A 142,525-nucleotide genomic window follows, 5' to 3' on the forward strand; every position below is an offset into this window, starting at 1 on the left:
TTGAAAAAATTCCTACGCCAAACTCTCTAGCATGCTCTGACAAATCGATGGTGAAAAAACCTAAGGACCGAAATACTGTCTCTAGGCCAGAAGGTCGGCTGAGTCACGAGACGGCCTACGCCTCCGAGCTACGACACTCCCTCACCACCTTTTGCCTGAGGGACAGCTTAGGCTCCGAGGAAGTTTTTTGTAAGAGATTTGTTCAGAGACGAAACATAGGGTAGAGGCTCGAAAATACAATGAAAAATGATTAAAGAAGCATAGACGCACGATTACTTTAAAAAGGCCTCGATGGCCGCCAGCGTTATGATAGGGTAACATAATCCCTAATCTATTTACATGGCCTCTTGGGCCCAGGTCAAGACTCAGGGTCTCCAGTATCGGCGGATGACGTAGGAGGGACCACCTCCTCTTTGAACAGTTTGGCTAGCGTCGTGCTGGGGCCCTCTGCCGCCTCCATCAGCTTTGCGACCTCCTTGTCGGCCTCCCCATCATCATCAGGCAGGACGTAGCCATCGCTGATGGCCTTGAGGTCGACGCTGATGTAGTGTGAGGCGATGACGGCCAGGGCGCGTTTAACGCCCGTGTGTAGCGCCCCTCATGGTCGCTCGCGCACTTGTTCGCTCAACGCAATCAGGCGGCTCTCGAGGAAGCTGCCTGACTGGACCCCTCGACTTCTAGGGCCTCGCAGGTGGTACGGGCGGCACTCTTTAGTGCATCGTGCTCCCCGATCTTGGTCTCAAGCACCGCCTGCACTGCGACGGAGGCCTCGGCTGCCCGAGTGACCTCCTTCTCTAGCTCTGCGCCAAAAGAAATGGAATGGGGTTGAGCGCAAAGGAAAACAAGCCAAATAGGGGCGGAACCAATAGGACTCACCCTCGGCCTTCTCCTCCTAGCGTCGGGCCTCGACCTGGGAGGCCTCGGCTCTCTCCTTCCAGCGCTGGGCCTCGACCCGACAAGCCTCGGCCTTCTCCTTCAGGCGCTGGACCTCGACCCAGGAAGCCTCGGCCGCCCTAGAAGCCTCTCCCTCTAGCTCTATATCACACCAAGGAGTTAGGGGCCAAACACAAGAAAAACAAATAAAACAAGGGGAATAAGACTCACCCTCGGCCTTTCCCCTCCAGACCACAGCCTCGGTCCAGGACGCCTCAGCCGCCTTGAGGGCCACATCCAAGGCACCTTTTGTCACCTGGTGCGCACCCTGCTCCATGCCCAGCTGCCCAGCGAGGGCCTTGACAGAGGCCGTGGCTTCTCTAGCCCGGGACCTGAAGGCGTCCCGATCACCGGCCACGCGGGTCAGCTCCTCCTCCAACTCCTTGACCCGCGCTGCCAAGGGGGCGACCTGCTCCTGAACCACCACTGTTGCTGCCTTCGTGTCGGCACCGCATAGGCAGAGGTCCTCCACCTCCACGCTCCACGTCGATAGAAGCTTGTTGGCACGAGCAAGCAGGTCCTTCTACCGCTGGAGCTGGTCCCAGACGTCCCTCTCCCATCGGAGACAGATCGACTTCCCGAGGGACCGGGTCTCGAGCTCCTAGATAGGCAAAACAGGGGTCATTCACTACAAGAAAAACTTGAAAAAAAGATGACACCACATGAGAAAAGAAGGCGCGAACCTGGGCGACCCTGGGCAGATCATCGGCCACTATGGACAGCGCCGTCCGCAGTGACCGCTCCGCCAACTGGCGGTATTGCTCGAAGGTGTCCCAGCGCCCGCCCTTGGCCACGTCCTCGAGGGCGAACAGAGGCTCCCCCTCAGGGTTGTCCCGGCTCTGCCACAGGACACGTGGGTGGTCCTACCCGCGAGGCTCAGGTCGTATCCGCACGAGGGCCGAGCTTCCCTCGCCCGGGGTCAGAGCCGGCTGCTCCACGGTGCCGGTCACCTCGGTGTCGACCACCTCCTGCACTCGGGAAGTATTGTCGGAGGAGATCGGATGGACCTTCGCCTCCCGGGCGCTCTCACAGCAGCGGCAGGCCTTGGACCAGGGGCGCCACCGAGGCCTCCGCCACCTTCATCTCCACTTCCTGAGCTGCCGGCTTCACCGCGCTCACATCGGCCTCCGCCACCATGGCCTCGGTGGTCCCAGGGGCTCCGGCCCCCGCCACCATGGCCTCGGCGGTCCTAGGCACCCGGCCTCCATCGCCTCAGCCTCGGAGGCCCGGGGGGCCTCGACCTCGGTGGCCTCGGCAACTGAGGGTGCCTCGGCCCCATCCAACTCACGAGCCTCAGCCTCGCAGGGCGGAGGTGCTCCCTCCCCTGTCTATGTCGGGGTCGCCTCGGCAGCCTCTCCTTGGGTGATCGACTCCTTCAGGTCGACCCTCGCCGACGCCGCGCCACGTTGCATGGCGGCTTATGCCTCCACCACCTAGTGGGCGGTGGAGCTGGGGCTCACCTTGAGCACCTTAAGTGGCGCCAAGGCGGGCACATCCGCAGGACGCTTCCGGCTGAAGACAAGGTACTTACAGGGTCAGCATGTGACCGAAGAACGAACAGAAAATGCTGCAACTCTACCAAAAATATGCTTACCTCGGGTGGGGTTGCAACCGCTTCGGCACGTCAACCCTCCTCTGCGGAGGCGGTGGTGGTGGCAGAGGCACGGCCTCTGTATCCACCAGTGCTGGCCGGTCCTCGACGGACCCCGGCACCCCCTTGGTCCTCTGTGGGGGCAGTTGCGTCGCCCCCACCGCCACTTGCTCCACCTCTATCGTCGAGCCCACCAGGCTAACGGCATGCTTTCCCAACGCCCGCGCCTCGGGCGTGTCAGCCTCGGCCCCGGGGCGAGCAAGCGTCGGCCCCGAGGCATCTCCTCCTCCTCCTGAGCGCGCCGGGCTGCTCGCCGATGCCCCGGGTGCCATCTCCCCGACGTCAGGAAGATGGTCCAGGGGACCCCGCCCCACTTCGCTCTCGTCATCTTCATCTGAAGCCTCCACCAACAGTGACGGCGACGGAGACAACTCCACCGGGAGACCGTCCTGCCTCAGCTATCGGTGGCGCTTCTCTAGTCCCTCGCGCGCAAGAATCTTCCTCATGCGCTTTGCCTCCTTGGCGTCCTTTCGCTTCTTCTGTGCCTCGGCGTGCATTCGGTTCACCACCCGCCACGCTGCGTCCTCGGGAACGGGTGGCGGGGAGGCTCGCACGTCCCTTATCCCCTGCCAGGACGGCAAACACGGGTAAGGGAACAGACAACGGTGAGGAACGGGGAGGCCTCGGGGGCTACAGCGGTGCGTGACTTACCAGGGAGAGGAACCCCATGATGGGCGCATCGTGATGGGGTTCAAGCCACCGCTCCTCAGCTTTGCCTCCACCGTCTCCCTCACTCGGCGAAGAATCTCCTCGTCGGAGAGGGCGGAGGCGGACATCCGGATGCCCTCGATAGGCTCATCTGGCCTCATCTCGAACAGGCGCCGCCGCCGAGCCATCGGCGGTAGCACCCTCCGGCGGTGGAAGGCGGCCACGACCATGGCCATCGTAAGGCAGCGGCTCCATAGCCTCTCTAAGAGTGGCTGCAGCTTGGGCTGATCCTCCCTCAGGACGCCATACTTCCACTTCTCTGGATAGCTCTCCACGATCCGCCCGGTGTAGGGGGAAGTCTGCCATCGTAGTTGCGGAGGTAGAACCAGCTGGTGTACCAACGGCGATTGGTTGACACCAGCTGGGCCAGGATGTAAAGATGCTGACGGTCCTAGCGCACTTGGAGAGTGCAGCCGCCAGCCCTCACCGCCTTCCTCGTGCCCGACGTACCCGTCAGCTTGGTGGTGTGCCCTATCCAAAAAAGGTGGAGCCACAGCTCCCAGTGGGGAGCAATCCCCAGGTACCCCTCGCAGACGGCGATGAAGATGGCCGCCTGCGCGATGGAGTTGGGGTTGAAGTTGTGGAGCTCCATGCCATAGTAGTGTGGGAGCGCCCGCATGAATCGGTCCGCCGGCAAGCCAAGGCCGCGCTCGTGAAAGGACACGAAGCTCACGACGTAGCAGTCACGTGGCCTCGGCTCCGGCTCACCCGACAGAGCGATCCAGTCCGGCATGTTGGGGTCGGTAACCGGACGGAGAAGGCCGCTGTCGACGAGCGACTGGAGCGTCTCCACGGTTACGTTGGACTGACCCCAAGGGCCTGCCTCAATGACAACGGTGCCGACCATAGGTGCGACGGGGAATACGACTACGACGGTGAGCCTCTCTCGCTCTCTCTACCTCGCCTCTCTCTCTTCTTCTCCCTGGCGCTCTCTATTCAAGCAACGGCTCAAGGGTGGCAAGGGCAAATGCAGGTAAGGTAAGGAGGGGAGGGGGGAGGCTCGTTGCGTATTTATGCAGGAAGGAGGTGAAACGGGCAGGCGATGAAATCGGGAAAGTTTCCCCTAGATTCGGCATAGTTAATCTAGATCCGATTTTACCGCCCACGCACCCACCTTTTCCTCATTAATCATGTGAACAGTTATGTTCCATCTGCTGACACGGCATCGCGTCCGACTGCTGTAGTGGCAGGCACTGTTCTGCCTCCTCGAGAAAATCGCCTCAAAAGGCACGCCTGTTGTTGTCAAACCAATGAGGGGAGGGAATATCCCCCACCCGATTCCTTTCAGACGAAGGAACTGGGCGCCGAGCCCGTTACGGTCTAGGGGTTTGGAGGCTGGGCCCCCGAGGGTTTCGACAGCCGCCCCAGGGCAATAGAGTCAGGGATGACTACGGGCGAGCCCATACGGGGCCGAGACCTAAGCAAGCGAAACGCTTGGGACGCCCTAAGTCATGTCCGAGACCGGTAGGGAGGTTTTTGAATGAGATCCCACCGTAGGGAGGCACCGAGCCACCGGGGGCCCATCGAACGGCCCCGGCACCCACTAGAGAAACCCTCTGGTACTCTTGGAGTGCGTCTCTAGACCTCTAGCCGACCCCTAGCGAATGGGGCACGGGCCTCCACTCGGACTTACCTAATAATAGCTCACCGGGGGTGTCATTGCTCGTGCCCACCGAGGGTAGCATGGCACCCTCCACCCCTCCTTTCGAACGAAAAGGATACGCGAGGGTCATACAAAAAGCTAGGAGAACCCCTGACGGCCCTCTCGCACTGTGCAGAGGCTAGGGGGCTCTTCCTACAATCTTGCCGAGACCCAGCGACCCAGGCTCGCACTCAAGGGGGCTCGGCAAACAACCCCTCCTTTCGAATGAAAAGGATGTGCGAGGGTCCTACAAAAAACTAGGGGAACTCCTGACTATCCTCTTGCTCCGTGCAGAGGCTAGGGAGCTCTTCCTGCAAATATGCCGAGGCCCCACGACCCAGGCTCGTACCCGAGGGGGGCTCGGCAAACAAACCCTCATGCGCGAGGGGCGCGCAAAAAAGCTAGGGGAACTCCTGATCACCCTCTCGCGCCGTGTAGAGGCTCAGGGGCTCTTTCTGCAACCTTGCTGAGACCTAGTGACCCAAGCTCGCACTCGAGGCGGCTCGGCAAACAACCCCTCTGTCCGAACGAAAAGGATGCGCGAGGTGGCACAAAAAGCCAGGGGAACCCCCGACCGCCCTTTCACTCCGTGTGGAGGCTCGGGGGCTCTTCCTACACCCAGGACGAAGACAAGCGACCCAAGCTCGCACTTGAAGACTCAGAAAAACGCAATAAAGGGCATCGAGCCCGTTACGGTCTAGGGGTTCGAAGGCTAGGCCCCCGAGGGTTTCGACAGCCGCCCCAGGGCAGCAGAGTTAGGGACGACTATGGGCGAGCCCGTGCATGGCCAAGGCCCAAGCAAACGATTGCTCGGGACGCCCTAAGTCATGTCCAAGACCGGCAGGGAGGTCTCTGAATGGGATCCCACCGTAGGGAGGCACCGAGCCACCGGGGCCCATCGAACGGTCCTAGCACCCACTAGAGAAACCCTCTGGTACTCTTGGAGTGCATCTCTAGACCGCTAGCCGACCCCTAGCGAACAGGGCACGGGCCTCCACTCGGACTTACCTAATAACAGCTCACTGGAGGTGTCACTGCTCGCGCCCACCGAGGGTAGCATGGCACCCTCCACCCCTCCTTCTGAATGAAAAGGATGCGTGAGGATCGCATAAAAAGCCAGGGGAACCTCTGACGGCCCTCTCACTCTGCGAAGAGGCTAAGGGGCTCTTCCTGCAACCTTGCTGAGGCTAAGCGACCCAAACTCGCACTTATGGGCTCGGTAAACGTAATAAAACCCCTCTCACGACGCAAGAAAAGCCCCTGGAGGAGTAAATCCACTCCTCTAGGGCCTCGGGGGCTACACTCAGCGGGTGCGCTCGCGCGCACCCACCGAGGCCTCGAGTATGAAACATCATCCTGCCAGAAGCTGCTGCGAACCGAGTGTCGACAAAGCCTCAAAGAGAGCGCTCACACTCTCCCTGAGGCTCGGGGGCTTCTGTCGGGTACCACGAGAAGGGGTCCCCTAAGCAACAATCAAAAAAATCACTTAGATCCCGTCAAAGTCAAAACCAAGGGACAACTATTGGCCAAACCCCGGCCATGTCCGAAGCCACCTACTCTCTGCCTCGCTAGAGGCCTCGCACGGAAGGCTTCGGACGCCCTACAGAATCTCCGCCTCGCTAGAGGCCTCGCACGGAAGGCCTCGGACGGCTTACCGAATCTCCACCTCGCTAGAGGCCTCGGATGGCCTACTGGTTTTCTGTCTCACCCGAGGCCTCGCGCGAAAGGCCTCGGCCGAAGAACCGATTCTCCGTCTCGCCCGAGGCCCCGCGCGTACAGCCTTGGATGAGACGCCGATTCTCCACCTCGCTCAAGGCCGGCTCGGCAAAACAACTCCGTCACCTCCGCCTCGACCAACTTCTCGGACAAGACATCATGTCCGACCGGCACAGTCGACCGCTCCCGCGATATCAGCCGAACGACGGCTCGACACAGCGGCGTGGCCGACTGAACGCCAGTCACACCGAAGCCATGCCGTCCAGGATAGGACAGGATAGGGGTTACCAACCACTGTGCTCGGTACTGTGTCCATGACCGGTGCCCGTACTGCACTGTGCTGCCTAACCCCTGCTCCAGAAACAACGCGGCATGTGGAGTCAAGTCTAGGTTACTATAGCCTCGGAATCAGTGTACAAAACCAACTGCTCCCTCCACGCCTCGGCAATCTACTTCAGGGTCTCGGCAACCTCGGGATTCACGCCTGCCGAGCCCCCTACGATGGCTCAGCCTCAGCGCCAACTAAGCCTCGGCTCTTCACGCAGTTAACGCACAGCAACCAGCACGTCGCTCGCCAGGCCCTGCGTCCAGCCATCACTGAAGCTCCCATGTCGCACAAGGTCGGATGTGACCAGCGCGTTGCTCCAGCACTTCAAGGGCAGGACCACTCCATCAACCATACCGCCATAGTAATAGGCTACAGGGCTCGGACATGCCGCCTCTGTTCACACGACGCAGCGTAGCTAACACATGTATCACCCCTGTCCCCCTTCAACTATAAAAGGGAGAGGCTCACGGGTTCACGAGGTAGACGAAGGCACACTCGACATTCCGTAACACGCACGCTTCTCCGCCGCCCGAAATCAACTTCTCAAGCGATCCACGCCGCTCCGCGCAGAGATATGGGACTAGCTCCCTCTCTCGCCCTGCTTGTAACCCCCTACTACGAGCATTTCGGTGCAAGGAATACAAGATCGATCTCTCAGACTGGACGTAGGGCGCCCATTGCCCGAACCAGTATAAACCTTGTGCCTCTTTGCATCACCATCTGGGATTAGGGGCACGCAGTACGTTTTTTACTAGTTGGTTGAGGGCCCGCCGGTCCAAAACACCGACAACATGAACCACAGAGAGAGTGGTTAAGAACAAAATATATGAAAGAAAGAAACATGGAAGGAAAAGGCCCCTCTGCCACAACCTAACCGTCTGGACCTGCGAGGAAATTACAACGCAAAAGACTGCCAGTAGGGGAGATGAAGCCGTGGTGGCAAAGCATCCACCAAGAAAGAAGCGACTAGCACGGCGGCAAAAAGCATCCGCCAGAGGTCACGTGGCAAAGCATCCGCGAGGGGGAGCGACTTCGGCGGCAAAGTATCCTCCCAGGTAAACGACGGCAAAGCATCCGTCGAGGAGAGCGCAAGCGCCTAAGCATCCGCTGCGAAGGAAGCGACTGCGGCAACACCAAACATCCGAACTGGGCAGACCAAGGCGAAGATTAAGCTGAAGTGCACGCAGGCACAAACAAGCTAGGGACAACTCCGGCGAGAGAGACGAAACCACAACAGAAGTGCTCCAACGAAGCCTCCAAGAAGGGAATGACATCCGAAGACGCCAACAACGTTGAACGAAGAGCTCGAGAAGGACTTTCGTCACAGAACCGCTCCCAACGAGTCGCACGACGAACAAAACTTCAACGACGCCTTCAAGAAGGTAGATGACACATGTAGTACCACCGCCGGCGGCCCGACGCAAAAAGCCAAGTAGAGTTTTCACCCAAGAAACTGTTACAGCAAAGCCGCTGGGGCGTCCCAAGAAACTCTTGAGCTTTATGGAATGATCTCGTTGCTACTACTTGTTCAAAGTTAAGTTGTCCCAAGTGTGTTGTGTTCTATCCGTTAGTGTCTAGAGACCTGGTACTCTACTTCCTCCAAGGCTGGGTTGTTGTACTGCTACTGGGTCGTCCGTAGACCCCGGTTGAAATGAGCAACCTCGACGGATTGCCGCATTGTGGTTGTGGTCGCCTGGGCCTGGGCCTGGCCCTGGCTGAAACAGTGCGCCGCTTTTGTCTGATGCTACAACTGCGATGCAGCGTCCACCAAAAAAAAAAACTGCAATGCAGCAGTCCCGGTCCCGTACCTGCGGCCGCTGAGCTGCTGCACCCCAGACAGATCGACCCCAGTAGATCAAGGTCGTGCAACTCCTCTGTTTGTTTCCGTTTCTATAACAACAAGGGGGGTGGTATCTGTAGTTCTCCGATCCACTCCACGGTGTGCGTGGTCAAGAATGAGATGGCCTCAGCGACGCGATCGATTGAATTGAACTGATCCAACTCCAGTTGTCAGCTCGCGTATCATGATGCATTGAACTCCAACTCCAAGAGGGCATGCTGCAAATCAACTAATCAAGCACGCTGGTGTCCAGTTCGCATGTACACATCAGGATCAGGTCCTTTTTATTGCCCCCGCTCGCGTCTGCGCGGCTAGCTAGTTCCCATCCACGCTGGCCTGCTGGCTGCGCACTTGTTGCGCGTGCACTGTGCACCGCTCCCCGGTGGCCACGCGATCGAGCTCCGCAACGACGTTACGCAACCGATGAGGGCTGGTTTACGGGAACACGCGGGTAGCTAGGGGTGTTGAGAGAGATGAAAGCATTGGATGGGGATGGGCCTCTTGAGATGCCGAGTGGACGGAGCAGAGTAGCCTAGCATGCCCATCCACAGAAGGTTTCCAAATGCCTGTTTTCCTTGAGAGCAGCGGTAGCCGGTGGGTACGCTCTGCGTGGATCGTGGTACTTGTGTACTTTGGACTGTTGGAACGACTACCGTGAAAGGCACGGGAAAGCGAGTGAGCGCGACTACAGGCGCCAGGGCGAAAAAATATCGTACGCAGTTGCAACGAGTGCCTAGCTAATTTGCCAGCGTGCATGATAGGTTGAGATTTGTAATCTATGGAGTAGTAGTGACACAGGGCATGGTCCTGCGATCGACCAAGTGAAGAGGCATTAGGACCTAGGAGTAGGGCTACCGTCATTCTGGCTTAATTTCCTTTTCATTTCTTCAGGATCTGGTGGAGCCAAGTCTGCTCACACCTGCAAGCAACAAGTCATACATTGAGGACAGGAGTACTCAGATTGGCCTCGAAGCAGACGCAGCAACGAAGCTGCTTGACGTTATCTGTCGACGACATGTATATCGGCTACACTACACAACATTCAGAGTAGCGATCCATGTGGTGTACTTGTACCGAACGGGTGCGGACAAATGGCTTGAGAGGCCTCGTGGAGTTTTTAGGCTATGAAACGACTGAACGGGGGCTTCCTCGCAGAATGAACGTCGATTAATCGGGGAACGCCACCAAACCTGCCCTGCGCTGTGCCCCTGTTGTAGTGGCTCGCAGTAGTCCTAACATGGTATGGGCTTGTTTGTTACTCCCTCCGTTCAAGTTACAAGTCGTTGCATGAATCGAATATTAGAGAGTTAAAGCATCTCAAATTTGATCAAATTTATATAATAAGATAATAATATTTATGATGCTAACTAAGTATCATTATATTCTTCATTAAGTATATTTTCATAGTACACCTATTTAATCTCACAAATCTTTGTAGTTTTTTCTATATAATTTTGGTCAAATTTAAGATGATTTGACTCTTTAAGATTTTTTGAAATGGAGGGAGTATAATTTGTAAGTTACTAGTATTTATCCAGCTGCAGTTCTCTCCACAGCTCCCCTTTTTACTAAAACGTAGTAATAATTTAGATCAGATTATGGCTATCCCGGTCACGTTTTTCTCCATCTGTGCAGCTTTCAGCTTTCTCAGGAAGGCTTCTCTCTGAAGCTGTACCAAACTGGACACATGTGTGATTAATGAGAAGCAGATTAAAGTTGCCAACTAGAGACGGCGGAATTCTGCTTCCTTGACAGGCGGTGGCAATTTTAGCACGGAATCTGATGCGTGTGTCAAATGAAAACACAGAGAGAGCAGGTCCAATGCCTACTGCTGGGGCACGTGATTCGTGAACACTGAATGTACAGTGCCAGTGGGACAGGAATGACGGGTTCTGGTACACCCATCTATCGAGTCTGTAACGTACAGTATGTAAATTCTTTAAGGGGCGTTTAGTTCCCGACGAATCCAAACTTTGACACTATGAAAAAGAAGATTTTCCGTCACATCAAACTTGCGGTATATACATGAAGTATTAAATATCGACAAAATAAAAAAATTAATTGCACAGTTTGGTCGTACTTTGCGAGACGAACGTTTTGAGCCTAATTAGTCAACGATTGGACAATTATTACCAAATACAAACGAACGCTACAGTGTGCTACAGTGCTATCTAGTTATTTTGGTTGTCCAAAATCGGGCAACTAAACCAGGGCTAAGACCTCTCTCTCTCTTTTACATGCTAATAAGGAAGCCCTTAGCAGCAGAGGAATTGGAAGTCAACATCAAAGCCAGAGCCGTTACAAAGGCCTTTTTTGGCAGGTACTATGATCACCAGACCAGGCCTGTTAGGCCCAGATACAAGTGTCCCCGTTAGTAGGCAACCTATCCATATAGCCCATTTGGCTTCTGAAGAATCATTCCCGGCTTCCTGGGCTCTCTCTAGTCATCTCTATTCTCTCTCTCAAAAAAAATTTTGTTCAGTTACCAACTTTACCATACCACGATTCTGCCGGCTGCCGCAGAGCAGGTCCGGCCCCGCTGCCCTGCCGTGCATGAAAGACCAGCGGATAACTGACCGCTGCCGCGCCGAGCCACATGCTCACGTCGACGGCACGTCGCTCCCGGGTGTCGCACTCGCACTCGCAAGCATCCTCGCCAGGTTAGACGCGGGCCACGTCGTCCACTGTGCCGCTGCCCGCTGCCGCGACGTGAGCGCACTTGGGGTGCCGGACACATTGCCACACCCGTGACCGTGAGAAGTTGCGCGCCGGTGAGGGCCATTCGTGGAGGAACTCTATCGGGTTTGAGATGGATTAATTTCCACTCTTTCACCGTTTAACTCGTGCTCTCTCTTTCACCATCGAAAAATGAAGCTTAAGACTGTCAGCATCGCGGAGGAACCAAAGCAGGGCGCGGTGACCACCGAGGACGGCGTTCCAGGACCGGAGCCGGACGCGGTCACCACGGGACATGGCGCACCCGAGCCCAGGCAGAGCGAACGAACCAGGCGTCCAAGTGTGCACATCGCTAGACACGAGTGGGCGTGAACCATAGGCTAGCACAGCTGCGCCTGTGGGTTCACGCCGCGGCAACGCCTTGTACAAAGAGCGAACGTGAGGGAGAGGAGGACAACAACTATTATCACAAACAGATCAATACACTAAGCCTTCCTCTGCCCCTTTCCTTGCGTGTTCATGCTATCTGGTACTCAGAGCCAATTCCGTTGATCGCGATTTCTTCCCTCCCTTTCGATTCACAAACGGCCTTGGTTGGATCCCTCTCGGCGTCGAACAGCGACTGCTGAGCGCCACCTGAGAGCCCATAATTTCCTAGCCCCATGAGAGAATTGGAGCAAATCACGATCTGGATCTCTCACCTCCACCGCCGCCACCCCCACCACTCCCACCCAAGCCGCCGATCACCCGCCACTACACCCGCAAAGCCAAACGCCCCGACACCATGAATCCCTACACGCAGCTCCTGCTGGCGGAGATCCAGAAGCTCTCCGCCGACCAAGCAACCATCCAGAAGCAGCTCTCCGACCAGAAGGACCTCCTCGAGCGCCAATTCATCGAAGCTGATGAGGCCCTAGACAAGCGCTTGAGGGAAGCCGACGCGACGGTCGAGCAGCGGATCATCGATTCCGAGCTTCGCCAGGACGCACGCCTCATCAACATCGAGAAGGCCGCATCCGACCTCACCTCATGGCGCCAGGAGCACGAGGGCATCGTCGACGACCTCCGCCTTCGCATCAGCAAGCTCGACAAGTATTGGAACCGGTCAGTGATCGAGACCGCCGCTGCTCACATCGAGCTGGCCATCTTCACCGAGCCGCCGGTCCAGTCGGAGCAGCACGCCACATTTGCATCTTTGGGCTATAAGGCTGCTCGGCCGAACTGGCACGGTGTCGAACCTCACCACCAGGAGAATGAGTTTGGGGTGGTCACCACCTATACTCATTCCCCTGTCACGGGTATGGACAATTCCTCTGAAAATCCCCCTAAGATTCATGGTACTACATATGATTTGGTGTTGTCGCGCAATCGCCCACCTGAACACCACCTTAATCCCACTGGCAAGCTGCCTAAAATGACCTTCCCAACCTTTGATGGCACCGATCTCAAAATCTGGATCACATGCACTGAAGATTACTTTGAGATGTACTCTATTGACCCTTCCATTTGGATCCAATGCTCTCGCATGCAGTTCCTTGGCCAAGCAAAACGTTGGATCCAGTCTATGACTGACCAACTGAAGACCATGAAATGGTCTGAATTCTATCAAGCCATGCATACCCGTTTTGATCGCGATCAACATGAGTTTCTCCTTCGCAAAATGAACCGCATCCACCAAATATCCTTTGTCCAAGATTATGTTGATCGTTTCTCTGAGCTAGTTGACCAACTCAAAGCCTATGATTCATCCACCAGCGCCTTGCGTTACATTACTCGCTTCCTAGATGGCCTGCATTCCGAAATTCGTTCTATCATTCTTGTTCAGCGTCCCGATTCCCTGGATACTGCGTACACTCTGGCATTGTTGCAGGAAGAAGCAGCGGAGTCATCCAGAAGATGTGATTTCAAGCCATGGAATCCGAAGGCGGGTTATCCTCTACTGCCCCGTCAAGATCGCCTGCCCGCTGGGGTGGATGACAAGCCTGTTTTGAATCAGAAGCCACTGGACAAGGAGCTGACCGATCTCAAGGCTTACAGGCGTGCACGAGGGTTGTGTGGTCACTGCAGAGAAAAATGGAATCGTGAACACAAGTGTGTGCCACAAAGTGGATCTCCATGTTCTGGACGAGCTATATGTTCTTTTCTCACCTAACGACACCGTAGACTATCCGACAACAGATTGTGAAGATGAACAAAGAGACCGAAGAAACATGCTGCTGTCTTTCTTCTGACATATCAGTGATATCAGGGTGAAGACATTGCAATTTTAGGGATAGTTTTAGCGACAGTCTATTTTGATTCTCGTGGATTCTGGCAGCTCAACTTCTTTCATTAGTCAATAGTTACCCTGGTCGTAAACACTAGCTTCATATTCTTGTGTTGTCGGTTGCTTTTAAGTGAGCACTTAGGCACGGTGTAGGACGTAGGTGTGTCGGATGTCATGTTGCCCTCTTTAAAAATTGCTTAACTTCGTTGGGACGTGTTGTAACCTAGTTGTTAGCGCTTTGTTCGTGCACCGGCATTCAGTGCGATGATCTTATCTTGGCGTCTCTCCATCTTTCTCTTGGGCCATCCTCTGGTCATAAGCATTGCTTCGCTAGTTAGCTGTTGGCACCAGCTACATGTTAGTGGAATTGGTTGAGTCTTAATCGAGACGCTAAGTAGTTTTGGGCTCGCTTTAAAAATCGTGCTTGGCACCGTTTCGGCCGCTGGCCCCGTGCGCGCGGTCACCACGCGTGCGTGCGCTGCTAGCGCCGAACTCAGGCTGTGACTGGGCTGTTGCCGCTAGCTAGATCGTGTGCCCGGTCGGTACCGCGCAGCGCCCTTAGCCACGCGTTGGCTGTCCCGGCTGGCTGCGGCGTGACCCCACTATCACTGTGTGCGCGCGCCACCGTCTGGCCACCGATCTACACATGGGGTCGAGATGAGGCTGCGACTATCATCGCCTTGCCATCGTGGCGCTCACCCCACCCCTCGTTTCACCTACCGCGTCGAGCCTCTAGGCAGGTGCCAATGCCGCCGCATCTGGGCCAATGACCTCGGTCGCATGGGCGATGGTGATGTCTCTCTACCGTTCTTACCCCCGCTAGGCAACGCTGGTGTGTCCGCTCGGGTCTGGCCATGCCATTCTGAGCGCTTCGCGCCAAGCCTCTAGGTCTCGCCGTCTGTGCGCACATGCTTGTACTGCTGCCATCGATCGGGGTCACCTCATCTTAATCCGCTCGGGTTCACTCGTGTGACCTCCCCATAGCCGCACGGTGCATAGAGCCACCATTCCTTCCTCTTCCTAATCACCAGCTCGGGCTTCGTAGCGCAATTCCCCGCATCAGTGGGTGGCACAGGTAGTTAGCTAGGCGCCCCATTCTCATCAAGCTCGAACGATCACTACCAACCGACAATTTGATGTTTTGCTCGCCGCCGATCAGGTGCGTCATCGAGCCGGTAGGTTGGGAGGTAAGGCCCATAGGATGGGTAGCAGTTCAACGGCTCGTACCCTCAAACTCGTCTTTACTTCTGCTGTCCGGTGCTCGCGCTATTGTACCCAGGGAACTCGTCGGCGATGGGGTGACGCGTCGGTGTTCGGCTCAGGGCATCGCCGCTATGCCCAAGCGCACGTGGCCAGACCTCCTCGGCACTCCCATGCTTCAACCATCACTATAGTGTGCACCACGGTGACTACTGATGCTTCCCCGCCATCTCTACCTTTCCGTGAGGACGTAGGCTCACCGGAACGTTCGCGCTGTACGGATCCACTATCTTTGAGGCTAGGGGTGGATAGTACACCGTTGGACCTTCCACCGCCTCCCACCATTGCGTGTTGGTCCGTGGGTCGATGTCAGCCCGATGGATGCGTATTTTTGGCCCTTGGTAGGCCGGCGTGACCGTGCTGTGCCGGCCGGAGCCGCGCCGTCGTGCATAGGGCGTCGAGGACCGACTCAGTGAGAAGGTAGGGGTTTTGGGGGTGCTCGATGTAAAACGTATCTCTAGTGCAATAGTGCTTGGAATCGCCGTGTAGTAATTTAATAAGCCTGGGACTCTTTTGCAAAATGCACGGACACGCTCGCGTAGCGGACCACTTGGGCCGGCCTGCTGATGTGCGATCACGCTCCCACGCGGGCTGCAGTGGGCTGTTGGGCCGAATTATGACCGTTGGTTCTCCTTTTTTCTAAAAACATTTTTTAATTTAGTTTCTAAGGCAAACTCGTAAATTCCATATAAATTTGTGTGTAGTTGACCAAAAATTATGAAACAAGTTTTGTTAGGTTCCTCAAATCCTGATCCATTTGCCAGTATGTCTTGTTCACATAGTTTCATAGTATTTTAAGAAGTTGTCTAATTAAATTGAGATGCGTAATGTTGTTAAAATAAAAACTTATATAAATTTTTATGATTAATCAGTGCAAGTGTTAATTCTAGAAATTTCACAGTAAATTTCTAATATTATGAGGTGCTCGCTGTAATTTTTATAGCTCCATAATAATTAGTTTGCTAAGATAACTAAGGAGCCCTTGTTCGAATATAAATTAAATCAATGAAATGAAATAAAGAAACACATGAGATTTTAGAACTAAAACGCTTGTCGGGAAACGACGTCTTATTCGATAGCATGGACACATAGCCTAGTACGTTAGCTATTAGGGCTAGCTCGTTAGCTTGAGAGGCGTCAACGTACTTTAAGAGTTGCGGTTGCCGTTGGTTAATTACGTCTCTGTGTTGCATCCACGTATATAATGGGAACGACGATGGATCATGGAGTCATTTGGAGTAGCAGAAAAGATGGTGCCTTAAGGATCGTATCACCATGACGGAATGCTAACTTCCGATTATATCTTACCCAGGCAAGCCCCGGTGCATAACCCATATTATTCTGCACTTTATTTTATACCTGTGCATTAAGTTTTAAGAAGTTGAATAAAACCACTTGCATATATATATATATATCCTTATCCTATGAGTCTTACTAGTATGGCAGGATCGTGTAGCTGCTATGCTATAGGACCCCGATAAAAGTCCAGTGATTATCTGTCACTCATGAGAGATAGGAAAGATATTATTGTTGTTATTACCATATATAGATGATAATTGAAGACTGGACGGGATTGTACTTTGGATTTGAACTTGGTTAGGCAACTGAGCGAGGCACCGGTTGCATTTGTCCCGTCTGAGTCGATTGAGGATTGACCGTTGCTGTGGATAGTAGTCAGGTCATAGATTTATTATCCTGAGCACATACTTGCTTATAGAAGCGGGAAGACTTGTTACTCTCTTGTCATGGGTTTTGGCTCTTTTCAGACCGACTTTTAGGGGTGGATATTAGGTGGAGGTCTAAGCACCATACTGATACCGTGTCTCAGGTGGTAGAGGCTTGGAGTCTAAGTTTGGACGGGGACATGGACCCATTGACAGGAGTGGAATGGGTTGGTCTTATTTGTGCCTGAGGCACAAGCAAGACGTGTATTTCAGATTTTCAGGGTACCCAGCTAGGATACATTGATTCACGAATCACTGTTTCTGTGAGAGGGTAATAACTTGGCTATGGTCTAGCACCGTAGTAAGAACAGGAATATGAAAGATAGTAAAATGGTTCTGATTGCTTACCACACGCTTGAAAGTAGCATAGGCACTTACCTAGAATGATTAGCTAATTAACTAAAAATAACTGCTAAAAACATGGAACATAAAGATGTACTATTAGTAATGCTCCCTGCAAATATAATAAACCAGCAAGCCAAATAAACCTTGCATATCCTTGGAGTCTTTTACTTTTCTCCTATCGGGTAAGTCTTGTTGAGTATGATCGAGTACTCAGTATTTTATTTCCCCCTATTGCAGGTGACAGGTGAATGCTAGAGCTGACTCTCGTGTGTGGAAACCTCCTGGTGGGCTCAGAGAGGATTCCTTTCACGCTGCGATCGTAGTGTTTATTTATAACCCTCACTAAAGGTTTTATAAGAAAAGATGTAAAATCTGCTAGCATATCTTGTATATAAATGGTCACTATGTTAATGCTTCACCATGTTATTAAATTAATTTTTGTTTTCGTTGTAACTCTGATCATATGTTTATTTTCCACTGCAAGATAAAACTTGTGAACCTGAAGGGTGTAAACTCATTTACATGTAAACAGTTTTAATTCCAATGTTGCATTCAATTTGTTTAAGAACTCTGATGTTGTAATAAAGTGATGTAAGAAATGGTTAAGAATGTTTTAAGCTTTATCCTCTTATTTATGATCTTGACGAAAAATGTGGATTTTTGAGCTCTCCCTGTGGGTGGGTTTGACAGAACGACATGATTCAGTGCACTCTCTTGGGTACTTAGTGTCTAATGGAGGACAAGTACTCTTGCGAGGGCATTATATTAGGCGGTTTCACCACATTGCATACCCTTGGCGCATCAGGTTATTGCTCTGACTGTGGCAAAATTCTTCCTCTCTAATGTCTACTGCCTTCATGGTCTGCCAACATCCATTGTGTCTGATCGCGATAGCGTGTTCACCAGTCAGGTGTGGTAGGAGCTTTTTTCGCTTGGCAGGAGTTACATTGAAAGATGTCCTCAGCTTATCACCAACAGATAGATGGTCAAATGGAAAGAGTTAACCAATGTATGGAAACCTTCTTGCGATGCTTTGTCAATGCTTGCCCCTCCAAATGGATTGACTGGATTTACCTGGCCGAGTATTGATACAACACCACATGGCATTCTTCTCTGAGCTATTCGCCGTTCTACGTTCTATATGGCCATCACCCTCGTCATTTCAGCATCTCTGATGACAGTGCCATCAATTTGGTTCCATTCGATGACTGAATCAAGGAGAAGTCCATGATGAACACACTGATTCAATAGCATCTGGTTTGCGCCTAGAAGAGAATGAAGATCCAAGCTGTCAAATCTCTCGCTCTGAGCGTTACTTTGCCATGGACGACTGGGTTTACCTAAAGTTGTAGCCCTACATCCAAGAATCTCTCCGCTGCGTGCTAACCAAAAAGTGGCTTTCAAGTTCTTTGGCCCATTTTAGGTCATCTCACGTGTCGGCGATGTCGCCTACAAACTCCAGCTACCGGCGGCGACCGCAATGCACCCCGACTTCCATGTGTCCCAACTCAAGACGATAGTGCCTACATTCCACTCTGTGTCGGCGCTACTTCAAGCTCTCGATGGTCTATAGATTCTAGCGAAGATTCTGTAACGACGTGTCTCCACCACCGACGATGCCGTTGTTCTACAGGTGCTTGTCCAGTGGTCAAATCTCCCACGATCACGGGCTACCTGGGAAGATTTGGAAACCCTAAAGCAACGGTTCCTGCGTGCTCCTGCTTGGGGACAAGAAGGTTGTTGGGGACCAATATTAGGGTACCCGAAGAGGAGGAGCTAATGACCGACAACATTAATTCATCCGCGTGATCAAGAGCGCGACTACACCGCTTGCCGGATCACTTTTAGTCCATCCACCAAGACCATGGGCCCTGCCTCGTCTTACCCTCGAGAGTTGGCTCCGCCTTGGTGGGCACTGTGGCTGTAGGTCCTGTCTCGCCCGACCCTCGAGGGTTGACTCTGCCTTAGGCTGGCTCCGCCTCGCTCGACGTCTGAGGATAGACTCCATCTCGCCCGACGTCCGAGGGCTGGCTCCGCCTCGCTCGACTTCAAAGGACTGGCTCCGTCTCGCCTGACGTCCGAGGGCTGGCTCCGCCTCGCTCGACGTTCGAGGGCTGGCTCCGTCTCGCCCGATGTCCAAGGGCTGGCTCTGTCTCGCCTGACGTCCGAGGGCAGGCTTCGCCTCACCCGACGTTCGAGGGCTGGCTCCACCTAGCCCAACGTCTGAGGGCTGGCTTCGCCTCGCCCGATGTCTGCGCGCTGTTCCTTCATAACTACGCGCGCAGATAAGGCATGGCACTTAAGTCAACCGCAATACCAAAGACCATATCCTGCACGCCTGCAGGAAAGTACCATCAGGATATGACCAGAAAGGCACTTTGAGACCTTCCACACATGTCAGAGTCCAAACAGTGTTGTGGGCACCCACATTTGTCTTACAGTGTTGTGGGCACCGTCATTTACCCTTGGACACGGATCTTAACAGAAGCATATGACAACCACTACGGTCTAGGTGGAAACTCGCATCACCTACAGTAACAGACGTGCGGTCACTGCGTCGTCTGCTCCCCATAGGGCCGTGGATCAGCACCCTGATCCGCCGCGCCGCCCACCGGGGCGGGATGGGACATGACAACTTGCTGACAATGCCAAGACATGGCATCATCAGCGGACAGACGCCCAGCGCGGCCCTATCAGAATTAGCAGATATGCACCCAGCGTGGAGCTATCCATGGCACCGTCTGCCATATCAGCAGGGTTCGCACAGAGGAAAAGGAAGACCCGACATCTTTGAAGGATATCCTTTGCCTCTGGTTTTTCTTCTTTCTCCCATCTGTAATCCTTACTCCCCTTACCCTATAAAAGGAAAGGTAGGACACCCCACTAAGGGCGTGATTGGTTGCTTTGGTGATGGGAAGCTGGGATGGAGAGGTAGCCTGGGATTGTGACATGCATGCTCAAATCGTGCACCCAGTCGTGTTTGGTTATCTTTGTTGTTGGTCTGGTACGAGATGCGATCTTGTTTGATTGTATGCATGGATAAGAGTTTTGAGTGTGTGATACATGGGTCCTTATGCCATGGGTGCATCCTGTCATCCTGCATCGCGAGTGAAGTGAAAATTGATAATACGAAGTCGTGCAGGATGATGGAGGGCAACGGAATGAAACGAAGCAGGCAAAGCGTGCGAAGCGGGGAACTAAACACAACAGAGGAATGAGGTGAAGCAGGCAAATGGTGCAAGGATGGGCTGGTTCGGGCAACCAATCAACCCCTAAGAGGATCGATTCAGCACATCACGTATCACATCACAGGTAATGAGCAGGGCGCGGTGACCACCAACGAGCAACCTAGACAGAATCAAAATCCCTCGCGAGTTTGCATGTCCTACTATCCTATCTAGGTACTGTTGTCTAGGCAGCGCAAACGGTCTCAAGCCTTCAACTATGCACCTGCTCATCAGCTGCCTTGCGGCCGTATTCTTCCTCCCCGTCGACGCCGCGCCGGGAACGTTCGTTTACGCAGGGTGCTCGCCGTCCAGGTACGCGCCCAACACGGCGTTCGAGAGCAACCTCAACTCCCTCCTGGCATCCATGGCATCCACCGCGTCCTCCGGCGCCACCTACAGCAGCTTCACCTCCGGCGCCGGCCCGGAGGCCGAGGCCGAGGCCGAGTCCGAGTCCGCCACGGCTGACGGCGCCGGCGCGGCATCGGCCGCCTACGGCCTGTACCAGTGCCGCGGCGACCTGCGCCCGGGCGAGTGCGTGGCGTGCGTGCGCGACACGGTGGCGCGGCTCGGCGCGGTGTGCGCCGGCGCGACCGCGGCGTCGCTGCAGTCGGACGGGTGCTACGTGCGGTACGGCGCCGCCCGGCGCAACCTCGTCGGCCGCGCCGACGACACCTCCGTGGCGTACCACCGGTGCAGCGCCGGCACGAGCGGGGACGCCTGGTTGCTCAGGTCCCGCGACGCCGTGCTGTCGGACCTGCAGGGCGGCGTGGACGCCACCGCGGCGGCTTCGTCGGGCGGCGGGTACAAGGTGAGCGCCTCGGGCCCCGTGCAGGGCGTCGCGCAGTGCCTCGGCGGCGTCGGGGCGGCCGACTGCACCGCGTGCCTGGCGCAGGCGGTGGCGCAGGTCCACGGCACGTGCGGCGCGGCGCTCGCCGCCGACGTGTACCTGGTGCAGTGCTCCGTGAGGTATTGGACCAACGCCAACTACGTCCGATCGTCGCAAGGTACGTACGTGGTTGCAGATGCAATGACCACACCGTCACGTCCTAATCATCATTAGCGCATTTTTATGTCTAGTATAAGCTGAAAAGGACAAGGTTTGCCTATTTTAACATTCTTTTATCCTTTTTGCACTATATAAGTATTTTGTAGTCTCATGATTAATCACCATGTTCGCTGATGTTAAAATTTAGCTTATGCTAATACTTACGTTAAAATATTATGAGAGAAAAATATTATTCTGTAAAATAGTTCTGAATAAACGAATAAGTTTTGATGCGCACGAACTCGAATCTGTAGGACTAAAACAAAAAACACTTTGGTTACCGAAAGTCCAGATCTGGGTTGCAGCCAGTCTGAGTGTGACTGGTCAGTGGGCCGATATGGAGCTGAGAATAGATTCCGGACTGGTAAACTTTCAAAGCTGATGAAGAGGACAGAAAGAATATATGCCCCGGGCATAAACTTTGCGCCCTTTTTGATCGATGTTACAGTAAAGCACACCGTCACTATCTTGCTTAGCTTATTAGCCACTAGAATGCAGAACAGTTTATCAAAAGAAAAACAAAGAATGCAGAAGAGTTCATTTAAAAAAAAACAAAAGAAAATGCAGAAGAGTTCATTAAAAAAACAAAAAAAATGCAGAAGAGTTGGCACTTGCGAGTTATTGTGTTGCAAAGGTAACTCAGGCCGTGTGCCTGTGTCTCGGTGATCCTCCATATTGTTGACCTACCATTTCAGCCCAGAAGCTCATTGTCTTGATGCAGAGGCCAGGAATCTTAGTTCAAAGGTCAAATACTCCGCCCGTCCTAAAAAGGAAAAAAATATAAATCTCATTTTTTGAAAAGTCAAGTAATTTTAAATTTAAGCAAATACAAACAAAAACACTAGTATTTATAGTGGATAATAAGTATCACTATATTAATCACGGAATATATTTTAATAATAAAACTATTTAGCGATATGAGTGTTAATACTATTTTCTATAAACCTAGCAAAACATGAGATTAATTGACACATCGAAAAGAGAGATTACTTTTTTTGGATGGTTGGAGGGGCACTAACATAAAGTTATATTTATTATACTCCATCTATTCTAAATTATAAGCTAATTTGGCTTCTTAGATACATAGTTTTCGCTATATATTTAGACATAACATATATCTAGGTGCATACCAGTAGCTATATATCTAGAAAAGCTAAAACGACTTATAATTTAGAATAGAGGGAGTATTATACTAACACTAAAAAGAAGAGTGAAATCCATTTGACCCTCCTGAACTTTGTGATTTTCTATATATCTAGAAACTATATATTTAAAAATATTACATTTTCCAACTTCCAAGATTGGACAATTTATCCCCCCCACCCTTCATAAAATAGTTAAAAATAGTTTTGGGTTATGTTGTCATTTAAGTTAAAATAAATTTAGTAAACACTAAATAATATTTTTAAACCATGAAAAAAATCTTCAAGCCTCCAAAAAATCTAAGAAAAATTCTAGAGATATATTAGGACAAGAGACACCAAATAATTTTTTTTGAAGCTCTTGAAATTTTCTCTGGAAGCTTTCAAAAATTGTGGTCAACTCTAGAAAAAGTGGGAAACATAAAAAAAAAGTCTAGAAAAATCATAAGGAATTATAATCCGTGCCTAAAATGATTTGAAAACATTCCATAACAAAAACATAAGATGCAACCAGCATGGACGTAACCAACATGGATACAATTAGCATTATTGTGTGTTGCACTCATGCTTGTTGCATCTCATGATTTTGTTATTGAAAGTCTTTAAAATAGGTTTTAAAATGAATTAAAATGTTTGGACAATTTATATATAGTTTTATATTTCTCATTTTCCTAGAGCACAATCAGAAATTTGGAAGCTTCAAGAGATATTTTTTTTGACAAGTTCCAAATATTTTATTTTGGTGTATGTTATACTAATATAAATCTAGGGTTTTCTCGGGTTTTTGGAAGCTTGAAAACATTTTTTGTGGCTTGAAAATTTTATCTAGCGTTTATCAAATTTGTTGAACTAAAAGAAGATGATGCGGCTAAAAATCACCCTCAAAGCCACTTTTAATTGGTTAGAAGGATACTTGACTAATTTTGAAATTTGGAGGATATAAGATTTATGGTTAATGACAAGTTTAGAGGGTAGCAAATACCATTGGAAGAAACTATGGGCGGCTAGCAATCACTCGGCGAGTGCCATGGGCCCATTGACCAGCGTAAACAAGGGACGACAATGCCTAGCTAGTTTATATCTATCTAGTCAATTTTAGTCCGTTTCAGATTGTTTGGCTGATTGTTTTTATGGCTGATAAGCCATTTTATATCGTTTTATTACGAGAGAAAAATTTTGTACCATGACGAATAAATCGGACTTATAAGTTCAAGCGAACAGGACATATGAAACATGTAAATGCTCTCAATGTGCATTTAGCTCTAGATATAGAATTTACTAGAGCTACAAATAGCTAGTTTCAAGGAATCCGAGAATTTCATGGAGCTACAGCTCTGCCACTGTACACATTCGTGCGCTAGTCCAGTTTTCTTTCTAGCTGATGTCATACTCTACTACTCTAGTTATTATTTTATAAATTCTGCATTCTTTGGGATAAGGTAATCCTGAGGATGACACTGGGAGGACCGTGGCGATAGCAATCGGTATCTCGGCGGGGGTAGCAGCACTCGTGGTGTTCATCTCTTTCCTCAGAAAAGCATGTGAGCCCCACTCTGGTTCAATTAACTCTCTGTTTTTTTTACCCTGCTTCTCTCGAGTCAAAAAGACGGAAGGAGCCGACCTGGAGTATCTGATCAGCCTATGCTTACGTTTCACCGCAGGCTCAAGCTAGCTACCCCACAAGGCAGAGATGGACGGTTACCGTCGAGCTCGTACCGTTACCGTCACATTCATTTTGCCGGAGATAGAGATTCACTACCTGCTTCTGCTCTTTAAGCTGCCCGAACAGCAGTGTCATGTTTCTGTTCACTGTTGGATATGGTCGTATGGCCTGATTATGAACTCCTACACCGGGTTGCCTGTCTAATATTTGCTCTGGGCTGTGCCCTGGCGAAATATACAGAAACATTCACGACAACTGTACACTACAGAGGCACTAAGTTTAACTTTAATTTTACAGTACTTTACAGATAAGACTAGCCTTGCATACACGTAACACGTCCATATCAAGTTGGGCCAGAGCAGGCTAAGCAAGCAGTAATACTCCTCCAAGCATGCTCCCCAGAATCCGCACAATATCAAGCGTTGTGGCCCTGCTGAACCAACGGCAACGCCGCAGCGGTCTCCATGCATCTCCCCGAGTCCGTTCAGCTGCCATTATAAGCCGGCTTATCAGTCATGGTATAATATTTTTTCTCTCAATAAATCAGCCGTACAAATCAACACAAACGACTTATAGACCAACCCAAACAGAGAAAGCACTGATGCTCGCTTTGCTTCGTCGAAGTGCCAGGCGTGCCACTGCTGCATATACGTATTTGCGAACGAACACTCTCATTGTCATATCTCAGGCGTGCCACTGTTACATATATCCGCGAACGAAACACCCTCATATGCTTATGCTTCATACCGTGCCGAGTGAGTGATCCGCAGTGGGATTCGAAGATCTGTACCTGAAACCGAAAAGGCTCACCGGAATGAGTCAAATCAACACAAATAATAGCAACCTTAGCTACCTCTCAAGAAGAAGAGGATCGCATCGAGTCTCAGAAGTCTCTAACCAACCATTTGCTTCAAGCAATCCCAATCATCATCGAATGGCTGGCCGGGGGATCTAAGGGCTTGAAGCGTAGGAGGCCCATTTTCAATCCCGAAGAGAAGCGTGGAAGGCTTTGTGCGTGATTTGGTTTGGTTCCTGTCTTCCTGATCTGCCCCGTCCTGGCCCAGCTCATGCGTACACGCACAAATCACTCGTGCACGGGGCCCATGCGTCAGCGTCAGGGCGTCAGGAATACCTCCACTTCCACTCCGCATCTTTTACTTGACGAAATCTGCACCATGGACTCCGGCCCCTCATCCAGCCACGTGTCCGTTCGATCCCCATGCGCCTCTTGATCGAGCCGTCAGCCCCTAGGCCTCCAGCTCTATAGCACTCCCCCGAACATTCGTGACCACGTCCCTTGATGGCTCGCCGTCGTCGAGCAACCACACCACGTCCCACTATATGCGCTCCCCCACTACGCCCCAGGGCTACCGCCGAAGCCACGGCCAGCACCCGCTCGTCTTCATCCTCGGACCATCTCGGCCTTGAGTACACTCCTGACGCCCAAGTTTCGGCCCCATGTCCTGTCCTGTGCAATACATGTGTTCGACAAAATGCCCAAAAGAGGCAACGACGCAAGCCAGTACTCCCGCCAGAATCAGATGAAGATTGATGTTGCTGTAGGTCGTCTTGCCTATAAACAGTGTGGATGATGAAGGCGAGATACTTAGATACAAACTCCAACCGCTACACCATGGATCATGGTAAGTACAAAAAATTACTTTTTTCCTGCTCTCTTTTTCATTTGATTATAATTATTATCAAATATCATGCCCAAAAGAATGCTCAGACCAAAGTCATGAAGCCAGCAAAGGTTGTAATTAAATGCCAAAAAAACAGTGAGAGCATGCTTCACGTAAATTGTTGTATGGTACTGTATTTTAAGAATTTAAATGACATTTGCAACATCTACAAGTGAGATCATGACTCTGATGTACTCTTGTGATTCCGGTAGGTACTACATGGAATGCTTTGGAATTGATATACAATATATTCATTGATGTGCCAAAATTTTAAACCCAATAAGAAAGTTAACAGTGCATATGTTTCTCTCTTCATATAAACTAGCCAACTATTTTATGTGAAAGCATTTACATTAAAACACATACTTTTAATCATGCTCTCTTCTATCTCCATTCTTGCCAGTTCAGTGTTTCAATATAAATTCAGTTACAAATTCAGTATAGAGTCCTGCTATATATAGGATCTGTAACTAATAGGAGCAGAGTTACAAGGCAACGTATAAAGTTACAGATCACAAGCTAAAAAAGGCTAAACAGAGGTCAAGTCTCTTCTACAGATATCTGTATGATTCTCCTAAATATGTCAATTGATCAATATGCTCTATTCATGTATTCAATCTTTTATTAATATTATGCCATGTCTCCATTGAAATCTACAACTTGATATAATCACGCTACATGAATAATCCAAGTAGTACTTTACGTGGAGTCTTGGCTTCTTTTTTTTCTGTACGGAAGAAGAGTATACAATTGATGGCTGCCTCACAAGGATCTATCATATGATATGTGCCTTATTTTTTTTTCACACGAGCAGTGTCATTCTTGGATTATATGCTGAACGTTTGAGGGGTGTGATTATATGCTGAACGTTTGAGGAATATTTGGTTCCACCTCCTAAACTTTAGTCGCTGTCCCATCGGATATTTGGACACATGCATGGAGTATTAAATATAGACTAATTACGAAACTAAATACACAAATTGAGATTAATTTACGAGACGAATTTTTTAAGTCTAATTAGTCCATGATTTGAAAAGGCGGTGCTACAGTAAACATGTGCTAATGACGGATTAATTAGCCTTAATAAATTCGTCTCGTGGATTACTGACATATTCTGTAGTTTGTTTTTTTATTAGTATCTAAACACCCCATGCGACACTCCATGTGACATCCGATGAGACACCTCTTAAACTTTAATCCCTGTATCTAAACACCCCCTGAGCTTGTTGCATAAGATAAACCAAAGTAAGAATGACACATTACCTGCTGGATCTTGGGAGTATAGTTTCACTCGCCATCTTGCTCCAATTTGTGGTTTGTACTGCTATCAAGTATGAGAGAATACTTTCCTGTGCTTTTATAAAATGGCAAAGCTATTATTTTGAGACCTCAGCACCTGATCGTCCATATTCTTTAAACACTTTTAATTGAGCTTCCTGATGATAAGAGTATGGCCCCGTTCGCTTCGAGAAACTTGGAGGTATTTGTGAGAGAAAATCAGCCGTAAACAATAACTTTCAGCTATGAATAGTGTTTTTTTTTCACCTATTGTCCTTGGTGTGGCTGGAGCAAATTACAAGGACAGCTGTGTGCATCATGAATCATCTTAGAGTTACCTATTCTATAGTCTTTGCCTTAGACCATGAGACATGAAACTCAGTTTGGTAATGTTTTCAATCACCTCCCATTATAATTTTATCTCCTGGCTGAACAAAACATTTTCAACAGTGACAAAAGAGAAGTGGTAGATTATCTTGGAGATATTAAGACTAGGATACAATGTGTTGATGCTTCCATACTCTTGGCCAGGACAGGTAAATTTTAGCATACAACCGAGACATGGAGTTGCTTCTGAAGAAACAACACAAGCTCGAGCCCTTGCATCAGAGATCTTCTTGCTGGTCATTGTATGCTTACTCTGCCTTCAAATAATTTACAAGACTGCTTGGACTACTTGCTTGTGATCTTGAAGATGTCATAATTGGTTTCCAGATTGAGTGATTAACAAGGGAATTAAATTCAGGAATTCCTAGACATAGAAGTCAAATTTAGAGGGGCTGGTTATCTACAGCAAGGGCGCGGCCTTTGCCACGCCTGTCAGCCTGTTCGGGAGGCCGTAAACGATCATAGATTATTTACTGCTGGCTGGTTTGATGTGAGAGAAAAACACTGTTTCTGGCTGGAAATTTACAATCGTTTACGAGGGCAAACGAACAGGTCGAACGGTGCGCGCCGCTCGCACGGTCGCGCCCCTCCACGGCTCCACCTCGTGCTCGCCGCCGCCCCCGCCCCCGCCCCCGCCCCCGCCCCCGCCCGCCTTCCGGACTCCGGAGCAGCACGCGTCGCCCCTCTCCTTCCCTACCGCGAAATCGTTCCCTCCTGCGACTGCGAGCTCGTAGTATCTCCGTTCGGGCGAGTGTATTCGCAGACCCTTCTTCCCCACTCGCGCTCGGTGGGCCCTACCCGCCTCCACGCGTCTCCCACCGGTCAAACCGGTCGCCCGCACCGCTCACAGCCGGTGGCACGGTGCGCAGCTTGGCGTTCTGGCCTCTACCTTATCATTTCTGACCCACGCGGGTTCGTCTCGGTTGGACTCCCCCAACCCCCGTTCCTCGTGAGGATTTTTTATTTTGAAAAAAAGCACCACAGCGTGGTGGAGAGAAAATTTTGCTGGGACGGGACGCGACCTCGCCGTCCTCATCGGTCAAAGGCGGAGGCGGAGGCGCTCTACACCAGGTTCACGCCGCGCCGCCGATACGGCTCGCCAGCGCCGAGGTGAGTAGCTTGGCTAGCCGATTCTCGTGTAAAGGTACCCTGATGTGCGCGTAGGCGGAGCTTGGGGGCCGCTCGATTCAGTGGCGTCGCCTCACCCTCGGCTTCGTGTTCAGGGTTTGAGCTTTCTGTAGGAGGAGGACATGCGGCTGGGGTTGGTTGGTTGCTTTTGGTTGGATGGCTAGGTCTGATTCGCAAATCCCGCTACTGGTTTGTGCTCTAGGGGTTCCTTCGCGTAGGAAATCAAGCAGGGATGATCAGGGAGGGTATCCAATCGACCTCTGAGACTCTGATTGGTCTAATTTGATCCATAGTTAGCTTAGATCTAGTTAGTGTTTTAAGTCGTAGGCAGGACAGAGGCGGTTTCATTCCTTGATGATTTAGTTAGGAGCTTGATGAGTCTTATGCCTTCAATAGCTTAATTACTGCCTATTTGAAATAAGTCATGAAACCTATTGCTGTGAGGGTCTGAGCTTCCTGTAGGGCTTAGGTGGTGAGGCCATGTGGCTGGATTGGTTGGTTCCTTGTTTTAGAAGCCTTGTTGCTGTTTCCCTGTTAGCTTATTCCGGTACTTATTTGTGTTCTGTCTAGGCGTAGAGCTGTAAATGTCACGGGAGCACGGAGTATTGAAAGACGATCTGTGACCGGTTCAGTAGGAGGAAATTTGTTCCTAATTGTTGTGTAGCTTAGATCTTGTGTGGAGGTTTCCTTTTTAGCTGGGAGAAAGGATGTTTTTTTTTACTTGTTCCATGATGGTTTCATCAGCAAATTGTTGAGAACTATGCTAGCGAATTCCAACAATGGTTTGTGCTCTAGGTGTTCCGAGGATAAAATCAAGCAGGAATGATCAAGGGGGAGGGGATCCAGTTAATTTAGGAGAAATTTGGTTCATAGGTGTGACCTTAGATCTAGTTGGTCTTTTCAGTCTTCGCTGGGACAAAGGCGATTTCATTGTTTGACGATTTAGTCAGCAGCTTCATGAATCTTATCTATCAATCACCACCCCTATGAAAACTGATGGAACCTGTTGTTCCTTGTAGGTTAAGGTTGCAGGCTTGCAGCTTGGAATTGTGAAAGATGGGGACCTCTTCTGGCGCAAATTTCCACCAGCAACCTCCTCCTACCCAGGGGATGTTGCCTCCGAGGCATGGTCCGCGCCCCTCAGGGTTGCAGACCTCGCTCTCGCTGGCCTCTTCGGAGCAGGTTGGCTCGCCTGACGTGCAGGAGCCTGGTTCAAACTCAGACCCAGGACATGACTCCGCCACTGAGAGCGCCAGTTCCAAGGACACATGGCCTGCTGAGCCGAACCAGAGCAACGGTGGGGTAGCTGCCAGTGGTGTCGTGAGTAAGGCGGCAGAGAAGGAGAAGGAGGTGGCGAATGGTGTATCCAAGCTGCAGATTATCCGCGGACCCTCCTCCCGTGCGGGTGGGATGCTTCTGCGGGAGGTTGCACGGGAGAGGGTTGATCTGGTCGCAGAGAAGATGAAGGTGATGCCGGAGGAGCACCTGGAGGAGGTCAAGAATGAGCTCAGGTCGATTCTGGAGGGCACCGGAGGTTCTCACCACATCGAGGAGTTCTTGTACTTGCAGAAGCTTGTGCAGGACAGGGATGATTTGACACCATCCATGCTTTCAGTGGTGCACCATGTCCAGCTTGAGATCCTTGTTGCAATCAAGACTGGGATACAGGCCTTTCTGCACCCCAGCGTTACCATTCCACACAATCGCTTGGTGGAGGTCTTCTTGTACAAGAGGTGCCGGAACATTGCTTGCCAGAGTGCTCTCCCTGCTGAGGAATGCAGATGCAATGTGTGTGCTAGCAGGAATGGCTTTTGCAACCTGTGCATGTGTGTGATCTGCAACAAGTTTGATTTTGAGGTCAATACATGCCGTTGGATTGGTTGTGATTTCTGCTCTCACTGGACACATACAGATTGTGCAATTCACAATGGCCAGATAGGAATGGGACAATCAGTGAAAAGCAGCATTGGTCATGCTGAAATGCTTTTTAGGTGCCGGGCTTGCCAGAGAACCTCAGAGCTTCTTGGTTGGGTTAAGGATGTTTTCCAACAATGTGCTCCTGGTTGGGATAGGGATGCTTTGTTACGTGAGCTTGAGTTTGTTTGTAAGATATTCCGTTTAAGTGAGGATGCAAAAGGGAGAGTGTTGTTTAGGAAATGTCTAGATCTGATTGAAAGGCTGAGGAACGCTCCAGCTGATTCCATCAATCCTAGGGTGATACTACAAGCACTCCAAGGTCAGTCACTCACTCCGTCTATTTTCCCTGGCTGAAAGTCTATTTTTTTTTTCTCGAACTCGCGGGAGAGCTGCGTATCTTTGTATTAAGAAGAAAAGGGGGCAAGAGCCCTTACAACACACACCCACACTCCTAAGCTCTTAGAAAAACACACGCGCCTTTTACTAAGACAAACTATTTTCCCTTGCTGAAACATAAGTTTGCATTTGACTTGTTACCTGTTAGCTTCTTATTTCTAAGTCTGCTTAGTTACTGTTTCATGGCACCCTGTTGACTATGAAAATTGTTTACTCCTTCCGATCCCAAATATAAGTCCATTTATCTTTGTCCAAGGTCAAACTTTTTTTAGCTTTGGCCATCATTGACCAAGTAGTTATATAGATTGATAACATGAGGTTGATGTTACTGCATGTCTGCATTTATCATGAAACATACTTCCGTAATATATAACACTTTCTATTATTAGTCAAAGTGTAGAAATGGAGACCAAATTGATGTCCTAGTGGACTTATTTGGGATTGGAGATTATTTTTATTATCCAGCAAGTACTGCTAGATTCCAGTTGTTTATTTATTTGCTCTCCCTTGTATATCAAATAGTCAGATAACTTGATGATTTGGCACTTCTGGGATTGGGTATGAAGAAATGCCTTCAATTTCTTTTACTTCATTAAATCACTTTTTCTACTGCATTTTCCACCCACCTTTTTTTTGAAAGCTCATTTCCACCCATCTGAATTGACTCTTTACAACATAAAGTCTTTTTCCTGATATGGAAACGACAAATTTCACTTGCCTTTGCATTACAGACATTTTTTTTTCTATAGTGCAAATGCACTTGAAATTTGTCATTTTTGAACCTTTTGTTTTTTAAACTAGATCAAATTTGTGCGCATAAAATTTTGCACATATGTGCAAAATAGCTTCATCTATTGGTTTGCAAAGTTTTTTTGAAAGAACTTCTGGATTGGTTTTGTGTCTTCCTGACCCTGCTCTTTCCACTACCCTCTAGTCCCATCCATTCATTTGCTCTCCAGTATTGCTCCTGTTCCTAATCCTTAGTGGTGCCTCCCTGCATTTGTCAATACCCCTGTGCCATGGTCTCTGCTGACTCATCCAGTCCTTGTTGAGCCTTATGTTGTAGCATTCAGCAGTTCATCCTGCCCCATCCAGTCTCCCCCTTAACCCAGGCAGTGGAACAATGTCTGTCGACGAAATCTAGTCCGCAGTCTACCGAGGGGTATACCCACGGTAGTAGATGATTGGTGGAGGTGCGCGTAATAGGAACCGGATGGTGACACGGGCGCAGAGACAGCGATTTAGATAGGTTCAGGCCGTCTGATCGGAGATGTTGTAGATGTTGGCACGATCGGCGCAGGGTGATTCTGCACTGCCTCCACGATTTCCTCGACGCCGTTGGCGCTGATGACCCAGGTCATAGATCTAACCGTGAAGGTCTGGCCTAGCTCGAGAAGGATCATGGAGCTCGGGAAGCGGACCATCTGGCTCGCCATACCTGACGCGCCACTGTCGACGAAATCTAGTCGGCAGTCTATCGAGGGGTATACCCACAGTAGTAGATGATTGGTGGAGGTGCGCGTAATAGGAACCGGATGGTGATACGGGCACAGAGACAACGATTTAGACAGGTTCAGGCTGTCTGATCGACGTAATACCCTACGTCTGTGTCTTTGGTATTTTGTATTGATTATGAGATGCCTTGAGAGGGCCCTACCCGCCTTATATAGTCTGGAGGGTAGGGTTACAGGTCGGTTTAGGTTTAGATCTATTCGGCTATATGGTAAGTATTTACAAGGAATACGATATCTATCATATCCGAACAGATCTTTCTTTATCGCCAAGATGTCTTCTGATTGCCTTGCGGTGCACGCCGACCAGAGCCGAGCACCGTAGGCCTTGATCTTATGGGCTGGACCTCCCCTGGTGGTGCGGCTCATGTCCATTGCCGTGGGTACCTGAGGTTATACCCCCCACAGTGTCAATTCATTTTCACTGTGTTAACATGAAAAGATATTGAATTGGTATAAGAACAGGGAAAATAAATCAATCACTTCTTATTTGTTCCTGTTAGGACTTGTTTTTTATGTTGTGTTGCAAAGCTACTGATTCTTAGCAGTATGGAGAGATGCCTGTATATGATAAAGAATTAAATGCACCCGTGGCCCTCAAACTTGTAAGGGTGTGTCACTTGTTCCATGAATTTGAAAATGCATTTCTGCATCCCGAAACTTCTTAAATGATGCACCGCAGGTCCATGCCAACCACGTAGGCGTTCCATGCTGATGTGGCATGCCAGCGTGGCATGCTTTTTATATTTAACCCCTCCTCTTTCCTCTTCTTCTACTAATAGATCGTTGCTTCCTTCTTCTCTCGCACTGACCCTAGCACTGTGGACACCGTGGCTCCCCTCGCCTCGCTGCCGCTCGTCTGCGTGTCGCCGTTCTGCACCTAGCAACAACCAGAAGACGAGGTGCTGGCCGTTGGTGGGGTGGAACATCGGCACGCAGACGAGCAGCAGCCAGGTGAAGTGAGCCGTGTGGTGTCCATCGGGCTGGGTCGCGTGAGAGAAGAGGGAAGCAAGGATCCGTTCCTGAGATAAGAGGAAAGATGAGGATTTAAATGTAAAAAAACATGTCACATTGGTATGCCACATCATCATGGAACGCCTATGTGGCTGGTATGGACCTGTGATGCACCATTTAACAAGTTTAGGGACAAAAAATGCATTTTCAAAGTTCATGGATCTAAGTGACACACCCTTACAAGCTTTTCTGCTTTTGTTATGATGTCAAGGTATTGCTCATCCTGACTGAAGGTCAATAGCAATCAATTAGATATCCCCAACATAAACATAATGAGTATAAACCTTAGGCATGAAACTCTGTGTCTGGGTGATGTTCTTTTTTTTTATACGTTACGGTTAACATGACTTGTTTATCTGACCCTTTTTTGCAGCAGTTGTAGATACTACTTATATATTTTTTCTGTAGTAGCCTAAGCTTACAGAGAATTGATTGGTTGATGTTGTTGTGTTTTTTTTTTTTTTAGTTGTTGTTGTGAACGATTGGTTGATGTATTATGGACATATATTTACACAGAGCTTGAGATGGACTCCCCCAAGATCTCTGAAAATGAAGATGTTGGGCATCTGATCACACCACAGGAAGCCTGCAACCGCATAGCAGAGGTAGTCCAAGAGGCTGTGAGAAAGATGGAGCTCGTCGCTGAAGAAAAGATGCGACTTTACAAGAAGGCCTGTCTTGCCGTGGAGGCCTGCGACCGAGAGCTGGAGGAGAAGGTTAGGGAAGCCCAGGAGCTGAAGGCGGAGCGTCTGCGTAAGAAGCAGCAGGTGGAGGAGCTGGAGAGCATCGTGCGGCTGAAGCAGGCGGAAGCGGAGATGTTCCAGCTGAAGGCGAATGAGGCCCGGCAGGAGGCGGAGCGGCTGCAGAGCATTGCGCTCACCAAGTCCAAGACTGCCGAGCAGGACTATGCCAGCATGTACCTGAAGCGGCGGCTGGAGGAGGCGGAGGCAGAGAAGCAGTTCCTTTTCGAGAAGATCAAGCTGCAGGAGAACCAGAGGCCAGCTGTGGTTGTGGGCAGCAGCAGCGGCGCTGGAGGGGACTCTGCGCAGACGATGATGCTATCCAAGATTCAGGACCTGCTCAAGAACGTCCGCAGCATGCCAGCAAAGTCGGAGGGTCACTAGTCGGAATAAGAGCTACTGCTACTGCTTGAGATTTTCGGTAATTATGTGTGATCTACTGATTTATTCGAGTTGAGGTGTAACGAATTGTGTGGTGCTGTGACAAATTTGAATCCCTTTACGTTATTGTCGCTAGGCGTGTTGATGCTGTTGATGTACTGTTGTAGGCTTATGTACGTATTAACTCGGTTGTTGCAGGTGAGCATAGTGTGGTTCAAACAATGTTAAAGCTACATCGTTAGACATGAAACAACATAAGCCAACAGTTGTGGCTCTCTCTCTATGTATACACATGCGTGAGTTACTGAGCCCTAGACCAAACACATGTATGCTTGGTGAGTATGTATTGATCTTGACTGATGCGTAGACATCTTATTCTCTGATCTCTGTGCCCGTGATAGGTCGTCATGTAAGCACTGAAGCACATGTTACACCTGTTATCGGGCTGACACGATTGGGTTGAGGGACATGCGGATGCGGTGGGGAAATAAGGTGACTTGCAGCGTCACTCCTGCAAATGTGAAAGTGTGAAGCCTTTTCTTATTCCACCTTGGGCCGCGTTTAGTTGTGCCCGGAATTGGCGCCGCCGGATTTCCAGCGACACTATAGCACACTGTAGCATTTCGTTTTTGATTTCGTCAACATTTAGTACTCCATGCATATACCGCAAGTTTGATATGATGGGGAATCTTCTTTTTGCAGTGTCAAAGTTGGGAGTTGGGGGTGAACTATACATGGCCTTGTTCAAGCCTGAAACGAAGGAACGTGGTGATGACGACGCACATTAAATGGTCCATAAGGCCTGATTGTGAACCACTGGTCCTGATTGTGAACTACTGCTCCAAATCTACAATAACCTTTATTTCTGTATACCAAGCACTAGTGCAAGGACTGGGTTGCAGTCCCGATTGAAAAACCCACTCTAGTCTGGGACTGCCAATCCGGGACTAAAGGCCCGCTCTTTAGTCTCGGGCCTAGTAACCGGGATTGAATGGGGACCATTTAGCCCCGGTTACTTATACCAACCAGGACTAAATGAGCCTCCAGACCGGACACCTCCAGTCCTGGTTGGTATAACCAACCGGGACTAAATATCATTTTTTTTCTTTTGCATTTTCTTTCTATTCAATTTGTTTTCATTTCAAATAGTTTTCGTACATGTATTATAGGCTATACTATTGTAAGTCATCCGATCCATAAATAAGAACGAAACTAATCAAGAGCTTATATATTACAATAATTTAAAATAAGTCATTACAAAGTAAATGTCCAACTTAAAATATTCTATACTAGATGTCCAAGTACACCCCAAAATTCATGCAAACATAAGTAGCTAGAAATGCCTTTGACTTTATCGTTATAAAATGTTTTGATATTTTGGATACATCATTTTCACTATATATCTAGTCTAGATATAGTGTATTAGTGTATATCTAAATGCATAGTAATTTAAAATGGAGGAAGTACAGTCTGCTACAACGGATTGTCTTGCAAGTTGCAAGCAACTAAAGCAACTTTCGTCTACTTATGACCTGGCGAAATATACAAAGTGAAAAACACACGATCAATATATACACAACTGTACGTACATTACAGAGGCACAAAGGTCAACTTTTACAGTACTTCACAGATAAGACTAGCCCTACATACACATCCATATATAAAGTTGGGCCAGAGCAGGACTAAGCAAGCAGTAATAGTCCTCTAAGCATTGCTCCCCCAGAATCTTCAGAAGATCAAGCGCTGTAGCCCTGAACCAACGGGCTCCATCTCGCCGAGTTGTAGCTGCCACAAGCACTGATGCTCGCTTGCTTCATCGAAGCGCCAGGCGTGCCACTGTTGCATATATTTGCGAACGCCCTCATATGCTTCATACCGTACTGAGTGAGTGATCCGCAATGGGATTCGAAGATCCGTACCTGAAGAGGCTCACCAGAATGAGTCAATTCAACAGACAATGGCAGCCTAGCAAGCTCTCAAAAAAGAAGGATGCATCAAGTCTAACTAACCATTTGCTTCAAGCAATCCCAATCATCAACGAGTGGCTGGCCGGGAGGTCTAACGGCTTGAAGCGTGGAAGGCCCTTTCTCAATCCCGAAGAGAAGCTTTCCGATGAAACCGATGCTGCTGTCCAGATGCTTCCTGTGCCTCACTGTTCCAGTGATCTCCCTCAGAACTTCCTGCTTCTCTTCAGACTTTCCATGTAAAAGCTCATACTGAAACCAAACAAGAGAACTGTAAGCAGCCTCGAAGAAAATAAAATGCATGTCTTTTTGAATGCAATGGCAGGATTTCAATTAAGAAGAAAGCAAATAGAGTTAATTATCGGAGTGTCAAAGGGGCACATGACATACTCCCCCAGCCTGCCAAGAGAGTGATAGAGAGCCCAAGAGCCAAAAGAAGAAGGTGGCATCGGTGTGAGCGCAAGAAGCTGACACGTGAGATGCACTAGTCACCGCAAGCAAGCTCCTCCAAAGCCTATTGTAGTGCTGGGGAGCTCATGCCAGAGGAGGGTCAGACATGGCAGCACCGGCAAGCGCAGAAGCTGGCCAACAGTCAGAAGTCACGAGTGCCCCATTAGATTTTTTTTTTAATTTTTAACACTTTTTAAACTATTTTTAATTTTAACACTGTTTTTTTCTTCAAAAGTAACACTTTTGGACGCGCTTGTTTGCATGGCGCGGCAAATTCACGCTGTCGCGCCATGCAAGGTGGCGCGGCATGGGGCGGTCAACGGCCGCGGCGACCGCTGACGTGGCAGGTCTGACGCGTCACCCATCACGGCGCGGCGGGCCTGCCGCGCTACGCATCACGGCGTGGCAGACCCCTTGTACAGCAGTTCTGTGGCAGAAGACCACCTAGGACGAGGATGCTAAGAGAGCAAAGTAAAAATTTCTACGTTTCCAAACATTTACCATTTTGACATCAGCACATGCAAGTCTTTGGTTGGTCTCTTATATCACAAATATATGTTATGGTCTAAGTCTGTCGTTGATCTACATATTCTGCAAATTAGTTTGCTATTTAAATGGAGGGTGTAGTACATAACTTTTATGATACGTATTCTTTGTCTAATTTAATGTTTATTTTTGTTCCCTCAGCTCTCATGTAACTGTCCTTAAAAAATTTCAGAAAAATATCCGGTGTCAGTTCAGTCAGGATAACAGAAAACTTCGGGGCGCCTTTATCGTGCATCAATTTTTTTATTTTCCTCAAACTTGATGCTGCACTTGTAACTGACTATCCTATTCAATGCAGGCATGGAATCATGTGGACGTAGGACTGACTGCTCTATACGTCTGGTAAGAAACCGAGGTAGTTAGAGGGAACCCAAAACGGCGGTACAGGCAGTACACGGACACGCTAGACGTCCTGACATAGCACCAGGTAACGACCACTTAGATACTGCTAGTCGGTGTTGTTGCTTTTTTATTATTACCAAAACCTAACTGTAGTTACCTAACTTTCAGGTGAATAGCTAGAGGGGTAACTGAGTCCTCGCACTGAGGAAGAGTCGGACGAGTGGCTTTTCAACGGGCCACTAATTTTCTTCCACGTGGTCGAGATGCACTACCCTATAAAGGTGTATAGGTAGTTCGGAAGATTGCAGCCATGCCCACCGCCGCTGTACACAACAGAAAGTTGCACGGGTGCGACGACTATAACATAATAATTTAGCAGTCATGTGCATACATACAACCACTAACTTATGTTAAACTTGTAGGTACGATCGAAGGAACATGTACAAGGAGAAGAATTGGGCCGTGACGCACGCGGGGTACATCCACGACTGGAAAATAGGCAAAGGGTCCTGATCACCGAGAAACCGTCGCACGACCAACGCAACTTCGACCGCTACCTCCAATGGTTGCATAGGAGTACCCACACATATATGCAGGCCCCCTACACTAACAAGCCAATTGATGAGGATGAAGATGAGGATGACATCGCTAATACATACGACGAGGCGACAAGGATGGGGGCACAACTTCAGAGAGCCCCGCTACAGAGATACGTAGTAAGAAATTTGAATTTCAATACAACTGCATGTCAGCGTTCCTATGAATTGTAGTGATACGAACTTACCTCGATTGTGTATGCGGGGAACACAATTGACAAGTCTGTCCAACGAAGCAGCCGTGCGACTTCACGAGACCAGAGGGGAGCTGCACGACATTCTACACGTCTTCGTCGAAACCGAACCGAAAAACCGAACTACCGACTTTTCGGTTCGGTTTCGGTTCGGTGTTCGGTTTTCGGTGAAAAAACGCCCAGGGTGACTGACACCGTCTGCCGTGTCAGCGGGGCAGACTCAAAGGAAAAGGAAGACACGGCACCTTCAAAGGACCATCTTTGCCTCTGGTTTTTCTTCTTTCTCCCATCCGTAATTCCTGCTCCCCCTTGATTTATAAAAGGGAGGGCATGGCACCCCACTAAGGGGACGGATCGATTCAACACACCACACATCACATAACACACAGCTGAGCAGCAACCAAACTCTCAACATCCTTTCAACATTTTCATCAGAGACTTGGGACCTGTTCCTCTCTCGACCGTTTATACCCCTACTATGAACCTTTCAGTGTTAATAACACGAGCAGCAGCAGCAAACTGGATGTAGGGACATTCTGCCCGAACCAGTATAAACCTTGTGTCTTTTAGCACGCCATCCGGACCCAACGTGCAACAAATACAAATTTACTCGTTGGTGTTTACTCAAAACACCGACACAGCTGTTGTCTAATGTTCTTGCCAACTTACGCAACTATTTAGACGTGGCAAAATTTGGTACCAATCCATCCTCTGCGTAGAAACTTAGAAGCAAAACATGCGAAATTCCAAATCTTTCACGTTCCTGAATTATATTGTTGCTTAAACATTTTCCTTCCCTGAAAACGACCACTTGAAAAAACTACAACATCCTAAGAAGCCTCAGAACTTTATTTGTCACTACTAGCTGCACTCCCACTAGATCCTTAAACCCGTGGAAGCCCCTAGGCCGAGCAGTTCTTCCCTGAACTTTAGCTGCACCCACAACTAAATTGAGTTAAGATGTAGACAAGACTCGAAATGTTAAAATCCGAGCATCCTATGGCATAGATCCCCAAAACTTTAAACTTGATACGCAAAAGTGCAACTCCACGGTTCGACGATACTAATTTCTGAACCACGATAACGGATGACCTGACGAAGCAATATCGCAACAACAGTACAACACCACGCTACTCTCGCTAACAATCGAATTCGGACGCATCCAAGTCGCTGCACTAAGTATCGCGCTCACCTGGTGCCTGTAGTTGCCGTAGCCTGAGGACCCGGCAACGAGCACTGCCCACCTCGTCCCGACGGCGTCATCCTCCTCCCCCTCAAATCCCTCGCCGCTGTGCGAGTGCGACCCTGCAGGCTCCTTCTCCCCAGGCATCCGAATCACCGGGTCCCACTTCCCCTTCTCCGCGCCGGCCGCGGCGGCGGCGAGTACCAACACGAGCAGCACGAGGCACCAACGCGCAGCCATCGCCTCTGGCGTATGGCGCTACTAGAGTCCAGCGGCGGGAGGGTAGGAATGTAGCGTGAGAGCAGCGCAGGGTCGGGGTGGAGAGAAGAAGTAGGCGCCGCGGCCGCGCGCATGCCGCCATGCATGGCACGGCGCCCTGGATCGCGGACGCGTGGGCGTGAGCTGGTGCGGCGGCTCCGTCGGCTTGTGCGGCCGTGTGGAGGTGCTGGAGCCGCTTCCATGCTTTGACGTCAGCGGGTAGCGGAGTGGTGCGGCCGGGTTGGGCTGGATTCTGGAGATTAGCGGCCGTAGCCCAACTTTGTCGGCCCAGCAACTTAGCACACTGTAGTAAATGGGCTAAATTAGCGGACCAAACGTTTGTAAGAATTGGAAACGGGCCCATTTATAGGCGTAAGAAGATGGAAATAGACACAGTGGCAGGCCGTGATCCATCGGGTCGTCCCTTCCGTTGCCTGCCGTGATCCTGATCGGCTACTCCGTGGAGGAACCTTCCAGAACTCGTGAGAACTGGGATCCAACGCAGCTGGGCTCCTCCCGGTTTTATAAAAAAATCTCAACAGGTTTTCGTCTTAATCCCCACAAACCCCTAGACTTTTCTGCTCGCATCCTCGTCCGGCCCTCCCAGCCGCCAAGCCTTCCAGAACCTTCGAGAGCTCGATCCGATCGGAGCCCCCCGCCATGGCCGACGAGGCGAAGGCGAAGGGTAATGCGGCGTTCTTGGCCGGTCGCTTCGAGGAGGCGGCGCGGCACTTCACGGACGCCATCGCGCTCGCCCCGGGCAACCACATCCTCTACTCCAACCGGTCGGCGGCGCTCGCCTCGCTCCACCGCTACTCCGACGCGCTCGCCGACGCGCAGAAGACCGTCGAGCTCAAGCCCGACTGGGCCAAGGGCTACTCCCGCCTCGGCGCGGCGCACCTCGGCCTCGGCGACGCCGCCAGCGCCGTCGCCGCCTACGAGAAGGGCCTCGCGCTCGAGCCCAGCAACGACGGCCTCAAGGCGGGGCTCGAGGACGCCAAGAAGGCCGCCGCCCCCCCACCGCGCCGCGGGCCGTCCGGCCCCGACGGCATCGGCCAGATGTTCCAGGGCCCCGAGCTGTGGAGCAAGATCGCGTCCGACCCCAACACGCGCGCCTACCTTAGCGAGCCCGATTTTATGCAGATGCTGCGCGAAGTGCAGAGGAACCCCAGCAGCATCAGTACGTACCTCTCCGACCCCCGCATGATGCAGGTGCTCAGCCTCATGCTTAACGTCAAGATCCAGAGACCCGAGGCCTCCGAGTCGTCGCAGTCTACGCCGCCGCCGCAGCAGCAGCAACAGCAGACGCCGCCTCCTGAGACGAAGGCGAGGGAGGTGGAGCCCGAGCCCGAGCCAGAGCCGATGGATTTGACTGATGAGGAGAAGGAGCGCAAGGAGAGGAAAGCTGCTGCTCAGAAAGAGAAGGAGTTAGGTAACGCAGCTTACAAGAAGAAGGACTTCGAGACGGCAATCCAGCATTACACCAAAGCTTTGGAACTTGACGACGAGGATATTTCCTATCTGACTAACCGAACAGCAGTCTACATTGAGATGGGAAAGGTGAGGCTATTCTATTTCGCTGGTTTCATCCAGTGAGCTCTCACATTGTTTGATTGTTGATGTTCATTTGATTTGGTTTATGCAATGCGCAAATCAGGCTACTCTATTTCGCTGGTTTCATCCAGTGAGCTCTCACATTGTTTGATTGTTGATGTCCATTTTATTTGGTTTATGCAATGCGCCGCAAATCATTAGTAGACTAAACTGAGATTTACAGGAGTTAAGTGCATGACTTGATACTATTGAGTAGCCATTATGAGGATTTGTATTACTTGTTTGTCACACACGTATGCTAATAGTGAAAAATGCTTAGTTGAGAAGATGTTGTATTCTTGCATAGTGCTTAGTCTAGGAGTAAAGAGTACAATATACTCCCTCCATCCATTTATCGGACTCGTTTAACCAAAAAAAAAATTCTCCAAGAGTCGGAGTCGTTTAAGCCAGGGACCTCGTCCCTAGGTGTTCGCGCTCTTTGTACGAGACGCGGCCTCCTCGTACGAGACGCGACAATTGATGCGGCGCCGTCTCCCGTTGCTTCAAGTGCCCCCGCTCCATTCCCTTCCGTTAGCGTTCATCAATAAGTACCAGCACACTACGCAGCCGCGCCACCGAGTCTCGCCACCGCACCACGCAGCGAAGTGCCCAGCACACTACGCAGCCGTGCCGCCAAGTCGCAGCCTCACCACACCGCCGCGCGCGCCGCCGAGTCTCTCCACGCCAACACCACGCCACGCTGCTGCATGCCATGGATCGCCATGACCACGACGATGAGGTCCAGTACGTGCGTGGTGTCAACTGGGCGCCAAATTTTACCGACGAAGATGAAGACCCCGTGGCCGAGAGCGAGGTGCAGTACGTGCGTGGTGTCAACTGGGCACCAAATTCTACCGACGAAGATGAAGACCCCATGGCCGAGAGCGAAATGCTGTTCGTGATGGATACTTATGCAGGTGAGACTGAGGTGCCGGACTCCCAGATGGACATCGCCGAAGTCGACGACCCTGACGCCGAGGTGGACATTGCCGAAGTCGACGAACCTGACACCGTGCATGCCCTACAATCGTTTGCTTCCAAGTTTCAGTCAGACAAGGTCAAACATGAAGGCTGCAGTTTGATGCTCCCTGTGTTGTTTCCTCGTTTGTATGGAGACCATGACGAGGACGTCAATGGTGCTGCAGTATCCCTGCTTTGGATTAGTCGTGGATACTCCAATGTTAGTAATGGATTGCCAAGGATTCCAGATGAAGGTCTGGATGCTGAGGAGATTAAAGAAGCTAAGATGCCCATGAAGAAGAAGACTGAAGAAGTTAAGATGTCCATGTTTAAGATTATTTTTCCGTTCATGTATGACAACTAGTAGAAGGGCGGGCCTGGTGCAAGCGATAGAGTCTTACCGCCTGTGACCGGAAGGTCCCGAGTTCGAGTCGCGGTCTCCTCGCAGTGCACAGGCGAGGGTAAGGCTTGCCACTGACACCCTTCCCCAGACCCCGCACAGAGCGGGAGCTCTCTGCACTGACTACGCCCTTTATGTATGACAACTAGTACTACTAGGAAGTTAGAGTTAATGAAAATTTTAGCAGTACTGTTAGTCATGTTGAAGATGCATTACATTTGCAAAAACAAGGGATGCAGTACTGTTAGCAGTACTGTAAGTTTTTTTAGCTAATGGATGAAAATTTTCATGTTCAAGATGAATTGCATTTGAAAAACAAGGGATAATATTGTTGCTAATGGATGATAACTTTCATGTTGAAGATGCATTATATTTGCAAAAAAAAGGGATGATAATTGTTGCCGGACTAAGCACAGTACTGCTAGTTTTTTCGAAATTTTGAAGGAAGCGCGGCTAATTTTGGAGGGAGCGCGGCTAATTTTGGGGATGATCTCGGCAAATTTTTCATTTGGGCGGACTCAAGGATGACGGCGGCAAATAAGGAGATGATCTCGGCATTTGGACGTGGCAAAACGGAAAAAGGAAGGGCCGCGGATGGCAAGCACGCGATGCTGGCTGCAGACGCGCGCGATTCTGGCGCGGATGCGCGGTAACGCCGTTTTGAGTGGTGTTAGCGGAGGGATTACTCGGAAACTCAACAGCCCACGGTGCATTTAGTACAAAGCCGCGATTAAATGATAATCGGCGCTCCTTCAACCCTCCCTTGGTCATCGCGCAAGAGACTAAAGCGAGTCCGATAAATGGACGGAGGGAGCATTACACGATTTAACTGTGCCTTATGCCCGAAATATCACATATTCTTTTTTGCTAGATAGTCTATAGCCCTATTTTACTTCTGGTAGCCAAAGTTGTCGCTGTAATGCATTAATATTATCTTTTACCTGCAGTACGATGAATGCATCAAGGACTGCGATAAGGCTGTGGAGAGGGGGAGAGAGCTCCGTGCTGATTTCAAGATGATTTCAAGGGCACTGACAAGAAAAGGAACAGCTCTGGTCAAACTTGCTAAGACCTCTAAGGATTTTGATATTGCCATCGAGACCTTCCAGAAGGCTCTAACTGAGCATCGTAACCCAGACACTCTTAAAAAGTTAAATGAGGCTGAGAGAGCAAAGAAAGAGTTGGAGCAACAAGAGTACTATGATCCAAAATTAGCAGATGAGGAGAGAGAGAAAGGTATGTAAGTTTTATAATGTCATCTCTAGGACAGGTGATGGTTGTTCCTCTCCTATAGTTTTGTAATTTGTCTTATGATTTGTAGGTAACGAGTTCTTCAAGGAGCAAAAATACCCAGAAGCAATAAAACACTACACAGAGTCTCTCAGGAGAAACCCGAAGGATCCTAGGGTAATTCTTCTACCTCTGTTTCACAGTCTACCTTTGTTAGAGTATAACATATGAAATATTTGGGAAACTTGGTCATTGATATTCAGTTACATGACTTGTTTGTGTAATACAAGTACAGACTATATATCCTTTACCAAATGGAAAATAAGATTAAATCATTCATTTTTTTTCCACATCCTTATATGGCTTGTCATGTCTGTGTTTTCGTGGGGTGGTGGGTAGCTAAAGGGCAGGATTTGTGCTGATGCTGAGTGGTTCGCCTAGTGCCTTGGTTTGCATAGTAGAGAATGCGATAGGGTAGAATGTCTGAGATAAGAATGGTCACTAGAAGATAAGAGATGCATTTCTTGGTTGACTTGAAAAGGATTCTTGCTCTTATATGAAGCTACTTAACTCAGCATTTGGTCTTCAACATGGAAAATGCAATTGATTTCTGTTGTCTCTCTTCTAAATTGTAACTATACGCTTTTTCTTCTTTGTTGAACATTCGCTTTGCTGATAAACTATGATTTGACTCCTGACTCCTTGATTCAACATTTCAACCTGAACCATCCACTGTTGGTTGCTGGTTAGACACAAATGGTGTTTGCTGCAATAACTAGATGGTATTGCACCTAATTTGAAAATTAGGTGGTGTTTGGCAACTGGTTTATGAAGGGTGGGAAGGGAAATGATGGATAGGTTAGATTTATTCCACTGTTCGGATTATGGTTATGGGAAAAGATATTGGTTTGGGATAGGGATATGTGCTCCTCATATCTCATTGTTTCTATCCCACCATGAGGGCTGGGTTGTGAGGGTGAAATTGGGTTATGATTTGTAAAATTGACCCAAAAAATACCTTTAGGTGGCGTTTGGAAAGTGTGGGAAAGGGATGTACTGTAGAACTGGGAAAGGGAAATTGGAAGGTTATCTCGTCCCAACCAGGAGGGTGGGTTAGGCTGGGAAACGACGCCGGCGAAGCGGTGGTAGGCTGAGAACCGCGACGGCGTGAAGGAAGATATTCCTGTGTGTGGCGCCTGCATCAGATCCGCCGCTCGCCTTGCACACCGTTGATCCACAGCTCGCCTCGCACCCATCCAGCCGCCGCTTGCCACGCACCCGTCCAGCCGCCGCTCGCCCCGCACGGACGCCGCTCGCCTCGCACGCCGACCAGCGGCCCCTCGCCTTGCACGGCTGCTGCGAAGCCTCGCACGCTGGTTTGCTCCTGGGCGAGAGGGATGGCGACGCAGGAGCAGGAACAAGCCAGGCCACGGCGCTATCATTCGCATGCTGGATGCCTGGAATCTGGATGTGTATCTTCACGGAGATTGAAGGCCGAGCACCATCGAGTTGCTATTTTTTTATTAGCAAAGTAGCGAGTGGGTCCCACATTGTGCTGCTATCCCAAACCAAGTTGCCAAACAAGGGAATAGGAGATATGGATCTCATAACCAGGCCATAACCCAATCCACCATAACCCACCTATTTCCCTATCCCTTGCCCAAATTGTATCCAAACGCCACCTTATGGAAAAGGATATGATGCTTTTGTCATTTCCCCTCTATTTCCCCAACCCATACCCATAGGTAGGTGCCAAACAAGGGAATGGGAAATGATGTTGATTTCACAAACCAAAATCCACACCTCATAAGCCACACTCATATCCCTTTTCCATTCCAACTTAATATCCAAAAACACCGGTCGCATCACATGAACTCTACAAATTGAGGTAATTCCCTTTCTGTTTATTCTAGGTTACTTTGAATTACTTGGTTGTTGTAACAATGATGGGTGTGCAACCTCCAACAATGCCAATTGCCAACTCAGCTCAGCTAGCTCATACAATTCATATTGTCATTTTCCCGTATGTGGAGGGAGAAGGGCTCTTTGTGATGAGCTAGCCTCTTTTGAACGGCTCTTGATGGTTAGTTGGTCATCACTTACGGGCCTGCTTGGATGCCTTGCCCCAATCTTGCCGGCGGAGGCAAGCCGAATCGGCTCAGCCGCTCGAGCAAGGAAAAGCTGCAAATCCCTTAGCTTCCTTGCTGGTCAAGGCTAGGCTAGTGCTTGCCTGAGAACCACGCATGCCGTACAGAACCACATTAGCTTTGAGCAATGTGTAAAAGCTAGATCATTGGAGAATTGTTATTGATGTAGCTTTGAGCAATGTGTAAAAGCTAGATCAAGGCCTAATCTTTTAAGCTAGCTCTTATTGAGGTGGGTGTGACTAGGCCTTAGAGCTAGCTGGTAGCTCTAACTTGTTGGAGCTTGTTATTGATGTCTTGTGTGCTCGTGTATTTTGCTATTTAATTGATTCTGAGTTAAGCAAATATTACCTGATCTATGTAATAATTTAATCCATAATATGTTTCTTTCTGCTGTTATATATTGAGCTTCTTAATGTTGTTGCACTTTGTAGCCGTGTCTGTATAAGCTTACATGTTTTACTTGCAGCCTGTAATTGATCTTCAAATGTTATTTGTCTACAGGTTTACAGCAATAGGGCTGCCTCCTACACCAAGTTAGGAGCCATGCCTGAAGGTCTTAAAGACGCGGAGAAGTGTCTTGAACTAGACCCCACCTTCACCAAAGGGTATACAAGGAAAGGTGCAATTCAATTCTTCATGAAAGAATATGACAAGGCCATGGAAACCTACCAGGCTGGCTTGAAGCATGACCCAAATAACCAGGAACTGCTTGATGGTGTTAGGAGGTATCAAAGCTTATGCAATACCAGTAATCTGATTGCTCAGTGTATGTTGCATAAACAGCATGCTAACCTTTTTTTGGTAATGCAGGTGTATTGAGCAGATCAACAAGGCCAACAGAGGTGAAATAAGTCAGGACGAATTGCAAGAAAGACAGGTAACCATATTGTAGTATGTTTCTGTTTTCGTTGGTATTTGCAGCTTCAAAAGTTCAGATTCAGTTAACTGTTCTTCATGCTGTTTTTGCAGAACAAAGCTATGCAAGACCCAGAGATCCAGAACATTCTTACCGACCCTATCATGCGACAGGTACCATAGAGTCCCTGAACTCGAGGGTATCTTGTGTCAAAACTTACTATACCGGCCTGCTAATGATGTTGTCATGTTCCGCAGGTGCTAAATGATTTCCAGGAGAACCCAAGGGCAGCCCAGGAGCACCTGAAGAACCCCGGAGTTATGCAGAAGATTCAGAAGCTTGTAAGCGCTGGGATAGTCCAAATGAGATGATCAAGCATACCGCTTGTTCGGCCCTTGTGCTTGGCTTTGTTAGTTCACGTGCCCCATGGTCATATATATCCGTTAACAAGCAGCAAGGGCAGAAGAATGAACATGTTGGGGGGCTAATCTTTTTTCCAATTGAATTGTAAGTGCAGTTGACATTGGATTATTCATGTTTGTGGCACTGAGTCTGAGTATAGGCTTGATTTCTTGAAATGATGCGCAAGCCACTTACTTATCCGCGGATTTCCTGCTTTGATGGCATGTGCCCTTTACAACTGCTAGTCTGTGTGATCTGATTGAGGTTTGATGATGACTAGGCTAATGGTACTACCTACCTCCAATGAAACTGGTGTATCAACGCCGTCTTCCTTTGGCTTCATGCGTAAGGAATCCAAAATACGATTGGTTTTACCCTATGAAAACAAAATCCGATTGGTGTTTACCCCATTATTAGAACACACTGGGTATGGATCAATTTTTAAACCCATGAGTTTCATAATGTTCAGGATGCTGACCATAGGTTGGGCCGGGTTCAGGTCGGGCCACAAAAAACGTGCTGTTTTTCTCCTTGGCCCGTTCTCGACCCGACCTGATCTGAGCCTCGGGCTGTTAATATTAGCATGGGCTCGCCCGATGGATGGCCTGACGGGTTACGGGCCAACTCGATAGCTCGGCAAGTCGGCATTGTGCACGGAGGGGAAGCGACGGGCCGACGGGCCGACGGTGGCCGTCATTGGTGCGACGGGACGGCGTGCCAAGGATGCATCGATTTGGTCTCCCAGCACCAGCAGCTAGTGGATCTGATTTGCGTCGGTGGTTGGCCGGATGAGAGGACGAAAGAGGCGCGCGCAAGTGGAAGGGAGGGCGCCGCTTTTTTTTTTTTTTTTTTAACTCGGAAACAAGTGCTTCCATTAAACATTATCTCCAGGCATATCGCCGGAGACAAGTTCATTTACAAGTCTGGTGCATGATCAAGAAATATGTGAGAATTGTCAACAACTGAGCTAGCACCATAGGTAGCTAAACAATCTGCTACCCTGTTACAGACTCTACTGCAAACCGAGACTTTACAAATTACAAACTCAGAACGCATCAAATCTCGAATTTGCTTGAATAATGACCCTAGGGGACTTCTATCCTAGTTTGGAGAAGACATGGTTTCACTGAGAGACGTAGAATCTGTCTCCAACAGTACATGAGACATACCCCAATGTAGCACGTTCCAAACACCGCATTGCCGCCAAAGTTTCAGCGTGTAGAGGAGAAGATAGGTGTTGTAGGCCCACTCCCACCTCCAGAACCTCCCCTTTGCATTTCTCACAACCATTCCCCAGCCACCCGTGCCCGAATTAAGATGAAAGGACACATCAAAATTAAGCTTGTAAAAGCCAGTTGGTGGTAGTTTCCATTTGAGTTGATGCTTTGACTTTAAAAGGAGGGACCGGTTCTGAAGCTTCTCCCATTCCATCAAATGATAGAGCAAAGAACTGCAAATTTCCGACGTGGTAGCCATTTGTCTGCCTTCATTTGTTTTATTCCTTGCTGACCACCACTTCCACATAAAGATTAGAGTCTTCTTTTGCGCCTTTGGTTCCATGTCAAGGATCAGGCTTATAATTTCTTTACCAGATTTACAGCCTTCAAGCATAAAAAAAAACAGGACCTACGAGGGTATGACCACCCCCAGACATTGCATTAAGAAGAAGACATTCTCACGCAGGCCCAAAAAACCCCCAAACCCCTGCCCCACCCTTACACAGTGGCACCGTCGCCCTGTGAGACCGGGCCGGTCCTTAGACCTGTGCTTTGGCGTGGGACAGACGAGGGGATTTTTTTAACCCCAGCCTGAAATTCGCTCCTACGGGGAACTCTTATGTTCAGACACCAATGCTCGTCAACATTCCTTTGCACATTTACACTTGAAAAAAAGATGACCACAATCTTCATCAAGATGACAACACAATGGGCACAAAGTATGTAATTTAATTCCTCTCCTTGCTAAATTACGGCGTACCGGTAGGCTGCTGTGAGTTAACCTCCATACAAACATTTTTACCTTATTAGAAAGTTTCAGCTGCCAGATTCGATGCCATTTGAAATTCCCTTGCTGTAAGCTTACTGAACTTGATGATGATGCATCTTTATTCAATTTGCTATCCCTAATTTGCACAGCCAGTTTATATGCAGACTTGACTGAGAAAAGTCCATTTGAATCTGTAACACCCTCGGTGTTACATTGTACAATTTTTGCTAAAACACTGCATGCGCATCAAATTTATGTGCAAATGTGTGTAATACAGGGTATACATCAATGTACGGCACTTGAAACGTTCATCTGAAACCAGAAACAAATGTTACATTTCATGCCTCTTTATATCGTTTAGGGTTCTAAGTGAATTTTTATCGAACAAAAATGCTATAGAACGTTTATGCGAACTTTGATAAAGTTTGTAGTACGAACTTAGTAGGCAACAATGAAATATGTGCGGTCGAGGACGAGGTTCGCTAGCTAGTATATCAAGTAGCTCGGAAATGGAATTCGACGCGAAACCGTTCGAAGTTTAGTCGTTTCGCGTAAGTCTGTAAATGGATCGACGAAGCCACGTTCGATAATTTTTGTAGAGCGATCGGGTTAAGAGGTGGCATGATACTTTAGTTTAGTTCGACAGCCCTAGGTACCCTCTTAAGTGTAAAATAGCTGGTTTGACTCTTGAATCATTGGGTTTGAGTTTTTGAACGGCTTTCAAAAGCGTGCAAGCCACGGGTTGAGCCATGCCAGTGCCTGGGGCGCGGTCACCGCACGGCTCTCGGCACTGCCGCACCGGGCGCCGTCGCACCTGCGCGCACACCCGTGTGTGGCTCTGCACTATCGGCCAAGGTCTCTTGCTGCCGTGCTCTGGCACACGGCACGCGCGCGCTGGGCCCGGGCATGCCTGGCTACTCTGCCCCTCCTCCAGCACGTCCGCCCGAGGCTGCTGCTCGCCGTCGCATTGCATCGCTCGCACTGCGCACCGTCCGGTGCTGCTGTCCTGCTACTGCTCCCATTGACGTCGGCTATGCGCACGCATGGGCTTGCCCTGCTTGCCTCGTTCTCATGCTTGCGCGCGAGGCAACGCCAAAAGTGCCAGTCACGTCGCCGGGAAGGTCGCCGGCTGGCTGCGCCGCGCCAAAGAAAAATCGATGGCTGGCCCCCTTTCTTTGTATCGAGCACGTTTGGTGGCCGAGTGGAAGGACAGCGTCGTGCCTAACCAGGCATTGTTGCGGTGGTACAAGGGAGGGACACCAATTTGAAGTTTTGCCATTGTCGGCCGCCATAAGTCCATAGGCGTCGCCCCTGCAAATTGGCCTCGCAACACTCCACCGTTTTCCAATTAATTGTGCACACTACGAGCTCGGATAGTTAGCTTTCGAGTGAAGTCGTCCCAGCATTCATTCGGCCTACAGCGAGGTGAGGCGGGGCATTCCCCTCGCGGAGTCGCGGCGGTCCACCATGGCCGCTGGAGCGGGCGCACGTCCAGGGCGTCATGTGGTGCTTCGCTGTTTCAATTAGGTCGTGCATTGCGTAGTGATTGACTTGGTGATCGCGCTTGTGCAGTGGTTTCGCCGATGGAACCGTGGGTCGCCGGGAACGTCGTCGCCGCTCTCGCCGGGAAACAGAGCGACCCCACGTACGTGGCTAGTTGCCTTGCCATGCCCCGCGACCTCGCCCAAGCAGTCCTATGCGTTGCTAGTAAGGCCCTCCTACTACTAGGATAGCTGGGTGAGTCAATTGGGGCCGAGGTTCACCGGAGCACGTGGCCGTCCCCGACAGACGTGGGTAGATATTGTTTCCGTGGCCGACGCGCTTGAATGTAGTAGCGGTTCAAATAGAACTTCTACATTGTCCCGATCGTTGTATATGGCTCTAGGTAAGTCACAGATCTATTGTCCCAAGCACATACTTGGGTATGGGCATAGGGAAGACTTGTTGCTCTCTTGCCGTGGATCCGGCTCTTTTTGGACCGACTGATTGGAGGCGGAGATGATGGAGGTCCTTGCACCACACTGAGTCCAGGACTCAGGAGTGGGGGCTTGGAGTCCAAGTTTAGACGGGGACCTGGACACCCAGGACAGGAGAGTAATTGGTTGGTCCTGCTTGTGCCTGGGGTACAAGCAGGGCGTGTGTCTTTGGGGCACCCAGCTAGGGGGCATTGATTCGAGAATCATCGGCGTTCCGGTATGGTTTGTCTGCGGTTTAGCACCATAGTAAGAACTGAAAGTTGAAAGGAGAAGAAATAGAACTGATTGCTCAACTCTTGCTTGAAAGTAGAACATGTGCTTATATAGACCGGCTAGATAATAACTTAATACGGCTGATAATAATAACATAAATAAGGACTCACAATTAGCAATGCTTTCTGCAAAAAGAAAACCAGCAAACCATAAAGCTTATCATACTCCTTGGAGTCGGGAAACTATCCCCACTAGTCGGATAAGTCTTGCGAGTATATTGTGTACTCAGGGTTTATTTATCCCTGTTGCAGGTCACACTTGAGGAGTACCTTTGTGTGGAGGATTCTTCTGGTGGGCACAGACGGATCCTCGTTCTTTGCCGCTAGTTGTTTATCTTAATTCTGCTGTTTATTATTCCGCACTCTGACATTTGGTAATGTAATAATGTACTTTTTAAGAACTTCAGATGTATGAAATGGACAAGTATTGTAACTCGTTCTCAATATTGGATCCTTGGAAAAAATATGGATCTTTCGGGTTCTCCCTTGGGGTGTGCCCGACGGATACCGTCGCTGTAGCTTACTTTCGGGGTGCTTAGTGTCTGGTGGAAGACAAGCGCCTCTGTAAGTGTGCTATTTCGGGCGGTTCTGCCACAAAATCATAGTGCCAGGCTGGCCAATCCTCCATTTGTGGATCAGTCGGAATTGCGAGGATAATTTGTGCGTCTTCCGGCCAAAATGTATCCATCACTAGTTGCTCATCCCATGTACCGGAAGCAGGATCAATGAGATCTGAAACTTTTGTTAGCAGTGAGCGTCCCTTCGGCATGATTGGACCATATATTAACTGAATTCCCTCCTCCAATTCTCCAAATAATACCATCCCTTAATAGGTCCAGTCCGTGTAGAATACTTCGCCATGAGTATGAAACACCAGCCTGGACACTGCAATGCAGAATACTCTTGTTTGGGAAATATTTAGCTTTCAAGACTCATCCACACAATGTTTCCGGACATGTTAATAACCTCCATGCTTGTCTGGCCAACATTGCTTGGTTAAATAAATATAAATCTCTAAACCCTAATCCTCCTATCTTCTTTGACCTGGTAAGTTTCTTCCAACTTAACCAGTGAATTTTGTGTATGTTGTCTTGTTGGCTCCACCAATATCGCCCAATAATAATGCTTAATTCATCACACAATCCTTTGGTCAAGTCAAAACATGACATGGCATATGTGGGAATGGCCTGTGCAACAGCCTTTACAAGAATTTCTTTTCTAGCCTTGGAGAGGAGTTTCTCTTGCCAACCTTGAATCCATGCCCAAAACTTCCCTTTTATGTACTCAAAAGCTTTTTTACGAGATTTGCCAATTGACACCGGGAGACCTAGGTATTTCTCATTTTTAGCTTCCTGTGATATTCCCAGGATTCCTCGAATCTGCCCCTTGACTTGAGTTCCTAAATTTGGACTAAATAGTATTGAGGACTTATCCTTGTTAATAACTTGCCCAGACACCCTCTCATATATTGACAAGACGCGTCTTAATTCAAAAGCATCACTGTATCTAGATTGCATTAAAATCAGGAAATCGTCTGCGAAGAAAGGTGATTTACTCTCGGTGCACCACGACAAATGCAGAACCCTTTGATCTTTTCCTCTGCTTCAGCCTTTTGTAGCATGGCTGATAGACCCTCCGCACATAAGATGAACAAATAGGGTGACAAAGGATCACCTTGTCTTAGCCCACGTTGCGGATGAATTCTAGTTGTGTATTCTCCATTGGCCTTAATTTGATAAGTCACTGTTGAGACACATCCCATAATCAGCTTGATCCACCGTTCATAGAAACCCATTTTAGACATCATAGTTCGCAAAAAGGACCATTCCAGTCTTTCATATGCTTTACTCATGTCTAATTTAATTGCAACCATGCCTTCCTTTCCCTTTCTCTTAGTATTCTGATAGTGCGTGAACTCATACGCCAAGAGAACATTATCTGTAATTAGAAGACCTGGAACAAAGGCACTCTGAGTGGGTGATATAATATCTGGCAGGATCTTCTTAAGCCTATTTGCTAGCACCTTGGAGATTAGCTTGTATAGCACATTGCATAAGCTAATTGGTCATAAATCACCAATCTTCTATGGATTTTTAACCTTGGGAATCAACACAATTACCGTATCATTCCATCCTTGTGGCATAACTCCTCCATTAGGACATTCGTCACCTCAGATTTAATATGGTCACCAACGATAGGCCAGAATTTCTTATAAAAAATAGATGGCATCCCATCTGCTCCTGGTGCCTTTAGGTCTCCAATACTCTCGAGTGCAGCCCACACATCTTCTCCAGTGAAAGGGGAGAGAGGAGATAATCATTCATATCTTGTGAGACGCATGGCTGCACACAATTTAATATCTCCTTAGCCTGACCGCCTACATTAGATAGAAAAAGATTTTGGTAGCGGTTAGCAATAAAATTTCTCAACCTTTCCCCGCCACCACTCCGTCCCCTTCATCCTTCAAATTTTTAATTGTATTCTTCATTTTCCATTTAGAGGCATAAGCATGAAAGAACTTGGTGTTCCGGTCTCCCTTTAGCTACCAAGCGGTGTGAGCTCTCTGCTTCCAGTGGACATTCAGTTGATCCTGTAAGCGTTCAAGCTTATACCGCAACGAATGTTCCCAGTTCACTTGTTCTTGTGATATACACCGCCGCCTCCAACTCTCCAAATCTTTCTTCACCTTCTTTATTCTTCTCTCAAGTTCACCTAACACATCCTTATCCCATACCCACAACTCCTCCAGCACCTCCCCTTGTATATCCATCACACACGTTTTTCCTTTTTTCATGGCTACTTTCCATGCCTGCTCAACTATTTCAGAACATTCCTCCTCTCTAACCATCTTGCCTCAAATTTCTTCAACACCTTCATCGAACTTCCAGACCTCCTAAAATCTCTATCCCCCACGTCTACGATAACCGGCCTATGATCGGAATGCCGAGGGTCACCATTTATCACCTTAACCAAGGGGGAATTATTACGCCAAGTACTATTAGCCACCGCCCGGGCCAATCTTTCCCTTATGTAACTTGCTGCTACATGGTGGTTGTTTCTCCAAGTAAATGGATCTCCCGTAAATCCCAAATCATGGAGGTCACAGTCTTCTAGTGCCTTATGAAAATCCACCATACATCTTTCCACCCTTGGGGGCCCTCCCTCCTTCTCATAACTGAATAAAATCTCATTAAAATCACCACAGCACAACCATGGTAGGTTATTCTCCTTCTTCAACAGTCGTAGTAGTCCCCATGTATTTTCCTTCTCTTCATTTCTTGACTCTCCATATATTCCTGTAAATCTCCATTTCCATCCGCCCTCTTTGATCACCACATCAATATAATACTTTGACATACTCTTTACTGTATCCCTCCTCCAAAAAAGAGCCAAACCTCCACTTGTACCGTTGCTACTTTTTGCCACCATATTTGGCATCTTCAACTTCCAATGAAACCATTCCATCCGTCATGTTTTGTCTCTAGCAGAAAAAGGATATCTGGGGCCTCCCTCTTCTGGACATTCAGAAGTCCACGAACTGCCGGGTCATTCCCCAATCCCCAGCAGTTCCAACTTATTAGCCTTATTTTTCTTGGCGGGATTGGCAAAGCAATCCCGCCTTTATGTCAGATGGTATCTCTATTACCTCTCCTAGACTCAGCCTAACCTTCTTGTCTCCTGTAGGAAATAGTACGTTGATTTCTGTTAGGGAGACATCATTTCCTTGTTTGTCCAGGTCCAAATCCATTTCTTCTTCTCCAACCACAGAATCTTTATCAAGCTGTGTGCAGTTCGTCCCTCCTATCTCCTCAACATGAGTAGCACCTGAATCCTGATTCTGCTGCACCAAGACGTTCTCCCCTACCACCAATCTTTCTTCCTTGTCTTGTTCACCTTGCTCCCCCTTTTTTCTCAGAAACATGATCTCCCAGACCAAGAACAGATTTGGCATTCAAAGTACTAATGCAATCACCCCGTAACTGCAAGTTGTTATGAGATGAATCTTTTATTAATATTCAGCGTGTTCGGCTGATCCAGTTTAGATCTGATTTTGGTTGATTTCGACTGATTTAATAGTATTCTGTGAAAGAGAATAAGCTGAAACAAGTTGAAACAAGTTGAGACTGACAAGCAGAACTTGTCTCCTCTCCCTTCTCCACATGGGCAATCAAATTAGGACTCCCTGACGTCTTCTTCGACTCCCTCCAGTCAAGCTTGTTCCCACTGCCCAGGCTCCTCCCTTGCTTACTCCCCCCTGATCGAGCTGCTGCCATCTTTCCCCCGTCCTTTACTGTCTTCCAAAAATCTGCGCCGAGATGACACCACCCGCAACTCACTGCTAAATGGCTTCTTTACACGCCATCCCCCCACATCACAAATTTTGTCGGTATGTCCAAGACAACCACAGATGTAACAGAAATTTGGCAGAAATTCATACACCAGGGTGCACCTCCGTCTTCATTAGTCTCCACAGTAACACCTCGCAGGAGTGGTTTACGAATATCTAGAACTTTGACTCTCAAGAACAGGCCCACTGCCAACTCGTCTTCATCAGCATCGACCTCCATCGTAGTTCCGATATTGTCACCAATGGCCTTACCAGTACTCGTGTTCATCACGCCCACAGGTAATTTCAGACCGCTTGGTCGGATTTGCGGGCACCACGCCCCTGCGAGATGGAGACATGGAGTGGACTTGATCAAACGCCGAGACACTGGGCCGGGTTGGTTCAGGTCGGTCTGGAAAAACAGTCGAGCCAAAATCTTCTGCCCGAGCCCAGCCTGATGAACTAGCGAGTTGGGCTGGGTTGGTCATGGGTCGAAAATCATGACACGAACGCGCTGGAGGGTCAGGTTCTTTGTAAAAGGTGGCCCATGATCAGGTCTAATGCGGAGTAGTTGCCCTGTGAATGTGAAATAGAGACGCGGAGTAGCGGCGTGAGGCGTAACCGCGTGAGAAGGTTGTGGACCAGGGAATATCAGCGGTGGAGGCTAGTTTCTCTTATTAGACATAATATATAGAGACGAAAACGAATGGGAACGGACGGAAAAACTCATCTCCCATTTCCGTTTCTATATTTTTAGCAGAAACGAAATCGGGTTGAGAAATAAAATGTTAGCGTTGAAATCGACTGCTAATGTTAATTCAGTAAGTTTGTAATCTATGTATTTTATATAGGAATATCTTAAACTCAACAGACAGCTATGGACAAGACGCATTTGCATAGTTTGAGTGCTTAGCCAGCTTCCCTTTTGGCTTGTAAGGTCTGGAGACTGGAGAGACAATGAATTTGAACTGTCAGATTTGATAAAGTGGCACTTAGTGGCGTGTACTTTGCTACTCCCTTTGACTCCAAATAAAAAGTGCATTTGTATTGTACATAGTATTGGCTAATCAATTAGCATTACGAGATAGGTGATTTGCATGTTAGCCTTTGGATCAGGCGAAGGGAACAATAGGAAACATTACAAAAGACACTGAAATTGTTGCATTTGTATTTCTAGAATATTAAGGATAGTTTGGTGCACTTGTTTTTGGGAATAGTGATTACAAAGATGCACAACTGGCGCTTGTTTCTGAAAGAGAACACACGGATCGCCATTGATTCTATTGTTTGGAAACTACTCATTTTTAAACTCAAAGCAGGAGTACCGTGTGCCTTTGCTCATAGTGTCTGTATACAAGGGAAACCAACTGGATACAATGTTACTGAGCGTCTGTGAAGCTGTGACAGCCACAGCGCTTAGGAGCGTGGTATCATCGATCATGTAACTAGACTAAACTGTTTACTATTTATTCTGTTTCCTGTCTTATATTTTCATCGATCGACATATCAAGCTGTTTCTTACTGGTTTTCTGATACCCTGCAGATGACCTGATCTGAGAACTTATGTTTTTGTTTTGGGCAACATGCATTCCATGGGTTTGGAACTGGGTTTACAGATTTCCCTTTTTCACGTTCTCATTTTGGCCGGTTTGACTGGAATTGAACCTTCGAAGTTTTTTTCTTTTCTTTGGGCGAGCAATCTTTACAATCTTATAATTTTTATTATGCCCCTATAGAACAGAAAAGCAACAACTTAAATATGAATTCTTGGAACGTTGCTGCTTCTTTTAGCTTCTCCTACATCCATATGCCTTGTGATCTGTCCCGGTTTTTGCATGTTCCTTATTCATTCCATATTTCCATGCCGGCTGTTCGAGATGCAACCAGGAGATCACTGCTCATCTTACCAGCATTCTCTTCTGTTCTTGTGCCTTCCTTCGAAGAACCGGCAATCAGAATAAAGCGACGCCATGCACCTTTTACGATCCATATCCCGGAATTTTCTACTCGTATCATGTTTGCTTGTTATGACTTCCCTACGATAGAACAGATCGTTCCCGAGAAAAAGCACGTAGTGCGATCAGCTCCCACAAGTTTCACGATCGTTCCTGAGTGAGAGGCGAGAGTAACTAGTACTAACAACTTGCATTATGGATCTAGGCGGACCAGGCAGCGAGGTGCCAATTGTGTGTTGGCATCACTATCTGTTACGCCCGGCCAAGGCCAACCGTGTTAACGGAATTCATTCGTTGGCATGGGACTGCTGATGTGACAGACTTGTGAGGCGAATGAAGTGGGATGGCGCTACAAGTTTTTCCAAAATGATAACTTGTTGTAATTAGGTCTAGTACGAGGATTATTGAAGTCGTCCCACTAAGTTTAAAGGATTGACTTATGATGTACTATGTAGCACACCTATCTATAATAAATAAGATGAAAATTTCTCAAACCAAATATCGCATATAATTTTTAAGGAAAAAAGAGATGTTTATTTATTACTCAGGAATAAATAAAGCAGTATATTGGTAGTGCTTTCTCCTATAGTCCTATGCTGCAGCATTATTTTAGAAAAAAAATGTAAGCAGAAACAAGAAATTGCATTAGTTAGTGGATTGATTCAAATGTAGATCTTTCAAAATATTCCTTCTGTGTCTGAAAAAAATTAATTTTTAGAATTGTCTTAAGTCAAACTTTTAAAGTTTGACTGAATTTATAGACCAGAGCGCCAAGAGTTATGATGCCAAAGTAGTATCATTAGGAGAGAAAAAAAGTAGTATCATTAGATACACCATACACTATATTTTCATAATGTTTATTTGGTGTCGCAAATATTTGTACTTTTTCTTATATTTTCGATCAAACATAATTTTTTGACTTTCGACACTCTAGAAATTGATTTATTCAAAGATAGAGGAAATAACGTTGTAGATATAGGTTAGCACACTGGTTTGATCGATTTTGTGCCATTTTTTCCTTGGGTAACATAAACAAACTCCCCGCAGAATTTAAAAAAAAAACAGCTCACAGAAACATTACAATTTCGAAAGCATTTGCGGAAGGTGTATGCACGTATGATGAGCTCTTTGGCACGTTGACGCCGCTGGCATGCGCTGGGTAAAGTGTTACTCGGTAGGAGTTAGGTTAGAAGCTCCAGGAGCCAAGCGGTTGAACGCCAAGGGCGTGTTTGATATCTTGTTCCTGCCTAGCCCGGCAGGCTAGCCTGGTTGCGGCCAGCTGAAGCCCGGTCCCCATGGTGCAACTTCATGTGTTTGGTGCTGTGTTTCAGTGGAGCCGAGCCCACTCCAGATCGTGTTTGGTTTCCTGGACAGAGAGATATGACCACCTTGCTCCTGCAATTTAGTAACATTACCCCCTAAAACTTCCCTTCCTCTTGTCATTGGCATTTCATCGAGCACATGGCAGGCAGGAAAAGAACACCGCCCGGCACCAGCTGAACGGCATGCTACGGCTGCCCACTGGCGCTAGCAGCAGCAGCTCCACATGGAGCAAGCACCAGCGCGGGGAGGCCATCAGCATGGTGATGTCGCCAGCTGGGTGAAGGGGAAGGGACGCGGAGCGGGGGGCAAGCGGGTCAAGGCGAAAGGCGTCGGCGCGGGCGCGGACGTGGAGCCGGAGGCCAAGCGCCGCGCGGTGGTGGTGCCCATGCCGCCGCCAGGTGCCGCGGGTGCCGCAGCTCTGTGGGTGCAGCAGCACCTGGCCACGCGGATCTACCGCGTCTCGCTGGGGGGCGAGCGGCGCTGGGAACACGAAGGGCGAGCGGCGCTGTGAGGAGGGGACGAGCAGAGGAGCGGAGCAGGACGCCGCGGGCCAACAGCTCGTCTTAGGTGGCTCCTACCCCAGCTCCGTGACTGACAAGCGCGGCCGCTGCCCCAGCTCCGGCGGGTACGGCCCCTGCGCGGGCGTGACGCCAAGGAGGAAGGTGCGCCGGGGGGCGGCGCGGCTGCGGAGGAGGAAGAAAAGGTCGTGAGTGGAGGGCTAGGGAGGAGGATAAAGGGGCACCAATGACCGACGGAGGGCAGCTGCCATTTCTGCAGCGATAGAGCACGGTGGAGAGGTGCGGAAGGTGAGGGAAGGGAGACGGAGGTAACCGTATCGACCACGGACCGCACGGAGTGCTCGAGGGAGCCGGCCTGTGAAAAAACGAAAGGACTGAGGCCTGGCCAAGCTGCTTTAAATCTCATGTGAGGCAGACTCCGAGGTTGAGAGTTGCAGCTCGAAAGCGCAGCCGGGCCGTCGGACAACGTTATCAAACAGGCCCATGCACCTGGCCAAACAGTCATCAGGGCAGCGGTAAAATGAAAATCGAATCGAAAGCCCTGCCTCCCACCTCTTTTTCAGTCGCAGTTATGAACAGGCGTGTGGCTCCCACAAGCGATTGATCCCGAAACCGTGGTGCTCAGGCTATAAATACCGCTTCCGACCCCATCCACGCTCCGGTAGCCATCTCCTGATCTCATTTGCAACTGCTCCTTCTCTTTCCATCTCATCTCCCCTTGCAGCTCGATCCGCGCTTCCATTCCATCCATGGCTCCCAACCTCAGCTCCGACGCCCCTAAGTTCCCCTCCAAGCCGAAACACGGAGAAGCCGACGTCGAGGTCGCGGCGGCGGTAGTCCAATGGAGGATCGCCGGCCGGCCGCGTCGACTACCTGGCCCGCGCGCAGTGGCTCCGCGCCGCCGTCTTCGGCGCCAACGACGGGCTAGTCTCCGTGGCGTCCCTCATGATCGGCGTGGGCGCCGTCAACGACGGCGCGCGTGAGATGCTGGTATCGGGCCTGGCGGGGCTCGTGGCCGGCGCCTGCAGCATGGCCATCGGCGAGTTCGTGTCCGTGTACGCGCACAGTACGACATCCAGGTGGCGCACTCGGAGCGCGGCGCCCGCGTTGCCGGCGGCAGCGACGACGACAGCAGCGAAGGCGGCGGCGGCGGAGGCGCCGCGGCCCACGTGGAGAGCCTGCCGAGCCCGACGAAGGCCGCGGCCGCGTCGGCGATGGCGTTCGCGGTGGGCGCGGCGCTGCCGCTGCTGTCGGGCGGCCCTGGGCGGCCAGGGTCGCGGCGGTGTGTGCGGCCAGCAGCCTGGGCCTGGCCGGGTTCGGCGCCGCGGGCGCGTACCTGGGCGGCGCCAACATCGTCCGCTTCGGGCTCCGCGTGCTCCTGGGTGGCTGGCTGGCCATGGCGGCCACGTTGGCGATCCTCAGGCTCTTCAGCTTGGCGTTCAAGACGCACGTCGCGTCCGCATAAATCACATGTGTCCACGGTGTGGTCGAGTAAACAATAAGTGATCGCTATGCGACGATGGGCACATGATGGAATCTGGTGGTATCGCCTGTCACGCACTTGCACTGAGTGTAGGCCTCGTTTAGATTGAGGTTAGGAATCAGTATTTGGTACTGTAGCACTTTCGTTTGTATTTGACAATTATTGTCCAATCATGGCCTAACTAGGCTCAAAAGATTCGTCTCGTAATTTACAATCAAACTATGTAATTAGTTATTTTTTATCTACATTTAATACTCCATACATATGTCCAAAGATTTGATGTGATGGAGAGAGAGTGAAAAAACTTACAATCTAAACAAGGCCGTAGTAACGTGTCCGTGGTCGGAATCGGAAATCATAGTGGCAATGAACTGATTTCTGTGGATATTGCAGCTCATGTCTTCTTTTCTTTTCTTTTCTTTTCTGATGAGCTGGATTGGAATGCCGCATTTAGCTGCAATTTGTCTTGTGAACGAGCTATTTGGTTGGGTGCCTATCTCCTACGCCGGGTTCACCGTAGAGATGTTTGGTAGCCTGTTTAGCCCATTAGCCTGGCCTGCCATGAGCACCCGGCCGTCGAGCTCCCCTCCCCATCCTACCTCGTCCCTCTTTCCTCGCCCGTCTTCACCCCAGCTATGCCGGCTGCGGCACTTCCCACCGCCTGCCACCATCCTCCCCACCTGCTGGCCCTATGCCTCCGCAAGATGCCTGCCCCACGTCTCCACCAGATCCCGCCGGGTGTTACGAGCGCTCGAGATTCGCCGGCCGTGGGCTCGAGATCTGCCTCCTCCCCAGCCACCTCAAGTGCTCGAGATCCAACGCGGTCGTGTGCTCGCGCGAGATCCCTGACCATGTGGGCACGCTGGCCACGACGGCTCCACCCCCCGCCACTAAACATGGTGCTTGTGGTGGTGGATAGGGGTGAGGGGTAAGTCCAGCTTCATCCTAGTGCAAGGTGATACTATTATCATAGCCAGAAGCAAACAAACAATTTAGGTTGCATTGTTGAAGCCTGCCTTAGACCGTCGGAACAAAATCCTCTAACATAGTGCAATCTATGTTTGAGGGACGTATTTTCCATCTGTCCATTCATCAGCTAACCAACGGCAAGGTCATCAAAACAATCAATACACCAGTCCGTCCAGTTGTATGTTTATTCGGCCCAAGGAAGCCCAGTTCGCTGAGCTCGCCGCTAAGTAAAAAAGGGCGTGAGACCGGCGGAAAAGAGCGCGAGGCTATCAAAAACAGGGCGAGATTGACTGAAAAGAGCATGAGGGAACGAGTCGATCGCAGAGGAACAGCTTGCCGTAGGGAACGATCTTCTCTACTCACGTAAGTCTCACGTCAATAGTCTGCCCTTTAATGTATTTGCCATGAATGGCTTAAGGAATTCATCATAATTGCATCATTATGTTTCTATGAACTTGAAGGTCTCCTTTTCTCATGGATGAATCATTTAGTTGAGATCCTATTGCGATGGATGCAAATCAAAGCAAATCTAACACTCCTGTCATGGGAGAACATAGGTGTGTAATAAAACTTCTTGCTTCTTCTTTAGAAAATTTCCAGTCAACTAAAACTATTTGCTTCTTCTCCTTTGTCTATACATCCTTTGTCTATACAAAGAGGGCTTCATCCCCGGTCTAGTGCCTCACCTTGGCATGGAATTTACAAATTTTGATGAAGCTTGGGCATTTTGGCTTAGCTACAGTGGGCAGAAGGGCTTTGTGGTTAGAAAAAGGTATACAAATAAAAGGCCATGTGATGGCAAGATTACATCATGTAGATTTGTTTGTGCAAATGAGGGTCATCGGTTGCCAGACAAAAGAGATCATTTAACAAAGTGCCCTCGAGCTGAAACTAGAACTGATTGTCAAGTTCACATGAATCTTAAAATGGATCGGGAAAAAAGGAAATTTGAAAGTGAGTGAAGTGGTTTTGGAACACAATCATGCACTACACCTGCCAGCAACCTTGCACCTAATGGTGTCACAAAGGAAAATTTCAGATTTACATGCTTTTGAAATTGAAACAGCAGATGATGCAGGAATTGGACCAAAAGCTACACATGAGCTGGCTAGTCGTTAAGTCGGTGGTCCACTCAATCTTAGTTACACCCTTCGTGATCACAAGAATTATTTGCGGACCAAGCGCCAACGAGAGATGGCATATGTCCAAGCACGTAGCATGCTCAAGTATTTTCATGACAAAATTGCCGAGAACCCATCATTCCAATATGCAATGCAAATGGATTGTGAAGAACAGATAACAAACATATTCTGGGCTGATGCTAAAATAATCATGGACTATGCACATTTTGGTGATGTCGTTAGTTTTGACACTATGTTTGGAACAAACAAGGAGAGTAGACCATTTGGTGTATTCATCGGATTCAATCACTTTAGAGAAACTGTTGTTTTTGGGGCTGCTCTCATGTATGATGAAACCTTTGAATCTTTCAGGTGGCTATTTGAGACCTTTCTAAAATCTCATAATGGACAACAACTTAAAACATTCTATACAGATCAAGATGCTGCAATGGGGAAGGCAGTTTCTCAAGTGTTTACAGAAGCATGGCATGGATTATGCACCTTTCACATCATGCAAAATGCAGTCAAACATCTACATGAAGAGAAGAATGAAGAGAATAGAATGGAGAAGAGTCAAGAGAAAAAAAAGAGAAGAAAAGGAAGAAGAAAAAGAAGGAGAAAAAGGAGGAGAATGAGGAAACAAGTATTCTATCAGATTTTAGTGCATGCATGTTTGAGTATGAAGACATTGTAGAATTTGAACAAAAATTTAACCTCATGAGGCAAAAGGTGAGCAAGCAAACTTGGTTGGATAGTATTGACAAGTTGAAAGAAAAATGAGCTGAATGTTATATGAAAGATGTCTTCACATTAGGAATGAGAAGTACACAATTGAGTGAGAGTCTGAACAATGACTTGAAAATCCATTTTAAATCGGATTTTGATATCATTCGGTTCTGTTGACACAAAATGTGACGCACTGTGCCTCACACACAGCAAGCCGAAAAGCGTAGCTTCAATTGGATTCCCGGGTGTTTCGTTATCCGGAAGCGTGCCAGTCAGTTTGACCTGAAAACTAACAAGGGATAAAACAATTAAATGTCAAACCGGAACATGTCGGGTAATACCAGACAGTTCCACATATACGGCCCTGAAGCCACTTACAACGACATACAGCTATAGAGAGCTGTCTGCCAATGAGTTCATAAACCGTTTCGGCTAATCGTAAGATGAATGCACGTGGAAATCTGAGCGCCGAATACACATGCATGGGAAGACATATTTGAACAAGTAAAATTAATTATGAGTTAACGCATAACCAAACTCGGCAGTCCAGCCAAATTGGGGTCCATGAAGAAGGAACGTGCAAATAAAAACGATTAAACTAATCCAAAACCTGCATCTGCCGCACGACACATGATTTTGTTAAAGCTTAAACATGATTAACATGCATGAACCCGCGACATGTGACAACCTAGATTAAAATAATTCGGCCATTATGAGCACACTATCTAGTTGCAAAGATATTATGAAAAAGCAATGATCGTTGAAACACGAATAAAACCACAAGAGAGAGAAGGCTGAACAATATCAATCTAGATTGGGCAGAAGTGTTTTACTAATATATATATATGAAATGTTCCATAACATGCAACACTGGATAACTTAATGAATCTATTTAGATTTGCCATATCTAAAAGAGCCGATAACTATCTTGCTTTCACTAAGCATATTGAGTAAACGCCTGCCGCACGGTATCTACTCATACACAAAGCATAAGCAAAGACTTCTTGATTGTCAAGCAAAGGTCCGCCGCACGACCATTGAAACAAACAAGACTACTTGCATCACGTCTAAATCCACCGCATGATACTAAACATGATAACAAGGTTGTCGGAACTTACGGAGGTCGACGGATCGATGATTCCTCTCGAAGAACTCGACGACACGATAAGAGGACTCGAAAGTTGGTACGGGGCCGGTTGTATTGATTTGGTTGTGAACCCTTATTACAATGGTCGAGGGTCAATATTTATACCCTAGACAAAACACGAGTCCTAGAGGACTACGATTTTACAAAGGAACCTTTAAATAAACTTGGAAACTCACGATTCCTTACCCTAAACTTTTAGAGTCCTTTACTATTACAACTTTCACCTTTTCAATCGGCCTTGCCTGCCATCTTCTGTTTTTCCCGAATGGAGTCACCGCCTTCTGGAGTAACTGACCGCAATGCATTTAGCCGACCACTTGCTTTGTTTGCCGAATACCCTTCTTCCCGCATGTGGGTCTTCCAGAATCGACCAAAATCCAGTGTTAACACATGCCCCCTCAATTTCGGGATAAAAGTTGTTTTATTCTGAAATTGACCACAAGCTCTTTCATCCTCCTAGGTCATCACCGTTCAAAACCGCAGCCGCTGCCCAAAAATTCAAGCTTTCAGCGCAACTTCGGACCTCCTTCAAATCTTCAATGGCGACCCAGGATGAAATCCCAGAGGTAAACTTTACTTATATTCGGCAACCTTCAGTTTATTCTTCCGCTCCTCTTTTGATTTACTCCCCTCTGATTTCAATCATCTTCTAAAGGAATACAAGAGCCAGATTTTGATCCCCTATGCTGCCAACCCCGACTCCTATTTCCTCGGCCCAATGGGAAATCCTGACCCTTCTGAAATTATTGAGAAGGAAACCCAAAGAATTCCTTTCAAGTCTGGGATTACCTCGCCAAACCGATGGCCAAACACGTTCAAGAATTGGCCATTTCCCCCAATCACCGGATGGCGTAACTGGTACAGGAGAATGCTAGAGAAAAGCAGCAGCCATTGGGAAAGTCAGGACATCAGTCATTGTCTGGAATTATCTTTAGCAGAGACACCTAGGAATGATTCCCTTTTGATAGCAGCTTCTCATTTTTGGTCTGACGCTATCAATGCCTTTATCTTTGGTCATGGTATTATGACCATCACTCTAGCCGACGTATTCATGATGACTAGCTTGAATGTGTCATTGCCAGTATATTCCTACAAGTACAAGAGCAAAAGCAATCAAAGGGCCGTCAGCTCTGGATGTGGATGGGTCAAACATATTCAAAACTACATGAATGCATCTGGCGCCGTTTCTGACAAAGAGTTGAAAGCCTTCATGAATATGTGGCTATGCAGATTCATCTTCTATGGAAAACCCAATGAACCAACCCTGAATCACATGGTAATGGCTGAAGACTTAGCTGCAGGTACTCAGATCCCACTAGGCAAATATCTCTTAGGGTCTGCTTATCATATGATGCATTAGATCACCCTTCAGATGTGCCAAGGTGGAGAAATTTCTTGTGTGAATGGTCCCTGGTGGCTAATTCAAATGTGGCTCCAGCTATATATGCATCAGATAACCCCTGTGAGCCTCTTCAACCTAAGTTTTCCCTCAGTTAACTATGCTGAAGGCAGCACAGCAAAGGTTAAGGCTTGTCAGACTTATGGGGAAGCAGCATCATCTATAAGCATTGATATAGACATTGGTCATTTCTTCAAGCTATTTTTCAAAGGATTCGGCAATGTGCTCTGGTTTCCTTACTGAGAAAATGAAAATCTGACTTTGCCCTGCAAGTTTAGCTATGAAATCGGTTGTTCAGGCCAAGAATCCACGGAGATTTTCAACTCCTTTATCAAACCTTGCACTCTGCCAGCCGAATTTCATCATGGGAGATTAGTACAATCCACCTATGAATTCTATTATCCAAATATGGTGGCCAGACAATTAGGATGCGGCCAACTGCCTCCAAAATTCCTCTTCTCAACAATCATAAAGTCAAGGGAAGTAATAACAGAAGGAATGGAAGCCAAGAAGGTCTTTGAATTAGGATGGGAATTGCCAATATACGAACCATCTCCATTTGAGCTAATAGATGTTGCTCATCCCTTCTTTGTTTCTTGGTGGCAAGAATGGCATGCTCATATCTTCAATATATCAGTTTATTCTTTATGCAAAAACTTGCAACCCGATTTTGCTTCTGACAGTGAGGTAATTTCATTATGCCCATCATTTCTTGTTCTTGAATCCACTTCTTACTTTAACATCTGGTCATGCACAGGATCTTGAGTTTACTCCCCCAGCCAAAGCAATCCAGTACTATTCGGCTGGTCCCAAGCTTGCTCTGGGGTTTGATGCTCCAAACTTAAAGGAATTCATGAAAACTTCTGCAACTTTGGATTCAGCACCTCTAAAGGCACTCATGAGAACTCCTGCTACTTCAGCTGCTGCATCTTCGAGAGGAAAAAGAAAAAGGAAAACACCTGAAAGTTTTCTCGTACCCAAAAAACCAAGGACCAAGAAAGCCAGATTATCCCTTAAGGCATGAATCTTTTGTTTTCTTATTAGGTCAACCATCTCACTTAGCAGTAAGCCTGACTACCTCTATATTCATCACTTCATTGCAGCCACAAGTCGAAATTCCCACACTGGGCAATACCTCAGCGCCTGCAGAACCAACCCCTGAAGTTTCTACTGAAGATGAAGAAATTCATGATAGCAAAATTTCAGAGACTCATGAAGCTGAAGGTTCAAAGGCTCATAAACCTGATGAGACTATAGGTAACATTGTTCAACCAATTCTCTTTTTCTTTCTTTTCAATAACATCTATTCTCTTACGCTCATTATCATTTACTTCACTGAAAATAGATGAAATCTTAGATGAACTGGCAAGGGAAACCTCTCCTGATCAAGCTCCAAACCTGTCCCCTCTGAATCTTCAGCCAAGTTCCCCAGCAAGCCAGGGTATAACCCATCCTGATGATCAACCAGCTCAGCAGGTAATTCCTTGTTTTACACTATATTTTAGCAAAATTACCCAGTCGGCTAACACCTTCTTTCTTTTCTTTTCTCTAGAAGAACATCACTAAACTGACCACCAGTTACTCCTTCTCTATTGAGGACTACATCATTGAGAAAGGTGAAGAAATTACTTCCCATCAAACCTTATCGCTGGAAAATCAGGCCCGGCTAAAAGAGGTGATCATTCTGCTAAACAAGGATACCATCAGTCTAGTTCAGGATGCAGACCAGATAAAAGACCTCCTTGAACTCATTGATCAAGATATCCCCTCTGCTCTCAAGGCCCCCCTAGAATCTGCAGCCCATCTTGATGACCATTTTGCTATGGTGAGAAGGGCAACCAAAAATATATCTTCGAGGACCGCTCTGCAGAAGGATAGATCTCTGAAAAAGCTGGAGATTAAAGATCTTCATTCTCATATCCAGACTACGAGAAATTCCTTGGCAACCTTGGAGCCTGAACTGAAAACCATAGAGGATGAAAAAAGCAGACTAGAAGCTCAACTAGCCGAACTGAATGCCAAAATTCAGTCTCACAGGGCCCATATAACTAACTTGCCGAAGAACATAGAAGCAGCTTCACTAAAGATAGCTTCAACCATCAAAGAAGATCAGCAGATCAAAACTAAGTTATCCAGCATCCAGAGTTCTGAAGATGAAGATCAAAAAGTGCTAGATAACGTTAGCCGAATCAGGACTGAGGCCATAGAGGCAATCAATTATCTTCTGAATGATTTTAATCATAATCTTATTTTATGCTTCTGCCTGTCCATTAGCTTGTGCGTAATAAGGAGAAGAATTATACAACTTAATCCCCATATCTTTGGCAAAATCACAGAATTCTGAAGAAGTAAACTGAGTTCCTTGATCAGTTATTACAGTTTGAGGAATCCCGAATCTGTGAATTATATGTTCCTTAACAAAACTGATCATATTCTCTGACGTTACCTTCTTCAACGGGATAGCTTCAACCCACTTGGTGAAATAATCCGTGGCCAAGAGTACAAACTTGTGTCCCTTAATAGAAGGAGGATTGATCTGACCAATTAAATCTATACCCCATCCTCTGAACGGCCAAGGCTTGATTATAGGATTCATAGCAGACGCTGGAACTTTTTGAATATTGCCGAATTTTTGACAATTGTGACACCCTTTGTAATATTCAAAACAATCTTCCAACATAGTTGGCCAAAAATAACCAGTTCTCCTAATTATCCACTTCATCCGATAAGCCGACTGATGTGCACCACACAATCCTTCGTGAACCTCATACATCATTTTCTTGGCCTCTTCTTGACTTAAACATTTGAGCAACACTCCATTGATGGACTTGTAATATAACTGATCATCAAGAAACACAAATTTGAGAGCTTTGTACCTGAGTTTTCGGGAAACCTTTTGAGATGGATTTTTCAGATAATTGGTAACTTCGCATCTCCAATCACCATCTACTGGATCAGTATTTAAAACATCTTCCTCCATAGCAAAAACTTCCCGACTCTCTCGATATCCAGAAGCAGTTTGAGCTAACTTATTTGCTTCTTCATTGTACTCTCTAGGGATATGATGCAAGGTCACCATTAGAAAATTCTTCAAAAGTTCTCTGCACTCTTCATAATATTCTCTTAACACATTGTTCTTGCATTCATACTGATCATTCAGTTGATTAATCACCAACTCAGAATCCCCAAAGATTTCAATAGCAACGGCCTTTACTTCTATAAGAAGCCGAAGCCCTCTAAGCAATGCTTCATACTCTGCCTGGTTGTTAGTAACATGAAATTCAATAGGAACCGCATACTCAAAAGCTTTTCCTTGTGGGGAAATCAAAAGAATACCAGCACCACCACCTTTGCTACAAGATGATCCATCGAAGAACAAGGCCCAAGGCACAATGCTTATCGCCTCAACAGAAAGATCCCGATGTTGGGTAATAAAATCGGCAATAATTTGACCCTTTACCACCTTTGCCGATTCATATCTTAAATTAAATTCCGACAACGCTAAAATCCATTTGCCAATTCTTCCATTCAAAATCGGCATTGATAGCATATGTTTGATTACATCAAAACTAGAAACCACCACGCATTCGGAATTCAATAAATAGTGCTGAGATTTGGTACATGAGTAATATACACATAAGCAAAGTTTTTCTGCAGCCGAATACCTTGTTTCCGGGTCTAACAGCTTTCGGCTAAGATAAGCTATGACTCTTTCTTTTCCTTCAAACTCTTGCATAAGGGCCGATCCTATCATTAGGCTATCGGCCGCCACATACAACTTAAAAGGCTTGTCAAGTTGTGGAGGTACCAGCACAGGTGGTGCCTTCATATATTGCTTGATCTCATCAAAAGCCTTTTGTTGTATGTCACCCCATACAAATTTTTGATCCTTCTTGAGCTTTAATAAAGGAGAAAAGGGTAAAACTCTCTCTGATAGATTGGATATGAATCTTCTTACAAAGTTGATTTTGCCTAACAATGATTGTAATTCCGTGAGATTAGTTGGCGGCACAACTTTGTCTATTGCTTCCATGCTCTTTTTCCCAACTTCAATTCCTCCTTTATGAACTAAAAATCCCAAAAACTCACCAGCCGAAACTCCAAAGGCACATTTGTTTGGATTCATCTTCAAGCCATGCTTTCTTGTGCACTCCAGAGTCTTTCTTAAATCGGCTAAATGTCTTTCATGATCTCTAGATTTGACTACTACATCATCGATGTAGATTTCTACAATCTTGCCGATCAACTCGTGAAAAATATAATTCATAGCTCTTTGATAAGTTGCACCAGCATTCTTTAACCCAAATGTCATGACTATCCATTCGAACAAACCAATATGACCAGGACATCTGAAAGCTGTTTTCGAAATATCTTCTATTGCCATAAAAATTTGGTTATAGCCAGCATTACCATCCATAAAACTAATGACTTCATAACCTGCTGCTGCATCTACCAGCAAATCAGCAACTGGCATTGGGTAACCATCCATGGGAGTAGCCTTATTAAGATTTCTGAAATCTATGCAAACTCTCATTTTTCCATTTTTCTTGTATACCGGTACTATATTTGAAATCCACTCTGCATACTTGCATGGCCGAATGAAGTTTGCTTCTATTAACCTTTCAACCTCCTTCTTCACATCGGCCAATACTTCCTCTTTGTATATCTTCCTTGGAGGTTGTTTATAAGGACGAAATCCAGGTTTAATGGGTAATCGATGCTCAACAATGGAACGATCCAATCCAGGCATTTCCGTGTAATCCCAAGCAAAACAATCTTTAAAATCTTTCAACAAATCTATCAACTTTGATTTATATTCTGGGTCTAACTTTGCACTAATATACATCGGCCTTGGCTTAGATCCATCACCAACATTAATTTCTTCCAATTTATCAGCCGACATAAAACCACGTCCCAACCTTCCTTTGTTGCCATCGACGGGATTTCCCATTAAAAATTGCTATGAGAGCCGACTGCTTGGATCGGCTGTTGGCCTTCGCTGAAAATATTTACAGGACCTTCTTCCCACACTTTTCGAGAGAAACAATCGATGCCCTCATACTCCCAATAGGTAGATTCTGTGGCAGCAACACTCACCGAATTATCAGCATGTACAACTTCAACATCATCTCCAATCCATTGAATGAGAATTTGATGCATAGTTGAAGGAATGCAACAATTAGCATGGATCCAATCTCTGCCCAAGAGTAGACTATATGCCCCCTTGCCATCAATGACAAAAAAGGTGGTAATCAGAGTTTTCGACCCAATAGTCAACTCGACATGGATAGCACCTCGGGTATCAGAAGGATTGCCAGCAAAGTCCCTAAGCACCATGTCAGTTTTCAACAATTCTTCATTAGTCATCCCAAGTTTCCTGAAGGTAGTATAAGGTATGATATTGATAGCAGCCCCTCCATCAACAAACATCTTGGTCAAAGGCTTGCCATTGACATATCCTTTTAAATAGAGTGGCCTCAAGTGACGATTCTTGATTGGTTTGTCAAAAACAGCTTGCTGTGTTAATACAAGCTGAGCCATCAAATCCTGACATTCACTTTCATCAAAATCAGAGTACACCTCTTCTTGGACATCTTGGCTTTCGGGAGCTATAAACTCTGATGGGAGGAAGAAAGCCATGCAAGCATTAGCCGAAGGACCACATCCATCAGGCTTCTTTTTAGGATGCCATATTTACTTTGTTTCGGTAACTTCCAGTTCCAACTCCCTATTCCTCAACCGTTGCACTCTTCTTTTCTGACTTTTCCTCAGGCCTGGAGGACACCACTATCCTTTTTGCCATACATATTTATAGAAGTCAGCTTCTTCATCATGCACTCTATCATGCATCCAACCTGAACCTACAACTCTTTTCCTTTGCTGATTCTCAAAGTCATCTATTTTTAAGCGCCGATCATCTTCAGGAACCTTCGTTCCAAGTCTTTCATAGACGGGACGGCGGTTGACTCGAGATTGCCTATACTCGGAGTACTAAGCACTACACTCCGGACAATTATTTCTTGCAGGCAACCTCAAACCTTCATTCCAACAATGCCTAAAGAACGAACAACCCCAATGAGACTGCTCCTGTTCTGTCATGTATTATTCTTGCTCCCTTCGGTATACTTCTTCCTCATACCTCCGGCATTCTTCCATAAACCATTGTTTCTTACAGTATTCCTTCTCTTGTTCCCTCTGCCACTTGTTTAGCAAAATACGTGATGTAACTCTGGGTTTGGAAGTTTGACCTTTCTCGGTTCGGCTACTCTGAAACCGAACTCGTTGCTGCAACTCTTTACTGGTGACTTGCCGATCTGGGTCAACAGCACCACTCTCCTTTGCTCTATTAGAAGTCAACACTTTCACCTTGCCTTTACCTTTGAGATCATTGGCAGAGACCATATTCACAGAGAAAGAAATCATATTTTGTGGAAAAGGCTGATCATCAATTTTCATCTTGCCATCAAACCTCAAGTGTCCCTCTTGGATAGCTTTCTGGATTCGTATTCTAAACACTCGGCAATCATTGATAGAGTGAGAATTAGTGTTATGAAAGCCACAATACTTTTTGTCTTTCACTCCTTCAGGACGTAACATGGGATGTCCTTCTGGCAACTTGATGTGTCCTTCCTTTATCAACAATGCAAAAAGTCTGTCTGCTTTAGTAACATCAAAATCATAGGTTCCCTTTTGTTATTTCAACCAGCGTTGACTAACTTGGGTGGGTTCCTTTGCCCAATTTAACTCAGCTGCAGCTATCTCATCTTCATCAATATACTCAGTCGCTTCATCCAAAAAGCCTTGATACACCTCATTAGTGGCATTGTTCTTCTGAAAGCGATTATCTCTCCTAAATCCTTGGGCTTGATTACTCATAGCTGCTAAACGCTGTGCAAGCTGGCCAAGATCATCAAACTCTAAACCGAACAACTTCTCCCTGATATTCGGCAACATTCCTGCTATAGCTATTCCAGGTAATTGATCATCTGGTAAATTTAGAGAATAACACATATTCTTGGTCTCCCTAAATCTGCGAAGATACTCCAATGGTGTCTCATTTGTTCTCATCCTCAGACTCATGAGATCAACCAACTTCTTCTCATTAGTACCCGTATAGAAATATGAATGAAACTTCTGCTCTAGTTCTGCCCACGTACCAATGGAATGAGCTGGTAGAGACGTGAACCATGTGAAAGCTAGTCCTGTAAGAGACAAAGGAAAATATTGAATTCTCCAAGCTTCATCTGAAGCAGCCTCTCCAAGCTGCATTAAGTACCGACTGACGTGCTCTATGGTACTAGTATCATCTTGACCAGAAAACTTGGTCAAATCTGTTGGAGGCTTCACCCTTGGAGGCAACGCCACTCTATTGTACCATTCTGGATAAGGAGACTTGTATGAATAGGATTGATTCTTTGGCTTCAAGCCGAACTAATTTTGCATCATATCAGCCATCCTGTGCATCAAAACATCAATGCCTGGATCCTGATTTCCTTGTACTTGCACTCCAGAAGGCAATCCTGAAACACTTCTATACCCTGGATTTGGCACAGCATTGATAGCACTGTAATCAGTAAATTCCTGATACCCATCTCCATACATATTCTTCTGCAATCTATTTGATGCTGGAGAAACTCTATAAGCTGAAGGTGGCACTTCTCCCGTGGTACCAAATGTTACTTGGCCATAGGTGGGATGTGATTGCTTTTCAGTGTGAGTCAATCCACCTATATTTGAAGGCGACGCTACTTCTTTTCCAACAGGCTTCTCTTGATGCTTTGGAACATTGAAAAGCATCGGTCCACTGAGTGGTCCAACATTTTCTTCGAAATATTTATCAACCATTGGACCAAAAGTACTGATCATGATTGCCCGAAAGGTATTCAGAAAAGCTGTGTGATGATTTGTCATGGTTTCTCCCATAGCTTTATAGACCAGGGCTGCCATCTTCTGAGCATCCTCCTCTTCAGTGTAATCAGTTTGATGCGGAAGAAGAACCCTTGGCATTGATTGCTTTTGAAATACTTTATTGCTCTTGTTTTTGGAAAAAGACATCAAGCATTTCCGTTGGTATTTCTCACATGCTTGTAGCACTAAATCCTTATAATTATCTGGCAATTCTGCCATGCTTACATCCAGAACATGATCATTGTTGATCTCAGATGCCATCTTAAACTAGCAGATTGTCCCACCGGGCGTGCCAAAAAGTGTGTTGACACAAAATGTGACGCACTGTGCCTCACACACAGCAAGCCGAAAAGCGTAGCTTCAATTGGATTCCTGAGTGTTTCGTTATCCGGAAGCGTGCCAGTCAGTTTGACCTGAAAACTAACAAGGGATAAAACAATTAAATGTCAAACCGGAACATGTCGGGTAATACCAGACAGTTCCACATATACGGCCCTGAAGCCACTTACAACGACATACAGCTATAGAGAGCTGTCTGCCAATGAGTTCATAAACCGTTTCGGCTAATCGTAAGATGAATGCACGTGGAAATCTGAGCGCCGAATACACATGCATGGGAAGACATATTTGAACAAGTAAAATTAATTATGAGTTAACGCATAACCAAACTCGGCAGTCCAGCCGAATTGGGGTCCATGAAGAAGGAACGTGCAAATAAAAACGATTAAACTAATCTAAAACCTGCATCTGCCGCACGACACCTGATTTTGTTAAAGCTTAAACATGATTAACATGCATGAACCCGCGACATGTGACAACCTAGATTAAAATAATTCAGCCATTATGAGCACACTATCTAGTTGCAAAGATATTATAAAAAAGCAATGATCGTTGAAACACGAATAAAACCACAAAAGAGAGAAGGCCGAACAATATCAATCTAGATTGGGCAGAAGTGTTTTACTAATATATATATATGAAATGTTCCGTAACATGCAACACTGGATAACTTAATGAATCTATTTAGATTTGCCATATCTAAAAGAGCCGATAACTATCTTGCTTTCACTAAGCATATTGAGTAAACGCCTGCCGCACGGTATCTACTCATACACAAAGCATAAGCAAAGACTTCTTGATTGTCAAGCAAAGGTCCGCCGCACGACCATTGAAACAAACAAGACTACTTGCATCACGTCTAAATCCACCGCATGATACTAAACATGATAACAAGGTTGTCGGAACTTACGGAGGTCGATGGATCGATGATTCCTCTCGAAGAACTCGACGACACGACAAGAGGACTCAAAAGTTGGCACGGGGCCGGTTGTATTGATTTGGTTGTGAACCCTTATTACAATGGTCGAGGGTCAATATTTATACCCTAGACAAAACACAAGTCCTAGAGGACTATGATTTTACAAAGGAACCTTTAAATAAACTTGGAAACTCACGATTCCTTACCCTAAACTTTTAGAGTCCTTTACTATTACAACTTTCACCTTTTCAATCGGCCTTGCCTGCCATCTTCTGTTTTTCCCGAATGGAGTCACCGCCTTCTGGAGTAACCGACCGCAATTCATTTAGCCGACCGCTTGCTTTGTTTGCCGAATACCCTTCTTCCCGCATGTGGGTCTTCCAGAATCGACCAAAATCCAGTGTTAATAGGTTCTTTAAACATTTTGAAAGGGTAGTGCAAGGGAAAAGGAATAATGAACTAAATTCAGAATTTGATTCAGGGAAAAAATGCCTAAAATATGTATGATGAGGCCACCACCTATGTTGGTGTAGGCTGGCAAGTTGTACACACCTATTATATTTAAAGCTTTTCAAGGTGAATATGAAAGATTATTGGCAGCTTGCACCAAAGCACTGGATGGTACTAATGAATAGCTAGTAGGAGATTTTACATATGAGGAGGAATGTAAAGTTGTTGGTGATCCTTTGAAGGAAACGGTTGTATGCAGCTGCAGGCAGTTTGATAGAATTGGGATATTGTGTAGCCATGGTCTTAAGGTTCTTGATTTGATGAATATCAAGTCACTACCACCACAATACGTGTTAAAGTGTTGGACACGGGAAGCACAAACCATAACTATACAAGACAACCAAGGGAGAAACATAATTGAAAAACCTAAGATGGATGCTATGCTTCGGTTCAAATATATGTCCCACAAATTTCTCAATCTAGCGCATGAAGCAGCAAACTCTCCTGAGTGCACAATGTTAGTGGACAGCACACTTGACATGCTTGGTAAGCAAATTGCAAAAAAGATCAATACAAGTACAAGCACTTTTTAGGTTTCATGTACAGTTTTCCACAAATGCTAGTGCACCGAATGACTTATTGATTAATGCTAGACTAAAGGTACAATTTCCACAAATGCTAGTCCACCGTTTGACTTGTTGATTAATGCTAGACTAAAGAAAAAGGATGTCCAAACAAAAAGTTCAAAACAAAAAAGAAACTGGCTCGATAAGAAGCACAAGGCTAGAAAAAAGAGAGAAAACAAAGCTACATCTCAGTTTGGTGAAGCGGGTAATAATGATGTTGTACATGGACAAGAGGCCATTAGTGGTGGAGCACAAGCACAAGAGGGATTATCTCCATTGTTTCCTCAACCCTTTAATTCAAGTGGTGCACAAGCACAAGCACAAGAACAAGGTGCATTCTGTCCATTTTTTCTGAAGCTTTAAGTTCAGGTGGTACACAAGCACAAGCACAAGTTAGCTTCACTCAAATATTGACGGTAATATGCTTATATAGCTATTTTACAGATGTTGAGATAATATTTTATTTTTAAAAGAACTTACTTCTTCATTTAACTTATAGGGACCAATGACCGTCTGTCTAGATTCTGGTGATGTTGTTATGAAGAGCTATTAGTATTTTGAAGTATCAGCTGTATGCAACATAGCGGATGCTCCTAGGTGGATATAGATGTTCATGTTTCTTTGGCCACAAATCAGTTATCTAGTGCTAGATGCTATGCTCGCAGGTGGACAAAATCAGTTTTTTTGTTGCCAGTTTGCAAGTATCTTGGAAGCCAAAACTCTAGTTCTGTACATATAATTTAGCTTTCTTTTGCTATGTTGCAAATGAGCATTCCAGTACCATTGGTGCATATTCAACCATTCAGAGTTCTCAAATCGAAACAATCATCACAACAGCACTGAAGTATCAAATTCACAATAATTATACTCTCAAATTGGCAAGAATTATCCAATCATCACAAACAAGGTTGAGCCACAATCTCAACTGACAACAGTTATACAGTGACAATTCAACACAACTACTTGTCTACTGCTAGTCTGAACTTTGGAGTTCGGCTTCTCAAGGTGCATATGAGGACAGCTGCGCTGCACGTGGGAGACAACGCGGGCACGAGCTCAGGATAGGATGGTGGAGGCAGGCGGTGGAGGAGAATACTTTCCCGAAGACCTGCTTGCCTGCTCAAGTGCTGAGGGAGGCCACAAGCAGCAATAGCCACCGGCCGACGGCCATCTTTGCGGGCACTGCAAGGCGGCAAGTGCTTGGAACACTCTGTTCCTTTGCAGAGAATGAGGGTGATGGAGGAGAGAACTTGCCTAGGGACCTGCTTAGGCCGCGAGCAGGGAGCAGCAACAGCAGCTAGCCCGGTGAGCAAGGCGCGGCGGCGGCTGCGGCGGCTAGTGCCTAGAGCACTCCATATCTTTTTCTGACTTGTGTTTTGCGTTTTCTAAATGTGGGCCATGTCGAATATATGGGCCGAGGCAAGAATTGGACGGCTTCGGTGCTTATTTCTGCTGCGCCTGCTATAGTTCATAGTACGTTAGAGGATCCAGAGCCTCCCCCTTGCCTTGCGCCCATCGAGCACCACCACTAGCACACGCGGCACGGTAGGAATGCCTAGTCCGGTGGTTCACGCCGATGGCCCCACGCCGGGCGCTCTTAGACGTTGTGCCGTCTTGGCGTACCGCATACGCGAGGCAAGACGTTGCCTCTCGGAGATGGATTGTTTAGTCGCGCGTATTCACATGAGCAGCGCTGCCAGCCTGTAGCCCCAGGTGCAAAACATAAAAAAGCTCACCTGGACCGTGCTTTTGGGGATGACAAGTTCTTGGAAGCAATGGGAGAATCGGAAGTTTACCATATCCCGTTGGCGGAGTCCGATCATTGTGGCCTCCTGGTGGAGGTGCGGGAAAGGGGGTCGTCTGGTCACCGCCGTGGTCGGAGGAAACCTAAGCCATTTCGCTATGAAAATATGTGGAAAAGCCATGGGGAGTATATGGATTTTGTTAATCAAACTTGGGATCCAGGCTCAGGCAACCCTGACATGTCTACTACGTCCACTACTCTTTTGTCTTTGCAAATCTCCTTGAAGAAATGGGACAGAGAGATTTTTAGTTCGGTCAAGAAGCAGGTGAGGGACTTAAGAGCGGAGCTAGAGGTGGAGTGAAGCAACACCCTGTACCATGGCCCAACGGACAAGGAACGAAGCATGGTTGCTAAGCTAGCTGATGTGTTGGCCCGAGAAGAAACTATGGAGCGATAGAGATCAAGAATCTCGTGGCTCAGAGAGGACGACCGAAACACGGAGTTTTCCCAAGCAAAAGCTCATGCGCGAAACCGGACTAATAGAATAAAGCTATTGAAGGATGACTCGGGTCATGTGTTCACTGATTAGGAAAACCTTGAACGCTTGACTTACAAGTTTTACCAACATCTGTTTAGAGCACAGGAGGACCTTCAACTGGATTTGATCTGTCGTCATGTCCCACGGAAGATCACCACCGAAATGGGAGATATGTTAGTGAGGCCCTTTACTAGGTGGAAATAGCTCTCTTCCAAATGGCGCCGAGTAAGGCCCTAGGTGTTGATGGGTTCAATGCTGGATTCTTCCAAACTCACTGGCAATTGGTCAAGGATTGTGTGTTGAGCGTTGTGCTGAGTTTCTTGAATGGTGGAGATATGCCAGATGAAGTCAATAAGACTCTTCTGGTTCTCATACAAAAGGTTAGTAGTCCGCAAGAATTATCACAGTACCGCCCAATATCATTGTGCAATGTTTTTATACAAGCTGTGCTCAAAGACTATAGCAAATCGATTATGTCCGATTCTTGATGAAATTATCTCAAAGGAACAAAGCGCCTTTGTGCCGGGGTGCTTGATCACCGATAATGTGCTGATCGCTTATGAATGTATCCATTATTTGAGGAACAAGAAAGGGAAGTCAGGAGGTTGTGTAATTAAGCTTGATATGGCCAAAGCATATGACAGAGTTGAATGGAACTATCTGTTCGCAGTTATGCAGGCGATGGGCTTCCTGGATTCTTGGTGTTCTCTAATCATGAAATGTGTTTCTTCGGTATCTTTTTATGTCTGGGTCAATGGAGTCTTCTCGGACAGTTTTAAACCGACGCGGGGCATTCGGCAAGGTGATCTAATTTCGCCATACATGTTTCTGTTGTGTTCTAAGGGCCTTTCTTGTATGTTAAAGAGCATTGGTCCTCTGTATATTTCAAGAGGGGTGCGGGTGAGTAGGAAGGCACCCTGGATCTCTCACCTCCTGTTCGCGGATGACTGCCTCATCTTTACGCAGGCATCCAAGCGGGGGGGGGGGGGTGTGGAGCGTGTTGCTGCCATTCTTGATGACTATAACAGAGGGTCAGGGCAATTGGTGAACAAACACAAGTCGGCAATATTTTTCAGTCCAAATTGCCTACAAGACTGCAAGGATGAAGTCCATATGAGTCTGCAAATTCCAAATGAAGCCCTGGGTGAACGGTATCTGGGTCTGCCCACTGTAGCTGAGAGAGGGGCAGCTGACGCCTTCAACTATGTACCGGCCAAGGTCAGGGGCTTCGTTGGCGGTTGGGCTGAAAAGAACTTAGTTGTGCGGCTCGGGAGGTGTTACTAAAAGCAAATGCACAATCGGTGCCAACCTACCCGATGTCTTGTTTCAAATTATCACCGGTGGTATGCCGCAAGCTTACGTCGACAGTCTATAACTACTAGTGGGGGAGTTCGTTGGATAATCACAAGATCCATTAGTTACGGTGGGAGAAGTTAACTTGGCCAAAATGTCAAGGCGGCATGGGTTTTAGAGACTTCTCGTTGTTCAATCAGGCAATGCTGGGGAAACAAGGATGGAGGCTGATCACAAGACCGGATTCGCTGTGTGCAAAGGTCCTGAAGGGGAAGTACTTTCCTTCCAATGATTTCCTTTCTGCGACCAAAAAGAGGCGAAGCTCGGCTACTTGGAGAGCAAACCTTCACGATAGAGATGTGCTGAAAAAAGGTTTGATTAACCGAGTTGGTCCAGGGAATATAAATTTTTGGCAGGATAATTGGATCCCTGGGCTGCGATCACTAAGGTCACTGGTTCGCATGCCAAAGGCTACTGCGGAGTTGGTCTGTGACCTATTCGTCCCTAGAACGCGATGTTGGGATGAAAGGGCAGTGCGCAGGTCATTCATTGCGCTGGAGGCGGTGGAGGTGTTGAAATTAAACCGAGTGCTCGCCTAGAGAAAGATGTGGTAGCTTGGGCGTTTGAGAAAAATGGTTTCTACTCGGTACGCTCGGCGTACCGGTTAGGGCGCGTTTAGATGCAAAATTTTTTAGGTTTTGGCTACTGTAGCACTTTCGTTTGTATTTGGCAATTAGTGTCTAATTATAGACTAATTAGGTTTGAAAATTTGGTCTCGCGATTTCTCACCCAACTGTGCAATTAGTTTTTTTCGTCTACATTTAGTACTCTATGCATGTGCCGCAAGATTCGATATGACAGGTACTGCGCAAAAATTTTTGGGAACTAAACAGGCCCTTACCTAAGGAGGAACAAGCAGCGGCTGAAACCAGAGCATCAGATGAGGACCGATCATGGAGTGTGGTCTGGAAGTTGGACGTGCCTCCGAAGGTGTGTGTCTTAGCCTAAATTGTTTCGAGGAGCCAATCTGGATATCCAAATTTATGTATATAATTCTTGGAGTTGTATTAAGACGTGTCTCTAGCTGCTCTCTGACAGTTTTTTTCTTCTTTATTCTAAAGAAAGATTACCATTTACCAAATCTTTTTGCACGAGATTTACGCGTCGTTCGAGGATATATTGAACTCCATACTTGTACAGTAGTTCGGCTGGCCGTTAACGATCAAATCAAGCTGGTACAGTTAGCAGTGAATGCGAGCTGATATGATGCCCACGGTCGCGTTGCACTGATCCGCGCAATCTGTTTGGCTCTCGTCCTGAGCATCAAAACACGCGCGCGCTCTCTCTCTCTCTCCCCAGCTGCCACGTACAGGGGCTAGGGCCGGCTCGATCTAGGGCGCCCTAGGCGGGATAGGTGCCAGAGAGGTCTCAAGTCCATCAAGACACGACGTAGCGGCGTTTCGCTCCACCACCTTCGTGATAGAACAGTTTCACCATAGAATTTGCTGAGCACTGGTACTGTGTGTCACACATGCTAGCTCCAACTCTAGGAATAGATTGTTTCCATACAAATCGCCTGTTATGCCCTTTATTTACGTTTGTTTATTCTAGTACTCAGCCCATGCGTTAGTGTTTAGTACTATTATTCAAGAGGTTTTCCCTCTTTTTTTTTGTTAGAAATAAAGAGTTGAATAATTAAAAAAGATAAGAATGTTGACCGTACTAGGCTACTCAACGCCCAAAAGGACGAGCGCACATGGCGGAGGGGAATCAACGGATGGGAGAGTGAACATGTGATTAATGAGTGGCATTGTGGTAAGTGAGTAATTATCACTCGACTCTACGTGGGAGTACGGAACTCAAAAAAACAGGAATACCCCTTAAGGTGCTCCAGAAAAAAAACGTGGAGTTGTCCCTTAACTCCACCTTTTTTCTTGGAATGGAATTTGTGGAGCTGAAGGTGTTTGGTAATGCAGAGCTAGAGCGGAGCTGAAAAACATGAGTGGAGCAGTCCCAAACACCCCCAATAATAATATTCATTATTCAAGAACTGTAGTATGTGTGTATATTTGATACCAAATTAAGATCCATATATCCAGATAGTTTAATTTAACGATAGCCGGTAGCTCACAAATGGAAAATGAAACATCACGCGTGGTTGTAGCTTGACTGGCCCTCAGCGCGCGCGCCATTGGCACATCGCACGACGACCTTCGCAGCCACCGGCCAGTTTCGCAATCGACAGTTCACCTGATCGCGCTTTGTCCTTGTCTCCGATCCTAGTCGTCCTTCCACGACAAGTCGCCAAGACTTTTCTTCAAGATTTGTAGTTGGCATGATACATACTAATAGGTAGTAGAAGATCGATTGAACTTCATCCCTTGGCCTCGTGCATGATTTCTAATTTCATTTAGGTATATGTTGTTGTTTTATTTTTCTAGTCAGGGTTGTCGTCATTTAATTAGCATCTTAGATTGTTAGCCCGTTAGGGTTCTAAACTTCTAATTTCATATTAGCATCATCTGCTTATTTAAGACAATCATCATAATAGTTATTTTACTACATTTTAGTTTAAATTAAATAAGTTTTTTTTTGCATGTTATTAAATAAGTTAAGGGTACGTTTGATAAGTTCCCCACTCCGTAATTCTGAGCTCCAACTTCTTTATTCTCTACTAGACTAATTTCTGGTGGAATAATTAAGGTGGGAAGCAGGTGGAAGTGATTTTAGTAGCGATTTGACGAGTAGCTCTTTTTTAGCTCATAGTGTAAATAGAGAAGCCATTCTTGCTATATCCCTACTACTCTCTCCGTCCCTAAATAACTGTCATTCTCGTTTTTCGGAAAATAACTTTGACTAATTTTATATAAAAAATATTAATATTTATGATACATAATTAATATCATTAGATAGATCGTTCAATCTATTTTCATAATAAATTTATTTAGAGATACAAATGTTGCACGTATTTTCTATAAATTTAGTCAAACTTTTTGCCAAAAAACAAAAAGCAACAGTTATTGATGGACGGATGGAGTAGAATTTAGGTGTATTTATTATCGGTTTAATCCTTTTGGAGCAGTTCACACACAAAATCTAGAGCAACCAGCGCTCCTAACTCTTAAGGCTGTCCCAATGATATATTAATGATAGTTTGCATCTCTACTATTTATTAACCTGCTAACTAAGCAAAATGCTGACGTGTCGGTCTAATTAACGAAGAAAGAAAAGAAATTTTGATGAAACCGTTTAACCTGCCCGTGAAACTATGCACTACATAAACTGCGAAATTAGCGTTGGGAGGAAACTAGCAGCGTCTATGCTGTGGGCCCAAGATGGGATTGCTCCTGCGATGGGATTTCTCGCCGCCGATGACCCTTCCGCGTTCGTCGCTGCCACGCAGGAAACGAGCAGGACGCCGCTGCCGTCGCCCAGGCAGCAGGCCGCGCCGCCGTCGCGCTTGCCGCTGCAAAGGCCGCCGTCACGCGAGTCGCCGCTGTCGTGCCTCCGCGGCCGCGATGGTCGTGCCTCCGCGCCGGTCGTGCCTTCGCGCCCGAGATGGTTGCGCCTCCACGCCCACGCAGGCCGCGCCTCCGCCTAGCCCCGCTCGTCGTTGGCCCATCGCCTCACCGGCGACCAGCGGCCTCCGCGCCGCGCAGGCTGCGGATCCCCTCCGGTCGTGCCTCCGCGCCCACGCCGGCCACACCTCCGCCCAGTCGCGCTCGTCGTTGGCCCATCGCCTCACCGGCGACCAGCGGCCTCTGCGCCGCAAAGACTGCGGTTCCGCGCCGGTCGTGCGTCCGCGTCCGAGATGGTCGCGCCTCCGCGCTGCCGCCATGCGCGGGCCGCGCCTCCGTCCAGCCGTGCTCATCGTTCGCCCCTCGCCTCACGGCGACCAGCGGCCTCCGCTCCCTCACCCTGTCACATGCTCTACTTGTTCTGGTTCGTAAGGAAGAAGAGAAGATGTAGTTTTTTTTTTTTTGATTCCCAGAGAAGATGCAGTCGGAGGAGGAAGATGGGGTTGACAGAGAGAAAGAGAAAAGAAACATTTATTAGACGAAGACCCGTGCACTATGAGAGATAGTTTTCATCTCTGGTTTCCGGATGACGTGGCTGTGACATGGCTGTTATAGAAAGCGTGCGTAGTTTTCAGCAATTGGATTACCCTTACTAGTAGTACTATATGCTTTAATTAGCAAAATTTCCATGCATTTGCACTAGCGATACTCGTGCTAATAATAATGATGAGGTAGCTATTTTATTGTATTTAATTAGAATTGGTCCGCCTAAATCAAATAAATTTAAGATCTATAATGAACGCTAGTGCAATAAAGAATTAAGAGTTTTTAAATTTATGAGCAACACCTAAACTTGTCGAGGGATACACTTAAGTCAGTAAAAACTTTGAAAACACATTTATGAGTTCCTAAACCTGTAAGGGCCCCTTTGGAATACATGAATGGAAAACGCACGAATAGGAAATGTATAGGAATTTCTTAGGATTGCAACCGCAAAACATATGAATGGAAAACATAGGAAACTCGTATGAGTAGGTGTTTGATGGGCATAGAAAATTTAGAGAAATAGGAATCATAGGATTGGTTTAAACTAACAATGTGACAACATGTCGATCAGCACACCAGCAGAAGCATTGATTTGATCCTTTCACAATCATTTGCCTCGTTTCTATGCGTGAGCCAATGAAACAAAGATGTTTCAGTGAATGTATTTTTCCCATAAAACACTACAAAAATGGTGGACTTCTCCTAGTATTTTTAAGTAGTAATAAAAACACTATCACTAGTCATAGTACATTGAAATCTCACTAGGAGGCATTTAGTAGAAAAAAGTTATACTAAATTTTGAATACTAAAACACTAAGAAAAATCCACCTCACTAGAAGATGTCCAAAATTATGGCTGTGAAAATCCCGTGAGAACATAGGGTACCAACAATATTTCCTATAAAAAACGCTGCGGCATTGCCGCAGCACAGGACGTATGGACCAGTCCATTTAGATGTAGCATAAATATGTAGTTGAGTTGAGGCCATGTCTAGTTTTTTAAAAAGTAACAACGTGCTATGAGTTTTTTTAGATGTCTGGCATGGAGTTAATTGAAACGCGACAAGTAGCTAGTATAGTATTCAGAAGCAAAAGCGCACTATACTCAGTGCGAGCAGTGTCATATACTCCGTATTACAAACTATGGGATTTAAGCGTGTACAAGTACAAATCCATATATACATATATATTAGAAAAGGCTTGATTGGTAGCAAGCAAGTAGCATTATGATTTAGATTAAGGAAATGGTCATATCACCAAAGTTTATAATAGACCATTCCTAAATCTATATACATTTGGTTTTATATCAGGGAATATGTACAGCAAAAGATCCTGATATACTTTGCTTAGCAGGGTTATATTTATACCAAAAGGAGCTGCTAAACATTGTAAACTGGATTATGTAAATCAGCAGGGTCTGTTTGTAATAATCCATGCCTTGAATGACCTTTTCATATGAAAACAAAGTAGACATCTATATAGCAGTTTAATATGTTTTAAATGGTACGGGCAAATAAATTCTTAAGATATTAGAATATATTATACCTTAGTATTGTCTCCGTCCTTGCGAACTAGCGTTGTTTCTTCACTTTATTTTCTTGCTCACGTTCTTCGTGTTCATCATTTGTTCCCTCCTAAAACAAAACGCTTGTTATATAGGCACAGTGTAATATATAAATCTTCTTAATTTATTTTAGGTTGGAAGTAAGAAAAATAGTGTCGAGTATCAATATTAGGGATATCCAAAGCAAGGAAGTTAGCGCTAACTTCTTCAGATGGATCGAGACGTATTAAAAGGTCTCGTCCGACCCAAGGCCGCGGGCTCCGTCTCACCCGACCCCGAGGCCGCGGACTCCACCTCACTCGACCCCTTGGGTGTGGGCTCCGTCTCGCCAGACCCTAAGGACGCGGGCTTCGCCTCGCCCGACCCCTTGGGTGCGGGCTCCGTCTCGCCCGATCCCAAGGACACGAGTTCCGTCTCGCCCAAGGCCGCGGGTTCCGTCTCGCCCGACCTCGAGGCCACGGGCTCCGTCTCACCCGACCCCTTGGATGCGGGCTCCGTCTCACCCGACCCTAAGGCCGCGAGCTCGTCTCACCTGACGTCGAGGCCGAGAGCTCCGTCTCGCCTGACCCCTTGGGTGCGGGCTCCGTCTCGCCCAACCCTAAGGGCACGGGTTCTGTCTCGTCCAAGGTCGCGGGCTTCGTCTCGCCCGACCTCGAGGACGTGGGTTCCGCCTCGTTTGACGGGGACCCATACCGCCGCCAACCACTCTAGGTCCAGGCATATGGGCCTATTTCAAAACTCTGACGCCAGGGAAGAGGCTGACACGCCTCGATGTAACCCGTGGCCATGACGGACGATACCTAGGGATTCACATCAAGAACAGTGTCGGGCATGCCGGTACTGTTCTACCTAACCCTCGTATGGACGTTGACAGGCACGTCAGTTCACCACGACGTCCGTCGGGACGGAGTGGAACGCCATGACCAACAGATGACGCCTGCGCATGGCGCCACTGACGAACAGAACTGCGATATTGAGCCATCCTTGTTGACATCTACAGGATCAGTGGGACCCGCGTGATGCAGAAGAAGGACCTGGCTACCCTGGAAGCCTTCTTCTCTCTCTCGTTCTTCTCCTTTTTCCTCCTCTGTAACCCGCGCTTTCCCTTCGCCTATAAAAGAGGAAGCAGGGCGCCCCACGCTGGGAGATCTGGACACAAGAGCACGACACGAGCACACGACTGAGCGGCAAGCGAGCTCTCAGCACCCGTTCACTCCTTCCACAAGAGACTTGGGATCCTCTCCCTCTCTCGCCTGTTTGTAACCCCTACTACAAACCAAGTGCCGGTAACACGAGCAGCAGCGAACTAGACGTAGGGACGTTCCGCCCGAACCAGTATAAACCCTTGTGTCCTCCGAGCACACCATCCGAGCTAGACGCGCAAATACAAATTTACTCGTCGGTGGTCCGAAAACACCGACAAATAGTATGGCATGGAATAAGTACCTGTTTGTCATACTTTGTCTTCTTAAAGGCCCTTTTGTTGGACGTATCCTTTTCATTCCAAACCCTGAAATGTTATTTTATACAGATAAAAAAATATGTTTCTTCAAAAATTACGTATCCGCCGGGGAGGAGGCGGATCTCGAGCCCATGGCCGACGAATCTCGAGCGCTCGTAACGCTCGGCGGGATCTGGCGGAAACGTAGGGCAGGCATCGTGCGGAGGCACAGGGGCCAGCAGGTGGGGAGGATGGTGGCCGGCGGTGGGGAGTGGCGTGGTCGGCATGGCTGGGTGAAGGTGGGCGAGGAAAGAGGGGCGAGGTGGGATTGGGAGGGGAGCTCGAGACCGACAGGCATAGGGCGGAGACGGATGACGCACCAGAGGTGAACTGAGGTGCTAGCCAAGGTGGCTAGTGGACATGATATTCCGCCGCTAATGGGCTAAACAGGCTACCATCTCTACGGTGGCTCTGTAGAACTTGGGTGTAGAAGATAGGCACCCAACCAAACAGCACGTTCACAAAACAAATTGAAGCTCAATGCGGCATTCCAATCCGGTTCATCAGAAAAGAAAAGAAGACTTGAGCTGCAATATGCACACAAATCAGTTCATTGCCATTTGGCACTATGATTTCCGAGCCCGAACAGGGACACGTTATTATACTAGCTCTCTCTACTCAGTGGAACTATAATGATGTGATCGATGTATTGCAAGTGCGTGACAGGCGATACCACTAGACTCCATCATGTGCCCATCGTCGTATAGCGATCACTTATTGTTTACTCGATCGAACACTGCGGACACATGTGATTTATGCGGACGCGACGTGCGTCTTGAACGCCAAGCTGAAGAGCCTGAGGACCGCGAACGTGGCTGCCATGGCCAGCCAGCCACCCAGGAGCACGCGGAGCCCGGAGCGGACGATGTTGGCGCCGCCCAGGTACGCGCCCGCGGCGCCGAACCCGGCCAGGCCCAGGCTGCTGGCCGCGCACACCGCCGCCACCCTGACCGCCCAGGGCCGCACGAAGGCGCCCGACAGCAGCGGCAGCGCCGCGCCCACCGCGAACGCCAGCGCCGACGCGGCCGCGGCCTTCGTCGGGCTCGGCAGCCCCTCCTCGTCTCCGCCGCGGCCTTCGCTGCTGCTGTCGTCGCTGCCGCCGCGCTCCGAGTGCGCCACCTCGATGTCGTACTGCGCGTAGACGGACACGAACTCGCCGACGGCCATGCTGCAGGCGCCGGCCACGAGCCCCGCCAGGCCCGACACCAGCATCTCCCGCGCGCCGTCGTTGGCGGCGCCCACGCCGATCATGAGGGACGCCACGGACACCAGCCCGTCGTTGGCGCCCAGGGCGGCGGCGCGGAGCCACTGCGCGCGGGCCAGGTAGTCGACGCCGTGGGCCGCCGCCGCTGCCTCGACGTTGGCCTCTCCGTGTTTCGGCTTGGAGGGGAACTTAGGGGCGTCGGAGCTGAGGTTGGGAGCCATGGATGGAACGGAAGCGCGGATCGAGCTGCAGGGGGCGATGTGATGGGAAAAGGAGCAGTTGCAAATGGAGATGGCTATCCGAGCGTGGATGCCACACGCTTGGGTCGGAAGCGGTACTTATAGGATGAGCGCCACGGTTTTTGGGATCAATATCGGCATATCGCTTGTGCGACGAGGTGCCCTTATGAAGTTCTGGACAGGTCTGTTCGCTGACATCGATAAGGAACGGCTGGAGGAAGGCGCGTCCACCATGTTGAGGCTTGCGAGAAAGAGAGAGAGATTTTAGCTGATCAGCAAAGGCGTAACATGGAGCCGGGAGGCTGCCGCGGTGCTGCGTCAAGCCTGAATGTTTCTCTTTGAATGTCTTCCTGATTGATATCACTTAGTTGTTCTGTAATAAGTTTTAAACTCAGTTCTGAATTAGGAGGTGAGCTGGTTACGCTGGTCCTTTTGGTCGGTTTAAGGTTCAGTTCGCGATTGCTAGTCGGTTTCTAGACATGCTTACGTATCTGCTGCTCTCATATTGTGTAAAAAAATATCGCTTGTGCGAGCCACACGCCAGCCTGTAAAAAAATACCGCATCACCGGCGTCCAAGTGAGACCAGATCAGCCGTGACGAAGTCGCGATCCACTAAAACTTCGGACGGGATCGTGGCATGCAACTGCGAATGACCAGCCGATTGTGGCCTGCAACTGCAACGCTACAAATTAAAAAAAAAAACCTTAGCTGCAGTTGTTAACAGGCTGTTGTGTCTTACGGAGACAAGCTAGTAGCAAGAAAATGAACAAACTAAAAACAACACTGCCGTCCAGAACTTGCAAAGCTCAAACAATAAATTATTGCACAATGATTTTATCAATGAATACCTATTATTGCGTGACAGTGATATTGCATAGGCAAGAAAACTAAAGTCACACACTGCTGCTGTCCTGCTCACCTGAGACTAGGGCGCGTTTGGTTCCCTTTCGAGGGCAGCCAGGATTGCACGAGCCAGCCAGGCCCCTAGCAGCCAAGCTGAGCGCGTGCGTGCGGCCTTGTTTGGTTCCCATGATGCACAGACGTCAGAGCGGTGTCAGCCTCGCAAACGGACGCCGCGCGCGCGTGCTTGCACCACCGCGGCCAGGCTCGATTGGAACGGACGAAAATCTCGTACGTGGAGAGACAGGCCCAGCAGCTCCTTTTGCACCGGACCAGCCTGGCTAGAACGCGCGTGCACCCAACCAATCACGTGTGGCTTGCATCAGGTGAGCCTGGCTGGCCCTCGTACATGGAACCAAACGCGCACGGGCCCTAGGAAAAGCGGGCTCGAGCTGCTGCTATTGCACTGATGCTGAATGAAAACAGAGCTGGAGCTGCTACTGATACGGCGCTACTTATCAGCCAACACAAGCCTGCAAGCCAAGCTGCACCTGTTAGTTGAACTCCACTAACAGGTCCAACGGTTTATTGGGTCCTTGGATCTGCGTCCTGATCGAGGACGTCCAACCCTAATATGATTGGTGGATCCCTGTCGCACAGCACTATAACAAGAGAGGTGGGGATCAGGGCTCGAATAATGAGGTTGACCGGAGCCGTCGTGACCCACAACCAGAAAACCTAACCCAATCTAAAGAGGATGCTGCCAGCGACGGGAAGACCCACTGACTTCGCCGCCACCAACCGGACTCGCCTCTACATCGTCACTGGACCTCGCCACCACTACGCTGGACTCCACTGCGCCGAGCTGCCACGACACCGGCGTCCACGCGCGCTGCGGTGCCATGGACCGAATGATGACCTAGTGCGAGGTACATCAACAGTTCCCCCATCTAAGTAAGTTGCTTACCCCTGATCTACGGTTCAGAGGTACTATGTTTCTTACAATGGTATCAGAGACAAGGTTGCCACTGTGTAGATCAAGTATGGGGTAGAGCATTGAAAAGAAATCAAAGAAAGAACAAGGGTTCGATCTGTTTCGAATTAAAACCCTAACCCTAACCGGGTAAAAGAAAATAGAAAAGAGACCGGGAGGTGGCGGGCGTCACTGACTGCCGGTCACCACCGCCACTACGCGGGGAAAGGTGCCGCACCGCCGTCTTCGCCGGCGCGTGGCAAGAAAAGAACAGAGCCCGTTCGGATCCGAGAAGAGAAGAGAAAGGGGTCTCGGCACTCCAAGCCGAACCCTAACCCAGGAAGCACTCGCTGGGGAAGATAAATAGTGACTCCAGTGAGTCAAACCATAACCTAATCAGGAAAGAAATCGAGATGCAGAGAGTTCAACCGAACCCTAACCCGTCGGTGAAGAAGAACACTAATCCCTAACCCTAACGGGGTGAAGGAAAGAACAAAAGAGAGGGATTCGGCCTAGAAGAGAATCAAAGCCGAACCCTAAACCCGTGAAGACCCTCTGGGGAAGAAGAACAGTGGGTCGGATTCCGAACCCTAACCCTAGATCTAAACCCTAATCCCCAACACCGGTTCGGATAAGAGAAGTAGAATCCAAATCCAAAAGAAGAAGGGGGCGGGGAAGAAGAGAAAAGGGACCTACCTCGTCGTGCGTCGGGCTGACCCTTCGTCGGCGCAGGAGAAGAAGGCTGAGCCGGGGGAGCTGTTTTGCCCGGGCTCGGCCAAGGGGGCACCGCGGCCAGGCCGCTCGACGGCGGCGCGCTCACCCGCTGGGGAGCGCGCACGCCGGCAAGGGGGCCAGCGACGACGCCATGGCTGTCTGCTTCACCGCTTTGCTCGCTCGGTGCGCTGCGTGTCTGAGAGAGAAAGGCAGAGGAGAAAGAAAGGAATGGGGCTAGGGTTTTTCGGCCGATGTGGCCGAGTGGGTTTTTGATCCCGCGAAGCCTACGCTCGACCGTCGGATGAGATTCGACGGTGAGGTTTCAACGGGGCCGCTCTCAGCCTAGGCGGGCGAGCGCGCCGGACTGCTTTGCTGGCCCAGGCCCAGGTTGCGGCCTGGGTTAGCGCAGCGCACGCGTGCGCGAGTGAAAGGGCAAAGCTAGGCCGGGCCACTGTGCGAGTTCCGGCCCAAGATCAGTTTTTTTCTTTTTTTTCCAGTAATTGCTTATTTATGGAAAATGAAAAAAAATAGCTCAAAGAAAATAGAAAAAGTAAATTTTTTGCTGCTAAAGAAATTGTTTATTCTCCAGTTATTTAATTTTCCTCTATGGGTAAAACTCAAGAAATTGAGTATACGTTTTCCGCTGCTAAAGAAATTATTTATTCTCCAGTTATTTTGAGCCAACGTGATATTTAATTGGAGAAAAATAGATTTTGACATGATTAGTATGATGTTATTATTTTCTGACCAACGTTGTTAATAACAATATCGTAATTTTAATGATTTTATACATTAATTCTATTTCTGTCCAACGGTGATGTAGAATTAGTGTATAAAAACAGTTGTATGTTTTAATTTTGACCAACGTTGGAATCAAGGCATGCAATTGTTGTTATTTTTTTATGTTAAGAAAAAGATTGACATGGCCTTCATCTTGGCTGAGGTGGACTGGGTAGTCACCTCACCGTGTTCCATTGAGCCTGTGGCACCGGTGAGGAAGACAAACGAGGCTGATACCGCTTGGGCAACTAAAGAGAGGGATTTTGAATCCCAAAAGATGTCTTATAACTTTGAGCATAGGAAGTGGGTTACTACCAACAAAAAAATGTTTGACTATGATAAAGAACGTGATTAAGCCTGCAATTGTGGGCTTAATCCTAGAGTGTGACTCGGTCACCGAGTACCTCGATAGAATAAAGAGTCAGTTCACTAGTTCTTCAAAGATATATGCTACCCAGCTGATAAAGCAACTAGTGACAGAGAGTTACTCTATAAATGGTGGCATAAGAGAGCGCACGATGCGTCGTCGAAATTATAGCACTGTCGTTTAGGACATATTTCAAAGGAGAAAATAGAAAGACTAGTTAAGAATAATATTCTTCCTCCATTAGAGCTCTCAGATTTAAAATAATACAGAGAATACATAAAAGGAAAGTATGTAAAGAAAATTAAGAGAGATGCCAAATGAAACGTAGGAATTTTACAGATTATTCACACAGACATCTGTGGTCAATTTCCTGTAAAGAGTGTGGATGTTTATGATTCATTCATAACATTCATAGATGATTACTCCCATTATGGCTACATTTATCTAATCAAAGAAAGAACAGAAGCATTGGATAAATTTAAGATATTTAAGGCAGAAGTTGAAAACCAACACAATTTAAACATTAAGATAGTTAGGTCAGACCGTGGGGGAGTACTACGGTCGGCATACCCCATATGGCCAAGTTCCTGGACCTTTTGCAAGGTTCTTACACGAGAATGATATAGTAGCCCAGTATTCTACACCGGACAAACCTCAGCAGAATGAAGTAGCTGAAAGACGCAATCGTACCCTGATGGATATGGTGCGCAGTATGATAAGTTACTCCACCTTACCGTTGAGCCTATAGACGGAGGCGTTAAAAACCGCCATTTATATTCTCAATAGAGTACCAAGTAAGTCGGTGCCCAAAATACCGTATGAGTTGTGGACTAGAAGAGTACCCTCACTATACAACTTACGTGTGGGGGGAGTCCTGCTGAGGCTAAAGTATTTAACCTAAACATTGGAAAGCTAGATCCCAAAACAGTAAGTTGCCATTTCATTGGCTACCCAGAAAAGTCAAAAGGTTTTCGTTTCTACTGTCCAGAGAGACATACAAAGTTTGTGAAAACGAGACACGTTGTCTTCCTAGAGGATGAAATGATGAGGGGGAGTATGGTAGCTCGAGAAATTGACCTTGAAGAGAAGCAGGTGTATGCGCCCACTCCAATGATTCATGAGCCATTTTTCTCACTACCTGTTGTCGCTGCACCGACAATGCAAGATACTGTGGTGCCAGCACCTGTTGTTATTTCTCCTGTGACAACAATGAATGACAATGAGGAACCTTTGATCTAGGATCCTATAGAACCTATTGCCACACATGAGGAGGAGCAACAACAACCTCAAACAGAAGATGTGCCAAATATGGAGGCCCCTAGAATGTCTCAAAGAGTTAGAAAATCAGCTATTCCTGTTGACTATGAAGTATACAACACTGAGGAATTTCAAATGGAGGATGATCCCACCTCATTTGAAGAAGTCATGAGAAGTGATCATTCATCAAAGTGGCTTGAGGCCATGGAAGATGAAATGAAATCTATGAATGCCAATAAAGTTTGGGACTTGAAAATAATTCCTAAAGGAGCCAAAACAGTAGGCTGTAAATAGGTCTACAAAAACAAAACTTGACTCTCAAGGGAATATAGAGAGATATAAAGCGCGATTTATGGCAAAAGGCTTTATGCAAAGAGAAGGAATTGATTACAATGAGACCTTTTCTGTAGTCTCATGTAAGGATTCCTTCAGAATCATAATGACATTAGTGGCACATTACGATTTAGAATTACATCATATGGATGTAAAGACGACATTTCTCAACGGGGACTTGGAGAAAAATGTTTATATGACACAACCAAAAGGTTTTGTCATAGAAGAAAAAGAACGAATGGGATGCCGCCTAAAGAAATCCATTTATGGATTAAAACAAGCTTCAAGATAGTGGTACTTGAAGTTTGATCAGACAATAAGGAATTTTGGGTTTAAAGAAAATATAGAGGATAATTGTGTCTATGCAACGTTTAAGAATGGAAAGTTTATCTTCCTTGTCCTGTATGTGGATGATCTCTTACTTGCTAGTAGTGATGTAAGTCTACTACTAAAGACAAAGAAGTTTTTGTCCTCAAAATTTGATATGAAAAATCTTGGTGAAGCTTCGTTCATTCTAGGGATCGAGATTCACCGAGATAGAAGTAAAGGGGTGTTAAGACTGTCACAAAAGGCATACATAGAAAAGATCTTAAAGAAATTCAGCATGCACAAATATAGTCCCTCACCTGCTCCTATAGTCAAGGGCGACAGATATGGGGATTTTTAATGCCCCAGGAACCAGTATGAGATCGATCAAATAAAAACGGTTTTATATGCTTTAGCTATCGGAAGCTTGCAATATGCTCAAGTATGTACGCGCCTTGACTTGGCATTTGTTACCGGGTTACTTGACAGATTCCAGAGCAATTCTGGAATAGAACACAGGAAAATGATAAAGAAAATCTTGTGTTATTTACAAGGAACGAAAAGCCTCATGATGACGTATAGAAGATCAGATTCACTCCATATAGTGGGATATTCTTATTCTGATTATGCGGGAGATGATAGAAAATCCACGTCTAGATATGTATTCACTCTCGCAGGGGGAGCTATTTCATGGAAAAGCTCAAAGCAAACCGTCACTATATTGTCCATAATGTATGTCGACTTTGTAGCGTGTTATAAGACAACGGGGCAGATGAACTGGTTAAAGAAGTTCATACCCGGTTTGAAGGTGGCTGACGACATCTATAGACCACTTAAGTTATACTACGATAATAATTTGACAGTACAGTATGCTCACAACAATAAGTCAAGTGGTGCTGCCAAACACATTGACATAAAGTATTATGTTGTGAAAGATAAAGTCTGGGATCATGTCATAAGTCTTGAGCATATAAGTACCGAAAAGATGCTCGCGGATCCATTTACAAAAGGCTTACCATCCAACGTGTTCAGAAAACATGTAGCTAGCATGGGTTTAAGGGAAAGCCTAAAATTTCTGGACAAAAGAAGGTCTAAAGTTAAGTATCTATTTTAGAACAGAGTGGTGTGTTGTAGCTGTTAAATCTATCGACAATTGACCGTGATAATGAAACATGCTCTATGTGCTAATCTGTAATGGAATGAGCAAAAGTAAATAATATGAAATTGAAAGATGGTAGTGAGTCCAACCCTAATATGGTTAGTGGGTCCCTGTCGCACAGCACTATAAGAAGAAAGGTGGGGATCAGGGCTCGAATAACGAGGTTGACCGGAGCCGCCGTGACCCACCAACAGAAAACCTAACCCGATCTAAAGAGGGTGCTGCCAGCGACGGGAAGACCCACTGACTTCGCCGCCACCAACCGGACTCGCCTCTGCATCGCCACTGGACCTCGCCACCACTACGCTGGACTCCACTACGCAAAGCTGCCACTGGACCGAATGATGACCTAGTGCGAGGTACATCAACAGTTTCCGATCTAAATAAGTTGCTTACCCCTGATCTACGGCGTCATGGACCGAATGATGATCTAGTGCGAGGTACATCAACAGTTTTTCAATCTAAATAAGTTGTTTACCCCTGATCTACGGTTCAGAGGTAGTATGTTTCTTACAGCACCTACGTATTGAAGTTGCCACGAAATAGCTGCTGTCCCTCTGCTCCTGCTGCTACTGGATTCCACCCGCTAGCGCCACCACACAACGAGCAGCGAAGCTGCAAAGCACGAACGGAACACAGGAGGGGCCCGGGCTGTGGTGCTGCACGCCGCCGAGCAGAAAACACGGACGAGCAGGCCACCTAGGCCCCACGGGCAGGCACCGCTCTGGCTGGCTACGACTGTGCTCGAGCAGGCAGGCCAGGCCGCTGGGCGACTGGCGCCGCGGCTCTGCCTGGGAGCGGATGGGCCCCGAGGACCAAGGGCGAGCGCCGCTCTTGAGACTTGAGAGCGCGCACGGCGTCTGAGTACGGCGTGGGTCTGCTCAGTGCTCACGCACCCGATCCGCAAACAACGAACAGGGATCAAGCGCTCCTGACTGCCACGAACAGAGAACGGCCTGCACCAAAAATTGAATGAAACTCGATCAAAACCGCATGGTTCGTTCCCAAACTTTGCATAGATAATCACAACGAAGTTGTCGAGCTGCTCCTAGAAGATCATGGCCCGATTCAACCTCAAACTCTGAGAAATTCAGATCACATGCAAGAACACAAGTTCTCTCCGCAAAAACGAAATTTGGATCGATTTTCGAGCTCGTGCAAAAATAGTTCGATTTACTAGAAACTTTAGAGCCAAAACTCTAAACAAGTGGTCTAAAATTAGTTCTAAATTTTAGCCCGACTTATATTAGAGCTTTAGAGCTCACAAGTGAACTAAAATGCTCTTAAACTTTTTAGAACTCTAAAGTTTAGAGGAGGGGATCCCAACAGGCCCTAATCCTCTACTAATCCTAATTACAACAGGTTATCATTTTGCAAAAGCTTGTAGCGCCATCCCACTTCATGCGCCTCACAAGTCACGTCAGCAGTTCCGTGCCAATGGTTGAATTCCGTTAACACGGTTGGCCTTGGCTCTAACAGATAATGATGCCAACACACAATTGGCACCTCGCCGCCTGGATCATCAAGCAAGTTGTTAGAGAAATACAAAACATATTTCACGTTTAGATAACGCTATAAGCAAATGGTTTAATATTTAATTTTTGTCTTCTCTACCAATAAGACCTAAAAGAAAATTATTTCTGCAAATAGATCTCCAGAAGAGAGAGGATACTTAGAGTTAGGTTATACCTCTCGTGATACCTAAAATAGATCTTCCATATAGGTATTCTGTTGAGATGGGTCTGCTGTTCGAGACAGCTCTACTCTCGCCTCTCACTTAGGAACGGTCGTGAAACTTGTGGGAGCTGATCGCACTGCTTTTCTCAGCAACGATCTGTTCTATCGTAACGAAGTCATAACAAGCAAACATGGTACGAGTAGAAAATTTCGGGATATGGATTGCAAAAGGTGCATGGCGTCGCTTTATTCTGATTGCCGTTTCTTCGAAGGAAGGCACAAGAACAGAAGAGAATGCTGAGAAGATGAGAGGTGATCTCCTGGTTGGATCTCGAACAGTCGGCATCGAAATATGGAACGAATAAATAACATGCAAAAACCGGGACAGATCACAAGACATATTAATGTAGGAGAAGCTAAACGAAGCAACAACGTTCCAAGAATTCATATTTAAGTTGATGCATTTCGGTTCCAGGGCATAAAAATTACTAGGCAGGCAGGCGCGCTAAGCCGCGCCCGTATTGGCTGCATAGGCCTATAGCTGTTTGTGCTTTGTGAAGTCTGAAGTGATACTCTTGCATCTCTAGGGCAAGGTAAACAACAACGACGGGATGGTATTCGTTAATTTAGATATGTACAGCAGAGTGAACTCAAATATACATTAGTAATTCGTTATGGGTACATAAATGTATATGCTTTCAGAAAAAAACAGAAAACAGTTTGCAAATATTCGAAATGGTTACAAAAAGTACAGATGCTTGGTATGTTGTGTGGATTGTAAGAAAACAATGGCCCCATTCGCTTCGCTGAAAAAAGCCGAAACACCGTTCCGACTGATTTATTGTGAGAGAAAAACCCTGTTCCGCTGAAAAAAACAAGCTGAAAAGCACGGATTATAAGACAAGCGAATAGCAGCTGGACCCTCATCTCCAAATTAGTTCAGCAAGAATGAAGCTACTGTTGATGCATGACCTTTGTGCTCTCCGAATGTTCTCCCTTCAATCTCTTCGTCCAACTGTATTTTAGATACACTTGTGAATTGGCTTGTAAAGCAATTAAAATTGTTGGTCAATGAAAATTTGGGATGAGCATTTCAAGCCAATTAGAAATAATTTCAACATCAGTAAGGTTGCCACTGACAATAGATATAATCTAAACATCAGAGGGGATGATCTCAAAATAGGGCATAATAGTCTTTGAATGATAGAACCAAGAGTGACGCCTTCTGCAAATTAGAGGCATTTCATTCTTTCTCCTATAACAGATGGACTGAGCCTCAACTAACAGAATTAAAGTACTCACCTGCAAGTATTTAGAGTTGATCTCACTGCTACTGAATATGAATCTCTGTTGAACAGGGAGAGGTCGTAGTTAGGAGGGAAGCAACATAGGGGTCAACACGGACTCACCAATTCTGCTCATATAGAAGAATATAACAGCATTAACAAACAAAAACATGCAGTACCTTGAGAAGGAAATTTTCTTGTTAAAAGAGACTTATCAAGTCTGTTGTGCCACGTGCACAAGGTAAACAAAGATTTGGTGCAAAAAACTGAACTACAAAAAAATGAAGGTCAGAACAACGCTAATAAGAATATATATGGTGTGTGAAAGTAGCGCTACTCACGCATATTTGGTGTGTGAAAGTACACATAAAGGTATTGTGACACAGTATAACTTGAAAACAAAAATAAACTTTTGCCATAAATTAGTCATTTCATTGTTAGAAAAATTATCCAAGATACAATCGACGCAAGAAAAAGAGTGTAAGGGCCTATTTGGATCCTATCAATTGAAACCAATGTCTAAAGAATGTTTTCCATTTCATTATTAGATTCCTAATCTCTCAATTCCTTGGAAGCAAACAGACCTTAAGTAGTAATATTTGAAGAACATCTCTCTCCTTGGCATCCAATCTCTGTTGGGCGGAATACCAATTACAGACATGCAGGAAACATAATCAAGGATGCATAGAATGCAGATCCAATTAACATCCTAAGGTAACTAGTTGGCAATTCCAAAGCTAAACTCAAAGGATGCACTGAAAATCCATTTACTTAAAGAACGATGGTAAGGTATGAGGTATGACAGTGAGCAATAAAACGAATTGGATCGTAGCAGAGTACATGTTGTCCAGAATGGCAGGTCAGTGTCATGTGCGATCAACAAGTATTACAACACCCTTTCTAAAGATTTCCAAACGGGCCAGTTGAAACGGGCTGGCACGAGCCCGGTGCGAAAAAGCCCGGCCCTAGCCCGCCCCAGCCGTGCCCGTGCCTGGCCCGTCCCGGTGCCGTGCCCGTGCCTGGGCCGAGGAGTCGGCCCGTAGTGCCGGCCCGGGCACGGCCCGTTCCAACGGGCGGCACGGCTCAGGCACGGCTCTGGGGCGCCGGCGGGGCTGCGGTATATAAGCCACCCGCCGCGGCCGCCCCCCCCCCCCACCATCCAAACCCTAGCTCATTCGCCTGCTCTCGTCTCCCTCGCGCCGCTCTCGTCTCGCTCGTCGCTCTCGCCCGCTGTCGTCTCGCTCCTCGCTCTCGCCTGATCGTCGCCTCGTTCCCCTGCTCTGTCGTGTCCATGGCGTTCTCCGGCGGGTAAGGGGTCAGATCTGGTGGGTTCCGTCCTCAATCTCCCTGCTTTCCCTCTCTGCCCTCAATCTCCCTCTTCTCTCTCAGATCTGGTGGTTCCTGCCTTCAATCTCCATCTGTTCCCTTGTTCTTCATCTCTGAAAGTCGATTGAGACTCGTTCTTAGCATCCTCGACGCATCTCTGTCTTCTGTCCGTCGTTCTCATCGCCGGCCGCCGCCACCTCTGGGGCTCCGGTCTCCGTTGAGGTACTGGGGGTGTGCATCCGGTCCATCTCATCGTCGTTTCCGGCGCTCCGACTCTAGAGGTAAGGGTAATCCCCTACCATAATCCCCTACCCTAACCCTAATCCCCTACCCTAACCGTCTTTTTCTGTTGTTGATTGATGCAGCCGTCGAGGAACCAGAGACGGCAAAGATGGCCCTAGGCGTAGGCGACGCCGATGAAGGGGAGTTTGATCACTTCCAGAACGACGAGCTGCGGATGTGCGTATTAGCCGGGGATGATGAGGAGGACGATGTCCGCGAGGACTGCGTCGAGCTATTTGGGCGGTCTGCTGCTGATCCCCTTCCCTATGACCAAGATGCGGTCCCGGTCCACGGGGAAGGGGCCGATCCCGATGCCGACGGTGGCGACAGTGAGGTGGCAGGCTCCAATCGGCCTTCTACCTCTGCTGTCTGGGATGATTTTGATAAGCACTTCAAGAAGGTGCCAGGTAAGGCGAGACCCGTCAGGTATGCTGCCACTTGCAAACATTGCAAGAAACAATACTCTGCTTATTCTGCTAATGGCACTGGACATCTTACTCGACATCTTAAGGTTTGTGTTAAGCGTCGTGAGAAATGTCGCATGTCTCAAACTCAAATTGGTTTTAATCCTGATGGTTCTGTTCGTCGCTGGGAGTACAATGCTGATGTAGCTCGTGTTGAGCTTGTTCGTATGCTTGCTAGGCTAGATTTACCTTTACTGATTGGTGAAACTGATGCCTTTAAAGATTACATTAAAACTACTCATAACCCTGCCTTTGCACCTGTCTCTAAGCAAATTACTGGTAGAGATCTGTTTAAGCACTTCAATGGTAAATGTGAAAAATTAATGACTTGTTTGCAAGACAATGTTGTTTTATCTGTTGCTATTACCTCTGATATTTGGTCTGGAAAGGCCAAAGAAGATTATCTGTCTGTTGTGGCTCATTTCATTAATGCTGATTGGCAATTAGAGAAAAGGGTGCTTGGTTTAAGGTTGATTGATGTCTTCCATAATGCTGAAAACATTGCTGAGCGTGTTAAAACTGTCCTTGCTGAGTATGGTATACTTAACAAGGTTTTTTCTGTGACTTTGGGTAATGCATCTGCCAATAAAAATGCAATGGATAAACTGAAACCTATACTTAAAGAGTATTTAGGTGCTGATCTGTTTTTGCATCAACGATGTGCTTGTCATATTATTAACCTGATTGTTAAGGAAGCATTGGCTGCTGTTAATCCTCTCATTGACAACTTTAGAACTGCAATCTCTTTTTTGAACTCCTCTAATCAAAGAATTATTGCATACAAGAGTTATTGCATTGCTAGCAGTGTTAGACCTAGGAAGTTCTCACTGGACATGGATGTTAGGTGGAACTCCACCTACCTCATGCTGAAAACATTGTTACCTCATAGGAGTACTTTCAGTACTTTCATTGAGGCTAATTACCCTAGACCTGCAGGTAGTCCTTTCCTGTTGACTGATGATCACTGGGATATGGCAACTAAGATGTTGCAATTTCTTGAACTGTTTTATGACTCTACTGTTGCTTTATCTGGTGTGTACTATCCTACTTCTCCACTTATGATTCATCATATAGTTAAGATTGCTGTTCACCTGCATAAATATCAACATGATGAACATCTGAGATCTGTTGTGCAGTCTATGATTGACAAATATAATAAGTACCGGAAGAACATACCTGATCTTCATTCCATTGCATTCATACTGGATCCAAGAGCTAAGATTAAGGGCTTTACCAAAGTGCTTAGAAAGTTGAATTCTCTTTTTAATGTTGATTACACTAACAAGTTGCTGGACACCAGAGCTCTTCTTTTTAGAATGTACAACAGGTATGATGCAATGTATGGCTCTGTTAGGCTCAAAAGGGCTGTTCCTGCATCCCTTTCTGATAAAAAAGAACAGCTTGGGCTGATATTTATGATGATGATGAGCTTGACATTGGAGTTGGCTGTTCTTCCTTCCCTCTTAATCTTGATCAGTCCAGGAGTGTTTCTGCCACTTCTTTGCTACAGGCAGCTTCTGCTTCTAACTCTAGTGAGCTTGCATCCTACCTGGACTCTAACACAGTCAGCCAGTTAGATGATGATTTTGACCTCATGCAATGGTGGCATGAGCACAAGCTTACTTATCCTGCGCTTTCTATTCTTGCAAAAGATATTTTTACTGTGCCTGTGTCAACCATTTCTTTAGAATTTACCTTTAGCACTACTGGCAGGATCATCGAAGAGCGTCGCCGGAGGCTGAACCCTGAGACTGTGGAGGCACTAACCTGCATCAAGGACTGGGAGAATGCTGAATCAAGACTGCAGCACATGGTGGAGGATAAGGAGCTGGAAGAGGCCTTTAAAGCACTTTATCTTGATGTTGATTAAGTTCTCCATTTATGTAATGGTTCTGTAATAGCTATTAAGACTTGGACATGCTGGAGGCTGGATGTAATGAACTTATGAACAATCTTAGGAGCTGGCTGTACTCTTTTCCTGTTTAGGGTTTCTCACAAGGGTGAGTTGTACCTAAACAGGTTTTTAATAAGGCAGCCATTGCACAGCTCCTACTTTAATTAGTTTTAATTTCAAAACTTGCCTGTGTTCTTTGCTGTTCTTTGCTGGCATTGTCTGATGTTTTTGATGAGTTAGAAGTTATCACTGTGAACTTATGATTTGAATGGATGTTTTTGTAATTTCAGTGCCAGGGCCGACACGGGGCACGCTGGGCTGCCGTGCCGGCACGGCACGCCAGGCACGGTCCAGCAAGTTTAGTGCCGTGCCTGGGCCTGAACTCCGGCACGGTGGCATGGCACGGCACGACACGCCTCATCAACCGTGCCTGCTGTGCCGTGCCCAGGCGGGCCGTGCCCAGGCGGGCTAGGGCTGTGTAGTGCCGTGCCAGCACGTTTGGAAATCTTTAACCCTTTCCACGATCTGAAAAGGAAATGACCTGAAATCAAAGGGAAAAACATCTCAGTTGAGATTGGATCAGTCATGAAATAGCAATTGTATGAAGACATGGGACTAATATACAAAGCAGGTTGTTTGTCCCAACTTCACAGGTGAATGTAAATAATATTGCTTTGCGCGGTAACTGTTTGTAAATATCAAGAACATGGAGGCTGGCATAAGAAACATTAAGAACCAAAGGTCACACTGAATCTGTTTCATATAAATTATAATCTGCACAAAGAAAGGAAAAGACAGTAAATGTTAATGGGTACATAAAATTTTCAGTTAACAGAAGCAAAGTTATAAGACATAGCTTCAGTGTTACCTAATAAGAGGCTGGCAAGTGGCAACAACAAAGAACAGTTCATTGCCCTCACCAATTAGTTTGTATGAACTCTGCAAATACCTATTCTATCATATTTTGGCAATAGGATTTAGCTAGCTATTGCCCAATGTATATGAAAGGAAAAATGATGTAAAGTCATTAAGGTAATAAACTAATCTATCATCTATTATACTCAATAGAAATTGGACGCTATTTACAAACTCTCAATCTCTAAACATTTGTCACTAAAAATCTCACAGCCAGAATCTAAAAATGGCAGGCAACACAGGGAGCAAGACGACAAATGCCGACACAGATGTGAGATCTCTGAATGTTTTGTAGATTGGGGGGGGGGGGGGGGGGGGGATCAAACAGGAAGAGGAATACATCTGAAAGAGTACTTCGTATAGACTTATCTTAGGCAAGTTTCATCTAAATACACTACACTGCTACAATGGTGCAAATGAAATCTAGATAATATACAAAATAGCTAAATATATACAATACCTTAACATGTCGAAGAAATCACATATGCTTTCACCTGTCAGCGCTTAATAGGACATTTCTTTGTCAATTAACAGGCAGGGTATCCTAGGTGCAGCAAAACATCAGGAAAGCACCATAGATCAGAGAAAGCACAATAATTGTGTCACCGTTGAAGATCAGAGCACGGTGATGGCGCCTGCACATGCTGGAGAGCTGCCGACTGAAGAAGGAGAGCAACTGACTGAAGAAAACAGAGAAGATGGCATTCAGGCTGGAAGGCATCACGGCCCTCATCGTATAAGGAAGCCCAACACCAGGCTGGCTGGACCGGAATGGGCCAAGTGAACGGGGACCCTGTGTGGCCCAAGATGGGAGGCGGTCTTGGACCCCTTCTTGTATCGTTGAGAGAGGAGAGGAGAAGACGAACATGAACATTTACCTGAACCGTACCTGAGGGCGACGGCGGCAGCGAACACGGCGAGTTGCCGGAGTTCGAGTTCGTGTATCCACTGAATCCTACCTTGATTATCTACAGATATCTCGCTATGGTTACATCTGGTACTAGAGCCGTTCCGATCCACCCAATTTTTCCCTCTTCCCCACTGATTCGATCTGGAGCTGTGATCCCCGACGGCAGGCTCTCCTCTGTGATTCGCTCTAGCAGCGTCAATCGCGAGGATCCATAGGTCCGTGCCGAAGTTGACTTGATCAGTAGCGGCGGTAGAGTACATCTGATATCCTGGCCACCCACCCCTATCTCATGCGTCGGCAGATGGCTATGGCGACGCCTGAAGAACAGCTCGGCCAAATCCTCGCGTTGCTGAGCGAAAACTCCAAAGGTATCAACGAACTCAAGAGCTCCATGTCCGAGATGAGGACTTTGAGGACGGAGATCCTCACTTGGAAGCCCGATGTCGACCACCGTGTTCACGAGCTGGAGCACGCGGTGCTGTATCTCGGCGAGCGCATCGATCAGGCATTGGGGGCTCTCCATCCTCCAGCGCAGCTGACCGATCAGTCCGAGGGCGAGCCGCCGAACGCGGTCGTTGCTTCACCAACACCACTCATGGACGCGATTCGAGAGGACCACTTCGCCTCTCCCAGTGTCAAGGTGCCGAGCTCCGCCCATCTGGAGCTTCTCCCACCACGGGCGGCATTTGGGTCGTAAGACCACAGCAAGCGATCTACTCACCGGGGTCCTGGTTTCAGGGCGGTGTACACCGTCGCCCCGAACCCAACCCCGGTCACAGGTGCGACACATCCTCCAAAAACGATCCTTGTTACTTTCAATACGGATGGGTCTGTGCATTGTGATCGTATTGTGTATTCTCCAGTTCATCCACCTATACCCAATTTAGAGTTCCCAACTTTTGATGGCTCTAATCCCCGTTTGTGGATCAAGTACTGTGAAACCTTCTTTGATGTTTATGGTACTGATCATAGTGTCTAGGTTCGCTATGCAACCATGCGTTTGGTAGGCTCTGCTGCTCTTTGGTACCAAACCATGCAGACTGCTATTAGCACCATGTCTTGGGAAACCTTTATCACTACCCTCTGCAATAGATTTGATAAGGATGAACACAATCACTTGGTTAGGCACTTTTTCCATATCAAACAAACCACCTGTGTCACTGAGTATGTGGAGCAGTTTAGTGATTTGGTCCATCAGATCTTAGCTCATGACCCAACCTTTCCACAAACTGTCATAACCAATCATTTTCTGGATGGTTTAAAGAAAGATATTAGAGCTGTTATCATGGTTCATAGGCCTCAGGACTTGGATACTGCTAGCTCGTTGGCTCTTTTGCAGGAAGAAGCCATGCAAGATCAAGTCACCAAAAGAACTGAATTGGGGTCATACTCCAAGAAGAATTCTTCCGAAGCTGGTAAATCTTCAGTTCAATCTATCACAAACCCCACTCGGGTGACTGAAGATAAAAAGGCTACTGAACCTGCTCGGTCCAAGACTAGTGATGAGAAGCTGTCATCCCTGAAACAGTATAGAAGGGCCAAGGGTTTGTGGTTTAAATGTGGTGAAAAATGGAGCCCACAACATAAATGTCCTACTGCTATCTCACTGCATGCCATGGAAGAACTGTGGAATTGTTTCTCTGATGGCAATGAGTTCGAATCACAGATACACCACCAAGAAGATTCTGATTCTGGTGAAGACCTTATGGCCATCTCAGTGCAAGCCTTGCATGGTACTGAAGGATCCAAAACTATCAGACTAAGGGGTCATCTAGTTGACAAGAAAGTGTTTATGCTGGTAGATTCAGGAAGCTCCAACAGTTTTATTAATGAGCAGATAGCCTGCACTCTTACTGGGTGGGAATATCTGTCAGTTCCAGTTCAAGTTCAGGTTGCTAATGGGGAGAAATTACCCTGTACTCACCAGCTACCTAGACAGTTGTGGGGCATTCAAGGTCACTCCTTCTATACTACACTCAAGATCTTACCACTTCATGGATATGATATCATTTTGGGCATGGATTGGTTAGAAACACACAGTCCAATGGAGACAGATGGCTCAAATTCACACATGATGCCAAGACTGTTAAGTTGCAGGGTATACCTTCTGAAGCCCAACTGGGACCCCCTATGTTCAGTTTCCAGATTCAAGCTATGAGTAGGGCTGATTCAATACTGTACATGGTTCAACTCAAAGCTACTTCTGTACCTCCTCCTACACCACCACAGTTGCCACCAGAGATCCAAGATATTATACAGAAATATTCTGCAGTTTTTGAACCACCAAAAGAGTTGACTCCATTCAGACAAGGTGATCACAAGATACCTCTGCTGGAGGGGACTCAGCCATTCAGTCTCAGATCTTATCATTATAACCTTGCTCAGAAGACTGAAATTGAAAACCAAATCAAGGATATGCTTGCAAAAGGGTGGATACAGCCAAGTTCTAGCCCTTTTTCATCTCCAGCCTTACTGGTGCGCAAGAAGACAGGGGATTAGCGCCTTTGTGTTGACTACAGACGTCTGAATGCCCAAACTGTGAAAAACAAATATCCTCTCCCTATCATTGATGAGTTACTTGATGAATTACAAGGTGCCTCTTGGTTCACTTCTCTGGACCTTTGCTCAGGGTTTCACCAGATAAGAATGCAACAAGGTGAAGAGTTCAAAACTGCTTTTCAAACCCACAATGGACATTTTGAATACAGAGTCATGCCTTATGGAGTTACCGGAGGACCAGCCACTTTTCAGGAAGTAATGAATGTGATTTTGGAACCCTTGCTGAGAAAATATGTGGTTGTCTTCATTGATGACATCCTCATTTACAGCAGGACATGGTCTGAACACCTAGAACATATTACGGTTGTCCTTCAGTTATTACAACAGCACCACTTTCATGTAAAGCTCTCTAAGTGCCCATTTGCCAAACAGGAGCTGTGTTGCCTAGGACACATCATTAGCTCCAAAGGAGTGGCTACAGATCCTGAAAAAGTCGCTATTATTCAGAATTGGCCAAGCCCTACCAACTTGAAAGATCTCAGAAGCTTCCTTGGCATGGCTGGCTATTATAGGAAATTTGTTTCCAACCTTGGCACTTACTAACTTGTTGAAGGAGGACACTGTGTTTGTTTGGACTAGCATCATAGAAGCATCTTTTCAGGCTCTCAAGACAGCTTTGACATCAGCACCTGTTTTGGCTCTTTCAAACTTTGATCTACCATTTACAGTAGAAACTGATGCATCTGCCAAGGGCATTGGAGCTGTACTCCAACAACAAGGACATCCTATAGCTTTTGTCAGCAAGGCTTTAGGCATCAAAGCTCAGGGTCTGTCCACTTATGAGAAAGAGTGTCTTGCCATTCTTATGGCAGTGGAACACTGGAGACATTATTTACAGTCAGCACCCTTCACCATCCTTACTGATCAAAAGAGCTTAACACATCTTGATGATCAAAGACTGTCAACTCCATGGCAACACAAGGCACTCAGTAAACTCATGGGCTTAACATACCAGATCCAATATAAGAAAGGTACAGACAATAGGGTAGCGGATGCCCTATCAAGAGCACCCCACACTGCAACTTATGAACTCTCAGCAGTTTCAGTTCTCAGACCAGTATGGCTACAAGATGTACAGACTGCCTACACTCAGGATCCATCAGCTACTCAGTTGCTTTCACAGCTCTCTATCAATTCTCCCCAAGGGCATTTTGCTCTCAAGGATGGAATTATCAAGTACAAGGAAAGGATATGGGTGGGCTCTGTCCCCTCTCTTCAGACAAAAATCATGACAGCACTGCATTCTAGTGCTATTGGGGGTCACTCAGGTTATGAGGTCACTTACAAGAGGGTGAAACAACTTTTTGCTTGGCCTAAACTCAAGCAGACTGTCCAAGATTTTGTGCCCCAATGCACAGTGTGTCAACAAGCAAAACATGAAAGAGTAGCTTACCCTGGATTACTAGCTCCACTACCAATACCAGATGGTGCCTGGCAGATGGTCACTTTAGATTTCATTGAAGGTCTCCCAAGATCTGCTACCTACAACTGTATCTTAGTGGTAGTGGACAAGTTTTCAAAGTACGCTCATTTCTTACCATTATGTCATCCATTCACTGCTCTCCAAGTAGCCACTACATATATGAACGATGTCTTCAAACTCCATGGGCTGCCTGAAGCTATAGTTTCTGATAGAGACAAAGTGTTCACAAGCCATGTTTGGCAAGAATTGTTCAAGCTGCTAGGAACTGATCTTAAGATGAGCAGTGCATATCATCCCCAAACCGACGTCCAAACTGAAAGGGTAAATCAATGCCTTGAAACTTATCTTCGTTGCTTTCTTCATGCTTGCCCAACTCGTTGGTCTCACTGGTTATCACTTGCTGAGTACTGGTATAACACCTCCTTTCACTCATCATTGGGCAAAAGTCCTTTTATGGTATTGTATGGCCATGAACCTCGCCATTTCGGAATTGACATCACCCAGTCTTGTCAAGTTCCTGATCTTCAGAAATGGTTGACTGAAAGGGAACTAATGCAGCAATTAGTCAAACAACATTTGCACCGGGCTCAGTCCAAGATGAAAAACCAAGCTGATAAAAGGAGATCTTTCAGGACTTTTTAGATAGGAGATTCAGTTTACCTCAAGGCTCAACCCTATGTCCAGACATCATTGGCACCAAGATCTTCAAACAAGCTTGCCTTTCGTTTCTTTGGGCCATTTACTGTGTTGGAGAAGATTGGATCATCTGCTTATCGCCTACTACTCCCTGCTGACTGTCATATTCACCCAGTTTTCCACGTGTCTCAGCTCAAGCAGGCAGTATCTCCTACAGCCCTTGTAGGTCCAGAATTACCTGGCAATACTATTGAGCTGCAGGTTCCTATTGAAATTCAGGGTCGTCCTCTTAATCAACATGGTGAATCCATGATTCCACAAGTGCTGGTACGCTGGTCTCATCTACCGCAAGCCTTATCCACTTGGAAAGACGAGACGCCTCTGTGCCAGGAGTTTCCCCGCGCACCAGCTTGGGGACAAGCTGGTTTTCAAGGAGGGAGAGATGTCACCGTTGAAGATCAGAGCACGGTGATGGCGTCTGCACATGCTGGAGAGCTGCCGACTGAAGAAGGAGAGCAACTGACTGAAGAAAACAGAGAAGATGGCATTCAGGCTGGAAGGCTTCACGGCCCTCATCGTATAAGGAAGCCCAATACCAGGCTGGCTGGACAGGAATGGGCCAAGTGAACGGGGACCCTGCGTGGCCCAAGATGGGAGGCGGTCTTGGACCCCTTCTTGTATCGTTGAGAGAGGAGAGGAGAAGACGAACATGAACATTTACCTGAACCGTACCTGAGGGCGACAGCGGCGGCGAACATGGCAAGTTGCCGGAGTTCTAGTTCGTATATCCACTGAATCCTACCTTGATTATCTACAGATATCTCGCTACGGTTACAAATTGATGAGGCATAAAACTCCGCCTATGTTGTCTCAACATAGCAGGTCCTATGCCCTGGTAAAGGAGGAGGGTTGTGATAGGTGTGGCGAGCCAACGTTAAATCTAGCTATTCTAATGGAGATGAAACCCGAAAGAAAACCGTTGGGGCGTAACCCTCTTAGCGATGCGCTATATCGGAACCCGGGTATGGTGTTAAATGAGCAAGGGTCGGGTCGTCACCCCCGTGACGCGCCGTGTCGTGATCTGGGCACGGTGTCAAGTGAGCACGGATCGGGTCGTCGCATCCTTAGTGGCGCGCTACATCGGCGCCCGGGTGTAGTGAAAAATGAGCGAGGGTCTTCACATCTGAGTCGACGGGTGCGAAGGGTAAGGAAGCTAGTCGAACCAACTAGGATCCGTTTAGGTAGTTAGAATGTAGGGTCACTTACAGGTAAGTTAAGAGAATTAGTTGATACCGCGACTAGGAGGCGTGTAAATATATTATGCGTTCAAGAGACTAAATGAAAGGGTCAGAAGGCGAAGGAGGTAGATAATACAGGTTTCAAGCTTTGGTACACAGGGACAGTTGCGAATAGAAATGGAGTAGGAGTTTTGATTGATAAGAGGCCTCAAAAATAGTGTGGTGGGAGTGAGAAGGCAAGGAGATAGGATTATCTTAGTCAAGCTTGTCATTGGTGATATGGTCTTGAACGTAATTAGTGCGTATGCCCCCAAGTAAGCCTCGACGAGAGTGCTAAGAAATAATTCTGGAAAGACTTAGATGGCCTGATTAGACCTGTACCTAGTAGTGAGAAGCTTTTTATAGGAGGAGATCTTAATGGGCATATAGGTACTATAAGCGTAGGTTTTGAGGCAGTTCATGGAGGTTTTGGGTATGGTAGTAGGAATCAGGAGGGGGAGGAAGTTCTGGACTTCGCAGTAGCTTTTGACCTGATGATAGCCAACACTTTCTTTAGAAAGAGAGAATCTCATCTAGTGACCTTCAGCAGCGGACAACACTTAGCCAGATTGACTTTGTCCTCTCAAGAAGAAAGGACAAACGAGCATGCTTGGGTTGCAAGGTGATACCAGGGGAGTGTGTTGTTTCTTTACATAAGCTTTTGGTGGCAGACTTTCGTTTTCAGGTGTGTGCCCGTAGGGATAAACAAGCTAAGATTGAAATAACAAAGTGGTGAAAACTGAAAGGGGAGACGTCCGCGTTATTCAGGGAAAGGGTTATCAAAGAGGGCTCTTGGAAGGAAGACAAGGACATAAACAACATGTGGGAGAAGATGGCAACCAACATTCGGAAGGTGGCCTCAGAGGTGTGTGGAGTAACCAAAGGAAGTGGAGGCGAGGCTAAAGATACTTGGTGGTGGAACGAGGAAGTCCAAAGGGCTATTAAGGAGAAGAAAGAGTGCTATAGACGCTTGTACCATGACAGGAGTGTGGACAACATAGAGAAGTATAAGGTGGCAAAGAAGACTGCAAAGCGAGCTGTAAGTGTGGCAAAGGGTAGAGTGTACGAGGATCTTTACCAATGTTTGAGTACGAAGGAAGGAGAGAAGAACATTTATAGGATGGCTATGGTTCGTGAGAGAAAGACAAGGGACTTCAACCAAGTTAAGTGCATTAAGGATGAATGGGAGCATCTCTTGGTGAAGGAGGATGAGATCCGACATCGATGGCAAGAGTATTTTGACAAATTGTTCAATGGTGAGAATATGGACACAACCTTTCAATTGGATGACTCTTTTGATGACACCAATAGGCGCTTTATGCGGAGAATCCAAGAATCTGAGGTCAGAGAGGCGTTGAAAAGGATGAAAGAAGGTAAGGCAATGGACCGAATGGTATCCCAATCGAGGTGTGGAGATGCCTCGGGGACATAGCTATAGTATGGCTAACCAAGCTGTTCAACCATATTTTTCGATCGGACAAGATGCCTGATGAGTGGAGGAGAAGTATATTGGTACCGATCTATAAGAATAAAGGGGATATTCAAAGTTGTACTAATTACTGAGGAATTAAGTTGATGAGTCATACTATGAAGCTATGGGAGAGAGTTATCAAGCATCGCTTGAGAGCAATAACGCGGGTCTCTATAAACCAATTTGGTTTCATGCCCGGAAGATCAACCATGGAAGCCATTTTCTTAATAAGACAAGTTATGGAGCGATATAGGGAGAAGAAGAAGGACCTACATATGGTTTTTATTGACTTAGAGAAGGCTTATGATAAAATACCAAGGGATGTTATGTGATGGGCTTTGGACAAACATAAAGTCCCAACGAAGTACGTCGGGCTCATTAAGGACATGTACAACAATGTTGTGACTAGAGTTCAAACAAGTGATGGAGACACGGATGACTTCCCGATTAGGATAGGACTACATCAAAGATCAGCTTTGAGCCCTTATTTGTTTGCCTTAGTGATGGATGAGGTCACAAGGGACATACAAGAGGACATCCCTTGGTGTATGCTTTTCGCGGACGATATACTGCTAGTTGATGAAAGCCGGACAGGAGTGAATCAGAAACTGGAGTTATGACGGGAGACTTTGGAGTCCAAAGGTTTTAGACTCAGTAGAACTAAAACTGAGTATATGAGATGTGACTTCGACACTACTACTCGGGAGGAGGAAGATATTAGTTTGGAAGGTCAAGTAGTGCCTAGGAAGGATACCTTTCGATATTTAGGATCAATGCTATAAAGAGACGGGAATATTGATGAAGATGTTAGCCATAGAATCAAAGCAGGGTGGATGAAGTGGCGGCAAGCATCTAGTGTCTTATGTGACAAAAGGGTACCACAGAAGCTAAAAGGCAAGTTTTATAGGACGGCGATTAGACCTGCTATGTTGTATAGTGCAGAATATTGGCCTATAAAAAGGCGACATGTTCAACAGATAAGTGTCGCAGAAATGCGTATGTTGCGTTGGATTTGCGGTCATACAAGAAGAGGTCGAGTTCGGAACGATGATATACGTGATAGATTAGGGGTAGCACCAATTGAAGAAAAGCTTGTCCAACACCAGTTGAGATGGTTTGGACATGTCCAACGGAGACCTCCAGAAGCACCGGTGCGTAGTGGAATCCTAAGCCAGGATAGTAACGTGAAGAGATGCAGAGGAAGACCGAAGTTGACTTGGGTAGAGGCAATAAAAGAAAACTTGAAATGATGGAATATACCCAAAGACATTAGATAGGAGTGCTCGGAAGACAGCTATCTACGTGCCTGAACCTTGATTGCTTCTGCTGAGTTTCAACTCTAGCCTACCCTAGCCTACCCCCACTTGTTTGGGACTAAAGACTTTGTCATTGTTGTTGTAAAGCAAATATATGAACCTGAGAGCGGTAGATTTCTCAGATAAACCACAATAGGTATGTGAATATAATTAGTTCCCGTCAAAGCAACCAGTGCACAACTTAAGTAACAAATTTGGAGTTTATGCCTGGTAGAAGTTGTACAGAACAGGGAGGGGACCGGAGCAACCTTTGTGCGTCCTGGTAGCTGAACGCCTGAACAGCCTGATTTCGCCCATTCTTGCAAGCAACAGCACGTCGACACAAATCTGAAAGGAGGGAAGGAATGAGGTGATCGCTTCGTTGTTACCTCTCGGCTAGGCTAGATGATGGGCTTGTATGCGAGGCAGCGGGGCTGGAGGCAAGTTACGGGCTGGGGAAGGGGAGCGACTCATCGAGGGGGCCAGCCCGGAAAGGTGAGTAGAACACTTGCGGGAATAAGAACCCGCAGCCGTGGGTGGCACCGTCGAAGCTACCCCAATCCTGTTGTGGTGGGCAACCTTATCCCAATCCTGCTGCGTTCGGCGACCTCATTGAGAAAAAAAACTGCTGGGAAACGAACAGAGAAGCCGAAGAACTGAATATTACTCACCTTGTGGAGAGCATATGCCTCGCGGATCGACGGCGAATCCTCGCTTGCTGGCATGGATCCGAGCCCTTAGCCAGCCGGCAGAATCCGCACCTCCGAGCGTCGCCAGCCCCTTAGCCACGGATGTAGCCATCGAGCGTCGAGCAGCAAGGCGTAGTGGTGAGGCGGGAGGAGCTGTGGTCACCGGGGACCTTGCACCGCCTGTGGGGAAGAACGCGAGGAGGCGGCGACGGCGAGTTGGCCGGGCGCGGCATCTGCGCAGACTGCAGCTTGGGGAGAGGCGGCGACGGCGAGTCGGCTGGCGCGACATCTGCGCGCACTACGGCTGGGGCAGAGGAAGAAGAGGACGGAGACGGAGGGGGCGAGGCGCGATTGTATTTTTCTATCACGGGAGCTTAGGCCGAGGGGAGAGGAAGAGGGTGAAGCGCTCTCGTTAGGCTATCTCCTAGCGGTGCAAACCCAAACCGGATACCTCTCCCGTGGTTTAGGTCACGCACAGTAGAAAGGTAGCATACCTAAAACTTTCAATCTCCAACCGTGCGACCGACCTCGAAGCTTCCTACGGCCGGATCCAACGACGCCGCGACGGCGTCCACGCCGCCCCGGTCTTCGCGCCCCCTCCCCCCTGCGCCTCGCCCTCGCGCAACCCCGGCCGCGCCTCGCTCCCGCCGCGGACCCGTCCCAGCCCCCGGCCGGAGTTCCTCTTTCCCTCGGTCGAGCGCGTGGGAGCGCCAGCGAGCACCTCCGCCCCTCCCTCCCTCCGGCGTTCCCTCCCTGTGAGATCCGGAGGTGCTCCCAGATCCGGCGAGGCAACCAAGACCGGCGGCTCCGGAGGTGCTCCCACGGTGAGCTCTTCCGGCCCCCCTCCCTCTCCTTCTCCTTCTTCGCTCCCGTGGCTCGGCGGAGCTCGCGCCCGCACCCGGCGGAGCTCGCCCCCGCGGCTCGGCCGAGCTCGCGCCCGGATCCGGCCCCCCTCCCTCTCCTTCTTCCCCGAGCCCGGCGGAGCTCGCGCCCGCGCCCTGCCCCGACTGCTCCTATGGGCCCACCATTTGCGTCGTCTCTCTTCGAAACGCAGATTTGCCTTCCGAATCGCAGAGGACCCAAAATGGGTATCTGGTTTCGATCCTCCGTTGGAGGATGGTTTTGGTACCCAAAAACACTGTGCCGGACGCATTTTTGCGTTTAGGTCACGCCATTGGAGACAGTCTTACGCGGAAACTAGGCGCTATATGGAGTCTATATATTATTATAATAATAATTAATAAATCTATAAGATAGTAAAGATTGCTCGTCCAAAAGAAAAGAAAAAACTTCAAAGGTTCAATTCCAGTCAAACCAGCCGAAAGGAGAACGTGAGAAGGGAAATCTGTAAACCCAATTCCAAACCCATGGAATGCACGTTGCCCAAAAACAAAAACATAAGTTCTCAGATCAGGTCATCAGGATATCAGAAAACCAGTAAGAAACAGCTTGATATAGAATAAGTAAACAGTTTAGTCTACTTACATGATCGATGATACCACACGCCTAAGCGCTGTGGCTGTCTTAGTAACATTGTATCCAGTTGGTTTCCCTTGTATACGGACACTATGAACAAAGGCACACGATATTCCAGCTTTAAGTTTAAGAATCAATGACGACCTGCGTGTTCTCTTTCATAAACAAGCGCCAGTTGATTAGTTATTTACATGGACAAGTCTAAAATGAAGAGTTACCCAAGCTCACCACATGATCTACTCTACAGTTTGGACCCTTGACCTTTCACCTGTTAAGCAACGGAACCACAGGCTGCATCTACACTAGGGTTTATCCAATGAATCTTGCAGCCTAGATCTACTACGCGCTAGCAGGTTCTCCCTTATTTCTCTGAAAGATTCGAACTCCTCCAGTGCGTCGGATGTCCTGCGGGACATGAAAGAGCTGGTGCTTCCTGCGTCGATAGATTCACCCCTTGATGTATGGGATGAGTAGCTAGAATCACGCAGTGGACGTGCAGATTTCAGCAGGTGGACAAGATACCCAACAGCAGCATCTTGGGATTTGTGGGATGACGAACCAGCCTGATCCCCTGTGTCTTTTCCACCACTACTCCTGTAAAGTTGCATGGTTTAATCAGCAAAGATTTACTAATGAATGTTGCAGTTTCCAAGCTATGAGACTGCCAATGTTGCTTAACAAATTGAACAACCAAGTCAAAAAAAAATGAGTTGACATATACAGAACTATTGCACAGAATGATCAACCAAAGATGAAGTAGGGGCAGAACATACCCTGGCCGTGAATCTGGATCAACATCATCCACAGCAAAAGGAAAATCTGCATCATCAGTATCATCCTGCATGGACAATCTGCTTGAACTTCTTGAGAAACTAGGTCGTGGTGAACCAGTAGAAGAGAAGACACCAGAGAACCTGCCAGATTCATCCCTACTGTCCTTAATCTGCACATATATACCAAGAAGGTTACAACCAACAACAACAACAACATAGCCTTTCAGTCCCAAGCAACTTGTGATAGTGTAGAATTGAAACCCAATAAAAGCCCCAAGTCACGGTTCACACACTTCAATAGCTGCTTTCCAAGTACTCATATTTAAATATAGATCTCTAGATATATCCCAACCTTTCAAATATATTTTTATTGCCTCCCCCATATCAATTTCGGTCTTCCTCTATCCCTCCTCATATTATTAGCTTGGCTTAGGACTCCACAATGCATTGGTGCCTCTAGAGATCTTCTTTGGACATGGTCAAACCACCTCAACCGATGTTGGACAAGCTTTTCTTCAATTGGTGCTACCTCTAGGCGATCACATATATCATCGTTCCGAACTCGGTCCATTCTTGTGTGACCATAAATCCATCACAACATACGCATTTCTGCAACAATCAGTTGTTGAACATGTTGAATCTTTGTAGGCCAACATTCTGCTCCATACAACATAGCTGGTCTAATCGCCGTTCTATAGAACTTGTCTTTTAACTTTTGTGGTACCCTCTTGTCACAGAGAATGTAGAAGCTTGTCGCCACTTGATCCACCCTGCTTTGATTCTATGGCTAACGTCTGCATCAATATCTCCATCCATCTATAGCATAGATCCCAGATACCGAAAGGTATCCTTCTTAGGCACTACTTGACCTTTCAAACTTACATCTCCCTCCTCTTGTACAACTCCGCCAAAGTCGCATCTCATGTATTCGGTTTTAGTTCTGCTCAATCTAAAACCTTTAGACTCAAGGGTCTGCCGTCATAACTCTAATTTCCTATTTACTCCCGCCTAGCTTTCGTCCATTAACACTACATCATCAACGAACAACATACACCAAGGGATATCCCCTTGTATGTTCCTAGTAACCTCATCCATTGCCAAGGCAAAGAGATACGGGCTTAAGACTGACCCTTGATGAAGTCCAATTTTAATCGGGAAATAATCTGTGTTACCATCGTTTATTCGAATACTAGTCACAACATTGTTGTATATGTCCTTGATGAGGGTCACGTACTTTGATAGGACTTTATGTTTGTCCAAAGACCACCACATAACATCTCTTGGTATCTTGTCATAAGCCTTCTCCAAGTTAATGAAAACCAAGTGGAGGTGCTTCTTCTGCTCTCTAAACCGCTCCATAACCTGTCTTATTAAGAAGATTGCTTCTGTGGTTGACCTTCCGAGCATGAAAACAAATTGGTTTGTTGATATATGCGTCATTCCTCGCAGGCGTTGTTCGATGACTCTCTCCCATAACTTCATAGTGTGACTCATCAACTTAATTCCCCGATAATTAGTACAACTTTGGATATCTCCCTTGTTCTTGTAGATTTGTACCAATATGCTTCTTCTCCACTCCTCAGGCATCTTGTTCGATTGAAAGATATTGTTGAACATCTTGGTTAGTCATACTATAGCTATATCCCCGAGACATCTCCACACCTTGATTAGAATACCATCGGGACCTATCGCTTTGCCCTCTTTCATCCTTTTCAAGGCTTCTCTAACCTTCGATTCTTGAATCCTCCGCACAAAACGCCTGTTAGTGTCATCAAACGAGTCATCCAGCTGAACGGTGGTGTTCTCGTTCTCATTATTGAACAATTTATCAAAATACTCTTGCCATCTATGTCTGATCTCATCCTCCTTCACCAAGAACTGCCCTCTCTCATCCTTTATGCACTTGAATTGGTTGAAGCCCCTTGTCTTCCTATCGCGAGCCCTAACCATCCTATAAATGTCCTTCTCTCCTTCCTTCGTACTCAAACGTCGGTAAAGGTCCTCATAGGCCCGCTCCTTTGCCTCACTCACCGCTTGTTTTGTAGTCTTCTTTGCCACCTTGTACTTCTCTATGTTGTTTGCACACCTGTCATGATACAAGCGCTTATAGCACTCCTTTTCCTTAATAGCCTTTTGCACATCTTCATTCCACCACCAAGTGTCTTTCGAGTCGCATCCGTTCCCTTTGGTCACCCCAAGCACCTCTGAAGCAACCTTCCGAATGCATGTTGACACCTTTTCTCACATGCTGTTTGCATCGCCTTCATCATTCGAAGGGCCCTCTTCAATGACCTTTTCCTTAAAGACCTTTGATGCCTCCCCTTCTAATTTTCACAACTTCGTTCTAGCAACCCTAGCTTGTTTGTTCCCACGAGCTTGCACCAGAAAGTGGAAGTCAGCCACCACCAGCTTGTGTTGAGCGACCACACATTCTCCAGGTATCACCTTACAGTCCACGCATGTTCGTTTATCCCTCCTTGTAAGGACAAAGTCGATTTCTTGTAAGGTTACAACCAACAAACTCAGTGAAAATGTAATACATTCCAAATTCAAGCAATCAACCTTGTTGTGTAATAAAATGCAAAGAACAATTGCCTAATACAAGAAATTTATGGAGCAAAGTGTAAAACCCATAGATATGCAAAGAATAGGAAACCGGGTTACACACAAGCACAAGGGCAGGTTGTGAAGCTCGCAAGAAAAACCAGGAGTTAGTCAAATTCATCTATTCCCACACCTCCCGCAATAATTGAAGAGTACACAGGCATGTTCATTTAATGGAAAGCTTTCCTTGGTAGGCCTCCCATGGAGTCAGGGACCTTTCCCTTTTATAATCCCTATATATAGGTTTTCGTTGCTTCAAGCTTCCTCTGTTTCTGTGGAAGGAAAGGATCCAGGATGTTTTTCATTTACCCAAGCCTATCAATTCCTCACCCTTCCTTTCCTTTATGCCCCCCCCCCCCCCCCCCCCCCCCCCCCACACACACACACACACACACAGGCGTCACTAGGCTCTTTTCGATGACGACATCCCCCACGCTAAAAATCATCAAGGTTTCTAGAACCTTTCACAAGTATTATTATGATAATCTCAAGGTATTTTTAGGATGCAAGATTTGACAACCAGTGACAAAAAGGTATTCAGGTACCAAACTACCAAGGAAAGACAAATATATGGAAAAGCAAAGGTTATGGAGAGAAAGACACACACTCAACCTATTGTTTCTTTAGTGTGGCATCTGTGAAGGATAGGCATCAGCTTAGTTTGGCAACAATTTCAAGCCGTTTCTGATATCAGCGCATCTTTGTAATCACTATTCCCGTACAAGTCCACCAAACTTTCCTTAATATTCTAGAAATACAAATGCAACAATTTCAGTGTGTTTTCTAATGTTTCCTATTATTCCCTTCGCCTGACCCATAGGCTAACATGCAAATCACCTATCTCGTGATGTTGATTGATTAGGCGATACTATGTACAACATTATAATTCCTGTCCATGAGTACAAATGGACTTTCATTTGGAGTCAAAGGGAGTAGCAACGTACATGGCAAATGAAACATCCAATGGCAAAAGAATACTGCCACTTTATCAAATTTGGCAGTTCAAATTCATTGTCTCTCCAGTCTCCAGACCTTACAAGCCAAAGGGAAGCCTGACTAAGCACTCAAATTAAGCAAATGCATTGTCCATAGCCGTCTGTTGAGTTTAAGATATTCCTAAATAAAATACATAGATAAAAAACTTACTGAGTTCACATTAATAGTTGATTTCAACACTGACATTTTATTCCTGGGTGTGTCTGAAACATGCCACTAATTATTTAACCACACCATCAGCTAGAGAAAAACAAAGCAGCCCATTTACAAGTGACAAAAAGAGAGACCTTAAAAGGAAAACAACACCACTGCGCTAGCCAACACAACACAAGTTGATGGTCCAAGCAATAGATTATAACCATGACAGGGGGGACTTAATTATGCATCATGAGCTTGATGGAGGAACTGATTGTGAGTTGGCTTCCAGTATGAGACATGAATATCATACTAAATGGTCAACACACCAAATTGCCAGCTAAACTTCAAAACAATTGGCACTTATTTTAAAAGATAGTTTCACTAGACATTTAAAGAATAAAATGCTCAAATTATTCATGACGACAGACCAAGCTACGGTGAGTGATAATAAGATGCAATCACAACATGTTAATAAAAACAATGCACAATATGTGGCCACACCATCTTAGAAATTCATGGCTATATATAGTATATGTTACATGCTGAAGATAAGTTAGACAGGTAGTGGAAATCAACAAAAGAGCAAATTTGGTGGAGGTAGACGGACAGGGAATAGCCAGTACACAGTAAGATTGGTGTATCTAGGTTATCCTACTACACTAATGCAGATACTACAAATCTGTGGAAGGAGAATATGGTGAACTCTAGGGGGGAGAACACCATCCAATCCCTATGGGGATGGGTTTATTTGAACAAACCCTTGCATGGATCAAACTGCATAACAGCTAACAGGACAGTAACTTCGGACAGTCTCATAACCAAGGGATGATGGCCAAATTATCATGTATACTGTGTTGACAAGTAACAACACAAATTTGAACTTTACAGGAAATTAGCTTGGTTTCAAGCATATTAGCCATCCTCTCAGAGTTCTACAGGCTGAAAGACTGCTAGTTCATGGTGGATAAATATCTAAAAAAAGGATTGCAAGAATTTGGTGGGGCTATCATCTAATCTTGGTGGAACATTTGGAAAGGAAGAAATAAAAAGATTTTCCATAATGAGGCACTGAGTATATCCTCGAAATCACAAAACCAATTCAAGAAGATAAGATAAGACAACAGAGGCTTATGCTGTTATAGTTCAGTTGTTAGGCACCTAGATGCTGCTACAAGTTTAGATGACTATCTTTGACCTATTGCCGTTTTGGCAACAATAGTCAGCCTCAGCTGTTTCTCTGTTGTTGTGGTGGGTTTGTGTCTCTTTCATTTCTAAAATTAGCACTGACTATTGAATTCTTTTCTTCATCTAAACGAATTGGAAATCCCTATCAACCTTTCCAGGTAAAGAAAAATACTGAAATATTATCTTCCAACAAAAAGTACCTGCCCTTAAATTGAAGCTTCAATGGTTGACCACACTAACTAAATCTTAAGGTTCATAATTCCCAAACAAACTAATAGAGAGAACAAAATGAACAGTATGCCAGCTTGTTTAACACAAGTATTTTATCCACGAGTCTTTCATTGAGGACAAAAAAACAGTCATCCTTCACTACTCAATGCACTATCATATAAACTGCTAGAAGGTCTTACTAAGTTGTTCGGATATGATATGATACTTCTGGATAGCTCTATGCTTTCATCTGAGCACACAGACATCATCACCTAGTTTTAATAAGGGCAAAAGGAAGTAAAATCACCTTAGAAACAGACGGCAAGTTTGCATAGAGATCTCCCATGCGGATGCCATCAGCCCTCTTGAACGACCGACTGGTCTCTGTAGGTGACTCCTGCATCCTTGATTCCCCTCGCACATTCTTTGGCGAAGGTGGAGAAAACATGAAGGCCCTACTGGGTTCCGACATGTTCCGATGGTGCACAGTGCCCCTGCCACCGCCCGCCTGTGGTATGCTCATTGGTGCAGTCTCACCGCTAAACCGTGAGTGCAGATAGCCAAACGTCGGCGGCGAGGGCGTGGGCGATGCGTAATGGGCCGGCGGAGGCGAGAATTTGGCCGGTTGCCCCAGCGTGTGCGGCCAGGGCGCTGGGGACGCCCAGCTGTTGGGGCGCCGCGAGGGCTGCGGAAAGGGCGGGCCGGCGTCCTCCGTGAGCGAAGTTGGGAAGGCACGCATACGCTCGGCCGCCGGGCTGCCGACATAATCCGTGATGATCGCGGCGGACGCGAGGGAAGTGACCTCGAAATTGAAGGCGGCGAGGCTGGGGAGGTACTGGACGGAGACGACGAGGCGGCCGAGCTGGGTCTCGACGGGGGCGAGGCGTTTGGTGCGCATGGCCGCCTCCTCGGCGCGGGAGAAGGGCGTGGCGAAGGAGCCGACGCGGTGGCCCATCTCGTAGTTGTACACCTGGCCAGACGAGCAGAGCGTGCGAAAGGCGCGGTACGCCGGGAGGAAGCGGAGCGCGGCGTAGAGTGACCTGAGCAGCGTGATGCAGCGCTTGTACGCCCTGTTGACCGCCAGCCCCTCCCCGACGGCGGCGGCCGAGGGCCAGGGCTCGCACGCCACGGTCCACCTCTCGAGCACCTCCTCTGGTCCGCCGCCCGACGGGGCCAGGTACACGTCCACCACGAGCGGCTCCCCGGGGGACGGCTCCGGCAGGTGCTCCGCCGAGGGCGGCGGAGGCGGCGCGTGGAGCGGCAGGTGGAACCAGCGGTCCCGCCTCCGGAACGCCGCCGACGCCGCCGGGGGCGGGGGCGCGTGCGGGCGCGGCGACCGCACGGCGAGGATGGCGTGCAGCGCCTTGAGTAGGAACTGTGGCACCATCAGCTCCGCGCCGGCGCGGCGGCCGCCGCCGCCGCCGCCTGCACCCGCCGAGTACGACAGGCTCGCCATTGGGGATCCCGAAACCGATCCCTCCTCAGCCCCGTAGCAGCGGCGGCGGCAGCAGTAGTCAAACTGTACCGAAACCCGCCGCTCTGCATGGCTGCATAAGGGTGTTTGGTTGCTCGTCTATGCTTATGCTCGAGTTGCTGTCCTGTCGAATATTTAGACATATGGAGTTAGTATTAAATATAGATTAATTATAAAACTAATTTTTATAGTTTATAACTAATTTGCAAGATGGATATTTTAAGCCTATCTAGTTTATGATTTAATATTGTGGTGCTATAGTAAACATATGCTAATGATGAATTAATTATACTTATTAAATTCATGATTAATTATGTAATTTATTTTTTTATTACTATCAAACACTTCCTACACCACCTCATCTGACACCTCCTGAATTTTACCGGTCCCAACAACCCCTAAATCTGGCCGGCGCGGATGACCGGGGAGCGATCGAATTCGAATTGTTCGGGAAAGAGAAACAGATCTGCGAGACGACGGGGGAGTTGGCTTCGTGCAAGGCCTGACGGGACGATGGAATTGGGGGATGGATTCCTCTCCGGTTAACGGGTCGCTGTTGGTGCCGGCACGGCAGCACGGATTTAATTATGAGAAAATTTCTTCATCGCCATTGAAAACTATAACAATTTCTTTTATCATTCAAAATTACATGTTTCCTTTACTGCCTTTAGTTTTAGATTTTCCGTTCCCTCGTTGCCACTGATGTGACAGAGCAGTCACGTCGTGACTTACCCGACGTCCAGACACCATCCGACGGTTCAAAAAGTACTTCTCTGTTCTCGGCAACGCATTCACTCATCTCCCCGTTTCCCAACCGGCCTCTTACTACAGCAGCGCATTCACTCGCTCCTCCTCCGGCTGTCGTCGTTACCCAAGCAGACCACCTCGGCTCATCTCCACGCCTCCTCTGTCCAAGGCAGGAGGAAGCTTGGCGGCGGCGGCGTTGGGCAGCGGCGGCTGCTGCAATGGTGGACGTGGACCGACGGATGGCCGGCCTCAGCCTCACCCCGGCGGCGCACGCGGTGGGGCTGCGCCGCCTATCCACGCGCGCCGCGGCATGTCTTTCCTCCTCGGCGTCGGCTGCCTCCCCGCGTGCTGGCAAGGACCCCTAGCTTGCGGAGCATGCCCGCGTCCTGCGGGCAACGGACCAGGCCCTCCATCTACGCTACGTGCGCCGTCACGCACGTGTCGTGCTCCCAGTAGAAGTGTTTCTCGAAGGCCAGGAGGTTGTGGAGCACCGCCGCGCTGTACTCGTGGACGTGGAAGCACGGGACGCTCATCATGGCCACGGGGCTCGCCGGGTGTCGCCAGAACCACATGTCCAGGTCGCCGCAGCTCGACGATGCCTCGCGAAACCACACCGCTGACCTCCGAAGCTCCATGGAGCAGGGGAACAGCCGCTCCGATTCCTTCTTGATCTTGAGGAGCGTCCGTGGCGTCGAGAGGACGAAGTACTTGTCCTTGGGCACGCGGGACCAGTGGAAGAGGTGCAGGAAATGATGGAACTCGCTGCCGCCGGCCACGCTGTCGCTGGCGCGGCGCGCGCGCTTGGGGCACATGTCGTCGAAGCATCCGAGCACGAGCTCCTCGACGGAGTTCTGGGGCTTGAGCCCGGGGCACGACGCGGCGAGAAGCTTTACGGCTCCGAAGGGGACCTGGTTCTCGAGCACGAGCATGTCAAGCTTGATGTCGTCGGCGTGCTGCGCCACGGCCATGTGCAGTATGAAGTAATCCTTGCTGATGGACGCCGCCCGCGTCACGCTGTCGGCGGCGTTGCCTGTGCCGGTCTTGCTGAGCATCAAGCTCACCACCAGGACGAAGCAGCTGTCCAGTAGCAGCATCTCCAACAGCTTCTCCTCATTCTCCAGAATCTCCACGGTGGCCCCGTCCGAGTCGTCGTCGGCGCCGAACTCATCGCGGATGCGGTCGCGCTCCAGGGAGAGCACCGCGACGTACCCATCCACGTCGAGGCCGCACTGGTCCTGCAGGTACCGCATGAACGGGAGCTTGGCGTCGTCGGGGAAGGGGAGGTCGCGGTCGGCGCGGTGGAACGGGCCTATGGCCACGGCGCGCACCGCGTGCAGCGCCTCCACGGGCTCGCGCCGGGCGCACGGCCGGAAGATTGTTCCCGTCCTCTCGCCGAGGTACCACAGCATGGGCGTCCGCGAGATGAGGTCTTGGAGCACCGCGCGCCGATGCTCGTGCCGCTCTTCGACCGCTGCTTCCTGCCCTACCGCCCCTGCCTCGCGGGCAACCCGGTGTTCTTCGTCACCGACGACCGCGTCCTCTGCGTCGGCCTCGACATCCTCCACTTCTTCACCCTCGACGCCTGCTTCCAGCTGCTGGACCCGCGGGCGGTGCCGACACCGATGGCGCCGCAGCAGCAGCACGCCAGCGAGGCCGCCGCGACAACGCCGTGCACACGCCGCAGCCTCGACGCGGCGTGCGGCGGCAAGGCGCCGCGCTGGATCGAGTTCTGGAGCGACGCGGCGTCCGACCGCCGCCGCCGTGACTCGTCCTCGTCGGAGGCGTCCACCGCGTCATCGTGGTCCTCCGGGTGCGCGTCGCCGCCGCCGGCAGCCAGGCGGTCCAGGACCCCGCACTGGGTGGACAGCTACCTTGACTGGCTGGGCCACGTGTTGATGCAGGGCGGGTGGAGGGACACGGAGGTGACGGAGATGGTCGAAGTGGCGGCCTCCGGGGGTGTGTTCGATGGCGAGGAGGCCGCCCCCGCCACGATGGATTCAGACACGGTGCTCGACGTGCTCCTGCTCAAGGCCGGCCGGTGCTCCGACTCGCTCCGGCGGGCCGGGTGGAGCTCCGAGGACGTGTCGGACGCGCTGGGGCTGGACCTCCGCCATTGCAAGGAGCGGCCGTGCGCCCGCCGTGCGGGTGCCGCCGGAGATCGCCGTCAAGGTCGAGCGGCTCGCGTAGTTGGTGGGGGCGCGCCCCTGACTGACTGACGGACTGACCTACCTCCCGCCGCCGTCACCACAGCCGTGGCAGCATGGTGACATCAGCCCAGCCGCCGCTGGGAGGCACTTTTTTGAACCGTCGGATGGTGTCTGGACGTCGGGAACTAGAGCGAAGTCACGCTGTGACTCCAGCAGTGGCAACGAGGGAACGGAAAATCTAAAACCGATGACAATGAAGGGGTCATGTAATTTTGAATGGCAAGGAAGGGATGGTTATAGTTTTCAATGGCAATTAAGGAATTTTCTCTTTAATTATCTGGGGCGTTCTAATGATTTGGTGTCTTGCTACGAGTGGCGAGGGATTTGTAGCTTCGCCTTCGCTGTCGCGGACCCAACAACCGCTGCGATCGCGGCGCGGGTTTGCACGTGGTTTCTCCGATTTGAGAACGTTTCGGTTTGGGGTTGGTGAAATTGCAACGGGGCTTCGATCGAACCTAAAAAATGTTGGTCACCGGAGGATGCAAATAATGTTGATCGGCGCCTGTGGATGCACTGTCGTGCACGTAGTACGTTTGTTTGTGATCTTGGACTTGGTTTTGCCGGGATGGGATGGGATGGGATGGGAGGAAGGATGCTTCAAGGGAGTGCACCATCGTCGATTCGCTTGTTATCCGCGGCTGGCCGGCGGCTGCGCTTGCTTTGGCGTGTGAAGAATCGCAAGACGGCGGACGTGCTTGCTTGTCTGTACAGCGCACAGTGTACTAGCCTTGGACTTTTGGCAATTGGCATGGACTAGGGTCTGGGGCGCAGGTCGGCGAGGATGAAACGGACGGACGGTCGGAATATGCCTACTCCAAATGTTTAGAGACAAGGGTAACGTTAAACCGGGCGTCCGTCCGTCCCCCTGAACGCTCGTTTGCTCGGCCGCAACATCAGTCCAACAACCCACGCTTCTTCTTCTAAAAAAACTCATCCGTTTATTCTTGGGTCTGTTCGCTTAAACTTATCAGCCGACTTCTCAGCTAGAATCTATAGTATTTTTCTCTCACAACAAAACAGTTTCAGCCTGCTTATCAGTCAGCTTTAATACCAGCCTATCCACTCGTTTCTCTTTCTATCGCTCTAATATGCTCGCCTGCCACCTTCGAGCACACGGCCGCTGGCCCTCTGAGGCGCACCGCTCGGCTGCTGGCCTTGCCAGGCACGGGGCGGCCGCCTTCAAGTCACGGCGCTTGGTTGTCGGCCCAGCCAGGCGCGACATGCTGTTGCCCTCTCAAAGTTGCGCGGTCGCGGCCTCCTCGCCGCTCGTGCGGCCGATGCCTCGTCCCTTCCACGACCAGCAACCACTGCGGCCGGCGTGCCGCCTACAAGCGCCGCCCCCTCCGGTGAACACACATCAACGAGTCTTCATTCTGAGGAGCAACAAGGAGATGTTGCGTTGAAAGCGCATGTTGCAAGAGTATGTTTTAATTGTTTCAGATGTTTCAGAGTTGTGTTGCAAATGTTTCATATGGATGTTGCAAAACTAGATCGTGATGTTGCACATGTTGCAATGGTTGTACACGTATGTTGCAAAATATTTCATCTGCTTTTTTCAAACGCATATTTGTAGGGTTGAGGTGACGGACTAGAGGGGGTGAATAGTTCTTTCTAAAATTAAATGCATCGGCTAACCGAAACAAATGCGGAAATAAGACTATCGGTCTAACCAAGACTACACCCCTCTATCTACGTACACAAGCACCTAATGAAGATCTTAATTAGGTAACAAAGGTGTCGGGCTAGCTAGAGCTCTGTAACACTCTTGGTGTTACGCCTTAATCAAAACACTAAACCATATCATGAGCATCATGTTTATGTATTATTGCATGTGGTAAATGAGAAATTAAATTTTATTGCACTGATTCTCGAACTGAGCTCTAATTTATTTCTTGTCCAAATACTCTCCAGCACAGCTCGACTCACTATTGTTATCCTGATCCAACTCCATCTCTCGCTATTTTCATCTCCTTCTTGATCCCTAGAGCACGCCTCAACACACTCTAGAGCAAGCCCACGTAGCACGTTTGCAGTACCCTTCACTGGATGTTTCACCACAGTGTCATTACTTCGTCGTGTCATGAATGGCGAGTTAGGTAGCAGCCTCTAGCGTGTTGCACGCGCTCTTCAGCAAACGAAGATGACCGACCGCAGCAGCTCGTAGAAATTTGTGTCATCCATTATTCTTAACCCCCACTAATGTACCCAAATAACATTCACTAGGATCCACCAGGTCATCACGTCCAACAAGCGTCGTGAAGTCCAAGTTGTCCTTCTAGCGTCATCTCTCTCCACGTGAGAGCTCCATAGCCACAAAGTCAAATGATAAATTATTATCATTCACTAATTATTAGTGTCGACGAAATATGGTCGGCAGTCTACCTAGGGGTATGCCCAAGGTAGTAGATTGTCGGCAGACAGATACGCAAGCTACAAACAAGATGGTGACGCAAGACAGACATGAGGTTTTATCTAGGTTTGGCCGCCGTGATGGCGTAATACCTACGTCCTGTGTCTGATTGTATTGCTGTATGTTAATAAGAGATGTTTTTAGATGGGTCCCCTGCCCGCCTTATATAGTCCGAGGGGCAGGGTTACAGATCTGAAAACTAATCCTAACCAGTTACAATTGTCATAGGTGGCCGGATAAAGATTCCTATTCTAATCGACCAGGATTTTGCTTGATCTCCAAATCTGTCTTGATTCCTTGCGCGGAACTCCGAACAGATTGGCCGGACCGCGCGTCATCTTCTAGTGGGCCAGACCTCATGGTCCGGGCGGCCTGAGCCTAGCCGTAAGGGTATAGGGGTTAATACCCCCATAGCTAGTCCCCGAGCATCATGTATTATGCTACGATACGTCGTTCGATCTCCTTCGGCTAATGCAATCCGTCTTCATGTTATCTCCAACTGGTTGAAACATTAACCAATCGAATGTGCCAGTATTCTAGTCAGAACAAAGAGCAGTAGACCACGATTATAGCCGAAGATTCCGGTTGTCCAAAGAATGCATGGTGCTCTAAAGAAAAAAAGAAAAAGATTTCTTTCCTTATCAAGTGTGTCCACTTTTATTTCTGAAAAGAAATGTAAGTGACCCTTGGACAATAGTAATTCTAGCCAACAGTCAGAGCATAGGGGTCGATAAAATAAGCACATTCACCGTAAGGTGAAGTGTGCCCACTTAGTCCCCGAGCCTGGTAGTAGGTGACGTAGGCACGTGGTGCTAGGGTCTAAAATGAATTCCCACTGAAGTTGAGAATCCAATCGTACAAGCAATACGAGATGCACCGGCAGGTGCATCGTATCGATGTAGTCTCCGAGCTTGCTGGAAGGCTAGATATCAGCCTTGTAGCAAGGTCTAAATAAATGCCTCTCAACTGTATACGAGTACAAATCACATGTAGCCGAGGAGAGCAGTCTCCGAGCAATGTTTGGAGAGTAGTCGGGGCAGTCCCCAAGCATGAGAGTGGTCTGGACAATCCCCGAGCACGATGGTGGTCTGGACAGTCCCCGAGCATGATGGTGGTCTGGACAGTCCCTGAGCACGATGGTGGTCTGGACAGTCCCCGTGCACGATGGTGGTCTGGACAATCCCCGTGCACGATGGTGGTCTGGGCAGTCCCCGAGCACGAGAAGTGCAGCGAAAAACCATATGCCACTTGTACTATTTTGTGTGTGTGTGTGTGTGTGTGTATATATATATATTCACTCTGTCAAGTCCAATCTGACACGGCTGGTCAAAAAAGTAGACGGGTATAGCACGTCATACTGTCTTCTTGTCTTTTCAGCAAACCGTTGCATGGCACCTGTAAGTAGGTGCGTCAGCGTGGGCCCTCTCACACTGACGACGAAGAGGCGCATACACTAGCAACGAAGATGCGCATATATTGGCATAGATCTCGAGGCTGTAAAAACAACCGTCTGCGGCGCGTGCGCACATCTCCCAAGAATCTCAAGCAGACGAAACGACATAACTCTTGGGTTAAATACAGTATAGGATAGGTAAGTCACTTTTTACCGCACCCCATTGCCATTCGTAGCCGCAGCCATCTTCTTCCTCTCGCCAACCCTAATACCAATCAATCCTCCACTAGTTCCTCGTTCATCAACAAGGCTAGATTCATGGCAAAAAGCGACGCGCAGAAGAAAGCCGGAGTCATGGCGAAGGAGTGGTGGAAATCGAGAAGCAACGAGCAGACCATTGAAGACCTCGTCACCATGGGGGTACTCCACAATAAGGAGCTCGTAGGATGGCGTGCGCCGAAGGGCGAGGGGTACCCCGATCCACAACTAGGTGAGATCGTGGTGTTCAAGGACTTCTTTAAGCGGGGATTTGGGGTTCCTGTTCATCCTTTTCTTAAGGGGCTCTGTCTTTACTACGAGATTGGGATTTGCAATCTGCATCCCAACTCGATCCTCCTTGTCGCCACTTTCATTCATCTTTGCGAAGCATATGGCGGCTTCCAGCCCTATTTTGATTTTCCTACCATCTTTTCTGTTTGCGGAAGAAAGGAAGCGGCGGATCGAAGATTGCCGGAGCCGTGTACCTCAACCTCCATGATGGCATGAAAGCCTAGTACCTGCACTGCCCATGGAACATGTCGCTTGACGACTGGTACAAGAAATGGTTCTACATCCGCGAAGAGCCGAACACGATCACGCTGTGTGATGTGGGGTATATTCCGGAGAAGAGGACAAGCTAGTCAGAGAAGCCCGAGCACCTGGAATAGATTCCAAAAATATTTGGGATGATCCCATGGAAAAATTGGATGGTCCGAGCATGGTCGGGAGCTTCATCAGCCGACGGATCCAACCCTGCTAGAGGAGGGTACACCCTGGCTCGAGTATCAAGGTAGCATGGACCCAACGAGGATGAGGCAGGAGGCGCTTGACAAGAACAAAGTTAGGGCCAGAATTGGAGAGCTATTTAACTTAGCTGATCCAAATTATGTCAGATTGAGCGACATCGAGCACGCTTTCAAGCTCGCCCGACCTCCCCCAAAGGTAACTCATCTTGCCTTGTACCCGTAGTCTTATATTGTAGTAGAAACTTACTGTGTTCTCTCCTATTTGTTTCCCAGATTAATGGTCGAGATAGAGCGATAGTGTTTGTGTCACCACCCCCTGGTGTACATTGGCCGCAAGGAGCTGTGCCAACCACCCAGACCAGCGTCGGGATCGAGGACATCGACTGGGCGGTGCTCGGAGCTAGAGAGGAGGCATCGGCCAAAGCTGCTGGTAAGCGGCCGGCGACCAGCAAGCATCATTAGGCGATTTTTACTTTGTCGGACGATGATGCAGAGAAGGGAGAGGATGCAGACACCTTTCGACTCATTCCTCAAAAGAGGAGGAGGCAGCTAGAGTCGATGGAACAAGGTGGCTCCTCCGTACTGGTGGGACCTACATTGCCGACCGCTGCAGCGTGAAGGACAAGCGGCGGAGAGGTCGAGCACCAAGGCCCAACGACAGTGCTGGGTGTAGAGGGAGACCAGGAGTCACCCACACAGCATGTGGAGCAAGCACGACCGAAGAGACGTGCCTTTGCCACATCATTCTGCGCTTCCAACATGTAAGTATTTGTAACCTTGATGTAATCTAGCAATTTGTATTGAATAAGCTTGCCTTCTGAACTTATTTCGGATGTACTAGTTTGGCGTCCACCGAAAGTCCGGACCAGTTAGCTAGAAGTTTCGTGGCTCCACCAATAAGTTCAGAGCAGAATGCCCAGCAGTCATTCACCGAGGAAGCCACAGCAGGAGATCTGTTAAGACCTCATCAAGGGAACAGTCAGAGAACAGTCCCCGAGCAGGTGGTCGAGGGACCAACTGAGCCGGACATGAGTGCTCCAAGCACTCAACCTGCTGAGGGCGACACTTTAGCATCGTGGGTGACAGAGCAGACAGAGGGGCAACAACTGGAGGTGAGAGCACAGCCCACATTCACCGACGCTGAAGCCCGTGGGAAGGCTTTGGTGATCGTAGAAGCTATCGATGTCGAACCCAAAGAAGAGCCCAAAGAGGACGAAGTGGAGGAGGTCCTGGGCCACTCGCAGGACAAGCGACAACATGTATATGTGTTGCATTGGCAAAACGACCAATAGGTTGTTCATGAGGAAATCCCTGAGGTCGAAGAGACCAAAAAAGTTGAACGGGCGGCGAAACGGCTGGTGACAGAGGTCCAGGTAGGCTTTCCTTCACCACTTGATCTTGCTGTCTATTCGAGCTGTCTTACTTAGCTATCTGCACACAGGACTTAATAAAGACCACGAGGTACCGCAAGAAATGCTTCAAACAGATCGAGGGGATCACTGCAAGCAACAAGGAGCTGATGGCGGAGGTGGAACGCCTACGCCACTGTCTTGAAGCCGCCATCCATGAGAAGGTGGAGCAAGAGTCCCAGAACCAGAACATGGTCGTCCAGCTTAGTAATAAAGAGCAGGAAAGAACAATTAAGTAGCCACTTTATCGCAATGAATACTGACAAGTGTTGTTGCGTTGTTGGTAGTAACAGCTATAGTGCAGGCTTAGAAGCCGAAGTGGTCCGTCTCCGAGAGGAGAATAGTCGTGCGGTCGTGGAATGTGATCGCCTGAAAGAGGAAAACAGAAAACTGGCACACGACCAGTCATAGCTCTGGGACCACACAACCAAGATGATAGAGGAACTGAAAAGTAAGTTTTCCAAACCCCTTTGCTCACTTTTATTGCCCGCCTTATTTTGTCGTGGTATGCTGTTTTAATAGCTTTTGCGGTTTGCAATTTTAAAAGTCAATGCCAAGAAGCATCTGGAGGCTGTGATAAAAGAACGTGATGGCTGGAAGGCGTAGTGCGAAGAGATCACCAAGGATCGGGACACCTGGAAAAACCGATGCCAGGAGGTGGCAACGGGCATTTTGCCGGTACTTAACCTCATCGATTCAGTGCTAACAGAAGACGTGCCAAGGACGCTGCAGCTGGGATTGATCGATAGATGCCAAAAGGCATAGGGATGGTTCCAGGAGTTCGTGAAGGAGGCGGGTGAGTACATAGGCACACATGTGCTAAGCATGGTACGTGCTCACTACCCCTTGATTGATCACAAGCGCCTGGAGGCTGGATACCCGAAGGAGGTAGATCCAGACAAGGCTAAGGAGCTATGGATGACCCAGCTGGACTTATCGGCAAAAATAATTGGTGACATTAACCTATGTGGAGGCGGGACAGCACCTGTATAGGGAACACCATCAACAAGTCTGCTAGAAGCGTCGTCATTTTTAAACCAACCGGCGAAGCCTGTGGTCTCAACCAGCCAGGCGTCGGCGGGGCCATCTTCTTCTGCTCGACCAGTGCAGGAGTCCACGAGACTCGAGCATGATGTCAGGCCCAACGAGCAGCAGGTGTCGCGTGCCCCGACCAGCCATTAGTGTAGGCTATAGCTGTAGAAGAAGATGTAGTTGTGTTATTGTAAACTTGGACCTTTTCAGGCAAGCTTGTAATAATGTAACTGTATAACGACATGAGCTTGTGTGTTTTGTAGAAAACATTTTTAAGCTCGAACATCGTATCGATGTAACTAAGTTAGAACATGTTGACATTCTATTTCATTATACCAATTTAGTTGACATGTCATCCTGAAAGGTTTGTATGGCCCTAGTTTGTCTTGCGGTCAGAGTGTTTGTGCACACGTAGAAACGCACAAGTCAAACCATAGAGCACCTGCCAATCACCCGTAGCGTAGAGAGTGGATCCCATGCACGCATTGGGAGAAACCAGAGACAGGGCCTGCTCTGAAAACCCGAGAAGGAATGGTGGTCGGTTTTAACTGGTTGAGTTAGAATAACAATAGACTTTGAAGTGACACATTAGAGTGGTCAGAGAAATCATAATAGCTTTATTGAATTAAATTGAAAGTACAAGAGGAGTACATATCTTAGTAGTTAAGCATAGAAATGCCTAAGCTTGTCGATGTGCCATGAATTGGGTACGTCTGTACCATCTAGGTGAGCTAACCTGTAAGACATTGGTCGTGTAACCTCCTTGATCATGAAGGCCCTTCCCATGGAGTTGCGAGTTTGTGGACACCAGCCTGATTTGTCTTCCACTTCAGGACCATGTCCCCAACCATGAAGAACCGCTCCTTGATGTTCTTGTTGTAGTACCTGCGCAAAACAGCAAGGTATTTTGCTGTACGTACATAAGAATCGAGCCGCTTCTCTTCTGCACTATTTACTTCTAGCTCCCGTACTTCATTGGCCTTGTCTTTGTTGAAGTTCTCTATCCATGCTGATCTAAAGGCTATATCTGCTAGGAGCACTGCCTCAGCGCCATAAACCATAAAGTATGGTGATACGCCGGTATTGCGACTAGGCTGGGTTCTGAGACCCCAGACCACGACCGGTAACTCTTTGAGCCATCTTTCGGGAGCTTTATCATTTTCCCTGTACATCCTCTTTTTAAGTGCGTCCAAGATCATACCATTTGCCCGCTCGACCTGTCCATTAGCTTTAGGGTGTGCCACTGAGACGTATTTTACTACTATGCTCCTTTCATCGCAGAAGTCCCAAAAAGCGTTCCTGGTGAACTGAGTACCTAGATCAGTGATGATGCTGTTGGGTATGCCAAAGCAGTGGATGACCTGGTCGATGAACATGACAGCCTTTTCTGAAGATGCCTGTACCAAAGGCATGTACTCTATCCACTTGGAAAATTTGTCGATCACCATAAAGACGCATGTAAATTTCCCAGGAGCCGGTTTGAAGGGCCCGATCATATCTAGTCCCCAGCATGTGAAAGGCTAAGAGGCTGGTATTGTCTGAATCTCATGTGCTAGTACATGGATTCTCTTGGCAAAGAACTGACAACCTTCACAATAGCGGACTAGCTTCTCTACATCAGCTACGGCTGACGACCAATAGAACCCTGCTCGGAAAGCCTTGCCAACCAGCGTTCTCGAAGCCGCATGGTTGCCACAGGAGCTAGAGTGGATTTGGTCGAGGAGATGTTTGCCATCCTCTTGGGTTATACACTTCATCAAGATTTCCTCCTTTGCGTTCTTGCGCCATAATTTGCCATCGACGAGCAGATACTGCTTACTGTGACGCATCAGGCGTTCGTTTTCTGTCCGATCAGTGTAACCGCTACCATCTGTCAGGTACTTGATGAAATGTACTCTCCAGTCAGGCTCCTTAGTGGTCGGAGGTGGTTCGGTGGTGTTTGACGCCGGAACCGTAGCCACTAGTAGCTAGTCTGGAGGCTTGTCGACCGTGGGATCTTCCTCTTTGATGGAAGGCATGAGTAGGTCTTGAACAAATACACCATGTGGGACTTTGGCTCGGGATGATCCTAACTTTGACAGCGCATCTGCTGCTTAATTTTTGTCCTGGACCACATGTGTGTACTGGATGCCATAGAACTTGCCTTCTAGCTTTCTTATCGATTTGTAATATGCATCCATCTTTTCGTTGGTCGTATCCCAGTCCTTGTTGAGTTGGTTGATGACCAGAGCCGAGTCTCCATAGACATAGAGACGTTTGACACCGAGCTCGACTGCAATGCGTAGGCCATGTAGGCATGCTTTGTACTCGGTGGCGTTATTGGACGTCGGGAAATAAATCCTAAGGACATACCAGAGCTGTTCCTTGGATGGTGACATGAAAAGGACTCCTGCTCCTGCACCATCGATGTTGAGAGAGCCATCGAAGTATATCTTCTAATACTCGTTGGGCCCCTGAGAGGCAGGTGTGCTTAAATCTATCCACTCGACGATGAAATTGACAAGTGCCTAAGACTTGATTGTAGTACGGCTTGCAAATTCCAAGGAGAAAGGGCATAGCTCCATTGCCCATTTGATGATGTGCCTGTTCACATCCTTGTTGCAAATGATGTCTCCCAGAGGGTACTTAGTCATGACCACCACACAATATCTGTCGAAGTAATGTTTCAACTTTCGGGATGTTATTAGTATGGCGTAGATCAGTTTCTGGATCTATGGGTACCTGGTCTTGGATTCATTGAGCACCTCACTGATGAAATAGATTGGTCGCTGTACCTTGTAGACGTGGCCGGGCTCGTCATGCTCGACCACCATGGCAGTGGAGACCACTCGATTAGTTGCCGCAATGTAAAGCAGGAGGGTTTCGTCTTCTCTGGGAGTAGTGAGGACCGGAGGTGATGTAAGGAATTGTTTCAGCTATGTGAAGGCAACGTCTGCTTCCTCCGACCACTCAAACTTCTTGGATGCTTTGAGCATCTTGAAAAACTATAGTCCTTTTTCACCTAATCTTGATATGAAACGACTGAGGGCAGCCATGCATCCGGTAAGCTTCTGAACATCCTTCACCTTTTTGGGTGGCTTCATGTCTAAGACAACTTTGACTTTCTCTGGGTTAGGGCGTATGCCGTCGTGACTGACGACATTGCCAAGCAGTATACCAGAAGGAACACCAAAGATGCACTTCTTTGGGTTTAATTTCCATTGGAATGTATTAAGGGCTGCAAAGGTGCGTTCTAGGTTGTCAACAAGGGTATGTGCTTCCTTGGTTTTGACAACTACATCATCAACATAAGCCTCGATGAGGTCCTCCTTTATCTCGTCTTTGAGGCAGGCCTGTATGGCGCGTTGGTAGGTAGCCCCGGTGTTCTTAAGCCCGAACGACATGGTCATGTAGCAGTAGGCACTGAAAGGCATGATGAAGGATGTCTTGATCTGGTCATCCTTTTTGAGAGCGATCTGGTGATAACCAGAGTAGCAATCGAGAAAGGAAAGCCGCTCGCAACCGGCAGTTGAATCTATGACCTCGTTTATGCGAGGTAAGTCAAAGGGGTCTTTAGGGCAGTGTTTGTTGAGATCAGTGTAATCAACGCACATTCTCCATTCATTATTCTTTTTGCGTACAAGAACTGGGTTGGCTAACCACTCTGGATGATACACTTCTTTGATAAATCTGGCTGCCAAAAGCCATGTAACTTCTACCCTAATCGCCTCCTTTTTGTCGTGAGTGAATCATCGTAGCTTCTGCTTGATAGGTTTGGCCTTGCCGTCAACATTCAAGGAGTGCTCGATCAAGTTCTGAGGTACACCGGACATGTCAGCAAGTTTCCATGCGAACACACTCACGTTGCTCCTCAAGAACCTGACGATCGCGTCTTCCTATTTAGGATCCAGGTTGGCCCCGATAAGGGCCATTTTGCTGGGATCACCGTTGACCAGCTAGATTGCCTTGTGCTCTTTGGACTTGATATTCTTGCATGGGGCCTCGAGCTCTAGGATCTCCAAGTGGTCGGCTGAGGTCTTCTTAGCATCGAGTGTGGTCTCAACCATGCGAATAGAGAGGTTGTGAGCCTCTACTATTTTGAAGCTATCGTCCTCGTAGGTATAAGCTGTGTATACATTACCCCTAAGAGTTAAAACCCCTTTTTTGGTAGGCATCTTGAGCACCAAATACCTATAGTGAGGTATGGCCATGAATTTGGTGAGCAATGGTTGACCAAGGATAGCATGGTAGGTGCCATCGAAGTCAGCGACCACGAAGTTGACGTAGTCAGTGCAGAAGTGGTCCGGGGTACCAAATTGCACAGGTAGCGTGATCTGCCTAAGAGGTGTAGAGCTCTGTCTGGGGAGAACACCCTAGAACTATGCCTCGTATGGCTTGAGATCCGCCTAGGTTATCTTCAAGGCTGGCAAACTATTCTTGAACAGTATATCGATGGAACTGCCGCCATCAATCAGCACTTTATCGAACTGAACCTTGTTGATACAAGGATCGAGGACTAGAGGAAAACATCCTGGCTCAGGTGTTGCAGCCCATTGGTCCTTTCTGCTGAAGGAGATCTCACGGTAAGACCAAGGAGGGAGTTGCGGATCGACGATGAGGTTGTCGGTGTTGGCCACGTTCAAGTAGGCGCGGGCGAGCAGCTTGCATTCTCGTTTGGTCTCGATGGACACTTTGCCTCCAATGATGGTGTAGACACGATCGATTGGCTTAACATACTTGTGATGGGGGTCTACGTCTTCATCGTCATTATCCTCGTTACGCTGCTCCTCGGCATCGTTAGGCTTGTTGGATGTATCCGGAGCCTGTTGGCGCGTGTAGATAGATTTGAGGACACAGCAATTCTCCATGGTATAATTTGACTTGGGATGGAGCTGGCAGGGTCCTTTCAATGCTTTGGCATAGTCTTCTTTGTAGTTGTGTTGTTCGCCACCTTTTTTAACAGTGTTGACCTCACCATCGTCTTCCCGAGCACGCTTGCCCCTATAATCGTCATGGCGATTACGCCGCTGATTACGCTGGTCGCGGTGGTCGCGGGAGTCGTTGCGCTGGTTACAGCGATCAAAATTGTCGTTCTGACCATGGTTGTTGCGGTAGTCGTCGTGGTGTGGTGGGTGGTCAGAGCGTGGAACCCTTGCTGCTTCTTCGATGATTATCTTTTTAGCATCGTTGGCATCCGCATATTTCTTAGTAGTGGCCAGGAGCGCTGTGACTGATTCAGGTCTCTTGTGGAGGAGCTTGTCCCATAGGGCATCGTGGAAGCGAAGACCAATGATGAAAGCCTCGATTGCCTCATTATCGGAGATTGATAGGACCTTGATGCGCATCTCCAAGAAACGCCGGACGTACTCGCGTAGTGGCTCATCTTTCCAATCTTGAATCCGCTGCAGATCATATTTGTTGCCGGGTTGCTCGCAAGTAGCAATGAAGTTGTCGATGAATGCTTGCTTGAGCTCTTGCCAAGAATCAAAGTAGTTCACTGGCAAGCTGACCAGCCATTGGTGGCCAGCATGGCCGACAACGACTGGGAAGTAGTTAGACATGACATGCTCATCAGCCATGGCTGATCTACATGTGGTTTCGTAGAGCATGACCCATAATTCGGGGTTCTCCTTGCCGTCGTACTTCTGAAGTTTTTCGAGCTTGAAGTTCTTGGGCCATATGACTTGGCAAAGGTGCGGAGTAAACTACTTCAAACCCGAAGGGCCGTGGGCAGTATCATATTCCATACGGTGATAGCTTTCATGGGATGCACGATCATTGGCTCTTTGGTTAATGCGATCGCGTAGATCGCGTTCTCCAAGGTAATGGCAGAGATCGTTATTGCCATCACGGTGATCCCGGTTGCCACTGTGGTTAACCCTACGACCGCGATTATCACAACGATTATCACAGTTGTCTCGGCGGTTGTCGTCCTGGTAGTCACGGTGGTTGTCATCCCAGTGGCGGTTGTCGTCCCAACCACCATCATGGCCACCGTTTCTGCCTTTATGGTTGTCTGATGGGTCGTTGTTGCGTGAGCCACTTTGGTTGGGTGGCTATGAGCGACTTGAGTACTGGCGGCTGTGGCTTGATTCAACTGAGATGGATGGAGCCCAGGCTTGATTTACAATCTCTATGGTCTGGGCCATAGCAGCTATCAGGTAAGCTTGTATATCATCACGAACTGCCTGAGTTTCTAGGGTATTGGGTAGTTGTTGCATTGTCGCCATAGCAATAGCTACATTTGCGCTTGGAGTCTTGAAGACCTGCTTGTCCCCTACCCTGTCAAAGGCATTATTAAGGTCACATGGCTGGACCCTTATGCGTTGGGCCTCCTCTTCTGCCTCGGCTTCGATTTGTCGGTGATTAAACCGGTCAATATTACGTGCTTCGCGTGCTAGCCTTTCTTGTTCTGTTTCACCGACTACCGGTGGTTTGTCATTACTGACAACATTGATCAAGTCTCCTCGCCTTGGTGGGAAGGATGGGAATCATGGGAATCCCAGGGCATGGTCTAGGATATCCAGATCATATTCAACGCCTTCATCATCATGATGCTGGAGCTCGGTGTGGACGGAGGCATTAGATGCAATGCCGGACGAGGAGCTTGAGCCACCCTCTTGAGCTGTGTGGACTGATCCTTCTTGATAATCCTCAATCCGGACCATGTTGATGAAGTTGCGCAGGCTGTAGGGCTGGGTCTGGTGGTTCTCCATCGAGGCTTCATACTCAAAGAGCCAAAGACCCATCGTGGGGGCTGGCTGGTGATGAATGGAGCGCCCTTCAGGAGTAGATGTGACCATGAGATCCGTACCGAGTCGTGCAGGACGACTGGCCTAAGCTGGTCAAGTAGATCTGTTGTGGGTAGTTGTTACCTGCTCATTAGGTTGACTTTGAATCAAACTTACTAGAGCTAGGGTTTTGGCAAGTTTGGTGCCGACCCAATCGATGGAGTCGAGCAGGTCGGTGTTGTCGATCTGCCTCCCTTTGTAGCGAGGAAGCGGACGATGGGTTGTCGGCGTGGCTGAAGACGATGCTGGCATGGCCGGAGCTAGATCCACCATGGTCAGAGCCGTAGCCGATGCAGGTGAAGCAGTGGTCGACGTAGATTGAACCCGCGCCTCCTCTGGGGTCATGGCGATGAAGTCGTCAGAGCCAGTGGTCCAGGTGATCTGGCTGATGGTGAACGTGAGGTCGTTCGGCATAGCCATAGAACCGGGGATGATGACCATCTTGTTCGCCTAGAGAGCAGTATGCAGACCCCCTACCTAGCGCGCCACTGTCGACGAAATATGATCAGCAGTCTACCTAGGAGTATGCCCAAGGTAGTAGATTGTCGGCAGATAGATGCGCAAGCTACAAACAAGATGGTGACGCAAGATAGACATGAGGTTTCATCTAGGTTCGGCCACCGTGATGGCATAATACCTACGTCCTACGTCTGATTGTATTGCTATATGTTAATGAGATATGTTTTTAAGAGGGGTCCCCTGCCCGCCTTATATAGTCTGGGGGGCAGGTTTACAGATCTGGAAACTAATCCTAACCAGTTACAATTGCCATAGGTGGCTGGATAAAGATTCCTATTCTAACCGACCAGGATCTTGCTTGATCTCCAAATCCGTCTTGATTCCTTGTGTAGAACTACGAATAGATTGGCCGGACCGCACATCATCTTCTAGTGGGCCAGACCCCATGGTCCACGCCGGACTAAGACCAGCCGTAAGGGTATAGGGGTTAATACCCCCACAATTAGCATACCACTTGACAAGATTTATATCTCCATCAATCTCGCGACGTGCCATTGTCATCTCTCGTTGTTCGAATTACCCCGCCTTTACTTCGCTTGCTAATCACCTTGCTAAATTATCAGTGCACGCACCCTTTCCTCACGCCATCACTGTAGACATATGAAAGCAACTATGATACATTCTCTGTTGTTCTCCACCATTTAATCCGTTGACCTACATGAAGGCACTAGCACCTTTCCCTCTCATAATCATGGAAAGTCTAGTCCACCACCCTTCCAGCACATCATGTGAGCAGAACCGCAGCAACGAGTAGCACCGTAGAAAACACCGTAGCATCGAAGAAAGCACTGTAGCTCCATAGAAAACATTGTTCATGCGGAAAGCACTGTTTATCCAAGAAACACGTTGAGCATAGATAGCTGCTTTTGACCTGTGGTCTCCTCTATTGATTCCTTAACTCACAGGAATGGCCCATTCCTTGGTCTTGACCCAAAGACTTGGACTATACTCATACACTATAGCTGAGCCGTGTCGCACGTTTGTCAGAAGCCTGAAGGCACTTGCTCTACTTTGACTTGTTAGGTGAGAGAGATTTGACCATGTATTACCTACCTGGTAGGCAACCTTCAATCCATCCCTAGTCGGCTCCATCAGATACGCACTCATCAGAGGCCCTGAACCACCCATTCATTCATTCAAAACTCACCGCATCCATGATCCATCCCACACGCATGGATAATCATAATGAGGTGAGGTGACGAAACATTGTTCACCCATTCCACACGCATCCATCGTCAGCACGGTAGCGGTATGAGCATGACCTGACCGTGACCACGTGCAACGAGTCGGCCTCTCCCTCCCCGCGTCTCCTGCCTTTAAAAGGACATGCCGAGCCGCCGAGCTGTTCCGCTCCACCGATCATTCACTTCTCTCTAATCAAGTAACCAGCATCTCACATCCAATTCACAGCTTCGTGTTCTACCATTTCCAAGAACACGCAAAGGTGCGAATAGATCAGTTGGTTAATCAAGCTAATTAGCCTCCTCCAATAATATCATTTTCTTCATCTCTAGAGCTCATTTGAATTTATTTATTGTGAAATAAATTTTGTTAGATTTCTAAATTCATGATCTATCTGTTAGTGTAATTAGTTCATATAGTTCAGTGATACCTTTAGGGTTAATTTATTATTTTGAAATGCTTATTATTATTATGGTTATTTAGAGAATGAATTTTTGTGATGCATGGTAGCTAGTGCACCTTGTTTTATTATATAGTAAATTGATATTAACAATAAGGATGCCTTTAGTTGCTAAGATAATACATGAAATGTTTCATACCTGTTTAGTGGGAATAATAGGTAACTTTGCGTATTAGTCATTAGAGTTAGCTTAGTAGCTTGGTAGATGTATTCTTATTTTAAGAGTTGTTGCTACTATATTACTAAGCATTGCGTCATCATCACTGCATGCATATAGAGAACGAGCCACTAGAGATCGTGACCTTCGGTGAGCAGGAGTACGACGAAGTCGTCGAAGAGTATGAGGAGGAGATCCTCGTGCAGGAGGACGTTCCAGAGCCGTCCGTCACTG

At 47.8% G+C, this 142,525-nt stretch overlaps 7 protein-coding genes, 1 long non-coding RNA gene and 5 pseudogenes across 9 annotated transcripts; 7 read left to right on the forward strand and 6 right to left on the reverse strand.

Annotated features, from left to right (window-relative positions):
• The first annotated feature begins 12,731 nt into the window (after window positions 1-12,731).
• Window positions 12,732-13,755, forward strand: LOC136463936 (uncharacterized). The gene has a single exon (XM_066462909.1). The coding sequence runs from the start codon at window positions 12,795-12,797 to the stop codon at window positions 13,644-13,646; it is 852 nt and encodes a 283-aa protein (XP_066319006.1). The 5' UTR covers window positions 12,732-12,794; the 3' UTR covers window positions 13,647-13,755.
• A 6,678-nt stretch (window positions 13,756-20,433) lies between these two features.
• Window positions 20,434-24,415, forward strand: LOC136463937 (plasmodesmata-located protein 8-like). Its single transcript, XM_066462910.1, has 3 exons — window positions 20,434-21,320; window positions 23,943-24,044; window positions 24,165-24,415. Exons 1-3 carry the CDS (start codon window positions 20,534-20,536, stop codon window positions 24,173-24,175), a joined length of 900 nt encoding a protein of 299 aa, XP_066319007.1. The 5' UTR covers window positions 20,434-20,533; the 3' UTR covers window positions 24,176-24,415.
• Window positions 24,416-28,417: 4,002 nt separating this feature from the next.
• LOC136467414 (OBERON-like protein) lies at window positions 28,418-34,833 on the forward strand. Of its 2 annotated transcripts, none has more exons than XM_066466103.1 (3): window positions 28,418-28,623; window positions 29,661-30,877; window positions 33,996-34,833. In XM_066466103.1, exons 2-3 carry the CDS (start codon window positions 29,698-29,700, stop codon window positions 34,601-34,603), a joined length of 1,788 nt encoding a protein of 595 aa, XP_066322200.1. In that variant the 5' UTR covers window positions 28,418-28,623; window positions 29,661-29,697; the 3' UTR covers window positions 34,604-34,833. The 2 variants fall into 2 exon arrangements, with proteins under 2 accessions (XP_066322200.1, XP_066322201.1); XM_066466104.1 differs by lacking the exon at window positions 28,418-28,623 and adding an exon at window positions 28,712-29,562.
• Window positions 34,834-36,098: 1,265 nt separating this feature from the next.
• On the reverse strand, window positions 36,099-40,281 carry LOC136463938 (asparaginyl endopeptidase Rep2-like). The gene is made up of 3 exons (XM_066462911.1): window positions 39,885-40,281; window positions 36,610-36,816; window positions 36,099-36,519 (listed from the first exon to the last, which is right to left on the reverse strand). The coding sequence occupies exons 1-3, from the start codon at window positions 40,113-40,115 to the stop codon at window positions 36,337-36,339; spliced, it is 621 nt and encodes a 206-aa protein (XP_066319008.1). The 5' UTR covers window positions 40,116-40,281; the 3' UTR covers window positions 36,099-36,336.
• Window positions 40,282-40,675: 394 nt separating this feature from the next.
• LOC136467415 (hsp70-Hsp90 organizing protein-like) lies at window positions 40,676-47,935 on the forward strand. The gene is made up of 7 exons (XM_066466105.1): window positions 40,676-41,693; window positions 44,034-44,322; window positions 44,408-44,493; window positions 46,965-47,188; window positions 47,274-47,340; window positions 47,433-47,492; window positions 47,577-47,935. The coding sequence occupies exons 1-7, from the start codon at window positions 40,794-40,796 to the stop codon at window positions 47,688-47,690; spliced, it is 1,740 nt and encodes a 579-aa protein (XP_066322202.1). The 5' UTR covers window positions 40,676-40,793; the 3' UTR covers window positions 47,691-47,935.
• Window positions 47,936-53,452: 5,517 nt separating this feature from the next.
• LOC136465940 (uncharacterized) lies at window positions 53,453-56,523 on the reverse strand (annotated as a pseudogene).
• Window positions 56,524-60,827: 4,304 nt separating this feature from the next.
• On the forward strand, window positions 60,828-61,543 carry LOC136463939 (vacuolar iron transporter homolog 2-like; annotated as a pseudogene).
• Window positions 61,544-63,724: 2,181 nt separating this feature from the next.
• Window positions 63,725-77,132, forward strand: LOC136465941 (protein FAR1-RELATED SEQUENCE 5-like; annotated as a pseudogene).
• An 11,485-nt stretch (window positions 77,133-88,617) lies between these two features.
• Window positions 88,618-89,293, reverse strand: LOC136463940 (vacuolar iron transporter homolog 2-like). The gene has a single exon (XM_066462912.1). It carries the CDS (start codon window positions 89,291-89,293, stop codon window positions 88,622-88,624), a length of 672 nt encoding a protein of 223 aa, XP_066319009.1. The 3' UTR covers window positions 88,618-88,621.
• A 9,069-nt stretch (window positions 89,294-98,362) lies between these two features.
• On the reverse strand, window positions 98,363-100,173 carry LOC136467416 (uncharacterized). The gene is made up of 3 exons (XR_010761563.1): window positions 99,184-100,173; window positions 99,021-99,065; window positions 98,363-98,733 (listed from the first exon to the last, which is right to left on the reverse strand). It is a non-coding gene; the product is annotated as an uncharacterized lncRNA (long non-coding RNA).
• Window positions 100,174-115,718: 15,545 nt separating this feature from the next.
• Window positions 115,719-123,053, reverse strand: LOC136463941 (autophagy-related protein 13a-like). The gene is made up of 3 exons (XM_066462913.1): window positions 121,835-123,053; window positions 116,395-116,564; window positions 115,719-116,215 (listed from the first exon to the last, which is right to left on the reverse strand). The coding sequence occupies exons 1-3, from the start codon at window positions 122,981-122,983 to the stop codon at window positions 115,924-115,926; spliced, it is 1,611 nt and encodes a 536-aa protein (XP_066319010.1). The 5' UTR covers window positions 122,984-123,053; the 3' UTR covers window positions 115,719-115,923.
• A 985-nt stretch (window positions 123,054-124,038) lies between these two features.
• On the reverse strand, window positions 124,039-125,187 carry LOC136465942 (uncharacterized; annotated as a pseudogene).
• Window positions 125,188-125,190: 3 nt separating this feature from the next.
• On the forward strand, window positions 125,191-125,935 carry LOC136465943 (uncharacterized; annotated as a pseudogene).
• Window positions 125,936-142,525: the final 16,590 nt, after the last annotated feature.

Source organism: Miscanthus floridulus, chromosome 7 (assembly GCF_019320115.1).
Source record: "Miscanthus floridulus cultivar M001 chromosome 7, ASM1932011v1, whole genome shotgun sequence".
Lineage (NCBI taxonomy): Eukaryota > Viridiplantae > Streptophyta > Magnoliopsida > Poales > Poaceae > Miscanthus > Miscanthus floridulus.

Bases quoted from the DNA above. Each gene is read 5' to 3' on its own strand.
- LOC136463936 (XM_066462909.1), top strand. From the start codon at position 12,795: ATGGACAATTCCTCTGAAAATCCCCCTAAGATTCATGGTACTACATAT.
- LOC136463937 (XM_066462910.1), top strand. From the start codon at position 20,534: ATGCACCTGCTCATCAGCTGCCTTGCGGCCGTATTCTTCCTCCCCGTC. The intron at 21,321-23,942 runs GTACGTACGTGG...CTTTGGGATAAG, and splicing joins CTACGTCCGATCGTCGCAAG to GTAATCCTGAGGATGACACT.
- LOC136467414 (XM_066466103.1), top strand. From the start codon at position 29,698: ATGGGGACCTCTTCTGGCGCAAATTTCCACCAGCAACCTCCTCCTACC. The intron at 30,878-33,995 runs GTCAGTCACTCA...ATATTTACACAG, and splicing joins GATACTACAAGCACTCCAAG to AGCTTGAGATGGACTCCCCC.
- LOC136463938 (XM_066462911.1), bottom strand. From the start codon at position 40,115: ATGGCTGCGCGTTGGTGCCTCGTGCTGCTCGTGTTGGTACTCGCCGCC. The intron at 36,817-39,884 runs GTGAGCGCGATA...GTTTGGTTTCAG, and splicing joins ACGGCAACTACAGGCACCAG to TATGAGCTTTTACATGGAAA. The intron at 36,520-36,609 runs GTTAGTTAGACT...GAGCCTCTTCAG, and splicing joins GGGATTGCTTGAAGCAAATG to GTACGGATCTTCGAATCCCA.
- LOC136467415 (XM_066466105.1), top strand. From the start codon at position 40,794: ATGGCCGACGAGGCGAAGGCGAAGGGTAATGCGGCGTTCTTGGCCGGT. The intron at 44,323-44,407 runs GTATGTAAGTTT...TATGATTTGTAG, and splicing joins AGATGAGGAGAGAGAGAAAG to GTAACGAGTTCTTCAAGGAG. The intron at 47,493-47,576 runs GTACCATAGAGT...CATGTTCCGCAG, and splicing joins CCGACCCTATCATGCGACAG to GTGCTAAATGATTTCCAGGA.
- LOC136463940 (XM_066462912.1), bottom strand. From the start codon at position 89,293: ATGGCTCCCAACCTCAGCTCCGACGCCCCTAAGTTCCCCTCCAAGCCG.
- LOC136463941 (XM_066462913.1), bottom strand. From the start codon at position 122,983: ATGGCGAGCCTGTCGTACTCGGCGGGTGCAGGCGGCGGCGGCGGCGGC. The intron at 116,565-121,834 runs GTGATTTTACTT...ATATATGTGCAG, and splicing joins ACTTGCCGTCTGTTTCTAAG to ATTAAGGACAGTAGGGATGA. The intron at 116,216-116,394 runs GTATGTTCTGCC...GCAACTTTACAG, and splicing joins GATCCAGATTCACGGCCAGG to GAGTAGTGGTGGAAAAGACA.